Below are 113,396 nucleotides of genomic sequence, written 5' to 3' on the forward strand. Positions count from 1 at the left end.
AGAGAAAGAGAGAGTAAAAATTCTTATTTGTCATGTACGCACCCTTGATAGAAGCAGTGGACATCTGGTCAGACCTGAAGAAAGGAGACTTCTGTCTCGACAAGCTTGAGCAACATACTTGCAACCCCTCCCTTCTTCTGGTTATCACCTCTTCCAGTGCATCCATTGGACCGTTCTCTTCCTCTCTGTCCAAGCTCATTCGCTCTCACTGTCCTCCTCCTCTGCTCTCTCTCTCTCTCTCTCTCTCTCTCTCTCTCTCTCTCTCTCTCTCTCTCTCTCTCTCTCTCTCTCTCTCTCTCTCTCTGTCTAGTTTGTGCAGCAGGACACGATAACAGGCTTCCCCCGGCGATTCCGGCGATTCTGGTGACAGAGCTTTTCCGAAATGAACCAAAGTGCTTGAAATGTAAAACATCGCATCACAGTTGAATGAGGTACCAGAAGCACACGCACGTCTTCGTCAGACGCAAATTCCTGAATCGGGCCCGCCGTCTCAGTTCTCCCCAAACTTGTCAAGAAGGCTACCGTCTCTGTTCCCTCTAAGCTCGTCGAGCAGGGTACCGGACGGTCGATGCAGCTCTCTGCAAACTTGTCAGGAATGCTCCCCCCGGCACATCAGCCACTCCTCTCTCGGACACACACACGCTGCCAAACCAGCTCCTGAGACTCTGGTGACGGGGCTTTTCCGAAATGATATATTTTTTTTCTTCATTTTTTTTTTACAAACTCATTCAGAGGCTCAAAACTGCTCATGAAACAACCAAAGTGCTTGAAATGTAAAACATCGCATCACAGTAGTGTAGCGTATTAAATGAGGTACCAGAAGCACACGCACGTCTTCGTCAGGCGCAAATTCCTGAATCGGGCCCGCCGTCTCAGTTCTCCCCAAAATTGTAAAGAAGGCTACCGTCTCTGTTCCCTCTAAGCTCGTCGAGCAGGGTACCGGACGGTCGATGCAGCTCTCTGCAAACTTGTCAGGAATGCTCCCCCCGGCACCTCAGCCACTCCTCTCTCGGACACACACACGCTGCCAAACCAGCTCCTGAGACTCTGGTGAAGGGGCTTTTCCGAAATGATTTTTTTTTTTTTCTTCATTTTTTTCACAAACTCATTCAGAGGCTCAAAACTGCTCATGAAACAACCAAAGTGCTTGAAATGTAAAACATCACATCACAGTATTGAATGAGGTCCCAGAAGCACACGCATATCTTCGTCAGACGCAAATTCCTGAATCTGGCCCGTCGTCTCAGTTCTCCCCAAACTTGTCAAGAAGGCTACCGCGCCGTCGACTCAGTTCTCTGCAAACTTGTCGAGCAGGGTACCGGGCGGTCGACGCAGCTCTCTGCAAACTTGTCAAGAAGGCCTCCCCCGGCCTCTCAGCCACTCCTCTCTCGGACACACACACACAGCCAAACCAGTCTCTGGTTACCGCGCCGTCGTCTGTGTTCCCTCTAAGCTTGTCGAGCAGCGTACCGGGCTGTCGACGCAGCCCTTTGTAAACTTTTCAGGAAGGCTTTCCCCGGCACCTCAGTCGCTCCTCTCTCGGACACACACACACAGACAAACCAGCTCCTGCGACTCTGGTGACGGGGCTTTTCCGAAATGATATATTTTTTTTCTTCATTTTTTTCACAAACTCATTCAGAGGCTCAAAATTGCTCATGAAACAACCAAAGTGCTTGAAATGTAAAACATCACATCACAGTAGTGTAGTGTATTGAATGAGGTCCCAGAAGCACACGCACATCTTCGTCAGGCGCAAATTCCTGAATCTGGCCCGTCGTCTAAGTTCTCCCCAAACTTGTCAAGAAGGCTACCGTCTCTGTTCCCTCTAAGCTCGTTGAGCAGCGTACCGGGCTGTCGACGCAGCTCTCTGCAAACTTTTCAGGAAGGCTTCCCCCGGCACCTCAGCCGCTCCTCTCTCGGACACACACACACACACAGCCAAACCAGCTCCTGCGACTCTGGTGACGGGGCTTTTCCGAAATGATATTTATTTTCTTCATTTTTTTTTTTACAAACTCATTCAGAGGCTCAAAACTGCTCATGAAACAACCAAAGTGCTTGAAATGTAAAAGATCGCATCACAGTTGTTATGTATTGAATGAGGTCCCAGAAGCACACGCACATCTTCGTCAGGCGCAAATTCCTGAATCGGGCCCGCCGTCTCAGTTCTCCCCAAACTTGTCAAGAAGGCTACCGCGCCGTCGACTCAGTTCTCTGCAAACTTGTCGAGCAGGGTACCGGGCGGTCGATGCAGCTCTCTGCAAACTTGTCAAGAAGGCCTCCCCCGGCCTCTCAGCCACTCCTCTCTCGGACACACACACACAGCCAAACCAGTCTCTGGTTACCGCGCCGTCGTCTGTGTTCCCTCTAAGCTTGTCGAGCAGCGTACCGGGCTGTCGACGCAGCTCTTTGTAAACTTTTCAGGAAGGCTTTCCCCGGCACCTCAGCCGCTCCTCTCTCGGACACACACACACAGACAAACCAGCTCCTGCGACTCTGGTGACGGGGCTTTTCCGAAATGATATATTTTTTTTCTTCATTTTTTTCACAAACTCATTCAGAGGCTCAAAACTGCTCATGAAACAACCAAAGTGCTTGAAATGTAAAACATCGCATCACAGTATTGAATGAGGTCCCAGAAGCACACGCACATCTTCGTCAGGCGCAAATTCCTGAATCTGGCCCGTCGTCTCAGTTCTCCCCAAACTTGTCAAGAAGGCTACCGCGCCGTCGACTCAGTTCTCTGCAAACTTGTCGAGCAGGGTACCGGGCGGTCGATGCAGCTCTCTGCAAACTTGTCAAGAAGGCCTCCCCCGGCCTCTGAGCCACTCCTCTCTCGGACACACACACACAGCCAAACCAGTCTCTGGTTACCGCGCCGTCGTCTGTGTTCCCTCTAAGCTTGTCGAGCAGCGTACCGGGCTGTCGACGCAGCTCTCTGCAAACTTGTCAGGAATGCTCCCCCCGGCACCTCAGCCACTCCTCTCTCGGACACACACACACAGCCAAACCAGCTCCTGCGACTCTGGTGATGGGGCTTTTCCGAAATGATATGTATTTTCTTCATTTTTTTACAAACTCATTCAGAGGCTCAAAACTGCTCATGAAACAACCAAAGTGCTTGAAATGTAAAACATCGCATCACAGTATTGAATGAGGTCCCAGAAGCACACGCACATCTTCGTCAGACGCAAATTCCTGAATCGGGCCCGCCGTCTCAGTTCTCCCCAAACTTCTCAAGAAGGCTACCGCGCCGTCGACTCAGTTCTCTGCAAACTTGTCGAGCAGGGTACCGGGCGGTCGACGCAGTTCTCTGCAAACTTGTCAAGAAGGCCTCCCCTGGCCTCTCAGCCACTCCTCTCTCGGACACACACACACAGCCAAACCAGTCTCTGGTTACCGCGCCGTCGTCTGTGTTCCCTCTAAGCTTGTCGAGCAGCGTACCGGGCTGTCGACGCAGCTCTTTGTAAACTTTTCAGGAAGGCTTTCCCCGGCACCTCAGCCGCTCCTCTCTCGGACACACACACACAGACAAACCAGCTCCTGCGACTCTGGTGACGGGGCTTTTCCGAAATGATATTTTTTTTTTCTTCATTTTTTTCACAAACTCATTCAGAGGCTCAAAATTGCTCATGAAACAACCAAAGTGCTTGAAATGTAAAACATCGCATCACAGTAGTGTAGTGTATTGAATGAGGTCCCAGAAGCACACGCACATCTTCGTCAGGCGCAAATTCCTGAATCTGGCCCGTCGTCTCAGTTCTCCCCAAACTTCTCAAGAAGGCTACCGTCTCTGTTCCCTCTGAGCTTGTCGAGCAGGGTAGCGGACGGTCGACGCAGCTCTCTGCAAACTTGTCAGGAATGCTCCCCCCAGCACCTCAGCCACTCCTCTCTCGGACACACACACACAGCCAAACCAGCTCCTGCGACTCTGGTGACGGGGCTTTTCCGAAATGATATTTTTTTTTCTTCATTTTTTTACAAACTCATTTAGAGGCTCAAAACTGCTCACGAAACAACCAAAGTGCTTGAAATGTAAAACATCGCATCACAGTTGTTATGTATTGAATGAGGTCCCAGAAGCACACGCACATCTTCGTCAGACGCAAATTCCTGAATCGGGCCCGTCGTCTCAGTTCTTCCCAAACTTGTCAAGAAGGCTACCGCGCCGGCGACTCAGTTCTCTGCAAACTTGTCGAGCAGGGTACCGGGCGGTCGATGCAGCTCTCTGCAAACTTTTCAAGAAGGCCTTCCCCGGCCTCTCAGCCACTCCTCTCTCGGACACACACACACAGTCAAACTTGTCGGGAAGGCTTCCCCCGGCACCTCAGCCGCTACTCTCTCGGACACACACACACAGCCAAACCAGCTCCTGCGACTCTGGTGACGGGGCTTTTCCGAAATGATATTTGACACGGGGTGTGTACGGATCATTGAGGCCACACGAGGGTTAACAGACAGATTTCAAACCACATGGGATCAATGTTGTGTTGTGACGACAGTAACCTCCTTCACCTAATGTTTTAGTTTTCATTAATGAATGTCCTTTAGTCGCTTGATGATTTCTTAGGATGATAAACTCGTGAAAATATAGCTGGGTTGTTTGTCATTAATACAATTAATTATATTTCTATTAGCGTGCACGTCTCTTCTGGTTGCTCGGCAACTGTACAGACGCTTCTCACCCTCCCGGAAGTGCGTGGCTCTAAAGGAAATATGGCGCACAGAGCAGTGCATATACCAGTTGTATGCATTGCTTCAATATATTCGTTTACTGCATTCTGCTTGTCGATTCTCGTCGCGTTTGCAGCATTTGAAGTAGTACACGCCGACAATGCGTTCAGTGCGAGCCACACTGTCCCCATCGGCGCTGCGAGAGATCTCCGGTGAGTTCCCCGACACGTTAGGTCACTGTTAGCTAGCAGGTTGACTCCATGCTAACGGGGAATTGTCGTGCTTATTCTTACATTGCAGCTTTAGGTTACACACTTATCCTGTTAAAGCTGTACGTATTTACTTCTCAATCCCGTTATTCAGGCTTGACCGCTTGTGTTGATAAACCCTGTTGTCTTGATAAGGGATAAAGGTGTAACGTCACCTGACTCCATTCAAAAAGATGTCCGTTTAATGAATTCTTACGTTTTAGAACCACAAACTTTAAGGAGAACGAGCTCTTCATACAATTTACAAGACACGATTGTGTCGTAATATATTTCGGCGTATACATGGTTACTTAGGCAGGACCAGAGTGGTATATGCCCCGTTACTTACAGCGTAGGAGTAACGGTGGGAACACATAATCATATGATAGAACAAGAAACCGTGGTGTGTTGATGTTACATGTAGGGCGGTTTGTATTGCTAACCTTACTGGCTAGATGCAGTGGTCTCCTCATAAGAATAGACTACGAACGATAGGGCTTTTAATGTCTGACAACGTGTATTCATTTGCACTATGCATGCATAGCATAGCTTCCAGGTGTTATGCTATGCATGCTATGCATGCATAGCATAACACCTGGAATAAGAATACAATGTAATTGTGCTTGTGACAAATAGGTTAAACGGAACAGCAGCAAATGAGACCAAAGACAAATCTAAAAATGTTACTACGGCATTACTTTAACCATTTATTAGGTAATACAACTACACATATAAATATGTTGCTTCACTCTTATTCATTAACGTCTCAGTATATCATGTAGCACTATTTTTTGGGGGGAAATCGTTAGAATATGTTAAATTGTCTACAAGACAGTATCCATGATCCAGGTTTATCAACAAACCACCTTTTTAATGTTGGCACAGGTTGCAAACTCCCTGGATACGACTATGTTATTTAAATATTATCATATTGCCTAAATATATATATTTCACAATTTAAAAAGATTACATTTATTTAAAGCTTTAAATTGTGGTTTTCTGAAAACAATTTGAAAGGTTTCATCTATGACAAATATAGCCCTGCTTTTGTTAGACAAATACTTTTTTTATGATACATTTAAAATTGGATCAATGTTGCGTTATTACTGATGTTTTAGCATTCTCACTGGTGTTTGCTGACCACAGCGCCTGATGCTGCTTTGTATCCATCCAAAGGTTTTCTAAAACATCTCTTGTCCTCTTTTGTTATCTCAGGTACCTTTTGTATGACGTGAACCCCCCGGAGGGCTTTAATCTGCGGAGAGATGTCTATATCCGCATGGCCTCCCTGGTGAAGACTTTGAGAAAGGGGGGAGATGACTGGGTATTGGTGCTGCCCCCCTGGGGTCGTCTCTACCACTGGCAGAGCGCTGATGTCCATCAGATTCGCATCCCGTGGGGGGAATTCTTCAGCCTCACGAGCCTGCAAGTCAATGTGCCTGTCATTGAGTACGAAGAATTCATCGCTGGTGAGCTTTTCATCTTGGTGACCCAGACTAAAGTTACATTTAAAACATAATTATTTGTATATGTTTTCTAAATAATTGAATGTATTTTAAGCTTCTTAAACTATCGTTTTAATAAATAGGAATTGTTCTTTTTATTTTTTACAATGCACATCCACCACTTTTTAATCAGCTATTAAAACAGAGTGCTTCCTCTCTTGGATCTAGAAAATGGAGGCCCATTTATAGACCAAGTTCTGGTATTGCAGAACTACGCAGAGGGATGGACTGATGGAAAATGGGAGGAAAAAGTTGATGAGCGGCCGTGCATCGACAAGCTGATGTACTCCAAAGATAAACAGGGTTTCTACAGGTAAAGCAACGAAATGCACTGAAGCCAAAAATGCAAAGCTCAAGGTGTGAAAAAGATAAACTGTCTAACTAATATGTAACAAATGGGGTTTTGTGGTAGCGGCATGTAGAAATTGTTTGAGTTTAACACAAGATACAGTTTTTATTCCTGTTTCATTGTGTTGTAATCACTCGCGGCTACAATCCTAAACCATCCTAGTTTTCTGAAGATTTTTTCTGTCTTGCCCTCGTTTGGAAGAGGATTTGTTATTGTATATTTGTTCTTACACAAAAGAGATTTATTGAGCTTAAATGCCCCCAAAAAATATGAATTTGTAAGTGTAATAATTCAGTAGACCCTCCTCCCACAGTCACTGATCACATTGACAGTATGCTTGTATTAATGATATCCATCTCTACCTTCTTGCTCACACATCTCTCTCCTCTCCATATATAACCAACTGTCTACATTTGTTCTTGTTGTGTTTCCAAGGGGCTGGTTTTGGGGCTACGAGGAGACGAGAGCTCGAAACGTAACGTGCATATCAGCCCAAGGACATGCCTCCATCATGGCTCCAGTTCTTCAGAAAAATATCACAGTGACGTGAGTGTACAGAGCAACATGCTGATATGAAATACATATAAATATACACATACATGCAAAGTGTGTAGACATCTGTCAAGCGCCAATGTCCGGTAAAGAATGCAAATCTTTTTTTGTTCTGTGGTTGTGTTCAGTTATATTAAGCTTTTGTAGCATGAGTACAAGTATCTCATTTTACATCAACATATGATTGGTTTCTGACTTTATCGAGCACTTCTATTTGAGGAAAGCTACTGAAGTTAAATTGAATCTAGAGCTAATAACCATTACGACTGCTACTGTACATATTAAACAGCAAGTGTAGCTAAACAACTAGGTGAGGTAACAAACTACCAGGATCACAATATAGCATAAAATGTATAATGTGTTCAAACTTATCACTGAAACAAAAGTATTTAGCATACATCCTCAAAAAGACAGCAGAGCCTTGTGTACTTGTATTTGTAAAAAGCTGCAACGTGATTTAACTTCATTGTTATCAAAGTGCGGTATTGCTTACAGCTTGAATCTCTCTCAGATCATGATGCCGCTGTCATGGATAAACTTGTTTTGTACTGCACAATTTTACAGATCAGTTATGCTTGACCGAGCAGAGACACTGCTCCATGATCACTACGCTGGAAAGGATTACTGGGATGTAAGTCAATTAATGGGCTAATACCATACCTGTTTAATTATGTTGGTGAGGGTAGTAGATGGCATATTTTTGTATATATTGTTTCAATAACCTGATGGTGGGTGCCTCTGCAACTGTCTGTGTCTGATGTAGACCCGCCGCAGCATGGTGTTTTCCAAGCACCTGAGACTTATAGGAGATGACTTCAGAGAAAAGTACCTGAACTCTACAGATGACAGAGACCATACCATTTACAGTGAGGATTGGACTCGCATGAAAGTGAGTCAGTGTATCTGAGTGTGGCATGATTATGTGATGTGGAATCAAGATGTTTAGATGTACAGTAGATTATCAGTATTCATCATATAAGTGTATCATTTATTAAGATCTGGCTCTCACGTATTTGATAATTGTTAGACTTCTTTGCGCCAATCATGTCACCAAATCAGATAAGTTAATCACACCCATTACTTCTCAATGTTTTTTTGATCTGTGTGTTCTATTTGAGTCTGACCGAATTCGGTAGTTTGAAAGTTCAGCCTTTTGATGATCACATCTTAAGTAGTAGTTACACACGTGTATCGTGTCTTTTCTCCTCAGGCCAAGCTAGGATCAGCTAAAGGTGGTTCATATCTGGGGGTCCACCTACGCAGAAAAGACTTCATCTGGGGTCACAGAGAGGATGTGCCAAGCCTGAAGGGGGCAGTGAAAAAAATGCGCAGCTTGATGAAGAAGCACAAACTCGACAATGTGTTTGTTGCAACAGATGCAGATGAGGAAGGTAAATGACAAACCGACACATGCAGAGACGGTTTACCAATGACTATTTATCTTATTAAAAAGGCCATTTGGGTATTTGGTGATGATTATTTTTTTCTGATCTAAAAGCATGTATATAGCATTGACACAATACCAAAAGAAGTATGTGTATTATAATGCTAATAATAATGTAATGTAAAAAGCTTTTGAACTAGTAGTGTAAATGAAATCACGAAGTAGCAGTAGCATTTACAATAAAATCATAGTCATGCTTTTATAATCCTGTTTACTCTATGTTACTTTGCAGAATTAAGGGAGCTGAGAGGCCTGTTGCCAGACATGGTGCGGTTTGAGCCGTCCAGAGAGGACCTGGAGCTCTTTAAAGATGGAGGGGTGGCCATCATTGACCAGTGGATATGTGCCCATGCAAGGTAAGTTAGTTGTCATAGTTTTTCACACATATTCATAAAATGATAATAAACATAACAGTTTATTATGATTAACATGACAGTTTATTAACCAGCTAACTGGTATCGGAAAATAATTCAATCTCCAGAAATTTGTTTCGAAAAAAGTTAGTCACTCTAGTGGCCATTCACTTAAGTCCAGACTCATCCAGTACAATCATCTGATCAAATACATTGGGCCAGTATTTTGTTTAGAACCAAATACCTGCAAAACTAATGGCATTCTGACACAACAGCTGTACTTTGTGTTTTGTGTTTGAATTTGCTGTGCCTAAGTTCAGCTTTATAGAGCTACTAATGTGGCTATAGACACACGTTACTATATCATTTTGGAGTATTGTGTTTAGGTTTATTTAAAAAAAAAATCAATAGAAATAGGGCTCAATATGAAGTGTTTTCTAAATAAATCATTTAATTTCAATGCATAATCATTTAATTGTGCAGATTTGATAATTTGCCTCATTCAGACTTAAGGCACTGGACGTCTGTTACCCAATGCCCTATTTGGAAAAATACAAAATTGAAACACCTACCCATGGAAAAAATGCTGCTCTATGACATTCAGTGAAAACATTCTGTCATCATGTATCATGCTCATACAATTTGATAAGGTACATGTGATCTTTTGCATCACTGACTGTATCGTGGGAAATGCTTCCAGAGTAGGAAGTAAACAGCCCTCAGGCTGGCTCCTCCCCCAATCAGTGCCAGCAGTTGTCATGCCCTCGCCCCTTTTTGGGCCTATAAGGTGGCTCATGGTAGGCATTAGCATTAGGTTTGTTCAAGATAAACTTTGCCTTAGTTCACTGCACCTGTCTTGTTGCTTGTTTTGCTTCTTTTCTGCACATTTTGGCTGTTTTTATTATTTTCATTGATTAATTTTTACTGAAACACATCTCTATTCAAATATCAGTAACACATCTTTGTGCCTTAAGAATCCTAAAAGAATCGTATATTTCCTGGGGTGTAATTCCCCAGTTGCCCTTGTTGTTTTTTGTTTATATTTTTTCAAACATTTATTTTTCAGATTCTTCATAGGAACATCCGTGTCCACCTTCTCTTTTCGGATCCATGAAGAGAGGGAGATCCTGGGTTTTGACCCCAAAGCTACATACAATCGTTTCTGTGGGGACACTGAAAAAGAATGTGAACAGCCCACACACTGGAAAATCGTTTTTTGATGTGACCAATCACTTTCCTGACACACGCAAGTGCCGAAAGCAGTGTTAAAAGTGACATATATTTGTATGCAATATACAACATATTTGAACTGTTTTATGGTGTATTTTTTACTTTTTATGGTTTCCGAGTTGTGCAATCAGACAACTGTGACTGAACTTTGTGCTCAAAAGGCCAAGACAGGGCTGCCAAACCTGTACACAACAAGTAAATCTGCTAAAATATTTTTGGGGTTGAATGTGAATCTTTCTTGACAGCCTGGTATTTTACAAGATGTCTTATATTTATTACCAGCATCACGAGTGAGGAAAATATGTTGGATGGCAGTATTCTCATTTTAACATTTTGTGAGATTCAAAGATGTTGAGCATCTAAACTTTAAAAGTGCTACATTTCAAATTTTGAGCCCTATATTGCAGCTAACAACACTTTGTTATGTGAAGATATAGTGATATAATGGCATTCTGTCCTGAGCAGGAAATGAAGTCAGTTCATTACAAGCTTCTCTGTACTGTGTTGTGTAGCTAGTCAGAACCGGTTTGCCCACTGCAAACTAGTTTGCTCGCAAAATGCACTGCTCTCGTATAGTAGTTACCACCGATAACGCCGCCCACACTCACGGCATCGGTACAGAAGCTTAACTTCACTCTCCGGTTTACCAGGTTAACGCTGTTGTCTCTCTCAGTACCGTTGCTGTTGTTTGAACAGTTCTTGCTGTTCGCATCATTACCTTCTAGCCACTGACTCAGTTGTCGTCATGATGTGTGGAGGCAATCACTCAATCACATAATTGCTTCAAATTTGAATTTTAGCACTTTTACCTATTCTTTTAGTTTTTGTATACAACTTGGTATTTCAGAGATAACACCAAATATAATGCCATAGTATGAAGACAATGCATTTTTATTCAAGGGTACACTGTGGAGTTTTATTTTGAAAAAGTAAAGCTGTTTTCTGTGGTCCTTATGAAAAGTTGAAGTGTAAGTGTGTAACAATAAGCTCTAATTACCTTGTGAAAACATTTACAACGCTTATTTTTTTTAGGTACTTTGAACCCTTTAATATTTGTATTCATGGTTGCGTTCTTCTTCACTGCCTTTTTTTTCAGCACATTACTTAGTTTCTTGCTTAGTTTAAGTGTATTGCACCACCTCACTCTCGTCTAGTGCACTTGCATATGAGCCTTTGTGCCTTTGCACAAGATAAAGACAACAACGGGATCTGTTCACTAAAACACTAATCAACAATGAACTCGTGGTAAAAGGAACCTGCAGGTTACCTTTCACAATAGAGAAGTGGAAAGAAGCTTACACCTCCCATCTTCCAATGTATTTTTATGAATGGTTTCATTAGATTACATTACAATATTACTGATGTTGTAAAAGTAAGACAGACATCATACATAACACTATTATGATGAACTTCAATGGCGCTCAATTCTTTCAGCCTCTTCTTTTTTATGTGGCATTGACCTCAATAGTGTTGTTATTAACAATAGTATTATTGAAAGGATTTGAGGTCACAAGGGACCCACTGTGTCTCGTCAACACGAGCCAGCCATGAAGCTGTTCTGTTACAACACATTATTTGTTTCCATTCCTGAGGTTGTGTAGTTTAAATTTTGAATAAAAGGTTTTAGCAGAAGACATGACAGAAAAGATTTTTTTGAAAATTAAAAACAAAATTACATTGCTGCTATTTTTTTAATCTATATATCTTTTTATTTTAACGAGAGCAAGTCAACATCAGAGGTTTAAAATGTTTGTGGTAACTTCATTGCGTAAGAGGTTGTATCGTATCATGTTTGGTAATTGACTCAGAATTCCTTTGCCACCAACGACAATGTTTAAAAGACAAAAGGAAATCGACAACTAGATAATTTCAATACTTTTTGTTTATTTATATCCGTGTCATTAAAATATTCCCTGATGTATAATTACCAGGAATGGGAGTGTTGTTGATCATGTGCATGCACAGCAGTATCTTAAGTGAGGTCGAGTACAAAATACTCCCTTTGCAGCAATGTTTCTCACTACTTTGTGTTTACTGGCATACCATCAGCTCCCTCACTTTTTTCACGCATGTTCCTATCAAGATGGCAAACCAGTAGAACTTGATAATGGCCTTCTCATTGGCACGTAACAATACAATAGTGTCATATGTCCTATGTTCTTGTTTGGTCCAACCCTGAAATGTCCATTGTTTTCAGACCGGATGTCTGATGGAAATAATCCACTTTACATAGTTGGCAGATGCTACTATCATACAAGGAGTTTACAGACTTCTTTTTTAATCTCATCCAGTTTATAATATTGTCATGTCATTCATCATTGTCTGTATCAGCAGTGATATTGTTTACTAACACAGGATACGTGTGGAAGAGTCAGCGAGAAAGTGATTTTAGCTTCAGTCACTTGTGTTGCTTGAAGAGTTATTGTTTTTGAGATCCTTCCCAACAACATCTTACAACTCTGAGTAATTTACTGTGTAATCATAATGTAATGCTCGGCATTGCCCTGTTAATTTAATTAATTAAGTGCCCATGTTTGTAGAACTCTTTGACCATTATAGGTAATCTTAATCACTGTATGAAAAACCTGACGAAACGTCTTTATTTAGTTTAATCCTAATATAGATTTCTATTATATCAATGTTATGATCAGGTCGAAGAGGACAATGTTACCATGACGGGTTCACTGAAACTCCTACACTTTTTTTTTTATGTGTTTGTTTTACTGTTGTGTAAATACAAGGGTAGGAAATTTAAAGGGGCAATCCTGTCACATCCCTTTAATGCCAGCAGTTGCATGTGTCTTCCCCCGTCGCAGCGTTGCCTTCCCGACGCCGAAACAGACCTTCAGGTGTTGCCAGAAGTGCGTCGCCTCTCCCTTGTGTGGAGCAGACAGGTCGCAGCCAGAGGACACGCCCTTCTTCAGAGATTTAACAGGTCTCGCGCAGGTGTTGCGGCTCCCATACGCGCGAGACACGAGACACGGAACAACGCTTCTTTTTGTCCCTAGCAGATACTTCGACGTCGTTGTTTTTTGTTTTTTTTCGCCATGTCCTTTTTAGGCCTGAGAACAACTCATTTGACCAATTAAGAGGACAGACGCAACCAGGTAGGTTAAATGGTGTATTGGTGCCTTCTATTGTTTTATCAAGAATTAAGTCCTGCCATTCAGTGTACCTTTATGTGGATTCCTGATGATCTTTTAAATATCACAGTGGATATTTATTTTATATCTGGATTATTAGACTACTGTAAAAAAAAAGAAAAAGAAAAACAATGTTAACCTTCTTTCTCGGCAAATGGAGTTTCAGGGAAATTTTCAACTTGTTCTTCCTTTGAGCACTTAGAGGACTTCATGTTCATCATGGCTTGAAAAAATAACTTAGCAACAAATATGCGGAGCCTATGCTGATACATGGCGGGTAGACATGGTTATGGACGGATGGATGAATTCTTCTCATGTGTTTTGTCTTTAGCCTCTACTGATGGCCTTCTTCCGGCAGCTAAAACTCCTTCTCTGGAAGAATTGGCTTGCAGCCATCAGACAGCCAGTGAGTGACATTATTAAAGTACAATGGCAACTGTAATTGTATTTCCATATATAATATTTAGTCTATGCATTATGATATTGCATTGTAGCATAAATCATAGACTAAATAAAGGTAATAAAATAACAACCACTCTACTGATGGGATTCTCCATATGTCATTAATATTATACCATTGGACACATATTATATGCAGATATTAAATACTCTTTATAAACTGATAGTTAGCGTATTCTGATATTTTGTGTTATAGCTATGGTCCATGACTCTGATCGTCTGGCCTCTGATCATCTTCACCATCATTGCTGTGGCTCGCAAACAATTCCCTCCAGTACTAAAAGATACATGTAAGTGTAAAACTGCACAGAATAAGGTGCTTTGTTATAGGTGTTTTGTTCGTGACAAGATTCGAAAAGTCTTTCTACTCTGCAATCAATTTCAATTTGATGATGGTTTACACAAAAAATCAACTGCAAGCAAACAGAATGAAGCTGTCAACAACTACTTCAAATAAGTCACAGCCATGATCAGCCTCCGAGGTGCCCTGTCACTACAATGTGTTACAGTAAAGATGTCTTGGCGGCCTTTGAAAACATTTGAATCTGGTCAGTAAATGAGTCTGATGATATCTTAAACTTTCTTTTCATCAAGAGAAAAGCTAAATCTGAACGAAAGAACAATGTGGCAAACCAAACAGAAAGATCAGATTGGCTAACATGTGCATTCACACAATATGACTGGGCTTGGACTGCAAGATTTTTGTTTGGCACCTTAATAGATTGCACCTTTCAGACAGTCCAATTTCACAACCAAGTATACAAATGGAAATTCCAACTGAAACATGAATAGCTCTTCAGATCAGAGCTAATCCCTGCACTGTTGACATGGCGTTTGTGTGCCTTTATTTTTTAAATGCAGTTGACTAAGAGGACATTATTTATCTGCAATACATGCAAGTAAAGGGGTTTAAGGAGGGAACGTTAAATACATAAGTCTGCCTTTGAGTACAAGAATAGATAAGAGTTGAGTATTTGGTTGTAGAAGGATGGGCAGAGAATGCAACCAGTCGGTTTGAAAAAACACATGACTTACTAGTAAACCTGGTTCTTAAGCAAATATGCAGCACACATTTACAAAGGGATATTTATTAACAGCATTAGCATAATTCAAAGCGCCTGTCAAGGGTGATAAAGTTTTGTTTTTTCATTACATACAACAATAAGGCTTACCAGTAACCCCTTCTACTTTTGTTCCTTTAGTTTAGTTTTTGTAGAGAATATTCTGAGGCATGAATCAGGTACTATTGTGTTACAAATATCTGTTCAATGCTATTAAGTCATTCCTTGTGATTATTACAGAAATGTCCAATAACTATTTTCTATCAATGGTCTTTGTTGTTTTTAGAGGCATGCGCTAAAGTGAAAGACAAATAATTAGGATTTGGGAGTATTGGATTGAGTGTGGCACTGTTAAACAGAAATGAATAAGAAATTAGGCCAATTCATAAAAAACATTTGAGCAAACGAAGTAAAACCATTTACAACAAAATTCAAGTTTTTAATGTATTCTGTTGGATGAGTTTCCCCTTTAACCTTTTGGTAACATTGTTGTTGAACAGTTTAAGTAGTGTTGATGATATTTGCCTCTACCAGTAAATTATATGAACTTCAATTAAATCTAATTTACCTGTAACTCATTTCAAGTAGTTCCAATCAAATATTGTTGTATGTCAAGTGCACATAATTAAGAACATGGTCTTCTAGGCTTTTGAAACAATTCATAATGGAGGTTTTTTTTTTTCAAGTATCCTCACGACAACAACAACTTTGATATTGTCTCATCCAGGTTTTGTGGGACCCCGAAACCTGCCCAGCGCAGGCTTCTTTCCTTTCCTGCAGACCCTCATGTGCAACACAGACAGCAACTGTCAAAACAAATCCAGCCTTGTAAACCCAGCTTCTTTAAAGTCAGCTAGGACATTTCCAATGGATCCAAGGTACTCCCATTCAGCTGTACACATTGTATATGATTTATTATCTGACCTGTACCGCAGAAGTGTATGAAAGGTGGATTACGCAAATCTCCACCCAACCTACCTTCTGTCAAAAAATCCTTGGAAGAGTGAATGTTGTTTAAAAACAGATTTTGCTTGAACCTTTTTCTATTGCCTCATCTGATCCCATTGACACTGTATTACAGTTCAAGCCCACAGTTTCAAAGGATTTTCAATTTCCCCGGGAACTCCAGACATGATGCTGAAGCACTGATTAAGGCCTTGACCAACCTTTTGGGTATGATATTCTCATTCACAGACCTGTCTTTATGGGTACAATGCCCAAATAACATTTCATGTTTTTTCAGTTCAGTGTCACACCACCAATTCTGATTAAAGTTGTGCACTTGATTAGATTTTTTTGTCAAGGAGCCCCATTTACATTAAGGCACAGACAACCATTTTATGATGTTTTGGAGCTGAGACCTAATTAGAAAGATGGAATAACCATCCTCTGTCCAGAATAATGCAAATATTTCTAGAAGATTAGGTCGAACATTGTGAAATAAATATGGAAATCGTATTTAACGTCACAACAGAAATAGTTTGATATTTTGGGAAATATGCATACTTGTTTACTTGTTGAGAGTTTGCTGAGAAATCAATATGTATCAAAGTGAAGCTAGCTGTTTCGCTCGCCCCCAGTCTTTATGCTAATATAAGCTAACTGTCTCCTGTTAGCTTCATATTTAATGGACAGATAGTGACGAGGTTATAAGCTTCTTTCTATTCAAATCCTGGGATAAAGCAAATGAAGATATTATCCAAAAATGTTAAAATATTACTTTGAGAACAACACTGGCTCCCAAATGTTGGACTTTGTTTTGTCCAGCCTCATATCATGTTTGCATTATGAGGTGATATTAGGCATTACTGTAATTGCTATTCAGACATTTTTTTTAACAGTGTGTTATTGTATTAAAGGTCCATCTCACCAAGGAAGTTCTAATAATGCCTCTCTCATGAACGCAGTAATTACCACTCTCCCGGGAAATCAGGTGGGTAAATGGCATAACAAAACTGCTGAGAATAAGGAACAGCCTTTTTACTTATTTTATTGGAATATAATTAACCCCTTGTTTGATCTCTTATGAATCGGACATTGTTAAGAGCAGACGATCCAGTATTCTCTAAAAAAAAAACTAAACATGCGTATAGGAAGAAAAATCAAATTTCACAAATGTATTTCCTGTTTGAATGAATACCAGCATTTAATAGATAACTGTAATCTAGGAGACCATGGACAAAATGATGGAGTCAGTAAACCTGTTGAAGAGAGCCATCTGCAAAATGACACTGCCCATTGTTAACACAACATCGCCCAGCCCCTTCACCAATGCTACGGTCGCTTTCTGCAAGTCCAACAACACTTTGTTGGAGTTCTCGCTCAAAACACTCAACCAGGTGTGTGTGTGCTTGCATACGTGTATCAGCTTGTTTTGAACAGGACATTGGGGTTTTATTTCTGTTTTATGTAAACAAAATTGAATAACACCGTTTGTTTTGTTGACTTTGAAATCACCTCCTGTTGTCAGATACTGACAGATCTGATGCTGACAAAACCAGATGAGATGATGACGATGGCTGGGGCTACAATGTTGACCTTGGATCAGCTGCAAAATCAGACCTCTCTGTGGGAAAACCTTCTCGCTATTCCCCGGCTCTTTTCTTCCGGTCCCGATGAAGTGCTGGCTGGCGTGGAGGCCATGCTCACCGACCTACAGGGGTGATTCTTTGATGGAGAAATTCAAAAATGACCAAAGACAAGCTCTGTAGAGGTGTTCATTTAGTTAGTCAGTTTAGAAGAAGAAAAACATGAAGGGAATAGCATGATTATGCTGTGTTCTACTAAATATTGGATAAAGGCCCCGGCATGTTGTCTATCAGTGTTATGGTAGATTCCACCGTTGGCATGGCTCACTTAAACAGTTTGGAAATCCTGTATTCAACTTTAGTGTTTGCTTCATATTATATTGGTTAACAATTTCTGGAATTAGTTCTTAATTCATTAATTATGTGAGGTGAATCACCTGATTTTGAAGAGCTGCTCGAAAAAAGTTTTAGTTTCATAATATGTTTTAAACATCCATGCGTGTGAAACCCAGGTTAGAAATACTAGTCTCAGGTACAATAAAAATTCCAGTGACTTCAAATAAAACTCCTCCATTGAGATTGTCTTTTAACCACTCGGTCCAGCCCTGTGCGCAACCCACATTGTCTGAGACTTCAGGATTTAGAACTGACTTCTAAATCACAGTGTGTGTTTGTCTAATCATTAGTTTGTCAAATGTTTTCTGCAGATTCTGTCTTGTTTTGGGCACTAAATGTTTTTCCCCCTGTGGTCTTTCTAGTGCTTTGCATCTCATTCAGAGGACGATCCCTGAAACTGGGGACTCACTTTCCGCAGCGCTGCCGCTCCTCGCGGGAAGCATTAACGTGATCCAATATGTTAAAAACTGGCCTGGCAAAGGTGACTTTCCATCAGCTGTATTTCAGCCACAAAAACTTCACACATTTCACAGTGTTTTTTATTTTTATTTAATGGCTATTTTGTATGTTTGATTTCTATTTTTATAAATATGCAGATAAATGTACCATCAATAAGGCTACTTAATGTACCTTTATGTTACACTATCATTTCTTAAAATGCTGGATCACAATAAAGACAAGACATCATGTTGATGGAAGCTACCAAGCAAATGACAAACAATTCAACGAGGATATGAAAACACTTGAGAAATGTTGCTGGTCCTGTTTTATGCCATTCGAGTTTCACCTGACCATGTGATTTGGTTCTGCTTAGATGCGTCTATTTCCCTTGGAACAGTTGTCACGTTGGAGAATGACTCACTAAGTGAAATTACAAAATATGTTCTACAAGAAGTCAAAATACCACTGGACAAGGTATGTGTTGACTATCATCAAGAAAGAAACATAAAACGGCATGCCTTTTTTTTTTTTAACTCTATGAAAATAAAAGGTGGTAACCAAACAGTTATGCCAACCTTATTTGATGCCTTTCTTTAATAAGAGTTATGTAATTTCATGTCACATATTGTAAATGTCAAGGCTAAATTATAAGCACAGAAGTCTTTATGGCTGCCCACATGTGAATCTATTGTGCAACATTTGTCTTCACGTTCGTGAGTTGAGACAGGAAAATCAAGTTGAACTGGCAATTATAACATGAAAGAATAGTTCAACATTTTGGGAATTGCTCTCATTCACTTTCTCACCATGATTAGAAGAGCAATGCCACCCTCATGCCTGTACGCCTAAAATAAACTACAGCCGCCTGTTAGCTTAACATTAGGACTAGAAACAGATGGAAACTGCTGGCCTGGCAGTTTGAAGGTAACAGCATTTGCTAAACTGAATTAGCTGTTTACCAATGTTTCCAGCCTTAATGATAAGCTAAGCTTAGAATTTTGTTTGCAGTAGCTACATCTTTAAAGGACCCATATGAGCGTGTAACCTGCAGGAGCACAAATATTCTAAGTGCATTTCTAAAAATTATACATTTCGTGCAACACTGGTTTTACCACTGTGTAACTATCTGTTTGAATAAATATTACATCGATGCGTCACTTTATGAACAGTTTGACCACAGTTTATATTTACTGTAATTATTGTCCCTTCTCTAGGCTATCTACCTAACCATGAACAGAGACGTGGTGCGTTCGCACTTGTGTGGCAACAGCAGTAAGCCATTGTGGTTAACAGCAGCGTGCAGTACAGGGACAGTGGACATGCTTCTGGGCTGGATCAACCCTGATAAGGTGGCAAAGCAGGTAGGTTAAAATCATATGAATCTTTTCATCATCAAGAGTGAGAATCACAAATATCCAAAATGAAAGCGACAAATAATTAGTCCATGGCCACAAGAACGCTGCTGATTACATCAACAAGCAACTTCAACTCCCACGTCGCACCTGGGGAAAAGAAACCTCAAAGACATCCAATTAGCACTGCCACTATGGTAGACGTGTTTTGATGAGATAATTCCTAATTAGAAGCTGTTAGTATTGTCACTGTGTGTACTCGCTCAAACAACCAGCCATCAATCAGCAATCTATTGCTGGCGTAAAAGAATCAGAATCGGATTTATTACTAAGCAGGTTTTTTACATTTGAGGAATTTGCCTTTCATTTTGGTGCATGAGAATAAACATAGTAAGAGAAAATATAAGATACAAAGAAAGCCCTGTAACAGTCGAGAAACATAAATAGAACAATCCCAATCAAAATATGAATATGTGGAGATAATTGTTGAGAGGCAGACTGGAAGAGACAGGTGTTATTGAACATGTTAGATTTTTTTTCAATCTCATTCAATATACTTCCTCCTCTGATATGTAATCTATATTATTTCCAGGCTCTCCTGGTATGGAGTAAGAATGTTGCTCCACATGATGTGTCCTTCGCCAAAGGGCTGCTTCGCAGTCTGATGGCAGGTGCATCCCCAGGAGGACAAGGAGGCTCCGACATCACGAGGTCCCGGCGTAGCGTAGATACACAACCACAAAACATTGACGAGGAGCTGTAAGTACAATGCCGTTCATTACCCATCATTGCCCATCTTTATTTTGAATACTGCAAAAACTATACATTATATTTGGTTGAAGCAACTAAATGGGCTTTCTAAATGTCATACAAATATTCAGGCAACTAGAAGGAGTTGAAATGTTGATAGTTGGGAAGGTTTTTATTTTCATTTTAGAAACAGCAAAGTTTGTCTTTCTTGTGGAAAAATGGCTTAGGAGATGTATTTATTGGGGATTTGGCCTCACATGTTGTATACTTCTTATTGGATAACCACTTTATGTTGTCTCTTACCTGTTTGTCTTTCTCACCTTCTGCTTTTTGAACATCTGAAGTTAGCCAAACCTTTTTTTTTAAAGTCGAAATTCTCCTTGCTCACATCCGTCTAAATACCACAAAAGTAGACACAAAGTCTGTCGTCCACTTTAATCGAAACAGTTTCTATTGTATTTTGAGTTTGGCCTTGTGCTTTTGCAGGTTTTTAGAGGTTGGTCATGTTGTGTTGGAGATTATAAAAAATGTGCCAGAGCTGGATTTAGTTGTCCAGAGCGTCCTCCGAACTGGTTTTCAATCCATGAAGTTTGCGTCACTGGCCTTTGACACCGTTGAAGGTAAGACTACAACACCTCCTGCTCACATTGCATTTTAAAAACTATTAATTATAATTATTTATAGCTTTTTTTATTCCTAGTATTTTATTCCTGTCAAAATAAAATGGACATAATTGACATGAATTGTAAACATTTTGACATAAAGCTTTCATTGTAAGGTGTCAGTCCTTACAATGAAAGAGCAAGAGCAGAGGGACAAATTCTAAAAGTAAAAATATTCACAGGTCATTGTATGCTCAGTGTGGTATGCCTTTCTTTTGTCTTCACATTCTGCCACAGTCATTCTTGTTTTTCCTCTCCCTGGAGTATGTGAACAATACGACCAATTGCTGAATGAAACCAGTTCACACCCTTTCTCAGGGGACTGGTGAAAGATCTTGAACCAAAGTACACTAGAGGAGCTATTATGAGGAAATGGATATGCACAAAATGATGTTAAGCAACTTCTTGAGTTATAATGTTTAACAGACATTGTGTGATAAGTGGGTGACTGAACAGTGTCCAGTGGTGGATTTCTTTTTTTAAAATAAGTACTTTTGTTTTATAGCATATGACATATCATAACGGTAGTCAAAGGCTCTAGCTTTGTCTTCATTATATAACTGTGTTCTGTACTCTCCCTGGTTCACAGACATGATGGTCAATGTCCTGAAAGATGCTGATAGACTCCAAATGACCTACCTTAGGTTGCTGGCGAACCAGTCTGAGGCAAGCGCGTTGATTGATCATGTCTTGGGCACCGTGATGGAAATTATCGAAATGATTCCAAAGGTATGTTTGTCAAGCAAAAGCCTTTTAATATTCATCTCTTAAGAAACAATTATGTAATCTTCAAACCTTTTCTTAGTTTCATGCGTCATAGTTTCACAACAACTTCATCACAAGTGTCATTGCTCAGACGTTGGTTGGCCTAATAGTACAAGCAATCAGAGGGTTTGAAAACAGGTTGAAGCCGTTTCCAAACTAAAGTACTTCACGTAGTTGTGTGTGCACATTTAAACCGTGATTGATGATTATAAACAAATATTTACCTTAGTTTCACATCCAAATAATGTATTTAATGGTTTAAACTGTGCTTGGGTCAAATTCTGCCTGACTGCGACTGAACAGAGGCTGTAACGTTTTAGCTGCCGGTATTGCTGCAGTGACATTTCTCAGTAAGTAAATTGGTGAACATTGTTTTCAGAAACAACAAAATAAGGCTAAACCCAAGTTACAAAATTCCACAGAACAAAGTTTTAATTTGAACTGAACTCACTTGCTATTTTGTCAAGGACATGTTGAGCAACCAAGCATTGTTGAAAGCTTTATTATGAAACTATGTGCATGAATTCCTTGATGACAATGAACATCTGTCGGCCATAATTGATTTCACTAATGATCCGCTGACATCATTTGTGCCTTGTAATACCTTCACTTTTCCCAATTTGACTTTGTGTGTTTTCATTTTAGGAAAGAGGTTTTTGATAATAGTATGGAAAATAATGAAGTTATCAAACACTCATGAGTTGGTGCATTTTACTTCTGTTTTGCTAGATTCTGTCACCTGAGCCTTTACAATGTGAGGATCTCTTGGGTCCCTTTGAGTGGCTGTTAAACACCGAAAGCATAAAGATCGAGTTGTGGAGAGCCGTGATCTGTCAGAACAGTTCCGCTCTCCAGAAAGCACTTCTGATGGACTGGATGCCACTGGTTGAGAAGGTAAAATTTAAGTAAAAACATACATGGTTAATGAGTCCTCCTCCAACTTAATGTAACACTATTTACTTTTCTTCCTTATTTTTGGTTGTATTTTGTGTTGGAGCAAACGTCTTTGTTGGATGGTTGGATTGTTCTGTAAAGTAGAAATATACACAATCAATATTAACAATATAAAAGTCTAAAACAACAGATCTCTGCATTAACATTCATTATTATCTAGTGTTATAGAGAAAAACTAATATTCTGTTTCCACAGGCACAAGATGTATACAGTGCCCTGACAGGCCAAAGTGACTACAACGTGACACTTCCCATGATTCTCTCTCAGTGGCATGAGCTGTGCAATGACAGTGCGCAGTTTGGCGTGCTTTCGGACAAACTGGCCACTAAGCTAATTGGAGAAAGCTGGATGAACTGTATGCCTGACAACAGCACTTACGATCTTTCTTGGATCCTTCAACAAAGGTTTTGATGATGAATAATTTATCTGCAGGCCTTCATTCCAGAGCACGACCATGCTCTCTCGCTCTCTCGCTCTCTCTCTCTCTCTCTCTCTCTCTCTCTCTTTCTATATATATATATATATATACTAAACACCTCAAGAAGTGTCTCAGTATATATATATGCTTTTGATTTGAACAGATGATTAAAATAGGATTTGTTGTATTTGTACTTAACAGTGGTGCAATATACAACTCACATATTGTCTTTAACTTAAAAGATGTCAGACACATGCTCACTAACATTACACATTTTAGTAATTTTAGCGATTTGAAGTTATGTCCACAATGTCTAATTTCATGCTGCCAGTCTCAACAGTGTTGTACTTTGCTTGTAGGGTTTCCTTGTTCATGGTGAGTTCTGGTGAAAAGCTTGAGAAGACTCAACTGTGGCCCATGGTAAAGAACTATTTCCACATGCTTTACTGGATTTTGAACTACAGGCCCGATGTCACAACTCCGCCGGCAAACTGTGAGTACAACTTATGTTTTATCTTTACTATCAAATGCATACATCAAGGCAACAGGGTGCAAATGATGGCTAAAAGAGTTTTAAATCAGCACATTCAGAATTGTATATTATTATCATATGAAGACTAATACACATATTTGCCCATGTGCCATGGTGCAGTTAATTAGCATGCAATAGTTTTTTTCTTATTCTTTACAAGAGCTTGTCAGCATTGTCATCACACGCACAAAAGGGACTTTCTATTATTATTTATTTTCAAGAAACCTGTTTCTGTTAAATTTTGCATTTTTCTTTGTAAACCAAAAACATCTATTTATATAACAAATTGGATTTATGTGGTGCTTTGCACTAAAGCTCAAGCAAACATGCGGCCCTAAATATATGTTTATGTATAATTTTAGTGCCAAAATAAATTGACCCAAAATTATGATGTATTTAACACAGTAGAAAAAAACACAACCAATTCAAGTAAGTATACATGTTTATCTCACATTTCAGGTTCTATTAACATCAACGACTCAGCCATTCATTGCGATACTGGTTTGAAATGGCCTCAGTTTGTTCAAGCTATGACTCAGGCTCTGGCGTCACCGAACCAAGACGCTCTGGTGAAGTAAGTGCTTGTACTTGTTAGTTTGAATGAATGAATGAATTCTTTTTGAACATGGACACAATGCATGTATTACATATGCTCTGGAATTACATTTCATGTTCTCTTACTGACTTTCATTTGTTAATATGATTTAGTTAATTGAGTTTGGATGATATTAAATAGAAATATAAATAGTCCCTTTTATTAGTCTCATAGTGGGAAAAGGTATTCTCTGCATTTGACTCATCCTTAGTATTTTAAAAAGCAGTGGGCGATATGAAAATGTATAATATGGGTATTCTCAACTAACAAACTAAAAGGACCGAGTATATGTCAAAACATTCCTTTAATTTAATGATTACCATAAACTAATTTCTAATATGATAAAATGGGCAGCCTTTTTGCACAAATACAGAATTCAACATCACACAAGAAGAAGTATTATTTATTGTTGTTACTGTTTTTCCCAACGTTACTCATCGCAATTCCAAAAATTCTGATATTTTGTCACTCATCTCTTTTCTCTGTAGTGGTCTCAAAGGAACTGTGAATCTGTTGCAGCATGTATACGGGGACATCTATAGACATTTGGCAGGATCATATTTAAAAGGAATCCAAGGTGGCGATGCACTCTCTGCCTACCTGATACACCTAATGCAAAACCTGGATGGCTTTGTCAACACGATCTCCAAGCTGCCTGACCAAAACATCACTAACCCTGATGTCATGCTTCCCCTCATCGGTAACCTGTTACTATCCACAGGTCTGAGACCACTGCTGCCTCTGCTCTTTAGTGACGGTCCCCTGAATGTGTCTGCAGTGCTTAATGTTGCCTCAAAGCTCGGCAGGCTCAACCAGCCCATTTTTACCTTCAATGAGACGGACCCAACGATGCCGGAACTTGAGTGGTTGATAATGAAGATTTTCTCCTTGGAAGGTAACCTCACCATGTCTCTCTCCCACATCATGGGACACACTCTGCTTACCTATTCACAATACTTCCTACCTGACAAAGTGGCTCAACTCAGAGAAGCCATCCAGCCTTTCACCAACCAGACCTCAGCAGGCCTTGCAGAAGCCATCCTTAGTGCCATGGAGCTACTGAGGGAAGTGATAGATTCACCAAATGGTGACCCAACTAACATCATACTTGGGTACCTACGCCAGCTTCAAGAATGTGTGATGTCTCTGTTTAGTCTGCAAAAAATCCAAACTGTTCTCTTACCAAATGGGCAGGTTAGCCCAACCCAAGTCACGGACCTCCACCTGATTGTCAGGGACATGCTCAACCTTTTGAGCCCAGAAGGCCTTCAGAACCTGTCTCGGGCTGGACCAGATGCTGCTCAGAACATCATTGCAGAGCGATTTGTTGCATTCCTACCACCTGAGTCCCAACAGAAGGCTGTCCGCTTTCTCCAGGATTTCAAATCTCTGCAGAATCAGATGACAGAATGTGCAGTAGCCAAAGACTGTTTGGCTGGGATCTCAGAACTGTTCCCATTCCTGGATCAGATATTAGACATGATGCTCTCAGCCAATGGTAATGTAACCATCAAATTAGCTGCGACCAACTCTGTTTTGAAAGGACAGGAATATGAGGAAATTACATCCACGTTCTTCTCACTCCTCCTGTCTAACGATGTTGCCTCTGTAAAAACATTCAAGCAGATTCTTCATTTCATCAGATTGGTCACGGCTACACCAATTGTTACTGTATCTGATGTCCAGAATGCTCTGCGACAGGCAAACCTCACCCTTGAGGAGCTGAACGACATTGCTGCACTAGCTGGAGCTGCCAACATAAACGACATGATGATAAATGTAATGGAGATTATCAATGTCCGCCAGTGTTACGAACAACAGAGTAACCCGATGATGACAGCAGAGTGTGTTATGGGATTGATAAATGGTGTCAGCAGTTTCCTGAAACACCTACCTGCTCTCCGTAATGAGACAGCAATCCTCTCCCTCATCCCATTAATTGTCAATGTCAGTGATGTCGTTCAAGTTAACTTCAGCTCCAATCCTAACATGGCTCTCACACACTCACTGAACAGCACCCTGGCCAATATCAAGATGAACCTCCAGCTGAACCAGCTGAACACACCAGAGATCATGAAGGAAATCACAGTGATAGAGGGTCTCATACAACTGGTTGCCAACACTGAACCATTTAACAATTTGAACCACACCTCACTGATGGACCCGTTTTATGCTCAGAAAGAATATCTAAATATTGTGGAATGGTACTTGAAAAGGCTCGAAAATGTCACCAGCGCAAGCTCCATCTCAGAGCTTCTCACTCCCTTTTACTACCTCACACAAATGCAAGTGACATTGCAGTTGGCAAATGTGGATTTCTCTTTGTTTTTAAGCGAGCAGATCGAGTTCCTGATCAACAACCTTGAATATCCATTAGATGGTTCAGGGGTTATTAAAATTGGTCGGACAACAATTGAGCTTCTACGGCGTCAATTTAAACTCATAATGGCCCATCTAAAGGCTCAGAATAACGTCCCAGGTGCAAACCAGTCGTTACAAAACACAACCATTCATCATGCTGCTGAGCTCCAAGTTGAGCTATACCTCGACCTAATAGAGAAGTGGATGAAACAACCAACTGTCCAGCCGATCCTCAGTAGTATGCTCCAATGGGGAAACACCATCATAAATGTTTCCACCCCTGTGACAGACATCCAGCACCTACTGGGCACGATTGCTGCTGTTCTCGATGATGATCAACAGGCCTACCTCTCCGTCATAGGCAATATCACCAAGTCCCTGAGTAAAGCCCTCACCGTGGCAGAGAAACCAGGTGGCCTGCAGAGTGACCACTTCCTAGCTGCCATCTTGGAAGCCGTCCAAAGTGCTATGCAGATTCTGACCGAAGCCACATGCCCCCTGCCGCCATCTGTACAGCAGAACATCCTAGAAGTTGTGCAGGACTCACTTAAGCTCATTGTCCAACCAGATATAAGTTTTGCCTCATCACGTAACATCTCCCTCATCATCCTTAAGCGGGCTGAGAGCATAATCCAACAAATATTCCCTGAAATGTTTGCTGAATACATGCTTTATGGACTCAAAGTAGCTACCACATATTTTGAGAGCATCTCCAGGACCAGTGGACCAGAGGGCTGGAATAAGTTGTGAGTAATTCTGCTATTTACTTGAAACTTCTTTGGACCAAATTAAAAAAACATGAAAATGAACATCCATTAACACAAAAACAGTTTTGCAGGTTCAAGTATGTATTTGTTATAAGGGAAAAGAGTTGAATAGGATATTTTAGACAGCATTTTTCATCTGTGTGAACGAGGTGAAGTTGCTGTCCTTGGTATTCAAGGTGCTAGTTAAAAGTAGAGTCTATCATCTCACGGTCGGCGAGCAGTTCATTCTGATCAGGCTAAAAAATGAATCTGGTATTCATACACAGTCCTGGCTTTTTAAATAGAAAACAAACAATGCCACCCAACACCATTCCAGCAAGTACAGGGGAAAGGCTTTGGATGTATTATGAGTAAGGCAGTGGGAGCGAGAGTGGCGGTGCATCTGGTACATGCTTTTTTTTTGTGGGTTAAAATATCAAAAATCTTTCTCCAAAATTACAGGCTCCACCTTGAATGTAAATTCATTGTATTCATGTTGCATTCCCCTCGGTGGATAAACGTGATTAACAACCAAAAGTCCAGATAGATGCATGAAAACAAACAGAAGGATGAAGTGCATGCACTTCTGTAATCCTTTGATTGATTGGATTTAACATGATGACCTTCTGATGAGTCAAATTATTTATGTATGTGTTTCTTAAGGATTCTGGAGGAGATGAAAACAGTCCAGAGCTTCCTACCGCCAAACAGCACAGCCCAGGCCTACGTCTCCGTCCTCATTCACATCACTCACTTCATTTTGGAGTCTGGCCAAGGCAAGTCAGCATTTCCGTGTCACTGTAGTAGGTGTTAAATCTCGATGAACTCTGATGGTGTGGAGGTGCATTGTGTACTTCAATATTTAAGCACCGATGCCAGACAGCTCAAGAGCTTTAAATCAAAGTAATACAATGTTTATGTTGTCAGTAAGAATGAGGCGCTTCGCTCTCAGGTTCACATTGGAGATTATTTTTATATGTTTGCATTGAGATTAAGGTCAACTTTGTGAACAATGTTTCTTGTAATTTCAGGCAACATGAGTCTTTGGGAGTCGTTTGAGAGTGCCTCAGTCGAAGATTTGCCCAAACTTTTTGGCAAGGTAAGGATGAAAACACTGTCAAATGCAAGTTTCAATGGCTTCTGTATGAAACTATTGGCTATCATCCAGTTCCAAACCACACACTTCTACAAGCAAGTATGAGGGTTTTGAAAAACCTAATTTATCATTATCATGGACAGTTGAACAAAAACATAATCTTTCACCCTAAATTTCCCTCTTTTTTTGCTTTCAGATGGGCAAACTCTTGAACATGCTTTGGCCAATTGTTGTGGGAGGCCCAGGCTCAAATTCAACTGCTCCATCTTTGGAGGGATTTGCATATCTTGCTCCAGTCCTGGAGCAAGTGATGACTGGGAAGGCAGACCAAGACACGTGGCATAAGTACATTTAATTACCACTTCTAATGTAAAACAAACCAAACCAGTAATTACTTGAAGTTTGTCAAGCAGGAAGTTGATATTATATTGCATGTCTTGTATATTTTGTGAGAAATTATATAGTTTTTAATGTAATAATATATACCAATGTTGATTCAGTTGCTTCTGTGATTACCCTAAAACCATATGCCGTGTATGTTGTCACAGACTTGAAGAGATACTACATGCCCTACTGTCAACCCTGCAAGGGACAGAGCAATGGGACAGTGTCCCATCTGTTATCCTACTGTTTGAGAAAATCATAGGAACTATGGTAAACAGCATGCAAGCACAGAACGGTAAGGAGAATACTGAACGGCAAAGCTATTGTCTTACTTCTTCTTTTTTTACAGCCAGTACAAGAACAGACAAGTTAACCAGAATTATCACTGTTGCCTAAAAAAAAGCAAACTTTCCCACTATGGAACATACCTCGCAAAAAATGTCTCCTATACCATTTCATAAAAATAGCCCATCATGTTATCTATATTGCCCTTTCTTGTTTTGCCATTTATGTCCTTTCTTCCTCCCAGGGATGATTCTACGCCTTCAGGTGCCTGTGGTGAATCTGATCAGTGAAATTGCACTGTCTGTGAACTCCAGTCATTTTAACTTCTCCGAGGTCTCGGAAAGAATGCCGCTTGCGATTGAACACACGGTGCAAGCAGCTGAGCAGGTTAGGCTGCTACTGTTCTCCCCGGGATATACTTTTCACATTCTCTGTCTCTGTGTTCTGTTTCGTCGCCGTCATTTGCTAGCATTTCGTTTGTGGCCAGGTTAGTGTGTCCTATGAGGACACACTAAAAGTTTGTTATTAATATTTGTCATATTGAAAAGCATTGTCGGTGATGAGGTTGCTTATAGTGCGTTGGGTATTGAAGCCCAGAGGAGGGATCCATGGGTTAAAAGTGGGCTGCTGTACAAGTGTATAACTCTCCATGCATTCTTGCAATCAACAATACCTTAGTTCTGAACAAAGTGTTGCTTTGGACACTGATAAAAGGTTAATCTGATATTTTAAACCTTGTCATATTTTGTCACACATGCTTCCTCAAACTAGAGCCATTGGCAAGTAGATATTTTCTTATTTATAATGCAATGTGATAAAATAAAATGCCATCGCTAAACAGTGCTCCAAAAGTGACTATTAAGTAATTATTTATTTACAGCAAAGACACCAACCTGCTCGTCTCTGAGCAAGAAAGCAAAAAACAAAAATATTTTTAAAAAATACTTGTCAAATGTCAAACTGTTTCTTTAAATTGGTCAGAAATTCTTATTCAAGTTACTGTCATGTTCTTGGTGAATAGTATTATCCGGCCACAGTACATATTTTTCTCATTATCGGTCCAAAAAAGCAGCATCAGATGGACTCTAATCCATATTATAATAAAAGATAATGTAGTGTAGCAAAACACTATTAAAGTGGTAATTCTTGTCATGGCTGTATATCAGTATGAATCTCACTGCAATGTATTAGAGATTTCTGACATGGTACAAATTCTAACTGGCTGACTCAGTGTTGGTACAAACTTATTGTGTATGCGTACAACATGTATGGGTGGATACTTGGTATGTCAGTCTGTGAGAAGCTGTGATACCTGCGTGAGACTTCTACCCTTTTCTTCGCTTTTTAGTGAACTCTATGAACAGAGAGATCATAATATTTCCATTGTGCCTTTACCTTTTGTCTCGCCAACATTTTGTTTTTTTCCGTGCCTGTACTGAAAACTGAACTGGTTTCTCTGAACAATACACATGAAACCTGATAAGACATTGATAATGTTTCCTTTAGGCTAATGGCACATTGCCGTGCAGTGAAGTTCTCAAGCCCTGGGAGCCAGTGAGAGAGGCAGCAGGGTTAAGCCACAGCGCCATGGCTATGTGGTGCAACATCAGCCTGCAGCCGGTTTTTGAGGCCTATGCTGCAGCCCAGTCTGTCTGTGCACACATGAACATGAGTGTAAGTAATGCATGGCAAATTAAATGCAAACAAACTCATTTAATAAAGGAATATTATAATCTGTGTTTGTCTCATAAACCAAACTGAAATAGTAAAATGTGTGCTGAAGATGTCTTTACCTAAAATGAACAGTTTCACCACTTGGGGGCAGTGTTGATACACAGAGAAAACGGCCACATTGCTAACAGTCTGTCTCTGCTATATGTTTCCTCTGCAGGACATGGGTGTGGGAGCAATGACTGTGAATGCCACATCTGCCCGGATTGTCAGGACTGTACAATCCCTCTACCAAGTCAGCATTAACAGCACACTTGTGTCAGAGCAGCTCATTGCAGCTTTCTTCAGCCAGCTCTCTAAGCTTGCAAGCCAGCCTCTGAGCCCAGAGGCACAGCTTCACTGGTACAAGCAGCTCCAAGACATGCAGTCGCAAAATAGGTGACTATTTACAGCCAGAATAAGATTATGTCATTGCTGACAAGATGTGCACTTCACTCCGGTCATTATTTCCAATGCTTAACAGGATCCATCAGAAAAAAAAAACATAGAAAAGATTATTTGTTGTGAATCTGGTGTCCCAGATCCATTAAGTGATCATGGATGAGACATCCCATTAAATGAACCCTGTAGACTCTAAAAACAATTTGTTGCATCAGTGCGTTAGAATAAAAGAGCAAATGCTTATTTTTGTATCAAAAAAATCCACTAGAGCATACTTTTGTTCCCAATTTTTTCACTAACCTGTAGGCTTTGTATATCAGACAGACCAAACCACACTGACACCAATGGTTATGAGAAATTATGTAATCATATCAAAATACAGTCCAGCAATGAAACAAAATCCACCGATCATTCTGATCAACAATATTTTATCTGACTGTAGAAATGTCCATTATATTCTGTCAAGAGTCATTGCATCTCTACACAGAATCATAGACACAGACTCACTACATGGATGAACTCACCTCACCATGTGCAGTTACAAAATCCTCGACAATGAACCAGTCAGACCAACTTGATTCATACCCAATTGCACAAGGAATTGGAGCGATCACATTTGCATTCAACTTGATTAATTTAACATGATTCTGCCTAAAAACAGGCAGGCCTGCACAGATAGCAGCCTAACCATGATTCACCTAGCTGAGACATCTTTTGAAAATTGATTTCCCATTATGTCAGCTGCGATAATGAGCCAAGCATGGCGACAAGGATCACAATTTTCATATCACGGGGAAAACATCAAGTCTGACGACATGAGTTGTAGATCATTGATCACAATGGAAAGACTCCACAGTCTATTGTCAAGAAAGAAATAAGAAAACTATTTGAATAAGTATAAAGCAAGTTGAGGAAAAAAGTTTGGGAAGTTCATTTAAACCAGTCAATTATCCATAGAAGTGGTTACAAGGTTTTACAATCATCTCATTTCTGTTCTATTCATATTTGCATGTTTTACGAAATGACACTGAATCATGACACAGAATTAACTTGACATTCTTAAAACGTCTCCTCTCACCTTCAGTTTGTCTTCCTTCAAAATGCTCTCAGATGAGCTGGTGAATGTGGCCCCGTTCATCCAGCCTTACGTTGAAGCTATAGAAAAATCACTGAGCCATATCCTGGACAACTACCAGCTCATTCAAGTCAACTGCTCCGCCCAGGACCTCTTTGAAAAGGCAGCAATGATCTTCCTCTCCTCTGCAAACATCACAACAGACGACATGACATGGGAAATGTTTTCCGGACTCAATGAAGCATCTCTTACCGACATGATAAGGGAAGTGGGAAAACTGGTGATTGACATGAAGATATTTGGGAATGTGCCTGAGGTTTACCAAACCTTGGAGCAATTTCTGGCGTCCAACGACTCAAGTGTGATTGTGCAGAAGGCGGCTGCGTTGTCTGCATGGTTGGGCTCCACTGAAGCAGTTGGGCTTGATCTGCTGACTCAGGCTCTGCCCAAAGTGTATGACATCCTCAGGCCTCTTTTCCCTGTTCTTACCCAGATGTGTGTGGACATGCCAGCAAACATGGAGCTGTTTCAAGACCTAGCTGGAAACATAATTGCAATGCTGAGGCAGTTGGTTAGCACCAGTGGTCTTCTGAACCCCATGGACTACCGTCCAAGTGTGTTTCAGCAGGGAATGACAGCCGGTAACCAAACAACAACACACAGGATCCGACACAGACGTGAGGCGAGGGACCCCATGGATGACTTCGTAGACCTGTTATATATCGACTACCCTGCAATGTTCAAAGCCATCTCCGTCCCTGCTACCGCTACAGAAATGATGGATACAGTCCACACGCTCTTTGCCAACCCTGATATGAGTGTTGTGGTGAAGGGAGCTACAAGTGACATGCCGTGGGGCTGGAACGCCAATCGGGAAGAGACCATTGATGCTGCTCTTGGACTGCTCTCCTTCTTCACTCTCCCTGGGGCGATTCAGATGTAAGTCTTATTTGCACACTGCTTTAGGAATAAGAAGTTTGTTTTGCCTTATTTTGCTGCGCACATTCAGAATCTCGCTTCAGGTATGAAATTACCCCAGCATCTAAAAACAACTGCTTGTCACCATTATGGTGCTCTATTGGCCCATGTTTCATAAACCGTCTTTGTTTAATCTTTCCCAGGTCATCAATGGATCTTCTGACAAATGTCTCCGATATGCTTCCCGGTGGCTTTCCGTTCTCCTCAGAGCTGAAAAATATCACCAGAGCACTTTCCCGTGAACCTCAAGGTAACTTAACGGTTCAGATCTTCTGTCTCGCTGAATCAGTCTGGACAGTTAGAGGCCTCTTTGACCAAGGGGCAGATTTATAAATGTATCAACAATGAGACATGTTTACTCATTAGTTAAATGGAGAAACCCCCAATGATGCTTTATCCTTTTAGTTTCTTCAAATTAATTTACCGACTAACTCCACAGTGAATTCTCTCCCACTCGTGCATAAGTGCTGTTGTAATGCAGAGCTCACACTGGCGCTGCAGCTTGTGTTTACATACTTAATGTGACAGTATGTATGTATAAGCATAGTCTGCCAGCCTGTGCGATTAATAAGTCACAGAGGATGGAAGAGTGCCACCCCCTTACTCTGACCTTCATGGCTATTAGGGCACCATTGGAAGAGCATGAACTTTTTGTTAATGCTGTAGTTATTGTACACATGATTATCGTGCGGCATAATTCATTTTGGAGATATGAGGAATAAGACTTCACATCAGCTTAGCTTGAGCTCCCAAAGAGCCCAAGGCCATATGGCCCTTCTCCAGCAGAAAGCCACTCAGCACCTTTCTAAATCTCATTAGCAAAGTAGAATTCAATCACTTATCCTGTCCGCCCGCGCTAAACGTCTCCCCTCGCACTCACACAAGTGGACATCTATGACCTCCTTTTAATTGGCGTCTGTGCTCGTGTGATAATGTTTTTAGTGCATAGAATTACTTTGTAAGCAGCTGAAGCCGCTTCACTTCTCTGCAACCCCACTCCTATGTCTTACACACACACACACACACACACACACACACACGCACACACACATTCACAGAGTGAACTGTTGTAATTGCAAAGGCCTCTAGGTGTTGAGCACCCTGAGATTAAACATCACCATTGTCTAATTTTGGCCTAATTAAATATTCTGTCATCACATCTTGCTGCCTGAGGTGTTGCCTTTCTTTGGGCTTGTCAGATGTGTTTTAATGCACGACAGCAGCTAGGACTACTCGCCCTTCTGGCCCCATCAGTCCCGCACAGGGCTTTACTTTAAGTACATCATTTGCTGCTTGCTGGCTGATGACGCTGCCCCGTAATGGTGCGAGTCGTAATGAAACCCAGTGGGATGTCATGTTATTCTGTCACCTTACAGACCGTATTGCTTTCTTTTTCCTTTACTTTTCCATTTTGCTGTCTAACTCTAATAACCTCTCTCTTACCCTCATTTTCCCTCTCTTGTTAACTCTCTGCCTCCCTTCAAAGAGAACCTGATGCTCATACAAGAGACCATTCAAACAGCCGCTGAGCTGCTTCAGATCAACATGATGGACCGGCAATTCACAGAGAAACTTGGCAACCTGACATCGAAGGTCTCTGCACAAATGCAACATTCATCCAAATAGGAAAAATAGTTATTATGAATGTCTGGAAACTACTTAGTCATTTTACTTAGATGTACATGCACTTTGGTATACTGCAAAACTTGTACAACATATTGCTTTAAATCCACTCATATGTACTGTGGATGCCTATGATGGACATGGTGTTATTAGGATGGTCATTTTATGTTGCGGAAGTGTAGACTTGAGTCTCAAATGTGAAGACTTTATATTTGACTTGACAAAATCAAATAAATTACTTGCAGCTTGACTTGGACACCAATGACTTGTAACTTGAAAATATGTAACTTTCCCCAAGTCAAAAGATTAAAGTTCAAGTATGTCATGTAAAACTAGAGGTAACTCCAAAAGTGTCAGATTTTGGTTTCATTTACTTTTTGAGAAATCCTTTATTGATTTGTTTGGGTAGAAGATTTCTCTGTGTGGAAATCACGATAATGCTATTCATTCACAACAAGTTGACAATTCCCCAGATTTATTTTGTTGGTACTTATCCGACAACATCCAATCAAGTTGCAGGAGAAAAACATGAGAAACTAACGTTAGGTTACTGACCTCCAGTTGGCGTCAGTTACTCTCTTTTTCATTACACTCGCTGAAGAGCACAATATTACTCTATGAATATGTTTAGGACTCTAATGGCTTGAACTTTAGCACAAAGACTTGAGACTTTCTTTTGACTTGAGTCCACCTATACTTTTTGTAGTTATGATCCTGTTGTTTGAAAAGTGGTCAAATTGGACAAAGATATAGCTAAAATAACATGGACATAAATAAGCCACACAACAAAAACACAACTTATTAGATAATGATAACAGTGCAAATAAAATGTCTTTTTGCATGTTGACAGTGTTATGGTTTTTCATTAAATACCAAAAGATATGTTTTGCCTGTGCCAAAAAACAGCTCTAACTCATAAATTACAAGTCGTCAATGTTTTGCTCAGCCCTGAAAGGAAAGCTTAAAAGACAGAATCATAGTAAACTACCCAATCAAATTCTTTAGTTGGATTAGCTTTCAGTCACAGTGAGACAGATTTTTGACAGGCTCTAACCCCTCACCTTAAAGTCCTCAAATAAACCATATAGTAATATATTCCTGTCCAAAGTACTGTATGTCCAACCAACCAATCTGTGTTGCTATTGTTTGATCTTGAGATTTGGTCAGAAACTTACTTGGTGCTTGTGTTATTGATTTATTGTAGGTGTGCACCTTGGAGGAAACGGAGTCTGTGCGTCTGCTGATAGGGACCCTCTCCATTGAGCCCGGCCAGCTGTGTCAAACTATTCAACCCAGCCTGCAGATCTTAGTTGAGAGTTTGATGATGAACACGACCTTTCTGACCGATGCCATCTTCCAGGCTGTCATCGGAGACCCTCAAGCCTACAATATACAGTCAAACTGGTACGGCATTGTCTTCCTACTTAAACATTTTTCTTTCATGTTTTTTTTTTTTTACAGCAATTAGTAGCACTTTGTACGGAGAACGCTGCGCTCTCCATTGTCTAGGTTTGTTATCTCTTTTATGCCTTTTGTATGATTTGGTAAATCGTGTTCCGGGCTGTTATAGAACTCACAAACTAGGATGTGAGAGTATTGAAGTCTGTGGAGAAATCTGACAGGTACTCTTGCTGTCTTTTCTTCTACCTCAGCCCATTTGGCCTGCAGGTGGCCTGGCAGCTATTTGTTTTATTGCTATACAGGTTTATATTTATTGTATTCCTTGATTTAAGTGCATTTATCTGTTTGTGTCTGTCTGCATGTGTTTACAGGTCCTCTGTCTTGAATCAAGAGTTGGGCTTTAACAGCAGCGGCCTGAGGTCTTTCAACATTAACACCACCTCTCCAGGTGAAACGTTGCTCTTCATTATAACAGTTGCTGTATTTCACTCTATAATATTTTACATTTCAGCACCTCTACCACACAGTTGTATAGTAGATCTGTCAGATATTTTTCTAATTTTTGCTTTTTTTCACCATGCAGATTGTACTGCTCACTGGTGCTTTTTGTGCTTTTTTAAGTCATTTCTTAGCTAGCTAACTATGAGTAAGGAAAGGGGCAGACACAACAGAAAGCATAATAGTTTATGTATATTCACAATTATATAGTAATTATCCATTTGTAAAACAAAATTACATGTGTCAATTTTGGAAAGAAAAAAAACAGTTAATTGTGATTTAAGTGCTTGAACAGTTAAAAATTCTGATTCCTGGTTGTGGTTACTTTTCTACTGAAAAGTATGATTCCTAGTGTGTTATATTTGTAGAGAAAAACAAAACCACAACACTTGTTTCCACGGCAACAGACTCATTTCAGCTCACCTGTCGCTCACTTGTGTCTTTCTGATGCACTGCTTTGCTTGTTGCTGCATTGTCTAACAATGATAACTTACTACAGCAGCCAATTTCTCCACTGTCACTTTGTCTGTGATTGTTGCTCGAGTGAACATGAACCAGTGTGTCCTTCATTGTGTGCTTCTGGCTGAGAAAACAGTTAATGTCAATAGTGCTGTCTTTTCTGCCAAAACAACAGCCAGGTGCAGCTCTTTTTAAATGTGTTTCTTTTGTATAATCAGTTATTTGGAATTGCTAATTCAATATAATAAAAGCTATCTCGGAATACACCGTGAGGCAGCTGTTCCACCTAACCAGGAAATGCAATCAAGATATGGTATTACGTTGAGGAATAGTTTACAACACAACTACTTAAAGAATTCAATGAAAAATACAGCTAAAAGAAAAAATGCAATTATGTTTTTGTAGGATTTCCACCATTATAGAAGTGAAACTATATGTGTATATTGTATATATAAAAAAAACAACCAATCCACTGTATCAATGTCATAATATAAAAAAAATACACTGGTCAACTTGCTCTTGGGTCACTATTTCCCAGGAGTGGTGACGGTCGGTGAGTTGCTGAATAATAAAACGGCCTTCCTTTTGGATGTTCAGCAACACATGGATTTTGACCCAGCTGCTCTCCACCTCCTGATGGAAACCATGCTACCAAACAACAATTTAATGGTGAGCTAGGGACATCTTTACATACATTGTTAACGTTATTGGACAATGGATACAGAATTGCAGGCCTAATCAAAATCAATAAGTGGCTGGCCAATGTGCATGGGGCATTGTCCAAAGCAGACATGATTTAGTGGAATTAATTGCTTTCCTCTTAAAATCTATGCCAGTCAGTTCACTGCAGATTATGTTGAAAAAAGTGTGCAAAAAAAATCTTAAAAGAGTTTATCAGCTGCTGGTAACACATTGTCTGCACGCTACACAGGTGAAATAACAACACTAGATCTGCTTGTACAGTAGCTGACCTACATCCCTTTAATTGGACCAAATGTATTTCCATAATGGCCAACTTGAAGAACAGTCTGTTTTACTATTCCACCATTGTCTCAGCATCTATGCCTTATTGCCCACTGTTCTTTCCAAGCTTTCAGAGCAGTAGGATTGATTTTTTCCCCTCACATACTACATTACGTTTTCACTAAATAGAGGATAAATCTCACCCACCAGGTTGTCACACTAGCACAGGGTTTTGGAAGCCCATTTACCAAATAAAGCATATTTTTTGCACAACATACTTTTCTCATGTGTTTCTGTTGCCTGTATTTACTGATTCCATACTCTCGTAATGCTTTTCAAACAGATCCTGTCCTGGTTTGTCAACTTGCGTCATTGCAACTCCGCAGCAGCCTTGAAAACGAATGAGACCGATGCGGCCATCTTAAAGACCTTCTGCTCCTTGTCTGAAGAACAATGGTACAGCTTCTCACTGCTGATGGCTCGCCATCTCAACACAAAGAAACTCATCTTCAGAGTAAGACAGATTTCCGTCTTTTGTCAAAAGAAAAAAAAACAAAACATCTGACACATTCTTCAAAACTGAATGCTTTTTTAAAAAAATCTGTAAACATACTAGAAAATGTGCGAAAGTAGTGCATATTCTTCTGCAATGGCTGTTTGGCTAAAGCAATCGTTGTTGAAACATGTTTGAGGCCAACATGTGTTTGTTTGAGGAACATGATAGAAAGAGAGAAATGCTTTTGTCTGAGAACATTTTCATTTGACTAAGCTCCCTCGTACATTTGCACAAAAGGTATTTCATAACTGATGTTTTAACTTTTATCTATGAAAACTGTCCATCTCAAAGACTAATCTCGTTAAAACAAATAACCAGGCATCTGTAATCGGCCTCTTCTATTTCAAGTGCAACATGCATTTTGTTTAAACATAATAATTTAGTAAATATTGTCATAAAAAACAACATATAATGCACTTATAAAGACTAGCGATGAAAGAAAAAAGATCTGTCACACTGAGGAATTTAAAACTGTAGAAACATCAAAGCTAGAATAAGAATGTATGTCCTCCAATCCCTAACCATCAAATTACAGAGAGGTTGTCACCAGAGTAGTCCAACATCTTAAAATTGATCAGTGCTTCAAAAAACAATGTTTTCATCTGTAGTGTCTTGCCCTTAATTTACAACAAACCAACAAACATCATGTTTCACATATGGATGACACAATTTATAAAAAGTATCCTACTGTCCAGGTTCAAATGGCAGAGGTATATTTTACAATACATTTAATATATTAAAATGTATACAATAGGATTCTCGATAAATGTTGGCAATGTGGTAAAACAACATATTTCATATATTTTGTGCCTGTTTTTTTAACACATTCATATTGGCAGGTATTTATTAAAGAAATAAACAACATTTTTGGAATAGAAAAACAACTGCATTACAACTGTCCATGTAATGGAGAAATGTACCTTTTCTCAAAGACTACATTCTGATAAAATACTGGGGAAAATGTACAACATACTCTAAGGGATGTAATCTACTATCTAGCAAGTTAAAAACCCGACTGTGTACTGAAAGTTTAAAAACCTGTGGACATATGTTTGAATGATGGTAACTGTCTTTCAGATGGTTTTGTCTGAAGAAATACAGAGCCTGGTGGGAGGTATGCTCCAGATTGCTGAGGTTATAACCAAGATGATGGACACAATTCTTCCTGCCGTGGATCAGCTTCAAACATTCATGCTCTCCATCAAAGACCTCGACCTGGTGGCCGAGACAGAATTTCTTAAAGTATATAGTCTTTACTATTGTACAGTGCATTACCCACAATGTATTTATGTGTTTATCTATCTGTGTGATCACTAAACGTCACCGACATTAAGAAATGCGGTTTCAGTGCTCATAAATATCTCTGTGGCCATTCTTCTCACACAAAACTGGTGCAGGCAACATAACGTGTTTTTGCTGATTCTTGTTTTAAATGTTGTTTGAGGGCATTCAGTTCTTTATGCCCATTTGCATCACACATTTCATTTTGAATTCATGAAAATCATAAAGTAACACAATGTTTAATCTCTGTTCTTCCCCAGATGTCGAGAGGACAGACGGCTAAAATGTCGAGCAAAGCTACGTTTGTCACCCTCTCTCGAGCGTTGTGCAATAAAGGTATCCTGGCTCTGCTTGGAATCTCAAAACTCCCTGTCATGCCTGAGTCAAACTCAAACTTCCCCGACCAGATCCAGAGGGAGCAGATGATTGAGAGGTTCAAGATTCCACCAAATGCCAGTAAGTTTGGAGGAGGGAAGATTTGTGGCTTTTGCGAACAGAATTTTATCATTTTATCATTGCATTCACCTTTTTTAACTGTATATTTGGTCTTGTTATTCAGTCTTTTTATCGTATTCCTTTGCTCTCGAAATAATTCACTGTTATTATTATGAGTAGGATGTATTGGAGGCACATCACAGAGAGGAGAAGGGACATTTTCCTTGTGCTCTAAGACTAAATCATAAATTTGGCAATAGCAGAGTGGATTATAATTTGCTAAACACGCTGTATTGAATAGGTACAGGCGAACACTTCTCATGCTCACAGACAGTGAAAATCAAAAACTCAGAAGTGACACTAGCTAGACATTCTAGCTAGTAACTAACTAGCTAAGTTAAGGAAATCCGGTGTCACCGATAATAACAAAACATGTTCACCAACTCTGCTCATTCAAGACTTTAGAAAGATGTTAAATTTTCTCACTTTTTTCTTTATTCTAATTTTCTTATTATATGAAAATCACAATAAAAGACCACACCTAACAGATTAATAGATCATCTAGTATTCTTGGAACTACATTTGAGACCATTTGTAAATATTGTACAGTAGTCTTTGGCTTGTCTGGGCTCTGGGGTGAGTCCTACAGATACTGTAGGGTAGTTAGAAACTATTACACTTAAGGTGGGTGACGTTTTAGAAATATTTTTGGTATTTTCTTGGCATTCTCATTACGTTCCGACAAGAATTAATAAATCAAATGCTCTGACCAAAAAATAAAGACAGAAGTCCAGTATTTGTGGCTTTTCTCACAACTGTGATAAGCCTGTCCAATCGTGACATATGCACCAAATCACATGTTGTCAGTCTGCTGTTTTTACAATGTTGCCGAAGCCAGCTCTAGGAGACTCATTCATGTATCATTGGTCTTTTCATGGGATGAGAAATCATTAAATTACCCCAGCCTTATCCTTCAACCTCACAAATGAGCTTCAAACTGTCTACATACTCTCAATTATAACATTTCACCCGTGTGAATACTGTTTGTCTAATGGTTTTGCTCTAATCTTTGCTTGTGTAGCTCCCTTCTGTATGAATATGTACCTGGACATGGTCAATACCACTGGAGGAGCCATCGCATGGGCCTTCCTCAAACCAATGCTGATGGGACAGATTCTGTATACCCCTGACACACCTGTTACCAGGGCCATAATGGAGAAGGTATACAGCACATACTCAAACATATGACTGCCATTTTCTCTAGGAGTTTGTTCCTTTATGTCCTTTTATTAACTTTATGTTCTAAATCCTCCAAAAGCCCTCGTCTGACTTTGTCATGCTTTTTCAGAGAATTTTACCACTTCTGTTTCTACCTCCTCTGAGCGATAGTTACCTATGTAGTCTTCATGCACCCCGAATGACATAAAGTAAACAAGAAATACTGTGTTGCAGGGAGTATACCCATATTTGTATGCACCACCATCTTCTACTATTCTATTTTGAGCAAGCTGCACGCACGCACACAAGCACCCACGCACACACACACCCACACACACACACACACACACACACACACATACACAGACAGACACACAGACACACAAACACAGTAGGTTATGAAGCCTTGCGGATACCCAGCCATTTCACATGTTCTTGACCTTGTTCTCTCCTTGTCCAGGCCAATGCCACCTTGCAGGAGTTTGCGAATCTTAGGAAGTACTCCAAGGACTGGATTGAGTCCTCCAACTACATCATACAGTCTGCCGAACTACTCACCCACACTTTGCCAATGCTGCAGGTACAAAAACTCTGCCTCTTGTATATCTAATTATTCTCCCTGGCTCGCTGTCGGCTCGCTGAAATTCCAGAGATAAACTTTGCAGTGGTCTGCGACGAGTTTCAGCAGCAGAATATTGATGTTGTGCATCGTCTCTCCCACTCTCTCCCCCCTCCTGTCAGAATTCCCTCGGCAATTCCTTTGTTGAGAATTTCATTGAGATACAGACAGACATCAATGTCGGCAAAATGAAGGAGACGCTCGGCAACTTCTGTGAGTGAGCATTTGAAGGTCTTACTTTTGTAAGCTGCAGATATCAGGCTTACCTTTACATTCCTCTCTCAGTTATTGCTTGTAAAATATCCACGCTATTAGAAAATAGGACTGCTCCATAAGTTTAAAGGAAGCGTTGCACTCAACATGCATTTTTTAAGGCGTCTCTCCTTGATGGGATCATGTCAGTCCTTTTTTCCACAAGGTCTGACTTTGACGTTCAGGTGTTGAATTTGATCAGGCCATATTACTTTCTAACTGAACACATAGCAGGGCATGACATTAACACCCATAGCAAATGTCCTTATTTTCATTTCAGCAATCAAATCTTTAACTGCACTCAGAGTTTCTTTATCCCTGTCAGTAAGTTTTGAAATATTATTTTTCCCAAAGCTAACATGACCGCCATGCTGGAGAAAAACAAGCACATCATGAACCAGGTCACCACTTTGTCCAGTCTGATGGTGAACATCTCCTCCTGTGTCAAGTTTGACCGTTACCGTGGTTACGACTCTGCCGACGAGCTTAACGCTGTAGCTCAGGACCTTGCCAAACAACGTGACCTCTATGCAAGTGAGTAAATGGGTATAATGGAGAAGCTTTATTTGGAAAGCGCAGACTCATTCAGTCCTCGGGGTTCATTAGGACAATGCATCCACAACCTGCAATGATTTCTGAGATTGATTAATCTTCCCTCGACACTGTCTTTTTCCAGTGTTAGAGTTTGTGGGTAAGATAACACCAAGGTTTATAAGCCAAGCTTGTGACAATAGTGCTTCCTCTAAAGGAGAGATCTGCCTCTGCAACAGTTTATTACGGACAAGGAAAATAAGAGCTAGTCTAGTTTTTGAATTTTGTTAGTATAAAGTGTGTGTTGTGAGATGCTGCAATATGTCTTTTAAGGTGTCATCTTCAAGCTTCCCAAAGACGAGGACTCATCCAGGAAGCGCCAGGCCAGGTCTTCCTCCGTCACATCCTCCCTGCCACCCAAAGTCCGCTACACTATCCGCATGCACATGGACAATGTCATGCGTACCGACAGAGTCCGGGAATCCATTTTTTATAAGGACAACCACATCTCGGCCAGGCAGACTCTGCGCTACAACCGAGGCTTCATCTACCTGCAGGAGAACATCGATCGGGCTATCATTGAGACCCAGACTGGACAGAGGGTCACAGAGCCAGCCGTCCAGCTGCAGCCCTTCCCCTACCCCTGCCACTTTCGGGATGAGTGAGTCTCCTGAATACATGAACACACTCTCACACATGCAAACAAGTATCCACGCATACAGTATGAGCATGCTCCTGTATTGATGCATGCACAGAAACGTAAAAGGATTCTCAGTGTCTCTGAGGGGAAGTACAGGCATTGATGTGGAATAATGCATGCTCTCTCATTATTCATTTGCCACTTGGGACTGACAGTAAGTAGTCATTCACAGGAATCTTTCGCATTATAATTGGCTCCGCACCATGAGCATGAATATTCACTTTTATTGTGCGTTCATCTTTGAAGACCATAGACGCATACACTCAAACACCCTCCAGTCTATTCAGGAACACCTCTCATCTCTGTAGTTTGTATCTAAATTAAAAAATGTCTTGTGCATCTATATACTACTTTGTTGTGCCTGTCCTCTACTGCTGGTATCTCCTCTGAGGAGGACCAACGGGTCACGGTCTCTGGCTGACTGCCTCCTGACAAACTATACAATATGTTGAACCTGCCCTTTCTGTCGTTCAGATTTATGACTTAGCAAAACAATTTCTACATGAGCTGTCAAATATACCTGGGTGAAAAAGAGCAATCACTGAATTTCTATGTATCACGCTACCTATGATTAGGTGGAAAAAAAAGAAAGAGAAGCATTTATTTTGCTTAAACAATAAGAGGATCAGAACACAGCTGTCAAATATCTCCAAACCCCCCCCTTCGATATTGTTCTTCTGCTCTTCATCTCTGTCTCTCTGTCAAGCCAGTGACTGAATGATGGGCCTTTTCATCTGCTGTTGTTGACAGTGATTGGATGTTAGGTTTTCTAGAAATTTGACTGACAGTTCGCACCTCTGTATTCCCCAGGTACCTGGAGGCCATCGCTTTTGTCTTCCCTCTCATGCTAATGTTGGCCTGGGTGCTGTTTGTGGCAGATTTTGTAAAGAGACTGGTACATGAGAGAGAGCTGAGGCTGCATGAGGTAATGCATTTTTCACTTGAAAAAAGATTAAACCTGCCACTGACTTCTGGGTTCTTAAGATGCTATTCTTTCTTTTTCCACAGTACATGAAAATGATGGGAGTCAACCCACTCAGCCACTTCTTCGCTTGGTTCCTGGAGTGCGCCGGTTACTTGGTGTTGACCATCTTCTTCCTCACAATGGTGCTGAAGTACGGCAGAATTCTGCCCAACAGTGACGGCTTCCTCCTTTTCTTGTACCTTTGCGATTATGGTTTGAGCATCCTGTCCTTCAGTTACCTCGTCAGCTCCTTCTTTGACAAGACATACATCGCCGGCCTAAGTGCAAGCCTGCTTTACATCCTCTGCTTCTTCCCCTTCATTGTGGTCGTGGCCGTGGGGACAAAACTCACCTTTTCCCAGACGACCGCCCTGGTGAGAAACCTCTTCTGTCATGACAAAAATTGTATTTACTCCAGCCAATAAAACTATTTGACTAACATTTATGATTCAAAATATATTACTGCAGACACAAAAAGGCGAGTAAACAGTGGCTTTAGCCTGCAGTTGTTTTCCATTGCAAGGTTTTATTTTTCATTTTGGCATGCTAGTGCAGGGTGAACTGAGAGTTTACTAATATTATATAGTTTGAGACCACATTTTATTTGCCTTTTGCAGACATAAGTTTTGCACATACACTTAAGACATACTATTTAGTATGATGGTGCTTACTTTCTGATATGATCATTAATTGGAGGTCAGACATCACATCACTGCGTACATTTTTGCATTGAACAAAACGTTTCGTATCACAATGAGAAAGGTATATCACTTCATACTACACATGTTGTCAATAGAGGTTTTATGGAAAGGCATTGTTGAAACAGAAGATATATTCTCTCACTGTAAACTATAATTTATCTCCCATTTATCTACAGGGTTTGTTTTCCCCGACCTGTTTTAGTTATGCCAGTCAATATATCTCTCGATACGAGACCCAAGGAGAAGGTATGTGTTTGTGGACATCTGCATGCAACAAAAACTATTTCTCTGACATATGTGTTACTGTAGTCAGTGGGAAGAACATTAAATCTTCTGTTGACCTCTTCAGGCATCCAATGGAGCAACTCATACATCTCGCCCATCTCTGGAGACACATACTCGTTTGGTTGGCTGTGCTGGCTGCTGCTCATCGACTCCATCCTCTACTTCATCGTCGGGGCTTACATCCGCATGGTCTTCCCAGGTAAACTCTACAATCAAACAAGTCTTGAAAACTTCAAGGAGAATGCGCTTTAAATCAAGGTGTCTGGATACTTGGAATATTTAAAACCTTTTCAAACCATTGGTATCCGCTTCTCCATTCAGTTAATTCTAGTGAAAGGTTCATCCAAGACCTTTTCAACGCTAATATGCTGGAGAAATGAATGTGTGAACAGCACAATAGTTCTCATTAATCTAGCTAGAAGGGTTTAATCTGATTTTATAATTTGTCTGCATTGATTTTAGAACATCAGACACAGTTTCCTCAGATTATCTTTACTTATTTGGTAGTATTTGCACATGGCATAGTGGAAGTATAATATTATATAATATTAACTCTCTAGCTGTGTTAATACAGTATCGGGATTAGAGGAATGATTCACTGTGGAAATGTTTTTAATTGAAGGATAACTCAGAGGTAATTTAATTTATTTTTTGTACTTGTTTCTTTGCAATGTTTTATGTATTTATTAGAAGTCGTGGGTTCTTATTTTAACCTTCAGGAAAGTACGGCATCCCAGCCCCATGGTACTTCCCCTTCAAGGCCTCCTTTTGGGCAGAGCTGTGCTGTTGCGTGAAGCCACATCGTAACGTAGGCAGAGGACTTCTTTTCACCAACATCATGCAGGAAAACCAGCCCGTCTTCTCCGACGACAAGGGAAAAGGAAAAGGTACAGGAGGAAAAAAATGACATTGCACTATCTCGCGGAAGATAACAATAAGCAATGCTGTCTCCTCCGGTGTTGTGTTTTGAAGCAAGAACATGATGTCTTTTCTTTTGTGTCATTTTTTTTGTTCACCACAACACCTCACATTTATATATGTCACCCTCACTCTTCATTTAATTCCTGTCCCCTGTGAGTTTGATTTACAGGTTGCCTCTGTCTCCATGTTTCTCTCAGGCCACAGCACTGTTTCCTCTCAGGCTGGGGAGGATTCTTCAGAGCTCCCAGTGGGCGTTACGCTCCATGGTCTCAGCAAGATCTATGGCGACCGAGTAGCAATTCAAAACCTTAATGTTTCCTTCTACGAGGGCCATGTCACCTCACTGCTTGGTCACAATGGAGCTGGCAAGACCACCACCATGTATGTGGGGCACAATCTTTCTCTATTTCCACAGCATCAGCAAGTCATAAGATGAATACAAATGCATATAATGTATAACAATTCATAAACGAAATGAGGTTCTCTTCATTTATATTTTGTGGATCCCTTTAATCAACAGACCCTTTAAACCTGCTGACAGGAGGATTGTTTTGTCCATATCTGGCAAAGCTAATGCACCATTGTACAGATTAGCTTTACGGGTTTTCATTAACAGGAGCACTTAAATTAACATTTTAAATTTGATGAATTTTGCTGATGCTCTTATCCAGAGCAGCTAACAAAGAATGCATCAGTGTTAAATTTGTTAAAAAAAAAAAAAAAAAAGCGAGAAGGGATTCCATGGCCTTTGGTATTCTTGGGACCCAGAAATCATTATTTAATAGAAAAATGCTGCAGAGAAAGTACAAAAAAGAGCAAATGAAAGGACTTATACTACATTATTATTACATTTTTCCAAAATATGGAACATGAAATAACTCAGATTTGTAAAGGATCATGCTTTGTGCTTAGGTCTCTCCTGACTGGCCTTTTCCCACCATCTTCGGGCACCATTGAGGTGTACGGCAGAGACATGCAGACCAACATCGATGCAGTTCGCAAAGAACTGGGGGTTTGCATGCAATATGACGTCCTATTTGACCACATGACCACCAAGGAGCACCTGCTGCTCTACGGACAGATCAAGTCCCCACACTGGTCATGTATGGAACTGCATGAACAAGTCCGCAAGTGAGTGACCGATCATCCATTATGCTCAATATTATAATGCACTGTGTCTAAAAGATGATCGAGGTCAAGACTGTTTAACAGTGAATAGTAGCCCGTCCTTAACAAAAGTAACACAGGTTACATTTTTAAAGATTATAAGTAATATTCCGATATATTTACTTCCTGTATATACAATAATTCAATTGTGTGTTTGTTACACTTTCAATCCTTGAAATTACCCCCTTCTTTAGCATCTCAGGAGCTGTTAAATGTATCTGACACTTCTACTTCCATTGAATGCAGGTTTAAAATGCTTCTGTTGTCTGAACAATGTAAAATAAAATATGAAAAGACTATGATGGAAAATATAAGCTTGAAGTGGGGAAGAAATATTAAATAATGTCTTTTTGTTCCTTTGCATCCTCTTTCTTTTCCGAAGCTTACAGGAACAATCATTGTCAAAAAACTCTGTGCCATAAAGCAATGGGTTGAACCCCCAGTTGGATCGTAAGACTATTTCTGGAGGGGTTTTGCATGACTAGAGGAGCAGTAATAAGGCTCAACTTAGAGGCGAGAAACTGAACCTCTCCCCTGGTTCCTATAGTTCAGAAACCCCCGCTCTGTAACTGATGGAAGTATAAATCGAAAACTGGGTTCTAATGCTCATAATAAAGTATGTAACATGAGCTCCATGTCAAATGCTTTTCATTGACTCCCCTACCAGGATCCTCGAGGAGACAGGCATGCACGCTCACAGACACAAGCGGGTGGGCACCCTGTCAGGCGGCATGAAGCGCAAGCTGTCAATCTCCATTGCCTTCATAGGAGGTTCTCGCTTGGTGGTTCTGGATGAACCCACCACTGGAGTTGATCCCTGCTCCAGGCGCAACATCTGGGACATTGTTATCCAGTTCAAGAAAGGTGAGTTTCCCAGACATACTATAACCACCTGTAGTATTGCTGTTATCGCTAATCATAATAATGATAAGAGGAACAGGAAAAATGTCAGAAGAACAAAGCAAGCGAAGTATTCTCTCCTTTTATGTGGGGTACCCCAAGGATCTATACTTAACCCAATAGTGTTCAGTTTGTATCTCTCTGCCTGTCTGTATATGTAAAAAGCCCATAAATAATCAAAAAGCGTAAAACAGAGGTGAAAGTGGTAATCAAAACAAAAACTCAACACTGTAATGTCCATGGTATGTGGTCCTCCTCTTAGTGATCTTTGAGTCCTTTCTCCTCCTAGTAGGAGTCAGTCCACCTGCTTTTCCAGCTCCTTCCCCCTTTTGTGCTCTTCTGGCCTTTTTCAAGCCTTCCAGTCTGCCATAATTAGGGGTCTTAAGCACATGCATTTGGGTGCATGGTGAGGCAGTCTGGGATAAGTGGTGTGGGTGCTGCTTAGTTGGAATGTAGCGTCCCTCTACTACCTGTCCCCTTGTGATCCCGCAGTATGTATGTATCAGCAAACACAAGGCAATTTTTACCTTTACTTTATTTTTGTCTTGCAAATTATAATAATCTGGATACTCTACAGCTACCATCAAAGACTAAAAAGCCTCCAACCACTAGCTTCAAATATTCAGCAAGAAATCTCGGAGCTCAGAAATATTCGTATAAACCTGAAGTGTTGTCTGTCATACCAGCGCTCCACAAAATTAAATTGTTGAACAACTTATTTACGCCTTATTCATGCTTTAATTTCCTCTTGCCGTGACTACTGCAATTCATTAAGTACTACTTCCTCAATCATGCCACAATTACTCATCTACAGTTGGTGCATAATGCAGCAGCAAGGCTTCTGACAAACACTCAGAGAGCATCAGTCCTTGCGGAATTACATTGATTCCCATTTGTTTTGGAATAAATTTTCCTTATCACTTTTAAGCCCCCCATGATGTCCCTGCTATATATGTATGAGTGTGTAACTCTTTATGCTGCACCAAGACCCCAAACTAAATGTTGTGAAAAGTTCCACTGTCCAAGCTTTGTAAAAATGGGAGTTCATGCTTTTCAGGTCAAAACAGCTGAGACATAATGTCATAATTGAAAAAGCTTTTAAAAACATATCTGTTTTGGCATGTTTTTTTGAAAAAAAATATAACTCCTCTTTCAGGTTCAGTTTCAGACAATCTTCTCTATTTTGTATTATTGTCTAATCCGTGTACAAAAAAAATTCAAATTCACATTCTGTAGTGCACACACTCGCATGACAGAGGCTCTCCAAATGCTCTAGCTCTAGTGTTTTCCACTAAAGACGCCACCCACTCCATATTTCCTAAGAGGGACAGGAGTAGAAGAGCAGGAACTGGGAGCAGGCCCTGGAGGGCTTTTTCTTTTTCACGCTTCTGACTTTAAATTTAGCATATAATTAATCAAAAAGAAATCAAGTATTTTTTTCTTTCGGCTGCATTAAAGTTGCAGCAGTAATGGCAGGAAGACTCCTAAATGTCATATAATTGTAGCTGTGGAAAAATATCCTGCGTAATTGGCCCTGTCTCAGATGTTCATGAGGTTTTGGTGCCATGGGAATCTATTTCAAAATAAACTTTCTTCATTGCCTTTTTCTCTGATGATTTCGATGTGCACGACACAGCTTGTGTGTGACTTTTTCTTTGTGATGTCTGGTTGCTTGGTTATTTATTTGGATGTGTGTTCTTGCATATGTGTGTATGTCTGTAGTGACACTTAAAATGCCAACGTGAACTCACTAGGATAGGAAAATAAGAAAAATAACTTTGCCATTATACATCTAAATATGGCTTCTGTGTTGTTTTTCTACCCTTCTCAAAACTTAAAACTCCTACGGAGCTCAACAGATTTCCTTGGTTGTTGAAGATAATCTCATGTGCACATTTAACTGACATCAAATCACTGGATTTTCATGTGTTACATTTCTTTATATTCACACAATGTTGTTGAGCTTCTATTTGAGTCGTAGTTATGGGTTTGGGAATGGTATAATGATCCTCACACGAATAATGCAGATTGTTTTATGTGTGTGTCGTGCAGATCGCACCGTCATCATGTCCACCCACCACCTGGATGAGGCTGACGTTCTGAGCGACCGCATCGCCTTCCTGGAGGAAGGAAGTTTAAAATGCTGCGGATCCCCCTTGTATCTGAAAGACAAGCTGGGTCAGGGCTACAAGCTAACTCTCACCAAGAAGGTATTCGTCGTGAAGGACAAACTGCTAAACACAAATAATTCCTTGCTGCCCCTCCTCTAACTGGGTCATACTTTTTCAGCATACTATATCTTAATATGTATCCATTAACATTTTGACAATTTACCAAATTGATAAGAATCCTTCCATCCCATAAGGTTTTGTACATGCCAGTTTCATAATGTGTTCAAAACTAAAATTCCCTTCTCTATTCTGGCCATTTATTTTTCTGTTCCCTTTGACAGGCTTTATTAAACGCTCTATGCAGCAAAATTCTGAAATGGATGATGTTTGCAAAAAAAAACCCAGAAATAATAAAGAGTAGCCACTGGCATCTGATTTCTAGTTGTGCAAAGTAAAGCTGTGTAATCTTGATGATAATATTACTAATAATCTGTTCCTGCTTTCTTATCCGCAGAAGGAGAATTTAGAATCAGAGCGGATTGACAATGCGGAGCTGAAGGTTTTCATCCAAGCTCATGTACCAGAAGCTCGACTGAAGGAGGCCCTGGGGAGTGACCTGGTCTACTCACTGCCCCCCTTTACGTCATCCAATGCCTCCTCATACCGCTCCCTCCTGACCGCACTGGACACCAACCTGGACGCCTTACAGTTGGGGGGCTATGGCATCTCTGACACCACCCTAGAGGAGGTAAGCTCATACACAACCACACAGAAACATGTGTTCACTGTGTAAGGCTCATAGCCGTGATTATATTGACACATAAGCAAAATCAAAATCCGTTGAATTATTCTGATAGGCTTTTTCACATACACAGACGCTCATGTTTTGTGTTTGTCTGAGAAGGTGTTTCTCCAGTTGACTCATGGAAGCACAGAAGCTGGGACCCCCCTGTCTATCTCAGAGACGATTGGTGACACGGATTCCATCGACAGCTTCCCTTCAGTTTCTGGTGGAAGCATCTCCGACTTTGGTGACAATATCAGTGAGTAAAGTAATGGAAAACTTTTTAAACATTTTAGATTTTCATAGTTAAGCTAAAATATTTAAGGTGTATTTACTCAGCTGATCTACAGTAGTTCAACATCTTCTACATTTTGATGGATTGCACTGACATCTTTTGTGATCGAATCTACCCATTAACCTTTATGTCAGTGAGCTCCGGAGAGAAAAAACAGACAGAACAGAATTGGGTGAATCCCGTCACAATTTCATCTCCCATGTGTTGCAGAGCTCACCGGTTCATCCATGGTGCACGGCATGGCCCTAGCATGGCAGCAGATGGCAGCTATTCTGATCAAGAGATTTCACCACAGCCGCAGAGACTGGAAGGGCCTGATCTCCCAGATCCTGCTCCCTGTTCTGTTCATGGTGTTTGCTATGAGTCTGAGCTCCACGAAGAAAGACGTGCATCACTATCCTGAGCTGGAGCTCAGCCCTGCGCTTTACAACTATACACCGAGCTACTCTTTCTACAGGTCAGTCTCCATGGCAAAGAAAATACAAACGAGTACTGGGAGGGGAGGCCACAGAAGCAAACAAGGTTAATTAGGGTTATTTTACACCTAGCATGTTTGGAGCAACTCTGAAGCTCTGCTCTTTTTGTTCAATTAATTTGATAAGGTCAGACCAATTCCACTGAAATTCAGGTGGCAACAAATAGTCACTCCTGTGTCCCGCTGTTATTTCCAAGTAAATTTTGACATTTGTTTGAGCAGGAAACTACTCTAAACTTAACAAAATTATCACAGTTGTGTGCATCTCAAATGATGTGTTTGTTATACTGTAGGTTGCCATGCTTTGGAGTTTATCACAGTGCTCATTTTAAAGGATGCGCTATAGTTAAAGACAACATATTGAACCAAGGAGCAGCTGCAACTTGTCGCTTGATTGTGTTTCTTCATCATTTGCTGGGCACGAGGTGTCTAACTTGTAATAAATTGAATTTGAAGCTGGAGTTTGTTGAAGGGCAGAAAGACCTTAAGGAGAGGCAGAGAGAGAACGCAAAGGAAAGAGATGATTGTGATGAAGACGGATGAGATATGAGATCAAAGGGAGAGAGATTAAGAGCGTCAGGAGGTTGCTAGATGTCTTCATTCTTGAGAAGCCCTATTGTTTGATCAAGGGATATGTAGCAAGGGAGAAAATGCTGAGGTGCCAATCCATATCAAAGGCTGTATGGGTGCTCTTTTCAAGTCTTCTCCAGCTTAATATACAAAAGTGATTCAAAAATTATATTTATTTTTAAAAGAGATTAATGATAGTTTTGTGCTTAGGAAGGTTAGGTAGTTGTCTCATATGCATACACCTTCTCAGAGCACTGTGTTTTCAGACTTTGCTGTATGAACAATACAAATGCAATGATCTGAATGTTAAGTGTGCAATAAAATGCAAGGGATGGATGAAAAGAAGAAAAAAAACATCCACTTCAATATAAAGTAGCAAATCAAATGTCCTCACTCTCATTATATCTGTACAGTTCCCCACAGTAGTACTATCGGAATCACTGTCTGTGTCTTCATGGTGACTTTATTGACAATATTGTGAGTTAGTAAATGGCTCTTATGGTAGCTTGAGGAAAACCTTGCTGAATCTCAACCTTGGGACTCCAGTCAACAAGATTGATTTGAATAAATCAATAAAGTCCAATTTCTGCGCCATGTGGGATTCTTGTGAAACAACCTTTTGTTTGACAATCTTTATTTTATTATTGTTGTATTTATGGTGTAGTTCACTAAAATGTCTATGTAACCTCTGGGTTTGAGGCTGACTGTTTGATTTCTGACTCCATAGTAACCAAAATCCCAACTCCGTCAAGCTGAAGGACGCCATGATGTCATTCCCTGGGATTGATAACGCCTGCCTTGACAAGTCCGATAACCCGTAAGTAATCACACATCAAATGCCAGCTGTTTTTCCCCCCTGAAAATACTAAATGTGTCAGTGATAATCTGGGTTTCGTGCTCAGTTTCCCAATGCATTATACCCTTTTCCACATTTTCGGTATTTTCATATTGTCATTCTTGTCATACCTCATCATTCACCTTGTTTAATTTGTACATATCTTCCTCCGTTCAATCCCTGCCGCTCTCTCTCATGTCTTCTCTCTCTATATTCCTGGCGCTCAGCTGAACGTATGTGGCTGAAAGCCTGCAGCAGGACTCTGCTTTGTATTCCATAAACAACATGTGTTTATAGGGGAGATTTCCCCCTTACAGGCACTTAAATCAATGTTGGCACTCATGAACCAGACCTCGGAGGCATTTTAAAATGCTCGGCCGAGGGAGGGAGGGACGCAGGGAGGGAGGGAGAGGGACAGAGAGAGAGGGAGAGCGGGAGAGGGAAAGGGAGAGAGAGAAAGAGATCATATGGTGCACTCGAGACTGCATTTTTTGTTCATGATGTCTATAATCACAACGTGACGATGACTGAAAGAATGTCAAGTGCTACATACACAGAAAAAGATATGTTAGTAGATTTTGACCACTTTATATCAAAAGTAACAGGTCTGCAAAGACACCGCTATTGTTACAGTCTCTTTTTGATCAGCACAAAGTGTCCCTGAAAGCATTTGGCAGAAAACAAAATGTTTCAACCCACACAAGTGAATTTCACACAATACGATATTACCGCACATAGTAAACATATTTTGAAACTGTTTTCAACTGATATCAAAGGAAATATTTAGGTCCTGTTCTCAAAAAAAATAAATACAAGCTCACAGCTGCTGTATAAATAGTTGCATATTTTGCCACCATATGCACTTATGTTTTAAGCACTGATGCAAGCCATCATATAAACTGAGTTTCAGGATGTGTAGCTGGGGAGTCTCGGTATAATCTTGTGGCATCATCATGTACTGCAGATGCCCATCATTCCACTGAGCCACCATTTCACTTTGTGACTTTTTCCTTTCAAGGGCCTGCGCAGGAAGCACAAACAACTGGATTTCCAGAGGGAACAGCTCCAAAGCATTTAGTGTCTGTAAATGCACCCGTCAGGAACAGGTGAGACTGGGTCACTGAAAACTGTGTGTGCGTGCGTGTGTGCGTGCATGAGAGAGAGAGTTTTGTTATGCGTGTGTGTTCCCATACGTCAATGTGTCTTCTGTGAAAAAGGGTGAGTGTAATGCAGTTGCCTCTTCACTACACAGCAGATTTGTGATGGAGACTACTACCAGCCCCCTCATAAGAAGAGCCCTTCATCTCACGTTGTGTACAACCTGAGTGACATCAATGTGGAGAGCTACCTAGTGGCCACAGCAAATGACTTCATCAGGAACAGGTGAATGCAACCTGTGTTTATACCTTTGGCTAATGTTGCCACATTGAGTGTTAATCAACTCTCTCACCCATCTTCCCATCCCATCTTTAGGTATTTATTACCTTGTCAATCGTGTTCACTGTACTTTGAACGTGGGCTCTAATCTCGATATGTGATTAAAAACAACTTAAAAGCATAAAACATAGTGTGTCTTTCTTAGCAGCATTCAGAGCTCTTTGTTTGGATGGATATGTAATGTTTTTGGGTATGGTTTCAGGTATGGTGGGTTTGCTTTTGGCATGCCCCTCCCAACTGACTTACAGATGGACGTAACAGCGGTGCCCAAAAACCGTACTCTGTCTAAGGTAACTGTGTCTTCCTCTTCCCTGCTGCCTGTTTTATTTTCACGTTAATTGTGGCACTGATGAGTTGAATGTTAAATCATAACGTCATATCCCAAAGTTCTTTGAGTATCATAGGTATCTTTAAAGCCTTGGTTTCAAACCATTGGAAACTCCACTGATGTAGTATTCGTATATATCCTGTCTGTAGCAGTGTGTGTGACGGTTTCTGTGCTTGTCTTTATTTGCACTTGTATGGGTTTAGGTCTGGTTCAACCCAGAGGGCCACCACACAATGCCAGCATACCTAAACAGCCTCAATAACCTCATCCTACGCGCCAATCTTCCAGCAGATAAGGATCCACGCAAATATGGTAACCTGAAATCTAAATCATTAAAGTGATCTTTCAGTTTAATTGATCAAGGATTCTATGTGATAAATGAACTGACAGCAAAGATCACTGCTATCTTTTTTTGTCTTTGTGACATGTTGATATACATCTGCTGCTGTCAATATATTTTAGAAAAGGTCTTTAGACCTTATCTTTAGCGTGATTGTCCTTTATTCACACAACACACCAGGTTATTGCAAAAGGTAAGCTGAGGCAAAGGTTTGAAATTCGACATTGCTGGGATTGTGCAAAAGGGGATGCACACATCAGCATTGTGAAAATGTATCTATCTGGCAAAGTGCTGCTGATTGTGCATGTTGTATCCTAAATATAAAGAGAAACCGTGTAAACCGTGTGTTTACTCATGGTTCATTTCACTGGATTAAAGCCAGGGGGTGCTGTGTGTCCTCAGACTCACATCAGTATGCATGGTGAATACTGATGAGTGCCGCTTACTGGGGAATGAGACTGGCCCACGTTTTCAGTACTGTTTTAGCTCTGTATCACCCTGACCATCTGCCTGCGGGCAGGCGTACACAAACAAACCACACACACGCACATGCACTCACAGACACACACGCACACACGCACACGAGCACACGTCAAAGTGCTCATAAAAACATACAGTGCATGCACAGAAGTCCATGTACACACACATTTCTCCCACACAGGAAAATAAAAGTGCTCGAGGGTAGAGTGAATGTTACCTGCAGACTCACAGCGGTGTCAGGGGTGCAGATCCAAGAAGATTGCTTTTCAAGGTGATGGTTTATCAGTCAAATGTGAAGCCCTAACCCTCACATTGTGTACTGCAGTACCAACTGGGTTGGGATCCTTGGAGGTCGGCATCAAACTGTTTTGTTTTTTTTTCCTGCCACCCTTGCGGGACTCTCGTGTAACTGCTAACTGACGGACTCCTGCCCACTGAGCACACTAGAGATTCTGTTCATGCCCACCTGCAACAATGTTTTGTATTGAATGTCTGCCTGCATGCCCCATAGGAAATATACAGTTACTCAATACAGTTACTTAATAACTGCTTATTAAGGCACCTTTGGAAAGCATGAACTGAAAAAAAAACACTTATTGAATGCATTTTAAAAAATAAAGGGAAAAAAATACATCATTTTACTGGTTCCATCTTCTCCAATGTAAATATTTGGTGGCCTCTATGATAGTATGTTGGATATATTTTGGTTTTAGACTGTTGGTCAGACAAAATGACCAATTTGTACATGCCATTTGAAGCTCTTAAATAATGAAGAAGTCAATCCAGAAATATGCAGATGAATTGACAATGATAATGATTTCTTGTTGCACCTGTAGTCGTTTCCAATTGGAAAATACTTTAGAGTCGTAGTTAATGATTATGGATCGGATTTGGATTAGATGGTGGAATCATCAATTCTGCGGAGCCCTGGGCCCCAAACCTGCTCCAGGGCTGCTGTGTTTTAGGTTAACTTCCATTCTCCTATCTCAGGAAATGTAAGCAGAGATATGTAGGGGAGCAGTTCATGTCTGTGAGCATCTCGAAGGCCCTGAAAAAATGATAAAGAAAATTCAATTTTCTTTGTGTGCACTGGCAAATGAAATCATCTTGCACTATATTTTTCAATTCACTGTGTCCCTGACTAAGAGAATATCTTTGCTCATTTGGTTCCTGTGCTGAAAAATAGCCTGCATGTTGTTTCTATTTCTAACTCAATACTTTGTTTTTCCCATGACAGCCATTTCAGTTTCCAGTCACCCCTATTTCGGCCGGGCGGATGATGAAGATTCAGTGTAAGGACTGCAATTTAGATTCTTCCTTCTACTAAGCTGACTTGCAGTATTTAACAATATCCCAATGACTGCGCTTCAAAATATGATGTAATTAGCATTCTAATTGGTGAAAATATCCCAAAATTAGTCAAGTTATTATGAATATTTGTTGTGTAAATGAGCCCAAGTTCAATTATTGAATCATCCTACTTTTTAATTCCGGACATCAAAGTCAGAGTGGACTTAGGGCACAGAGGTACATGACAGCGGTATTTACCCATATTTGATTTTTTTTAAATGGATTTCCCTGAGCTTGCACTATTGATCAGAGTCCCAATATAATGAGTGTTTACCCTGAAGGTGGCACAGAGGTGGATTGATTCCACCCCACTTCCCAAAATGAGTTTATTTGAAATACTCCACGTTCTGCTTTGTAGACCCAGACTGCAGAATACGTGCTTCTGTGTTTGCTTGTGTGTATGCATGCAAACACGTGTGTGCTCCAGAGGATCAAATAAATCATTACAAGAGTGTATTAAGCTGACGTCGTGGCCTCATGAAGGTCGGTTCTCTTTAACCATTTCACTCGCTATTTCCTTGTGTTTACTGCCCTTCAGTTTCTCCACATACTCAACTCTTCTTCATGTGTATGGTATTTACGTAGCTGTTTGCCTGCTTAGGCTGAAAATGCACAACGCTCCGTGAAATTCTGCCTCCTCACCGATGCATTGATTCGGCCTGAGCCATGGTAAACATACAACAGGCTTATTATTACTCAAAATGTCTTGATTCTCACAGTGTGTACACTTTGCCCATGGGGAGGATACTGTACTAAGGTTATATTGGCCGGACTGCAACAAACTTGCTCAGTAGCTGCTGCTCGCTATCCTTTGTAGTTACTGCTGCCCTCAAACACCCACCACATGTCCCTCGCCGCTGTCTCTTTCTCCGACTCAGTCACACTGCCAACTTCGTTCTCATCTTCGTTCTCATCTTCATTTCTAGCTTCATGCAGCTTATTCTGTTTGGGCGTCTGAGAGGCGAGGACTAAAGGTAGTACAGCAGCATGTAGGATAGGTAGGAGACCGTGAGAGATGAAGAGGTAGCGGCATCCAGAAAGTTTAAATGATTGCACAGGGTTGAAAAGTAACTGAGGGATCAAATTCTCTGCTGGTTGTCTGGAGTCTTGTCTGGACAAAAGGCTCTGCGGCCTCCCAGCAGCACCACTGGCTTACAGTTGAAGTTGTTCTCTGCACAGAGCCATCTGATTCTTGTACAGGTCCTATCTCGTGAGAGGCGAGGCAAAGCGTCTCGTTTAACAAAGCTGTTTGTTATTAATGGAATTCTATTTATTGTGAGACACTTCAGTCGTTCAAATGAGTCAGGTCCGTGCAGGTAACAATCTGATGGTTTTCTAGGAGGCCATTGTTATCGGAAAAGGAATTACACCAAGTTGCCTCATCCAAAAATGATCGGCACAATAGAGTATATTGTGCCCTTCTTTGTGTGTGTCCTTGTCTCTAAACTTGTAGCTGCTGTAGCACTGCAACCTTAAATTAAAGTAGCGGAATTACAACCAAACTTAACATGCGGGAAGATAATGAACTTCATCAATAAAGTCGATGTAGTTAACTAATAATTCACTAATTACACGAGTTTGTCACTTACGTCTGAATGATTCTTTTTTTTCTTCACAGTATCCAGGGAATGCTCCAGATCATGGTGGCCATGTGTGTGCTGACAGGTTTTTCAATCACGACAGCCAGTTTCGCCATCTATGAAGTCAATGAGCACCACAGTGGCTCCAAGCGGCTCCAGCACATCTCTGGCCTCAGCGAGCCCTTCTACTGGGCTGTGAACTTCTTCTACGACATGGTAACATCCTCTCATTACCTAACAGGAGATCTAAATGGACATCTCGCTCATGTGTCAAATCATGCTCATTAAAAGCAAAAGCAAACATATGTTTGATGTATATGTTCCCCATGTTTAATTTTAGAATAAAATAGCATGTGCAAAACATTTAAAAGATATACTTAATGTAATAATGAATAGATTTCTCAATATCTACGTCAAAATGATAATGATACATTAATTAATTTATAATTTATTTGAAAAATACATCTCTGTGTATTTCATCATTGTGTCCTGTATTTTTCCACAGATCATGTATTGTATCCCGGTGACCTTGACTGTTGCCGTGATTGCAGCCTTCCAGGTTCCAGCATTCACAGATCGGCAAAATTTGGGTGCTGTCGCCCTGCTTTTGGTACTCTTTGGGTGAGTTATTTGGCCGCCCACAATCTGTGAACTTAATAACATATTCACAGGGACAGTCAGATTATGGGATTGTTGGTCTTTTTTCATGACATTGTGGACCAAAAGTGACTTCATGATGAATCTAGCCATGAGGCTGAAGTTTTACTGCTAGGATCTCAAGACACTGCAACAATAACTTCTCTTTCCTACCAAACCCATTCTTCCTGAATGGGTGGGTAGGAAAATAAAATAAGAGCTGAAATGACAAAAAAATGAAACAAAAAACAATACAGAGTATATCTTTGTGATATTATGTATATTTGTATACAATTACAAAAGGGACGAATTACAAGGGAGGGGAGACCTTAAGGACTGGAATAGCAAACAAATAAGAGCTTTTTTCAACCTGAATGATTATCTGAGTGCTTTTGTTTGATTGTTTTTATCAATGATGCAATGTTCCACAATCTCAGCAATGGTAAAAATACATTGTCTGTTCTAATCCAAGCGATTGCATAAAAAAAAGGTTTGCAGTAGGACAATGAGCCTCACCACACCTCACCATACACCCACACATCCAGTAAGTTTTTTCTCATGGTCAAAGTAATTTAATCAAATAAAGGTTTCTACATTTCCAAAAGCATGTCCTCACATACACAGCATTTTCTAGCCTCCACAGCACGCTAGTTTGTGATTTACTGCGCTGAGCATTAGGAGGCATCTGCTCTGTGAACACAAACACTGCTCAATTTTTAAGAATTTCTTGCAAAGACAGATGGTACAAGGACTGAAAGGCTGAGAGAAAAATCACTCCCAGCATGTTTTACCAACTAGAGCCAAAGACAGTATGAAGACAGAGATGACGGGAGGGGATCAGGCAGCAACAGTTCTAGTGGCAATAACGGCATGACTCAGTGTGATCTCATGATACCAAGGTTTTAAATCTGACAACGAGATTTAGATTTTTGGAAAGGTGCCAAACCAATGACACACCATGTTTCCCCACAGCTGTATTACCACAATTCTTAACACGAGTCTCTAAATGCAGCTGAAACTTCTCCTATGCTAACTGTTACCTTTGTCGGCTTCATCCTGAACCTTATACGTTATGAGGCCAAGTCAGCGCTCTGATTCTCATTCATCAGACAGATGTCTCCTTCCCAAGCAATGAATAATCACAGTCTGTCAGGCGGCGCCCACATGGTCCAGTCTGCAGCTTTCTTGCTTCTGTTCCTTGTCATGGCTTGGCTTCCGCAGTCTGCCTACCAAGCAACTTTTTTTTTCGGGGAAGGCACGCAGATGCTTTGTCTCTGTCTGGCTCTATCTGTTTGTTTCTGTCTCTCTCTTTCCCCACCCTCCTTTTGTTCTCCTTATTTCTATCTTCCTCTCTTTGCAATCGCTTTCTTGCTTTCCCAGACACCCCAATCAAATGAACTAACATATTTTTTGAGAGAAAAAAGATTTCTAAAAAAAAGAAGAAAAGAATGTTCTGCCACCAGAGGAATAAAGGGAGAAGTAATTTATCTTCTTCTCTTTTTTTTGGCGTCATGACTTAATGTTTACCCTCCTCATGGTCTGGTATTTTTCCTCCGTCCCTTTTTAGTATATTCTTAGATGCCTTTTTTCATCAGCCTTACAGCTGCCCTGTTTAGTCTGTGAAAGGCCTGAACCACTTCAGTTAAAAAAAGATGCAAAGTCATGTTTTTTTAGACTTTGCATCTGTGAGGAGGGCTGGTTAAGTTTTCAACATCCACTTTGAGTGTTTGTCTCTGTGGGTTTTCTGTATTTGGAAGCAACAGAGCCAGAACACAGCAGAGCTATGCTAATGTGTGTGTGTGTGTGTGTGTGTGTGTGTGTGTGTGTGTTAACTTATTTCTTTCCTTGATACTGTGTTTAAAGTATCCTGTCGTTGTTAATTCCACAGGTGGTCTACGTTCCCCTGGATGTATTTGTTAGCAGGTGTCTTCAAGGACGCAGAGATGGCCTTCATAACCTACGTGTGCATCAACCTCTTCATCACTATCAACACCATCATGTCCACCTCCATCCTATACTTCTTGGGTCAAATTTCTCTGCACAACCCTGAGGTCAGTATAAACTCAGGGCTCTCAAGTTTTTAAGACAGGCAAGAGTGACATATATCCCCGGGAGTCATTGCTCCAGTCTTGCCTGTCATTACATCTTACCCAGATACAAAAGATAAGTTGTTTCTGCAGCGCGACCAGGGCATGTTTGCGCGCTGCGGCACATTCAATAGCATAGAGTTTTTTTTCAGTGTGAGAAATGTGATGTGTGGCGGGAGGGCGTGACTTAAGACCAAAATGAGTGACACTTGAGAGCTCTGTAAACTACTTTAGTTAATATGCCTTTTGTTAACAACTGAAGGTCAGAAGTAGTTAAATGCACATTTAAATGTGTGACTCTTCCGTTCTTGTAGCAGTAGTGATATGGAGTAGCAGAGGAGTGACAAGGGCAAGCATACCTCTATCCAGGGAAGATATTACGATTCAGGATGAGCCCTCAGCACTCTAGACGCAGTTTTATATCCTCTATTCTTTCCTGCCTTTACCCTTCTCAATGTCTTTTGTTCTGTTCTTCCATGCTGCAGTTCATCCAGGAGATCTTCAAGAGGCTGAGTCATGCCTTCCTAATCTTCCCCCAGTTCAACTTTGGGAATGGGCTAATGGAGTTGGCCAGGAAGAACGTAGAGGTCCAGCTGCTTAGTGGCTATGGCATTGACGCCTATCGGAACCCATTCTCCACAGATGTCCTGGGCTGGATGATGATCTCCTCTTTCATCCAAGGGTTGGTGTTCATCACTCTGCGCCTCCTGCTCAACAAGTTTCTCATACGTAAAGTCAGGTGAGAAAAACAGATGCCAGACGGTATGGTGGTAACACCCGTGGTACATATCCAAACTTGTAATTGTGAATATAAACATGCAGATCAGTGGTTGAATATGCATAAACGTCCTTTAAAAGGTGAAATAATTGGCAAAAAATGTCAATTTGTGTCTGCCAGTTACTCACATCCACTTCACACCTTGTAGTTCTAATTAAAAAAAAAACCTTTGCAGGAATCTAATATGGCGCAGAAAGACAGTGCCAAAGGTGGTTGGTGAGGATGATGATGAGGATGTGGCAACTGAGCGCCTACGGGTGACCAGTGGAGCGGCCAGCACAGATATACTGCAAGTCAACCAGCTGACTAAGGTTTATCAAACCCTCAAGAAGAAGGTCCATGCGGTCAAGAGGCTCTCAGTGGGCATCCCTGTTGGAGAAGTAAGCCTTTACACAGAGTAGGAATATTAATTACCAATGCAAATCAATTGAAGTCAGTAGGAAAACGAACAAGGCATCCTGTAATTCAGGACTATCATCAACCTCTTATGATAATAGAATTACTATAATTATTTTTTTAAAAAACACAAAGTTGGTGGTCAAGATCCTTTTCACAGCAGTCTTGTTGACACCTCATTGCAGGATGAACACAGTGTAACTAATAACATCACTGTCCTGTTCTGTTTCAGTGGGCTAGGGCTCTGGTATTGTGCATGCTGGCTCACGAGAGTTATCGACATGCTAAATAGAACGGGATCATAATTAACTGTGTTTACAATGCTATGACATGTCAACAATACATCTATGCTTGTAAGGCCTAACATCACAGCACAGCCCAAGTTAAACCACAGCACTTTCACATTAATCATTGCCAGGTAGATTTGTTTGTTGGAAATACAACGACCAGTAATATTTATAGTCTAGATACTTGCTTTTGTGTTTTTTCTTTCTATAGATTTCAATATTGGCCATTTCAACCTGCGAAAAAGCCCATTATAGCATTACAGTTCTGTAAAGTGGAGAAACGCTTCAGGATTACGAAGCATTGTGTGTTTGTTTTCAGTGCTTTGGTCTGCTGGGAGAGAACGGAGCAGGAAAAACTACCACCTTCAAGATGCTGACTGGCGATATCAGCCCCACTGATGGCACAGCACAGATCAGAGACTGGGAAGGGTAAGCTGTTCATTCATTTATTTCTACATCATCTCATACATACAATGACTACGAATTTGGGGGAAATCTACTGTAAAATAGCATTAAAACATGACGCTATCACAGGTCAAAGCTTTGATTTTGTTTCTACAGGTGCACAAGCGGCATTGCCTAATGAAGCTGTGTTGGATTACATTTGCATGAATCAAATATCCACAAATGGGGGTGTTATTGTCTCCTATCAGCCACAATGTGATAGTAAATGACTTGGGTTATAGCAGGGGGACGCTTTACAAAATACCCATATCTCAGGCTCTCCAATACAGGTATAAACTGTATACTCTTCTGCCTCCCTGTAACAGCTCTGTTGTTAAGCTGTTTGGTGGGTATTCCTAGTGAGCTGCAGTGTGGATGGAACACCTTGCACGTCCATCTGCCCTTCACCATGTGGCTGGCATTTAAGAGAATATGTCTTTCTTCTTTTCCCCAGGCGGTTGGTGGACATTATGGAGTGCCGTGACAAGGGAATTACCATCGGTTACTGTCCCCAGGTGGATGCGCTGGACAGTCTGCTTACTGGAAAAGAGCACTTGGACTTCTATGCTCGCATTCGAGGCATCTCAAAGAGGGAGATAGATGGGGTAAGGAAGAGCTGCAGACTCTGTGTAGCTGTTCAAAGCTCCGGGTCTGTGACAACACCAACCACAACATTTCAATGGATCTGATATACATTCAAAGGTGTACTCCCACTGCGGGACTAGTAACTGTTGATGATTCTATGCATACCCAATTAGAGGGTGTTAAGTGTTGAGTGATGTGTGCTGAAAGCTGTACTATTTGGGGCAAAATGGGAAAGCTTTTGTTGCCAGCTTGTGAAATCTAAATTTCAGACTTAAACTGATGCTGTATGCTTCACTGCAGACAAATTTACATTTAAACGATACTTTGTTGATGACAGGATCTCATTTGAAATGTCACTTCAGCCCCATTCTTCTCATTTATCTTTCTGAGAACTAATCAATCTTGCCTCTTGGTGATTACTAAGTGTGCCTGTATTTCACTGCTGCCGCTGACATGAGAGAAGTCCTCAGAACAACCAATCACAGATGTGTGATCTCTTTATTCCCCACCCCCTCAAAAAAAACAACAACAAAATAAACAGCTCTACATATGTTAAAAAGCATGACAAATAGAAAGTATACGCATAAAAAAACATCGCTCTATGTTTGTCTCTCCCTCGACACACCATTTTACATTTTTGTTTTTGCAAGTACAAAATATTGATTCTCCTTGTCAATCTCAGCCATGTTACAAACAGAGTCATGCACACACATTAGCGAGGATGCCGGTCGACGTACAAGCCGACACAGTGAAGCACATAAATGGAGCTGTCTTGCTCTAATCTGCATCGCCGCTGCTGTTACAGCGCCTCTTCTCTGGTCAGGATAGTGACAACAATGGTTATAATGGCCACAGCATCGGTGCTGGGCTAATTCACAAAGATGAGGTTATATATAGAGTTCCTCTTATGTTGTCTCCCTCTGAGAGTCCCTTAGCCGTGGATAATGAGACAAGCCTTAATGGGGTCATTTTGCATTGACATGGTTTTGTCAGGCTTAATGAGCTGTTACATGAAAGGTGATAGAAAACGGCTTTTATGAGAGAACATTCCAAAAAAAACATAACTGTATTGCGATTTGACGCAGAATTATGTTGCTGGTACTAATAATTCAAATGTAGCGAATGATACTGTATGTTTTTCCAAAGTATGCAATGTCTTACAATGTGTTCTAATAACCTGGATCTGTGAACTCAGAATTATATGGAAAAATGACCACTGAGGGTAAATCCTCTTACAGAGAAAAAGCATCTCAAGTGAACTAAGCTATCTACTGCTTTGGTCTGGTTCTTGCCAAATGATGAGGAAGGCTAAAGTTTACCAATGGAAAATCCCCTTAAGCTATTCAAAAATGAATTGGTATTTACAGCGCTAGGCAAGCATAGGTATTTATTAAGGAACTGAAATTGTTATGACCCATTAAGGGTTTGGTTAATTCCTGCTTTCCGTGTGGTTTGACACACAGGAGAAATTGATATGCAGCAAATGATTTTGCTGCGTCAGTTCCTGTTCTCTGAAGCAGCAACTCCAAGACAGCTTTGGAGCTTAGATATAATAAAATCACCAAGTTAAGTTATCGTTGTACATACTGTACATACAAAATCAAACATGCATGAGAGTGGAACCGATAAATGGTGTTATGAAGAACTGCCGCAGCCACAGTTGGAGGATAGACTCCATCTTCATGTGCATGACACTCGGGTGCATACTAGTCTCTGGAATTATCTCATTTCCTGAATAGTCTTCGAGCCATGCAGAGCATACATGAAGTCCCAACACATGACTACTGAACCATTACATATCTCCTACATGGATTATCCATTTGCAGTCGGCACAAATTGACAGGTTTCCACTGACAACTATATACACTTATTTGGAAGAAGACAAAGTGAATAAATAGTATTACCTTCATCGACTATTGTTTTGTATCACGTCAAACTGTAAACTGTTTTTTATTATGTTTATACACTGTGTAATCCCATGTATGTTTTCTTCAAAGGTGGGGAATTACCTACTGAAGAGGCTGGAGCTAACCTACCATAGAAACATCATTACTGATAGTTACAGTTGTGGCACCCGCAGGAAGCTCTCGACTGCGCTGGCTCTCGTTGGACATCCTCAAATCCTACTCCTGGTAAGGACACACCTGTTCATGCTACTGTAGCTGCCCATTTAATTGCCTAACTCGCCACCCAACAGCAAATATTATACTATACACTACTGTTCCGCCTGAAGGATCTTTGAAGTAAAGTAGATATTGATCCCCTAGACTTGACAGATCTCATATAGTTAATTAGCTTGTTTCCTCAGGCTCACCCAAGGGTATTCCTCCCTATTAGCTTTCAACTTTGATTCTACCGTATGTCTCAATTAAATTATCCCTCCTCTTTCTTTCTTTCCTTGTTTGTATCCTCAACTCGGACTATTTTTTCTTCTTCTTTTCTAACCCTCCCCTCTGCCTCTTGTCGTTCTTGTTGTCTTCTTCTTTATTTCTTCCTTGACTTTCCCCTTTTTTTTGCTTTGTTTGTAACACATGGCCTCCCATTTCTCTGCCTTTTTTTTGCAAATATACATTTGTGTTTACTCTTTCTTGTTCAACATGCCCTTAGTGTTTCCTTCTCCTAATGTATTTCTTTTACACACTGCATCGCAAAACCCTGCCTTCCTCAATTGTCTCCTTGATTTCCGTTGATCTCTCAATCTTGATTTTAACTTTCCACTCTTTCTTCCACACATCCGACTATTACCTTCTCATTTCTCCTCTCTCCACAGGATGAGCCAAGCTCTGGCATGGACCCTCGCACCAAGCGTCACCTGTGGAAAATTATCTCTGATGAAGTGAAAGGAAAATGCGCCGTGGTCCTCACTTCTCACAGGTTAGTATCATGCACATAGACCTGCTAAAGGGTATTTTAAATACACAGATTGTTGTTCTGTTGTGAATGTATGTTTTTCTTTCCCCTTTTTTTCCTGTGTTAACAAGCATGGCTAATTACTCTACTGTATGCTCGCAGGGTCCAAGTGTGACCTTTTTATTTTTCTCTCCTTTTATTTCTGTCTCCCTCTCTCAGCATGGAGGAGTGTGAGGCACTGTGCAGCCGTCTGGCAATCATGGTGAAAGGTCAGTTCCGTTGCCTGGGCTCCCTGCAGCACATCAAGAACAGGTTAGTGACCTCTGCTCAGCCATGACTGCCCGTCCCACCCTGTAACCACAACCTCCTATTCTTTCCCCTCTGTGGTCCTATGTGCTCAATTTTACTTGTAGCATTGTACTCCCCACACAGACAAGTAATAACAGTGTTTTGTTTGTAAATCTCCTTTGTGCAGGTTCGGCAGCGGGTTCACTGTGAAGATGTACTTGGCCGAGGCCTCCTGTGACGCGAAGGCAATCACTGACTTCATGCGAGAAAGATTCCACAGCACATACCTCAAGGTGAACTTTGCCAGCAATCCAACGTAGTTAAGAGTACTTCGTAGATAAGCCATTTTTGCTAAAGAGTTCAGGAGCCATGTACGACGCATTCATTTCATTTTGGGAGTTTGCTTAAATTGGTAGGAACAGCTGTTCACTCAGTTTTGCAGAATTCTGGTTCCACAAAGAGCACATTTCAGAATATTTAATCCTCTACTTGTGCATTCTGTCTCAATACACAGAACCAGCACTCCGCTATGGTGGAATATCACGTACCAATTGCTCCAGGAGGGGTGGCTGACATCTTTGACCAGCTGGAGTCAAACAAGAATGCTCTGCAGATCAAACACTTCTCTGTGAGCCAGACCACACTGGATGAGGTGAGAAAAAGAGACAGGACATAAACAGGGAGAGAGGGGGAACTATTGTGAAGCTTTGTAGAGGTAGGTCGATAGCAGCGAGGAACAACAAAAAAGGGGGACAGGAGATGGGAGATGAACAGAGATGGTGGGAGGGGATGTAGGGACAGAAGAAAGCTGAGTGGGAGTGAAAGACTGAGTTAAAAAAAGTTAAAAAAAAAGAGGCAGAGGGAAACTGACAGAGGGTATGCCTGAGGGAAAATGAATGGAATATGAGTATGGGAGAGAATCCTGGAGCTTTATATGCAGCCAGTGCTGATATTCTTCAACTACTCTGCCCTTCTGGGGCTCTGGGATTGGAAGATACCACTGGAAGAATAAAGAGAGGGGATTCAGGGGGACAACTTGCCAGCAGAAAAAAATGTGTATTCCTGAGAAAAATAATTGTCTTTTAAATGAGCAGGGCACTTACATTATTGCTGAACCCTTATAGGTCTTCATCAACTTTGCCATGGGAAATACCACCATGGAGTCCATATCACTGAACAGTGAAGACGGATATGATGACCTGGACTTCATCAAGGCAGTAGAAACATAGAGCTGACTGCCATCTTTGTATTTGCCATTTCTTGCAAATCTCTACTTTTGAAATGGAACACAATATCTGTTTTTAATTGAATCTGCCTTTACTATATGTGTATGAAATAATACTTTGTGTTCTAAATACTGCTGAACTTCTAATTATTTCTTGAAAGTGTTTTAACTGATTACATGAAGGATAACGTATCATTACCAAGTTTAACTATTAATAGAAATCAGAAGAGGACATCTTGCAAACATGCATGCAAAGGGTAATACATTGAAGTTATGTAACAGGCCAACGACCTGTTTAACTTTAATTCTCTTGATTTTTTAATTGTGAAGGATAATATGAATTATGTAGGCTGTTTATGTATCTGTGATTGGGTCACTGTTTATGATTAGATTATTATACCTTAGCAAATGAAAAAAAAAACACATATTTTTATTTGACCTTAATGTTGCCGAAACAAATTTGACATAATCTTGAATCACTTAATATATTACATATCCAAAGATAATGCACATGTAATTGTGCCTACTTGATTAAATTTGGCAAAAGAACATATTCACACACGGAAGAACATCTTCAATATGCACCTTTTGAACACTTTAGTTAGGCACATACCTAACTTTTAGAATGAATGTGTTGGATATTAAATAGAAGTTTTCCTGCTTGTGAACCATTTCCAAATGTACCTGTATGTATCAAGCCTATTTTTATTCTTCAAATAAATATCTATATATATACATTTTTTTGCCTACTGTACGTGTTTGTCTTATGTTTGATCAACAGATCACATTCAACATCTTTGAATTTGCTAAAGACGACCCAAACTGCAATCATTCCAGCTGATTTCTGATGATAATTTCATTGAAATTACAAATCAGTCATTTAATCAGTGTCCTGATGAAAACATATTAGACTAATGACACAAACCTGTAAAGCAGGAAAGCCAAAGAGATACAGACAGAGATGGGCAAAAATACATGTTGATGTATTTTGCCCGTCTCTGGATACTGACATGATTAAAAACATGAATAACTTATTTGGCTACTTTTGACTACTGAAGCAACACAGATTATTCAAGCATAATTGTGGGGCGTGCCGCAATTGGGGGGCGTGCCGGAATCCGTCATCATAGTTTTGAAGACGTACTTCCGCAAATCATTGGCGGGAGACGCAAGTCGCCCGGAAGTAAGCTCAACTTGTTTCGTAAACTCGGTTCTCTATCAAAGATATAGCGGAAGAGCCAGAAGAAGACTCACGTTTCTTCTAATCATGGATAACGATGCCCTCGTACAGATACAGGACTGGAAGAACACGAAAGAGGCGGTGAGGAACTTTCGACAACTGCTGCTTTGCTCCAAATGGTGAGTAAACCTTTACGTCAACGTTACTGTAGAAGTGAGGTTATACCGTCCCGGGTTGCGTTACGTTACCCGTGAAATACACTTTACAACCAGTCCCAGTCTGGTTGTCAAACTAACCCCGGTTCCCTTTGAATGCCTTTAAGTATACACAATTGGTTAACTTCCTCTCACTAACGTTTAAGTTGTCGAAAAAATACACATGATTGCAATAAAAGTAATTAAACAGTATTTCACCGGTTGAACATGACCGATTTTAACAAACTAACGCCAGTTTAATAATTAATCTGGGGTGTAGTGTTCGCGTGCCAAATCATGTAAAATCGTTATCTCAAATGTAAAATGCATGAACCGTTATTATTCTCTGTATCGTGAACTGTTGCACGGTTATCACTCTATGCGTGGATATGTTAAGCCAATTTGCAGAAAAAGACACGGAAAAATGCCAGATGTCGGGACCTTTTGAAAACACAGTTTAATAAGCAATAGATGAGAAATGCATGTTTGATTGGATGTCTCTCTCTCGCAGAGGGAGAGGCTGTTGCTCAGTCTGTGTGCTGTGATGCTCATACCACCAGCCCGATGCCAAGAGGGTGACTAGTCTGTAAGGAGTGTAGGCGGGGTCCTTCACCAAGCTGGTGGCTATTCATGATGTAGACTCCATACACATAGTTCATATATTAGGTCTGACATTCAGACGATGCTCTCTTCTGTCTCCACTATCTGATGCAATTCCCATATCAGATCGTAGTGCTATCTTTTGCGCCATCACAGGGTCAAATAACAGCCCTCACAGAGCCGACAGTCAAGTTGTAGCCTCGTGTTTATTTCAATGGCGCAAAGGAGAAGGAAAAAAGGGGACTCGGAAGGCTTTTCCACAACTGTCATTGTACTCGAAACAAAGCCCCAAACAAGCCAATCCATGTATGAAGTGTAAATGTAAGTTATGAAGGGGAAGTCAATCATGCTCCACAGACGTCCTAGGAAAGCATATGCCTATGTTAGCTACTTTACTAAGTGGATGTGGAGTGTGAACACCAGTGGGCTGAGTACTGGTTCTGACTTTGATTATTAATTGTTTTGTCTTTTTTTTTTTCTAGCACGAATTTGATGACTGAACCCGTGTGTCTAGGATTGTGTGAGCATATGCTGTGCAGGTAATGTACCCTTAGCTAAATGTTACTCTGACAGGCTAACTAACAAATGACTTGGCTCATGGTGGACATTTTCATTTATGAAATCCCAGTTGTAACTAATAATGATAACTGTGGCTATATTCTATTTAGGTGTGCAACTTGTACTTGCTGGTTCACTATAACATTTATATCTCCATCATACGTTTTCATCATCAAGTTATATTACTAGTTTAAAGTGTCCACAGTGAGAAGAATAGCTTCGTTCGGTTGGATTTGATTCCCTATATATTGAAATGAAAGGGTAGTATTTTTTTTTAATGAAATGTGATTAGCAGATCCATATTCTGTTGACCAATCAACCAGGAATGATGCTCAACAATGTGAATGACAACTTTAACAGCTTTATTTATACAGGCATTTATTCCAAGTTACTTACTAAATGTCCATGACAGTGTCCTGCTTCTTGGCAATGCATGGATTACAGTGTTGCAAGTCTTGAAGGCAATTAATGTCCTCTTGGGCATAAACTATAGCCTCAATTCATTCCTGCTCTTCATGACTGACTGGCCTTAAAAGGTGAATCAATAAACTCATTGTGTTTCTTTCCACTGAACTGTGAAGGTAACTCCTAATCCAGGGTATGGTTTACTACTCAGGTCCTGTGCTGGCCCCCAGGCAGGAGATGGCTGTGTGGTGTGTCAGAGTCCTGCGTGGGTGAAGGACATCCACATCAACAGGCAGCTCAGCAGCATCATACGGCTCTTCTGCAGTTTGGAGGTCCTGCTCAATCCCAGAGAAGAACCAGGTAGATGACAGCTATTATATTGCAGCTTTAAAGTAGAATTCACAAGTTATTTTCTCAAATCCATGTGTCTTATGCATTAGTTTTTCCCCACGCTTGTCTGCTTGCACACTCTTCAATCAATTGTTGACTGAACCATTTAATATTTTCCTCTGCCAATCTAATCTCTGAATGGCTTCATTAGTGGCTTGTTCCTGTGTTTTATTATCTTTATCGCCCATCCAGCATCCTGGTATTGACAGTAATTATGTAATCCAATTAACTATGGTGGTGTTTGGTTTTGCAAGTACATTTGAGCTTTAACAAAGAACTACAGGGTAGTTAAAATGTGAACAGGTCTAGATTCAACCAAAATAGCTACAGGTTTAAGAAGTAGATGGGGCACTTCTCTACTTGTCAAATGTCAATATTATTAGCTGGGAGTGCATCATTTTGAGGGTTGGTGTTATTCACTTTTCATCTCAACAGACGAAGCTGATTACAAAGAGCCTTTTGGACAGCAAAATAAATACAGGGCAAGTTTTTGTTTTGTTGAAACTTTTTTACACCTCATTGCAGATTCCGTTCCAACCAGGAATCAAACACCACCCCGCAGCTCTGTCTTTAAACAAAAGAAGAACTTTAAGATCTGGTTCAGCCCGCGCAGCCGCAAGGTACGCTGCATGGTAGAGAAACCTTCAGAGGTCCTTGTACCGGAGAGCACGTCTTCTCGAGGAACAGCTGCAGCACAGCAAGACACCTTTACTGCTCAATGCCAGGAACTGTCAGTATTCAACTTTACCTCGTCCTCCCCAGACTCTAGCTCATCTTGTTCTCAAAGATGCAAAAATGAAACGAAGGGGTCAACGAAGAAAAATGTTGCCGTCAGGAAAGTGTCAGTGCAACAAGCCACTCGGACCACACGGAAACAGACCAAGCAAAAGACGGAGAAGCACAGACTGGAGGCTATAAACCAGCAGTGGGGGATTACCAAGGAGGCAGATGCTTTAAAAAAACAGCACTCCACTGAAGGGTCAAGGAGGTCCAGTAAAAGAGTTTCCTTCCTAAGCCCTGCTGTCATGTCTGGCGAGCCTCAGTCTACAGTACCGCAGGGGAGTACTAATGAACTTAGCCCTGGCAGAAGCACTGTGAAGAAGAGTCTCTTAGAAGGCAGCGTCACTGTACTGAATGACCAAACCCAGCTTGTTCAGAAAATGTTGGACAGTGTTGGCCAGCATGACACACTGTCTGAAAGTGACAGTCCTAAAAAACGGGACAATGTGTCTCCCCCAAAGCATTCATCAAAAAGATCCAGAGTGGAGGAGAAGGCTGCCACATTGGAGACCACACCAAAAAGGCCCAGGGCTTCCCCAGGCAGGCGGAGAAAATCACAGATGTCTCCAGCTGTCCTTAACCCGCTTTCTTCGGCTAGCCCCAGGTCTGATAAGCGCATCAAACACTCAAGAGAAGAGCAAGGAGACAGCCCCTCTGTGGGAGCCTCTGTTGGTAAAAAATCTCCATGTACTCCTGTTGCATCTGTTGGAAGACCCACCTTGGGGAGCCCTGCGGTTACGAAGAGGAACCACAAGGGAGAGACCCTGCTTCATCTTGCTGCTATAAAGGTCGAGAGGTTTCTGAATAGTTCACCTTAATTTCTGTTGCATATGCATATTGTAAAACATTTTTGAAGTAAAGTGACAGCATTTAAAGCTAAAATACTAAGTGTTCAGATGATCAGACATTTATGTTTCGGTCTGTCGAGAATATACGGTCTTGCAGTAATCCTTGTAAACACAGCAGTAATCCCCTTCTGGATGCAAGACAAGGTAATCAATGACCTACTGTGGAGTGTGATTGATAAACAGCAGAGCTTTGGTACACTGGGATCAGCTGCTGTGTTTGAAGAGTTGCAGTTAGAGGTCTGCAATTCTGACCCCAGGCTTGTTGTTCTCCCTGGGTGCTGCAGGGAGATGTTGAGGCTGTCAAGGAACTGTTGGACCAAGGGGCCGACCCTAACCTGAAGGATAACGCTGGGTGGACACCTTTGGTAAGGCTAACTCCCCAAGTGATGCATCTAAAATCTGTATTTGTGGTGTTAAAAAATTCAGTGGCAAAATATTTTATCAACAAAACAGCTATTGTTATAGGAACATAGTTTTTCTACACTGGTTGGTCCTTTTTCTTTCCTTTTGATGAACGAGATTTGAGGTGGGTTTTGTCAATAACATAAGCAATTTTCTTCTCTTTTTTTTCACAAAGTGTACTTTGTGATTTGTCAGATTCTGATGATAAAAATGTTTTAAATTCATTCTTGTCCACTGTACCTTTCTTGTCTGGCCAATATTTGCATCGCGCCATTTGCTTTTTTATTGTATTGCCTTCAGTAGAAGAATGCTCTGTGACTGTGCCCTATGTTATTATTATACAAGGCAAGTTGTTCTTAATAGCTGTATTATTAATTGTTTTCCTTCCCAACACCTGTTTCTGCTGTGTCATGCTGTTTCTTGTTGCTTTAAGCTTATCTTGAAATGCAAGCAACAGCAAGAAAATGATCTGCACTTTTGGGGAACATAGCCAAAAAAGCTTTATGCTAACTTCTGGTTAGCTCGTAAAGTATAAGTAGGTCAAGCCAAAAATTAAGGCTTCCTAAATGTGCAATTCATTGTAGTGCCGCCATTTTATGCATGCTGATTTCCCCCAAAATATTGAGACACAAATTACCCCAAAGTTGCCTGCACATGACAGACTGTATTATCCTTCAGTGCTGCCCATTTATTCCTTTGAGAACAAGTGGGTGAGTGTTTGTTGCTATCGTGTTGCAGCGCTCTCCAGGGCTACTTTCTACCAAGAGGCTCCTCCTACACTTGAGTTTTGATTTGAGGTATTACAGTTTGCAGCTGATCTTTCAAATTGCTACCAATATTCTTGCTTGACGTCTTCCCATTTGATACACTGTCTGAAAGTGCTGGTAACATTATTCTAGACCTCTCTAAAGTGCAATTAAGCCATACTATCTGATTTGGTCTATATTCCTATACAATCACCTACCTCACCTTTAAATAGTATTACCTGGAAAATAACTTAAATATTAAAGTGATTGAAAATGGATGATCTCAAATGCGTAAGAACAATAGGCCTGTATTGTGAGGATAACAGACAGAAACCAGATCAAAGCAAAATAGGATGACTTCTAAACATCGCTTGTCTTTGTTCCAGCATGAAGCGTGTAACCTGGGTCACCTGGCCATTGTAGAGGTATTGGTCTCGAGGGGAGCCCTGTTGAATACACCTGGCTATGAGAATGACTCTCCGCTCCACGATGCTGTGAGAAACGGACATCCAGCCATCGTCAAACTGCTGCTGCAGTTTGGAGCCTTGCAAAACACACTGTAAGTTACTAAAAGTGCTTGTTTCATACCTGGGGCTTGTTGGTTTTACAGGTGAGGTCATGACACTTTAAGCACAAGAGAGTGGCATGTCTTAAGGATTGGTTTGTGTCAAAGGAATCGCATAGCCGGCATGTTTTGCTTGGCACTCTGTTTTTGAGAATCTTCAAGAGCTGACCAGAAAGTCTGTCTGGATTCTTTTTTTTTTTTTTTTGTTCAAAAACAGAAGCCGAACATTTTAATCTAGTGCTTTGCATTCTAGTCCCAGCTACATGAACAGTGTCTATAGAACATACCTACACCATACGTTTTGATCACTAGTGTTTGAATGCATCAGCCTCAGCTGTGCACTGCTGCGAGATAGAATCACAATGTTTTTAAGAACGCTGCATATTTCTCCTAAATGTTGAGTGTATATATGTGTTTTGGAATTCGAATATAATCCTATTATAGATATGTTATTAATATTATAATATGTGTATTGTTAGTAATAGACAAAAAAAATATTAAATACCACTATTATGAAAATTTGAAATGTAAATTATTGTTGTGTCTGTGAAGCACTGTGTGACATTATGTTAATATATTGGGTTACTTTCACTAGTAGAGGTTTTGATCAAGGTCAGTATGTTGGTCAGTTAGCACTATCTTTGCTGTCCCTTTTTCTTTGTACCAATAATTCTGTCTTTTCTTTTTATTTTATTGTGCACACTTCATTGCTTTGATGGTTCTCAATTGGCAGGTCTTACGTTTTTCCTCCTTACGCTTTTACTCATTTGCATGGGTGGGGGGAGGAAGAGGCAGTAATTGTGACTGTCTTTGGGGACATTGCAATCCTTGCTTTCAACTCACGCACACACACACATGCACGTGCATATACTCACACAAGTGGCAACCAAGACATCTGCCAATGCAATCCCTAATGGAATGATTGGCACACAACTCGGGGGATTGCAAATACAAGTTTTGCAGATTTTCTTTGTTCCTCTGTGGATATTATATTATGCTCACTAGATTTAAATGATTGGACTGCATTTATTCATTAGGGAACTGTCCTCTAAATCAGTGAATGTGAGTCCACTTTCGATCAAGCGAGTATTTGACTTGCTGTGCAGGTTGTTAGAGCTACTGAACAAAGTCGGGCAAATTTTTAAGAGAATACTAATTTGTTTTATACAGTCAATGATTCGCTGTTATCTTAAAAACAACAGTTTAAGCATCTTCTGAGAAACTGCACTGCAGAGCAGAAGCATACCAATGCTCAGCATATGCAAAGTACCATCCTGGTATTGTGTATATTTTAAACATTTACTACAAATGTCCTGTAGTTTTCTGCGAACTGTTTCTTTTCAATTCAATGTGGTTTTATTGGCATGAAAGTTTCCAATTTTTTAAAAATTTTTTGCTAATGTGTTGAAAGCAAAAAGTTTACAATTATATTAAGATCATACTCTATATATTTTTTAGATTGTACAGAATGAAACTTAACTTGTTGAGATGCAAAAACAGACTTATTCATTGCTCGGTCCTAAAGAACAGCCAATACACAAAGCACTGAATCCATACAGACGTTCATTTATATAAATTATTTATAAATAATAAAGAAAAATACAAATCAGAAAACTTAACAGGATTTGTTCTCTACATTATGCTTACAGACGCACACACTCGGGACGAGAAATGAGAAATCCAAAACTGTACAACCACTCAATGTATCAACAGATAACTTACGGACTGCACTTCACCAAAAAAAAAAAAGTTATTAATTGGATATTAAAGCACAAATCCAAGCAACAATTACTTTGCATGTCATAAAGCCACATAAACAATTGTACCATGCAGTGACATATGAAAGGATAAATTGGGCTGCACCATAACCTTCCATCCGCTCTGCGCTCAACTCAACTTTTTTTTGAATACTCCATCATCGCCATGACTTATTGAGTGGCGCGACACAACGGATCGATAATGAAATTCTTTGTGACTCATTTAATCAAATTTTATCGATTCGTTGTTGGAGCCCTAAATGTTTTCAAACGTTAGCAATGCATCAAACTGCATTTACCAAGTTGCCAGTTAGTTCATATTACATACATATTACTGAAAACTGCCGAATCACCTGAATCTGGATATTACATTGAATATTTAGTTTGATTTAGCATGTTTTTGCTTCAATAAGATCACAATGCTCTCAGCTTTCACTCGATGGATGTCCTTTTTCCACTTCAATTCTTATATTTCTTTTGAAAAAAACTGTTTTCAGGAGCATCAAGCAAAGTGTTGCAATGACTCCTTTTAACATTACTGCTGAGCGTACATTGTTCAAAAGCTTTATAAGCGAGTGTGCATGAGTTTGGCTTGAATTTTGATGTGACCTCGTACCAATCTATGTCCATAGTTCTTATGGAATGCAATTCTGTTAAGTTTAACTGTATTCGGTATTTTCTTCAGCTCTAAATGAAAATGTGAATCTCCTCCTGGTTAGAATAACAGTAATGGTTACAGCGGTTATCGTCTACAACCACCACCGCCTTCCTCCCACCAGTGTGCTTTTAATGCCGAGGCTTGTGGGGGAGTGTTTGTGACTTTACCTGCAGGACTGTTCTCCACGCTTTATTATCATCTTTAAATATTCTGTGTGTGTGTGTGTGTGTGTGTGTGTGTGTGTGTGTGTGTGTGTGTGTGTGTGTGTGTGTGTGTGTGTGTGTGTGTGTGTGTGTGTGTGTGTGTGTGTGTGTGTGTGTGTGTGTCGAAGTATTAGTGTCAGGGACATTTTATGTTTGTTTGTATTTGTGTGTGTGTGTGTGTGTGTGTGGAGTTGAGGGTATGAATCCAAATGAAATATTTTATGGACCAGTGGACCTATTAATTGTCCCCCAGGTGTTATCTTTGCTGACGCCTAATCTTTTAGAGACGACCTGCTGGGCTTGGTTCTTCTCTTCATCTCCTCTCCTCCTGTGCTTTTTTCTTCATTTGTTTCTCCTATCCCCATTTCCTCAAGGTGACCTCAGTCTTGTTTCATGCAGCTCTTTTAAACTTGAAGATGAAACTTTAAAGTTTTCTTTTTCTTCCAATACACCTATTTTAACCAGGGAATGGTCATAGTCTCATCGCTTCGAGTCTCTGTGCATAATGCTGCTTTTTATGATGTCGTTAAGCCTCTTTTACACATACTACAAAGTAGTGGGTTATTGTGTATCGCAGTTCAAACGTTAACGGCATTGTTTTCCCACCAGATTAATGTACGTAAAGCTTAAGCGCTAAAAAGTCAGCACCTTTCTGTAATGTTATGCGGCCATGAGATTTTCTTTTGCATGAGGTGAGTCTAGTATGCTGTATATGGAAATGACCTGGGAATGAAGTAGAGCACAGATTTCAGTTTACCCTTATATCAAACAATTATGCTCCAACAAGTGAATGACACGCATGAGTGCACAGTTTCACAGAACAAGCAGGCTGTGACATTGCCAAATTGTTTTTCTCAGAGCTCTGGACGGCCAAATCTAGATTTTTCTCCTCCTTTTTATTTTTTCTTGCTTGGCAGACGGTGATACAAAAAAACAAACAAGTGAATGATATGACGTGATGAAATGATATAACGGAATGATTATCTTGGAGAAGACATTTCTTTGGACGTATCACATAGTTGCATCAACGCTGCCTTAGCGTCTGGGAAAGTTTTGTTCCATCGGCATATGAAAACTATCATCTCATATCTGCTATGACTAATTCACATACAAGACATATACACAACAATACCTTGCAACAATACTTTGGTCAACATTTTGACCTGCTTTTAGCTTGCGTTGATGGAGTTTTCTGTGAAGAAATTTAAGCAAATAATAATAATTAGCAAATGAGTTTGTCTTTTGACAGTATGCTGTCATATATTACTTATCATTTTTACCATTTCAGACTATCCTTTTGGTCACCAGATGGTTTGCATGAATACAAAATGTATGCACCCTGCAAGATACTAAAACTATCTTTTTGAATTTTTTACAGTAATCTGTATGGAAAGCGGCCCGCCGATTACGCAGTGGGTCTGGAGATGCTGGAGATTTTTCAGGAAGCTTCAGAAGGAACCCAATATGCTAAAGCATCTCTTAGCCCTTCAACCAGTCTCTCTATAGTACGTCCGCTTGAAGATGTGACTCTTTCTTTTCCTCCCCATAAAATTGTTGTATGTAACATAATTCATATTCATGCACTTTTGGCCTTGACATCTCTAAACCGTATTCTTTTGTCCCTTCTTAGGTGAGCGACTGTGTGAGAAGGGATGAAATGGTGTTTCTGGCCACCAAGCTGTCATCGACAAAACAGGCTCAAGTGGCCAAACTGGGAGAGCTTCTGGGAGGGAGGATGGCTGACACCTTTTCTGGCTTCGGTAGTGTTTGTGCAGAAATACCTTCTCGGGGGGCTTAAATTTCCTCAATGTTCCCGGCAAAGCCCATTAGAATACTGGTCACCTTTTTTTAATGGCGTTGTTTGAAACGCATGGGCTTTCAGCAACACTGAATCAACAGCGGTTTTAGCCAACTGCTGGTGAAGTGAACTGAAAGATGTATGAGATGGATAAACGGAAGGCTCTAGCGCCCGAAGGGTCCATAGTCATGAGGTAGTGTCTTGCCTCAGTCATGGTGTCTGTTATGAGGATTATATACAGAACCTCACCACAGAGATGGGGTTTTTATCTGAATGCTCCTTTTCTTACACGGCCAAGCTTCACAGGCTTTACTGCCTTACAGAGACCCTGCTGTATTGTAAAAGCCACAATGCTTGAGCATTATCACTTACGAAGGTTCAACTGTAACTAACCAGTGCTTTCAAAGCTGTAAACATAATTGTGAGAAAACAGCTCCTTCAGTGTTGCATAGTAAGGGCTTGGAGAACAACAGGGAGAGAAAAATAATTGAATCATTCCATGTTTGAAGGCACTGCCAGGGTGATGACTAAGCACCAGTGGCGGGTCGTCAGGGCCTTCTAAGCCTTCTCTGAAGGCCTGAACAGAATCACAAAGTTATAACTATTTTATAACAAAAATAAATGATAAAATAGCTATAACTATTTTATAATGTAATTGTTTTTCACAAATACACTACATGTATTATAATTATTTTTGCATATTGGCTTATTTTCTCATTGCACAGCTGCCTTCATCTGTTCCTATGCTCCTTTAGGTCTCTTGTATGGCTGCTTGGGACCTGTTTAACAGCATTTGTTTTATCCAATCACATGTCCCCTGTCATTCTCTATGTAAGATCAGCCTGGTTAAAATACATGAAAAGGTCACAGCGTGACCATTAACATGCGCTGTGATTGGTCGGTGTAGTGAAGCTAGAATCTCAGGATTTCATGCTGACCCCTTTCCCACAGAGGTTTATGTGCGTCTGGTGAGTGAAATGCTGTGCTGCATTTCCACAGGTTGGGTGACTGCAACTCAGTGGGTATTGAGTGGTCTGTGACAGTAACTCCTGGGACATGTTACCCCCCCCACTCCGCCCGTGATAAGGCACTCATTGAAGGCCTAGGTCTAAGACCACGACCCGCCACTGATAAGCACAAATGAAAAAGCAGGAGAGTTTCTCACAATTCCTGCGCCTCTTAAAGGGTTTAAAGTTGGTGCTTTCAGGATGTTTTTTTCAGTTTGTAACTTGAGGCTGCAAATGCACGGTCAATGAGCAATATCAGAAGGTTTTGTCCTGAAGTTATAATTATGCTCATTTTGTACTCATCAACTATTGTCATTTTAAATGAAGAGGCAATAAGCATTTATTTAAATTTTAATTAACTTATAATTATCGTCTCAAGCATTTTATGAAATGAGCTGCAGCGAGGCCTTCTGTTGTGTTGCAAACGGACAGTTTGACAGGTCGGGATTAAATGTGCCTACTTAGCCAGGCAAAAATACATTTTGAATTTATTTGGAAAATAAACCAGGAATCAGAAAATATAGATATCAGTCCCCCACCTTGCTCCGCCCGTCCCCTGCAGTTGGGATGGTTTGAGGATAATTGTGATGTGTTATTTTGTTAAAAGCTCTGATGTCTGGTATAATGCACCCCAGTTAACTTTAGCATACACTTTATGCATGCGTTTAATGTTTATTAAATGTTCATGTGTCCCCCCCCCTTATGATGAATTGCAATGTCTATGCAATCTTTACCTGTCATCAATTCAACAGTTTGGTTTCTGAACTATCTTTCAAACTTCATTCCCATCATCTTCAGCCAAACAATGTCTGTTTTATAGGATGCGCTTCAATGTATTCTCTCAAGTGGGCTGAGAGAGGCAATGTCTAAAATACATTATACAAATTATGGATTAAAGGTATAACAAGTGTTTTCAACCGCATAACTTTATTATCTTGTAACACTTGAGCTATCTGAATTAGCACCAATTAAATGCATGTGCACTGTGTGGCTTGATAGTCAGCCACTCAGTCTTCTTGAGTCACTCAGATTCACGAGGAGTAAAGAGTAAAGCAACATGCAGCATCTGTTTGGGAAATGTTTCACACAACTCATTTGTACCTTCTCAATTTGGCTCCTGTTTATTTGCGACTTCCTCCAGTGAGCCATGTTGTGGTGCCAGAAGGACACATCCCCACCACCAGCTCCACACTCCTGGGTCTTCTTGCTGGCTGCTGGGTTGTCAATTTCACCTGTAAGTATGGAGTATTTTCTTTCTCTGTGGAGGCTAATTATGGATGTTATGTGAACCTATGTTGCTGCAGGGTAACATCCGAGTACCTAAAAGCAGATTTTATTCCAAATATCTTAAATGTTAAATGAATGTCTGGTCTGACTTCCCGTTTTTAAATTGAAGACAAAAATCTAACCGGCCCACATTTGCAATGCAACAGCATTCTAATGGTTATCTTTTTTAACGACAACGTTGTTGTCTTTGTGTCTTACCTGCGAGGTCACGTTTGTATTCAGAGACGAAGTCGTTCGAGAAGACTCGGACCCTTTTCATTTGCACTTGAGGATATGTTTACTGCAGCACGGTGACTCTTGGCATAGAATACAGTACAGAGTGCAGCCTCTTAAGTGTTTGCTCTTGGACACTTGAACCACAGTGCAGAACAAATGTGTTGTGCTGCACAAGCAGTTTTGAGAAATGTTAAGGAGTTTGTGTTCTCTGAATCTCAAAGAAGATTTTTACCTGTGATGTCTGTATCTGAAACGTTTACGATTGTGTTGGATCATATGCAGCTCGTGACTTTGGCATGCAAACTTTCCTGAAAACGTGAGAATATTTTTTATTATTTGGGTTAACATGACACTTTACTGCAGTCTTATGGTTACGTTACAACCCAGGCACTAGTGTTACATTACATATTGTACTTTCTCTCAGATACAAACCTAACCCAGGTGACATCAATATCTGTGTTTGGAATAAGAACAAAATGCATTACATTTTTATTTTTGCAAAACATTGGATTGTCCTGGGAAACATTAAAAGAGCAATTGCATGCAGAAATTTTCAGTAAAGTGGTTTAATGTGTGCATACCTGCTCACATTCAATGCTCCTCAAGACGTCAGTAATACTCGCGGTACAAGGTGACCAACTTTCTTTTCTTGAATGATTTATACCAAGAGGAATACTTTGCAAAAAGGTTATTATTTCCAGTCAGTCTTCCTGGCATCCTTGAACCAAGTCAACAAGCACATATAATAGAACAGTGGCTTTAGGAGAAGTAAAAAGAGACTTTCTTTCAAAGAGTTTTCTGGCACCTTGGTGTGCCCTTGGCTGGTGTGGCCGTCAGTAGCATCGCTTCACTCTGACTGAGTTTGTTTGTGTGGAGTGAAGCGCTATGCACGCTTGTCTTTCTCTCAGGATTTTTAAATTTGAATGCGTGTTTAAGTCTGTGGTTGTCACTGTCGAAGACTCTCTGTGTTCAGACCGTCTTCAGCCCGTCCCCTTCTCTTTTCTCCACACTAACTGAGCACTTGACACAGCTTGTCTCATGACAATCACTTTGGCATCTTATCTGACTCTGTCTTGTTCTGCGTGTGTGCAGCTGACTTCTCACTGTCGCCTACTTTCATGCGCCATCGCTGTCAACTAGACCAAGACTGTGCTAACCTCTTTATTGGTCTTACATTTCATTGCAACACAGTTTCCTTCGAAAATAAGCTGTTTTTTTGTTTGTTTTGAAACCTAACATGAAAATACACTTGATTCTGCTTAACAGGTCTCCATTCCAGCTAAATGTATTTGCGAGGCTTTCATCAAACAACGGTTTGAAGTCATAGGTGTCGATGGAGAAGAAGATTTAATCTGCAAATTTCTCATTAAAAGCATTAATATAGAAGCAAACAATTTGCCATGTAAAGATCTAGCGATGCTAGCTAATGGCTGGTGCTTTATACTGCGCTCTTATGGCGGTTATCAGTGATCGTAATGTCACAGAAGTGTAACGCTCACCTTCCGATTATTGCAAGGTACCGTTGCCTCTGTTGGCGTTGTTTCGCAATATTTATACTGTTAGCACCATTAGCTGTTTGCTGCCGATTCAGTTGTCGCCATACATAGAGTTGTCTTGAGGCAATACATAAGTCATTTAAGTTTTGAAGTTGAATCATCATTTAAAATAAACATTTCAACACTTATTTGCGATCAGAAGATGGTTTTGTCTGAGCTGGAGTAGAGATAGGTTGAGCCTAGCTTGAAGACTGAAGACCAAACAAATACATTAAAAACTCACAAATTATTTGTGGAACCTGTATGTAAGCACAAATGTAAAAAAAAAGAGGACATTTCAGCGCTTCAGGGATTGCTATGTGTATCTGGCCACCAGGCCCTACAGCTGGAGATGCTGCGACGCATTTAATGCACAGTCTCGTCTCACTTTTTGAAAGAAAGCAAAAACAGTGTGTATCCCAGCATGTTCAACTGTTGCTTTAAAAAAAATAATTTCCCACTAATATCCCAATTTGTGACTTAATTAATTTCGCTGCACTTTGGTGTCACTACTACTCCTACTGTTGGGCCTGGGAGGATGTGTGCACCCATGTGCTTCCTCCCTTTACACACACGTTTTAGCTGCTTTTTTTCGGCTGCAAGCCCCTGGTCACCTGCCCCATTAGACACACAGACCTGCCGGAGGCAACGCTACGAGGGATTGAATTGGGGACTCCACTGTCGGCCCGTGTTTTAGCCGCTATCCCACCTGTGCACATCTGAAAACAGTGGCTGTTTTATAGGATAGCGACTAAGAGGGAGCTATTGTACCCTGTCTCGATAGTAAAATGTCAGCTTGGGCCTTCAGGGATTCACATCAGTCAATCCCTTGTATCCAGCTGTTGTCCTCATCATGAAAGGACAACCACCGCTCCAGTTGGTCTCGTGGTTTATCAAGGAGATGGTTTCATCTGGCTGTTCACTCATTCCCTGACTCAGGAAGGAAGGGGCTCAGATGTTTTCTGCATTCAGTTTTTAAGAACGTAATTATCAAATAGCCTAATTGTTTTCAGCACTAAGCACCATCGTCCGGAGCGTTTAACCCCAGTATCTCCCCTGTTCTCTGCATACACAAGTCTCTGGCAGGGTCCCCTGTAAATGAAGGCTGTAATTAAGGGGGATGAAGAGATGTAATTATATCCCTCTGTGCGTGTGCGTGTGAAATGTGCTGTGTCATTACGTTGCTGTACTGCGACAAGGCACGCACACAGACACACATTTATACTAATCTGTTCATGCCACTATATCTTGCAGCTTGAACCTGGTGTGTGGAACACTGAAGTTGATATGAATCTTCTCGTTGTGTGGGTGGCGTGAAATGCAGATACTTTGCAGATGTGTATTTGGTCTGTGGGACTGTTTGCATCTCCAAGTTGGTGCTGTGAAAATTGTCTGCATAGTTAGTCAAGCCACGACTTATGCTCAGATCTCTTTCACATCCATCCTTTACACTTCTTCCATTTTATTTTATTTTTTCACAGCAAACTGCAGTATTTTTTTTCAAATACCCCAAACATGATATTTAATAATGTAATGTTAACGGGGAAGCGCAGCCATGTGATCTTTGTTGTGTTCTGAAGCTTTTTAAAAAATCTGTGACAGTGAGGGGTCATTAAAATGTGTTGCCTCTGGCTGGCTGTATTTCTTTATGAAAAAAACTTTTTTGTCTTTCAAGCTGCGTTTTTTTTTTTTTTTTTTTTTAAAGGATTGAGAACAAAAGATTATTTTCTAACTAAAAAATTGCCGGGATGCTGGCTGTCACATTGTTCTAATTCAACTCTGTAAGAACTCAGGAGACGCAGAGATGACGCTTGAATTCTGCCTGAGCTTGAGATACTTAAAACAAGGGTTGCATCATTAACGCCATCATGCTGTGGGCATCTTTCTCTGTCGTCAACTGTGGCTTTGCCAATACTTGAAATCTTCCAATTTGTGCTAAAGCAGACATGAGCTTTGTCATCCTCGCTTTGCAATCGCCTTGTCACACTCTTTCATGTCCACGTAATTAGCTGTAGCTTTAATTCTCTTCTCTCTCTTTCATGTCAGGGGTGGAGGCATGTCTGCATGCAGGAGAGTGGCTGCCCGAAACTGAGTATCAGGCTGGAGAAGGCCCCCAGCGCAGTCGCATCAACAGATGTAGCTTGGTGAGTACAAGATACAAACACACACATTAAACAGACGATTATAGATTGTCTGGAGTCGAGACGCACTGTCAATGAGAAAAATGAGCTCTTCTCGACAGTGACATATGTTTTTTGAGTTCCATTAAAAGTACTGGCTTTGACTTTTTGTTTCGAAACTTTCTACGTAATATTAGTTTCTTTGACACTTATCAAGTGAAATGCAATACTTAAGATGTTTTCATGGCTTTGTAAGATGTGTGAGGGTGGAGAGTACAATGAATGCAGCAAAATACTAGCAACATCCTGGAGGAAAATTTACTGCAGTCTATAGAACTGTGAATTGGCAGAGGATTTATTTTTTCAAATGGACAGCAACTCCAAACAAAGCCAAAGCTACACAGGAGTTTGTCCAAAACATTGACACCATAAACGTCCCGCGGTGGCCAAGTCAGTCATGACATCGGTCCAAACGAGAATTTGTGGCAGGACTTGAACATTGCAGCTCCCTCCCCAGTCCCCACGAAACTGAGACAGAGCTTTTGTCGAAGAAGAACAGAGACACACTGCATTGTCTAGATGGCGAAGCTGATACACACCTATTTACTCACACTCATGGTTGTGCTTGCTGCTCAAGCTGCCTCTACCAAATTTTCGGGGTGCCGAATAATGCCACTGTTAATTATTTAGTTTCTTAAACCCAGCTGTATTTGGTTTTAATCTATTTTTAGAATTCTTATTACTTATGCAACATTTTAATTATTCCGTTAGATGATCATCATGGGGGAATCAGTGAAATAGGAAAAAGTCAAAGCGTAGTAAATATGTCTTATAGGCACTTGGGCAGTGTTTCCACACTACGTTATGAGCAAATACCTTTTTAAGATATCAGTATTTAGGCTTAAGAAGCAGGCTAGTACAAACTTCATTGTAACGATGACCCTGTGCAGGCGACCATGATTATATGGTCGTGTTCTTTAGTAGATTTAAGAAAGCCCCATTGGAGGTTTATTCTAGTTGCTTCCCTCTTGAAAAGAATGAACTGTCCATCATCAATCTTCATCAGAAGATGCGCATGTGCAAGCAAAAGTGAAATCCAACCAAAGTGTACTCAAAGAATGTTCTTACTAGAAGCTCTTGAGGGAGCCAGTTTACACCCCAAAACAGTTTGAGTTCATTGATGCTGTGAATAGAGCGGTCTCCAGCGGCCTAATTCACTGCTGCTTTAAACAGCAATGGCTAAGTGGGGCTGATAAAAATGTCTCCTGGCGCTGCCGCAAAGAAGTAAGTACAAAGCATCCACACGGACGCTTGGTAATATGAGAGCCTAGATTTATTGGCTAGAAATTATTCAGCATTTAACTTTATTACAAACAAAATAGGGTGACTTTTATCCCTTTTTTTGGAGCTGTTCTCTCAATGACTGATCTTTTTTTTTCTGTCTTTTGATTAGAATTGTTCACTAATGCTTGAATCACTTTTCTCCAATCATTCATATTTCGTAGCTCCCACCACTCTTCGATGGCTGTTTCTTCTTCCTCCTCGGCTCCTTCAAGATGCCCTCCAAAGACGAGCTCACCAAGTTGCTCCGGGAAGGAGGAGGTCAACTCCTGAGCCGGCAGCCCAAGCCCGACAGTGACGTAACACAGACCCTGAGTGCCGCTGCCTACCACGCGCTGCCCGGCTCTGACCAGGCCCTCTGCACCCAGTACGTCATCTTTGACCCCCAGGCCCGTCACAAGCCGGCCGTAATGAGGAGAGGTAAGGTGTGGTCAGTTCCCTGCACCTGGCTCATCGACTGCATCACAGCCTTCCGGCTCCTCCCCGTCTCAGACTATATGCAATAATCATTTTTGCACTGGAAAATCACTTGTCTTTGAGTATAGTCATCATGTTTGTTATTTTTATTATGGGGGTATTGAGTTTCCACAAATCACATGAACATTAAAACAATAATGTGGCTCTTGAAATCTGAAAATAAAGTGCTAATCTACACTAGTTGTTGATTTATTTTTCAGAGCTAAGAATATGATAATGTCTCCTTCCTTTGGATGGTCATGAAAAACTGGCATTTGAAAATAGTAATTTCTAGAACCAGAAAAGTTTTGGAAAAATAAATTAACGCAAAAGTATTTGAAACCTTCCAGGAAAATAGTTTTACAAATAACTATATAATAGTTCTATTAACATTGACAGAAAAATCTATATATATTTTACACGAATACTTTCTGTTCGTGCAGGTCAGTGATGTCACTTGCGCTACATTGTTCTCTGCGTTGAGGAATGTCAGAATCAGACATGTTAATCTTATCTTTATTATACACAGATGTTCCAGAGAATGTATGGTCATGAAGAAACCCTGTATGCTGCACAGTTCAAACCATTGTTTGCACTCAGTATCCTTGGTCTGTCCTGGGTTTTCCGGCCGTTTGACATGAGTTCAGATCCCCTGAATTACCTTAATGGACTCCTTTTGAACACAAAGGGCAGCTATTTATCTGAGCTCCATCCAGAGTCCTTAATATATTTCGAAAGGTGAGCCTGGTCACACGGCGAAGGAAACAAATTGCAGCCGCTTTATTCTTATCTGATTCTTTCCGTCATCAACCAAAGCTGTTGCCCTTAGGTGTAGGTTGAAAAGTGGTACTGGTAAATTGCTCCTTCTTCACCATGACACTCCAGGACTTTGCCTGCATCACCACCGGGCCTTCACCAACCCATCTCTTGAATGAAACGCAATTTTATCTGTGCGTAACACATTGGTTGTGTGATTTTTAGAGTGGCATTGCGTTCCATAATCTGGTTCGGTTTACCAGGAAAAGATAATTACCTAATTAAGAATGCCTGTCCCCGAGAAAAAAAATCAATTCTGAGAAAAGTGGATAGAATACGAAAAACAAAGCAATTAATTGTTTCCTCACAGTACTGGCACTTTGTGTGGGGGTGGGGGTGTTTTCTCTCCCACACCACCGCTGGCCTGAAGCTATGTGTGCTTTAACAGTCCTTCTGCTGGCCATCTCCCAATATGCCATTTTCAAAGGGATTAGTCAGGGATGCACCTAATTGCTATTGATTGCTATGTGCTGCATAAAATTGCTTCCCTTTTCTTGTCCACGGCGGGAGGCGGGAGAAGGCAATTAGTAGTGCGGACGAGATAGAAGCCCAGACGGACTCGTAATGAAATAGAATGGAGGAATGAACCTGTGAGTCATGTCCTTGAACTCGCTGCGCATCACAAAACCATTACGGACTGGTATATGCTCATTTTCTCTCAACCGGCCCCAGGAACATGTTGTATTATCTTTTTTTTATTATTGGTAAATGTTCTGCTCGTAGGAAGATTACCTGGAGTTTTGCTTTATTCTAGCTCAGCTGTACAGTTTTATAACATGTATTGTTTATTGTACTATATAAAAGAAGGGGATAAATTAAAGGAGATCTGCCCAGCAGCATCCTTAAGGGTTCAATGGAATTATTTCAACTTTTCATTAGTTTTTAATGGTGTTTTTTTTTCTTCTTGCCACCTGTTCTTCTTTCTTGCCAAGTGTTCTTGTGTTGGGATACATCAGCATAATTCAGAGTAGAAAATATAACACACAAAAATAAATCCACACTCAATTTTGCTGAACACTTATTTTCAAGTCTATTTAACAAAATAGATTTTGTCTCAATCAATAAGACACATTTTTTTCCATTTCTTATGCCTTTTTTTTCTTTACTCCACCTCAGATTTCAGAATACACATTAAACCTTTGAAAATATTTACATATGAACAACATGGGGAACACCAATGTTTCTTTAAACTTTAAAAAAATGTTGACCTTGTTTATTGTACAGCGTAGAGTGAACCTGTGCGAGCATATGGTCATATACAATCATCATAGAATCTTAATTTTAAACATACATTTCAAATTTGTTATAGAAATGACACGATCCTGTGAGTATTTCATGACAGACCCATGGTGCCCCAAAAACTAATACAATTGATTGTATAATAACAGTGTTTCTCTCTTCGTATTCTGTGTTGGTTTTCAGGCACACTTTATCTAACAGTTTTGTTGCTGGAAAAAAAAAAAAAAAGAACTAACTTAAGGGACAGAAAAAGCATTGTCTACAGCTACAGTAAGTCAGTGTCTCATGGTAGGAACAAATGGTTTTACTTTTTAGAAAATGCTAATGTACAAGCCTGCAGTTTGAATGATTTGAGGACAGATGGGGGTCATTTGAACAGACGTTTACAGACCGACAAAAAGACTCAAGTTTCTTGGCAGAAAAGGAACAAAGACGGCCTGTGCTGCCGGTCTGTCCTTGAAACTGCAGCTTCAAGCATTTGCAAGAAGAAATGTAATCCCCTCTAGTTTGCGCAGATAGTTTTTTTTTTTTCTCCAAAATGCCTTTTTATATTGTGTTTTGAAATGCAGTCTATTATTAAATGGCACACGCAGGAATCTACTGAATGCTAATCCATGTGGATCCGATTTCATCAGGTTTAGTAATTGTGTCGTAGTTCCCATGACTGTTTAAAGAGTCAACCTACTTACATTGCACTCAGAGGAACAAATGCATCGGTACACTCTTGCTGTGTTCCTGCATCGCCGTTGCATGGTGTTCTCCAGACTACCTGCTCTGAATATATGATTTGCTTTTTTATTTTATTTCATAGCCCTCATTTTTTCCCCTTTTTTTTTTTTTACCTAGTAGCATGGAACACAACTCTGCGGGTCAATTAAGCCGGATCTTGGTCTGAATGGTTTGACTTTATGTTAACAACCACTTCACCCTCTGCACTCCTAACTTCACACCTAGATGATGGCAGCAGCTTGTAGCTGGCAAATTAAGGAGATGAACAGCCATGGCACCCCAGAATGCAATAAACCTCAGAAGCATGGAAGGAAATCGGATCCAGGCAATCAAACTCCAAAACAAGTTGCCATGTAACATTGTTATTTAGACCAAGATGCCTGGATACCTCCATCAGGAATTGTCTTCTCTGACCTTGTGTTTTAACTGTCTGTGTCCTTGCGCTTGTACTGGAAATACTCACAATTCATCCAGCTGGCTGGAAGAATAAAACAATAACTATTTTTGGGTACTACATAACAATAAACTATTTCACAGAGTGTGAAAATATCGCTTCAAGCAGTCTGGTCTGTTCATACTGTATGAAGCCAAAGGCCTGCTTTGTGACTCTTATCTCCAACAGTAGCAATAAGGCCTCAGTGGTGATAGCGATGCCTCTGAGCCCGAGCATGCTCACTTCAGTCTTTGCTACCCAGTTATTCCAATATATTTTTAGATACGTGTAAAGGCTGGATAATTCTTTTGCATCAAAACTAATTAGGATAAAGGTGCTTTTTCATTCATCCTAAAATATCTTGAGCACTGAGACTGATTGATAAACCGTAGGTGTCAATTTAGTTTTTATGAGACTGCAGACCTCAAGCCAGATAGATGAGGACTGTCTTTTCACATTAAGAGACACTAAATCACTCCATGTTAATGATGAAAATGACCCCAGTGCCATTGTTGCACCTAGGATTGAACTCCACCCACACTCTTTTTTAAATTCTGTGAGTCCTCCATCAACCGTGTGCTGCAGCTTTAGAATATGCAGCAGACTTTGCAGACTATGAAATTCATCCAAAAATTAGTTTTAGTGCCTTTTTAAGGTAATATACCTCTTTATTCATTGCTCTTTATCCTATGTTCATTTCTGTCTCATTACAGAGAGCTGGGAGCTGCTATTAAGCAGCCCATCCATCACCTCCCAGGAATAGGGTCTAAAAGGTTAACAGGAACGGATTTTCTGGAAATGGAAAAAATTGTAGTGATGAATGGCATGAGCCTACTGGAATTCACCTTTTGCATTAAAGACCAGTATTTATCATCTAAAAAATATTGTGTTTTGGGCCCTGGGTGGGTGCTTTTTCTTTCAGACTGAACCACTTGAGGTCCACCCGTTTCCTGGGAAATATCAAGGCAATATATTTGCCTGTCTTTATGTTGTAGTACTGGACGTATAGCCACACAACATTGCAAGAGCTTTTCTATCATATTAGAAGGGGGGGGGGGGGGGGGCTTCAAATCTATTACACAATCTGAAATAATGTGGCTGCTTTGTAACATAGAACGCCTTATGGGTTTAAGTGCTTCACTGGGTGCAGACCAACTTACTGTGGCTATGAGATTGTGGATGAATGGCGTGCTTGTGCATGCTCTCATGTACAATGTGCAAGTGAATGCTGCTTAAAAGCATTTAGACAGACTCAGATTCCCTCCTTTTGTCTGTTGGTTCTTGTGGAGTGTGCCCAGTATGCAGGCTGCAGCAGCGCCAAGCACCCAGCTGGATGATTTATCACAGAATACTCCTTGATTAGGGGAAATTAAAGCAGGCTGCTCTTGGCTCGCTAATTGCTTTGATAACAAGTTCAAGCAGTTAGTTAGCAGGAATATTTTGGAGGATATGGACCTCTGAGAGAAAACAATAACGACAATTAGACCGGAAGAGGCTGCCCGAAGTTGTGGTTTTGATGTAGTGTTGCAGACATTTACATCTGCTCTTCTCATAGTTGCCCGCCACCACATTTCCTGCTTTTTCTAATTCGACAGTTCCAACTTCCTGTGCTGAGACGAGACTCAAAACCACTGAATGTTGAGCAATACAATCTGCATTTTGGGTTCATTTCTTCCAGCTGTTAATAAAATGAACAGTAGCATCATCTAAGCGTTAGAGGTGGTTTCCTGCCATAGTGATCAAAAGTCTTATGAAGACACAAATATGTATGTGGGATGTGCATCTTGTAAACAAGCTCTGAGAGTGAAGTGTTGACACTCGAGCACACCTTTGCAGTGCTTTCACAGGTGTCAATCCTCGTCTGCCAAAAAAAAAAAAAGAAAAAGCGCTGTTAAGTGTGCTTACAGTTTGTTTTTCCTGCTGTTGGAATATTACAACACCCGCATGACTGTGAGACAACAAGCAGATGGCACACATACAGAAGTCAGCATGAGCAATCCAACATTGCCAATGGTTAGGAAAGTGTTCAAGGAGCATATAAACTTTTTTTTTTGTTGTGTGAGAGCAGCAAGTCAACTTCTGAAAATATAGGACAATTAAAACTGGAGGGTGGGAACAGTCTGGTGACGAGTTCCGCCTTCTTCTCAGTGGCTAAATTTGTGTTTGTGAGCGCATCTCTTCGAAGCGACGCTGCCTCAGGTTCCTTAGGAATTGTGCTCCTGCCCTGTCAATCATACAAAATGGTGCAGTAGGCAGTGCCATGCCTGAGCTTTTCCACCGTCCCCTGTGGAGTCTCTCTATGACAACGTCTGGCCGTTGAGGCACTCCCTCCGCAAGCACTGCGCCGGCTTCCACCAGTCTCCGTTGTGGCAGCGGCAGATGGTGCAGTCGTCCACCTTTACTTCAATTCCGGCTGGGATGATCGTCGTCCCAGCAAAGCAATTTGGACCTGCCGCGTGGGATGGGGGAGACAGACAGGAAAGAAGGAATGAGAACGACAAGAAACGGATGTGGCTCCCCTGGGGGCTTCTCTTTTCGGAGGGGTGGAGTGATGCAGAGAGCTGCAGGGAGTTAGGGGAGTCGGTGCAGACGTACAGATCTTTTCACGGGCATGCACCGATGGGCTTGTTTTTGCAACACTAAAGCGCTTTTGTTAGTCTCCCCTTCTCCCTCGACATGGAGCGCTTTGCATCCTAATGCGCTGCAAGCAGAGAAGCTGCCAGGCGCTGGCTTGGCAGTACAGAGAGGCTGGAGTACAGAGAGCGGCAGTAGGGAGGATGGTGTTAATCACTTCAGTCTGCATGAAAAGGCCACAGAACTCTTTAGCAATTCCTTACATGATTTCTCTTCACACACCCACACCCACACACACCCTGCGCAATAAAGGACTCAGATTAATTTTGACATCTGATTTATCCTGAAAACACTAGGATTTACTTGCGCGGAAATCCCTTTTTGTTGATCTTCAATTGTAAAGCCCGTTTGATTGAACACCTCATCCCCATGTATTTGATAACCTCAGTCGATAGGGAGACAGATTAATCCCGGTGCATTTTTAGGATCTGTTTTTGTGGAGGCTGAAAACATTATTAGCTCTCTTGGAATGCAACACATTTGTTGTTAGTATATAAATACCGCATGAAATAATTCAATGGGGTTTGTTTCTCCCTGCCTTGGGGTGCTTTGAGGTGGCGCACATCTTTCTCTACTTCTTGAGAAAGCTCTGCCAGAAGGTGCCAGGAATTCTTCCCAAATGTAATCATCTCGATGAAGCAATCAGCAGATCAATTGGTGTGACGGTGACTTTGCTCTCAGTGTTCAGTGCCATAAAACTTGCGAGATTCAAGACTCTACGAGTAGTCATAAAAACTCATATGTGTCATAACTCTTGAAGACACAGTAGCTTTTACATCTCATTTTCATGGACATCTCGCTGTCCCAAAGCATTTCATTTAGTCCAGGGAAGCTTAACATGCGGGGCCAGCTGCATGCACATCTGTACTATTACTCAACTCGTGGACAGAATAGGCCTTTTTTTGGGAAGACATGCTGATATATCACAGAAGGAAAGGCATGGGTGTATGAATTATAATTGATGGCTGTATTCCATTTATCTGCTTTGATTTCTTGGTCATGCTATTGTGCATGCTGGTTCACCGTCATGGCTGACTGGAATAGATCCATTGCCAATGTCATTAACATCTGTTCTTTTTCTACTCGTCAACATATCTGCTGTGACACTAGTGATCGTGTTCTTGAATATTAAAAGTTACACTAACTCAAAGCAAGAGTAGTCTTTTTTTGTATATTTTATATATATATATCTATGTATATGTATATATATATATGTATATATATGTGTGTGTGTATGTATATGTATATATATGTATATGTGTGTGTGTGTATATATAAATATGTGTGTGTATATATACATATGTGTGTATATATATACATATGTGTGTATATATTTACACATGTGTGTATATATACATGTGTGTGTGTATATATACATGTATGTGTGTATATATACATGCATGTGTGTATATATACATATATGTGTGTGTGTGTGTGTGTGTGTGTGTATATATACATATATGTGTGTGTGTATATGTATATATGTATGTGTATATGTATATATGATTTTTACATAACCTTTAATTGAATAAAAGTATCTATACCACCATTCAAGATATTAAAAAAAGTAAGTATTCTATTTTAAACCTTAGTTGAGTAAAAGTATGCAAGTATAATCAGCAAGATTTCAAGTAAAAGTATTCATTGTGCAGTACGATGTTCTGATAATTTTACTGCTGTAGATGTTTACAGTTAAAACAAGTTGTTAATTTTGACCCTTTAAATACCATTGAGTAATCAACTGCAATCAGCTTTTAGATCATATGTTTGTAGTGCCGCTGTCCTGTAAGAACCACATATCTCCAAAAAGTTAACTTTTTATTAGCTCAGTAGAAAAGCCCTGTTTCTCAGGTATGTGACAATGCACTTTCCAGCTATTGTTGTGTTTTTTTTAGTGTTTATGAGGAGAAATAGCTCCACCCACAAAAGAACACTTCATCCTTCAGTTCATCAATAAAAAATAAAAATGATCAATCAACAAATGTGGAGGTGCATGTTTTTCACTGGACAGGAAGGGTATGGAAATGCGTAATCTGAAATGTAAAATGTAGTAACTAAATGTAGTAACTCAAGCTGTCAGCGAAATGAAGTGCAGTGAAAACAGAACTCATTCTATTTCTATGTATGTGCTCGTTTTGAACCTGATAAAAGCCCTCTGATCTGAGCTTATGGGAGACAGAATGCTTGCCAAGTCTTAACTCTCATTGATCTGCCTCTGGACAGCTGGCGCAGGTTACAGGACAAACTCAGTGGAGGTTGATGAGGGAAGAGAGGATGACTGGTTCTGGCTGCCAAGTGTGATTGTTTATTGCCAGATAGACTTGGAGCCACAAGGACACAGTGTCAGCTACCTGTTACCATTCGAAGGGCACGCTGTCACCCAGTCGAGCTTGTGATCGATTCATGGCCGATAAAATTTAGTGGAGTCAGAAAATGTTTGTCCTGTGTCAAAACTGTCCTTGCACGTCATACTTTCCCTGACTGCATCTTCAGATGTGAATGCATATAAGGGCTCATTGCAGTCTATTTGGCTCAAATATGATTATCAGATAACCAGATAACGAATGCTTTTGTACAAACTCATCTGCCAAAAACCTTTAATTCACAAAACATTGCAAGCTGTCCGTAGAATATGTCAGTCTGAGTATGTGACTGAACTGTAGCCAGCTGTATAGCACGGCTATTGTATGATATGTCTGTTAAAAATTCATGATGGCAGTCTTCAGACGGATGAGTAGATGGCTTAATCCCATCAAAGTGAGAAAACGCTGGCCATTTTCTCATTATAATTTCTTCATGAAAATTGTATAATTACACGTATATCTCCTGATAGATTTACAGTATATAATTCATGACAAAGATAACAGCTGAATCAGTCTGACTCAATGAAGAAGGATCTGGGAGATAAGCACCCTGACTGGCCTCACTATTCTATTGTGCTGCCTTGCTCTCGCCGTTGCTGTTTCCAACGTCTCCAAGAGGCAGACGATACAAAACAAAAACAAAAAATCATCTTAATACTATAAAGCACTGACAATAGGCATCCACATGCTCAAAAGTCATCTCCACATCAAGGCTGTGACATGAATTCATAACACTTCTGCCCTTGATAAATGGGCCACCTCGCTTCACTTCTGATTGCCAAAAGCTTTTCTTTCACACCAAGGAGTGGGTTCATGAAGATCCTTCCCCGGTGCGAAGTTCTGATGCAGTGTGGGGAACCATTTCAGAACTTCCTACGCAGCTGTTTTTGTCTGCAGATGCAAAAGCCCTTTCAAGCTCAAAGCACTGCTGTGCTGTTAGCACGGCTGTATAGAAGACATGGTTCAAGGCAGGGTTGGTAATGTCCTCTCAAATATTTTTTGGTTATATTTGTTAAAATTCTTATTACATCCGGACAGCAATGAATAAATCAAAAGCTCTGACAAAGGACTGTAATAAGCCTGATTAATCATTTCACGGCCTACCTGTAAGCACTTATTGCACATCACCGGGTCCTTCCTGAGCTGGTTGACGGCTGTGAGTACTAACAATGGCCATGTTCGTTGTTTCTCTTTCATAATGCTCATTTATGGGTTGTGGCTTTTGAGGAAGAGTTGAAGGGACGAGCTGTCAGTGTTGCTTTTTTCTCTCACAGATTTAGTGACTGTTGGAGTGCTGCTCGAGATTTATATTTGAAAAAAAAGTTGGCAACACTGGGCTGGATTTTCAATCGGATCTTTTTTTGTTATCTAGCAAACTCTTGTGAATTTCCCAACATTACCAACCCTAGCTTAAAAAATTGAAAAAAAAATTAAAAAAAATTGGATGTTTTTTTTTTTTATATATACATCCGATTGGCAGACAACACACTCGCCACACCAAACTACGAACCGTTGCTATTCATGTCCGTGTCTTTTGTTCCGTTGTGAGAAAACGCCTTGACATTTTGAAAGGGTTACACTCATTTCACGTAATGATTTGAAACCAAAACACTTGCAGCAGGTGAAGACAACAAGTGCATGACTGTCATCCCCTGATTGCGCGTCAAGCCGGAGCACATAAGTAGATGTCTTCCTTTCACAGCCCCCTGTCCCTTGGCCAAAAAAATGCGAGCTAAACAGCATTCTTCATTGTCCTCTCCCCACAGCCCTCAGCTCCCATAGAGATTTAACTGGCTGCCAGAGCCTGACCATGCACCCTCGGGGAGCCTGGAAACGGCAGGCCTACCCTGAAATGCCAAGTGTGTCACTGTGTCCTGTCAGCCTGAATTAGCTCTCCTCTAGCAGCCACTGCCGCCTTGTTAGTGTGTGTGTGTTTTGGAATAAAAGAAAGAAAACAGGGAGGTTCAAGAAGAAATGAGAGAAAGGGTGAAAGAAAATGGGGGGAGTTGTTGTGAAATTGCCATTTAGCACAAACAAAGTTTCTCTGATATGTTTATAGGTCAACCGCTGCTTGAAAGAAAACTATTTATATATTCCAGGACATTTATTTTGGTCTCTTTCAACACAAATACTCTTGAACAATGTATGTATTTTGCCATGGCACTAAACACAAGGAAAAGACTGAATGAAATAATAAAGCATATAGTGGCCTTGAGAGTGCATCTTTTACTGTTGATCAGGGTTTCAGAAAAACTTTCTTTGCCAGGTCTTTCAGCTCTCAAATGACCGGAAGCTTACATGTAAGCCAACTGAAACAAAATGAGACTGCAACATGGTGTTGTGACTGCATTTAATATTACCCACAGGCACTCTTTGCTGTTGAGCATTCCAGCCCCCGATCACATTGCAGTCGAACAGTTACTGTACTTTAGTCATAAAGCTCCATCTGTCCCTCAGGATTGGTGCTGGCAAAAAGAAATCTCTCAGTCCGCCTTGTAAATAGCCAGTGAACCATTGGAATCCTATAATTCTAATTTAGGGATTGACTGTGTGTGACAAGGGCGTCGGGGCACTGGGAGATAAAAGGCTCTCAGAGGACCCATTAGTCCCTCCTACCATGCCTTTAATCAATGGGCTAATGTTTACTCTGCTTAGTGTGTCATTTATAATTAAAACTACTGCTCATTATTGTCCAACGGGCCCAAAGTAATAATTTGAATTCATGAAACATCAATTACATCCTCATCCTCTAAAGGCGCGGCCCTCAAATGGCGATACCGCCGATCAACTTGCCGTCATCGGTTTAATGAAAACGTAAGGACTTCTGAGGAGTTAAAGTTGTATTCCAGAGGCAGGGACGAGTGTTTACCGTTTTTACAGATGGGGCAGCATTGCTCCGGCTCGTACACAGGGTTGACACACTCCGGGACGGCGCAGTCGGACACCACACAGTGTACCTCATTATTTGGTTCGCAGCGGCACCATTCACAGGGTGACGGCTGTGGAGGAAGAGCAGAGGAGGAAGGAAGAGACATCTGGGTTAGGTGATTCAGTAGGTTTCACTTGGTGTGCTGGTCAGTAGAATTAGCAGTCTCATCCAGTCTCATCCTGTGCTGATATTTCCCAATTAAAAAATAGTCCCATTATATGCATCTCATACTGTCTTCATAAGCAAAGAGACAAGTTAATAAATTATTCACAAAGCCAGTTTTATTGGGCTTCTTGTATCTTAACAAACAGAGCCTGTAGCTGACTTTGAATAAAATCACCAGAAATAACTAACAAGCGAGTCTACAAAGTAGTGTTGATGATATTCAGTATTTTGCTGCATTCGGCTGCGGCCTGCCTAAGGAAACAGTTCAGAGGCTTATCTCTCCACCTCTGCAACATGTAAATCAGTGCTATGCAGCTCTCTGTGCTGCTGCCACTCACTTGACTCTATCTCCACAAAGTCTCCTGACCGGAAAATGAACTGTAATGCAATTACATGGAGTGGAAAAATACAAACTGTTTCCAAATCACGAAAGGTCAACTGTTCATCATATTAGATTTCTCTTCTGCTCATCACACAGTCTTTTGAGGGCATCTCTGCTCTGGGTCTGCGCTATATCGGCAACTCAGCACTGCACTAAGCTGAGAGGGTACATATGTTTCATATTTGATAACCCTTACGCAGCTCACATTTGATAGACTGTGTGATTTAGAGCAGCAGCTGAAACCAAACAAATAGTTCTGACAAGTCATAATAAACTAGTTTACAGTCCACAAATGTCCCTAACTGCTGCTGTTAATATTTAAATGCATGTAAATTCATATTTTTTAGGTTGTTGTAGAGATTATACAAACAAGATACACCACGTGAATTAGCGAGCTTGTTAATTAGTGGGACAAAGCTATAGCTGCATCGCCTTCAATATTTATGCTAGGCTTGGCTAGTAGTATGTAGCCTTCAGCTACATATTTTGTGCCAAGAAATTGGTATGAAAATATAGTATATAGTAAAGTATTGTCTTTCTCTCGGCAGTAAAACAAATATGTTTGTGGCCCAGAATAAGATCATTCATCCTTTATATGCTGGATGTTTTGCTGTGAAATTCATGTTTCTATTGTATTTAGTTTTTGGGTCATTATGCCATCACCTATCCCAAACTGCATTTGTTTCAGACACTTTTCCAGACAGACATATTTCCACCAACTTCAATTGAGTTTGAGCAACAACAGCAACAACAACCATTCCACAGTTCACTTTTGTGTCAATACGTGAATAAATGAAATGGATGTGGTAATAATAATATTCTTTAATGTGATTTTTATCAGCCACTTTAGCCAGGATGCATTAAGTTGCATCACGTGGGAAGTGGCCAGACTTTTTTTTTTTTACTTTTATTTTTAGTTGAATTAAACATTAAAAAACAACATTAAAATGTGCTTTTTTTTCATGAAGAGCATGTATAAAACTGATTTCAGACAACTTTTCAGTGGTATTGAAAGTTATCTTATGATGTTTACATAGTGCAGGAAAACATTAAAGAAAATATCTGACTCATTCCAAGGAAATGACTTGAGTGCAGCTGCAGCGCCTGCATTTATGTATGGAAATGTCTGTAACTCGCTCATGTCCTGGTATAAAAAAAACATAGTTCTGTACCTCTGCTTTAAATTATTCACACTCTTAGTGATGTTAATGATGTTAGATTTCATCTGCCTATCCATTGTGCCTGTTGTATATTTTAAAGCTTCCACTCCCTGGTGTTCAACATGCCTTTCCTTTTTCTAGTGGAGCTGCAAGGAAATAATGAAAGCTTTTAAGAAATACACAGAAAGATGGGACCTGAGCACAACTCGACTCTCCTCTCATTAGAAATTCCTGTCAGAAATTCCTCTCATATCTTATCCACACAAGTATCAGTGCGGTCATGTAAATAAACCAGAAATGTTTCTCTTCAGCAGAGTTAAACATCCTTGCAGTTATCTTCCCTACCTGCCAGATTGAGCGCTGATACATAAATGTACCAATCACACAGCAAGATGCTGTCTCATATGTATGGAAGATGGACCACGTTTTGCCAACCTGACAGACTTAATCTGTGGTGGCTGGCGAGGTGGGACTCAGGGTCAGCAGTCAGCAGCGGAGCATATGCTGCGTCTGACACATGCAATCTCGCTTCAAGGTGTCATGGCTGCATTTCAGGGTTCTGTTTCTACGTGATTCCCGAACAGGAATATTTGTCTTTGCTGCGGCACCCGTAGGAATCTATCACGCTCACTTAGTTTTGTTGTGCATGAGCCTTCTGGGTTTTGTAAAGATGAGATACCTTAATCGTGCAGGGCAACATATAAAATCAATAACAGCTTACCTTAAGTCAGTCAAGATTATGTTAGGTAGTAATAAATGTGTCTCGTCAGGGAATTGAAGCAACAGCGGTTTGCACTAATAAGCTTTATACTGTGTGTTTACAAGTCTTTAAATTGAGGTGCAATCCCACTTTGGTGTTTACATGCATATTAATATTCCTTTCATGATGTTGTAGCCGGGGAAACTAAAACCAGTATGCAGCAGAATCCTTGCAGACAGAAACAAAACAAATGGGATCTTAAATGCTGAAAGAGCTCAGTGTGGACAGAAGAAGAGTGGCTGGATATCGAGGAGTCAGACAGACTAATATTGATGCAGACTTTCAGAGTCCTGGATATTGTTATAATGACAACAGGATATGAATAACTGAGTTTCTCATGTCCCATGAAAATTTCATATCCTTTATGTGACCGGGATGAAACTTAAAAACAGCATCCTAGTGTCCATGGAAACTTGGCCTTCATAACAAAAGCTGCTATGAACAGCATCAACACAAACACATGCATCTAATAGTTATTACTTCTTTCCTAATGAAAGCAACAGACTAACAACACAACATTCCTCTCCTCAGCAGAGCCTTTACTGAGCAGTGAATTACATCTTAGGTTTGGAATATCTGATTATGGGTAAAAGCACAATCAGGAATTCACTCGAGGACCAAGACAATTAGTTAAGTGGATGTAAGGGTCCAGCTTACACCAATTCTGATGAATATTTGATCAGCTGCCAAACATACAAGATGATTTCTCTAAAGCATAACAATGGAAACAATTAGACACAGTTATATTTAAGTCTGCATCTGGCACAGATACAGTTTCTCTTTTCCTCCCATAAGGCATGTTACTGTCTTTAGAGGATAGAGGAGTCGATTAGACATCATATAGTTGTTATTAAAGTACACGTTGGGGATGGATGACTGAATCTGCTAAAACCTTTACTCGTTTTTTTCTCGCAAATGCATTGTCTGGAATAAAAGCTGCTGGAAAAGTGTCGGGATGATTAGTAATCAAACGCAACATAAAGATTAACATATATTATTCATGTGGTTCGAGGCAATGCGATCAATATGAATGTAGTCCAGAAACAACAACACAAAGACTTAAATTCATTGTGTATGGTTCACATTCATTTCATTATTTTAAGACTGAAAGGTACGTCAGTATGTCGAGAGCAGCTGGCTTCTTGACGTATTGATTGCTTTCTGCAAGAATTGCCAAAGAAACTAGCATAGTGAAGCATATTGCAATATTTTTGATTCATTTTTTGTTACGTTTACTGTGAGGCAGCACACTTCATACAATAAAGAAGCAAGCATTTCTATTGTAATGATGTCTTTGCTTATGCCAAATGAATAAAGACAATAACCATTAGTGATACATTGAAATGTGCTATTTTGGTTTTTAGCTCATTTTAGCACTCAGATCTTTTATATAAATAAAAGACCTATGTAAAGGCAAAATACCAAGTCTTGCAAAATCCTACTTCAGAAAAACACACAATTATAAGCAGCAAATTGTATCGTATCAAAAAGTTAAACCTTTGTGAAATGGCTAATGTTCACAACTGAATACTGTTTGGTAGCTTCATCTATCTAAATGCATAAAAACTGATTGAATGTTAATACAATCTGGATCTGGAAGGATCCCAAGAAGTGTATAATGTTTTGATTTGCATTTCGAAGATTGACCGTTGTTGCATGTCGGTATAAGGACCGGCCTCTTTCCCAAAAGCGAAGGTCAGTGTCAAGTTCACCACAATACAACAGAAATAAAATAATTAATACATATTTTTAACTATTATGTTTAAAATGTATGTTATAAATATGTGACCAATTTCATTTGAAAGAGAAATCTACTCTATGGGCCTATGACACATTGCAGATTCCTTCAATGTATTCAGCTGTGCCTGGTGCTTTCAGTGCATCCTTTTGTGTTTGGTCTACCGTGAAGAGGATCAGTCATGCCTTAGCCCAGACTCACAAAAGAAAATAGAGCACCAGCACTGAACTAAGACGTGCTGCCAGATGTTTTGGGGAGGAAAAGTCTCCTGTTGTCCCTGTCTTATTGGCTGGGGATTAGAGTGAATCAGCTGTCACGCTTTTCATACCCAGTCCGAGACAAATGGAGACGGGGTTGGGAAGCGATGACTAGTTAACCTTTCGTGGGGCAAATGATAAGTAAAACACTTTGAAGCTGGACAACAAGGTCACAAGAAGTCTCACCCATGAGGGTACTTAGGGGTGATTGGAATGGGTCGACAGTCAAACCGCTGTTGTCCAAGTAGAGAGAGAGAGAGAGAGAGAGAGAGAGAGAGAGAGAGAGAGAGAGAGAGAGAGAGAGAGAGAGAGAGAGAGAGAGAGAGAGAGAGAGAGAGAGTACAAGGGAGTTTGAACTAGGAATTTTTCCTAATTAAGGCCTATTTAGACAATTATTTTTACAGCTTGCATGGCTGTTTTGTCTTATAGGTGTCAGTCCTGAAAAGCAGAGTCACTAATTAATGTTCTGTGTGATGTGTAGGCAGCTGTGTGTGTGTGTGTGTGTGTGTGTGTGTGTGTGTGTGTGTGTGTGTGTGTGCATGCGTGCGTGCACGTGTGTGTGTGTGTTCATGCTTTCAAAATGCACTGTTGTGATTGTCCGCACGTTTCTGTAATCACGGTACACCAAGTTCTCCAAAGACTTTGTCGTATTAAGAGAACAATTAAATGTCACGAGAAACAGACAAATGACAAAGTGAAAATGAAATTGCTTCAATATTTAAGCCACACTCAATAGTAGGCCTTAACTGCGCTGCGCTGGATAGATTAGTACCTGTCTCTTGGGGATTTAAAGAAAGATGAGTAGACACAAAGTGTTAATCCTGCAAGTTGTAGCAGTGATATTACTTGTAAATGAATCAATTAACAATAATTGTCTCTAAATGAGAGATAATTAAAGATAGTCTGATGGTTGAAATCTACTGCGTGCACCTTTGTTACCGAACATTTATTTTTGAACTCTGCATCCCTTCCCTACGGGGATCGCAGGAAGCACGGGATTGTTCACATTTGAGTTCACATCCCAGCCCTAGCCTGATGATCTGGGATCTGAACTCACCCTATAGCTCCCGGTTCTTGATTGCAGCTGCGCTGAGGCCAGAGGGATGCCGGCAGCCATGCTGGGCAGACTGGTGCCTTCCTCATCTGATGGGGAACCCTGTCGGTGAAACACCTACTAAGGTTGAGTGGCATGACTCTCTCACAGGGCAACATCGCAAAAAAAGTAGAAAATTCACCCACTGCTACTGAATCTACACTTACAAAAAACTACACCGTTAATTATTACCTGGATACATACGCAAAGTATTTAAAACATACATTCCAAATGTAGAGCATATTGGATCAAACAGCTATTTGTTATGTAAAGATATAGTTGAGTTCTGGAGTTCAGTCACTCTTCATCCGTGTGTTGCAATCAGAGGTTCTCCGGGCGCCGTGTATGCAGCCGGGCCGTACTATAGATTTAATTGGCAGGTTGCTGATGCATGAGTTATGCCGGCATTCGATTCAACAAATGACAGGCTGACATTGCACTGCAGTCAGCTACTTTGTGTTGAATGAATGCCCAATCCCACTTGCATGACAATGGCTGCTTACTCTACTTGCATGAGACTTAATAACTGACATATTGCATGATGAGATTTCCAGCAAAAAAGGATAGACAAATTCCAGCGTTGGATAAAGCCAAGCTAGTTCTTTATCCCAGAAGCTCCAAACTGGCCGTATGTGCTGTGTCTGTGCGTTTCTCCTCCATCATCTGCTCCTAAATATAAATGCATACGTCTGCACAATGTAGCACGAGCACCGGGAAGGAAATGCCAATGAGGCCGACAGCAAAGGTTAACCTGTCGGCATCTTTAAACGGGGCCCTGTATATCAGTTACTGACAGCTTTTGATTTCCTTGAACACTGCAGGGTTCCGTAGCTGTCCACACTGAGGAGACACAACCCGCACACAGGATTTGGACTAAGATTGTAGACTTACTTGTGTGGTCTTTCATAGGAGATGCAGATCTTCACAGATGTCCTCTGTCCTTAGTTTTGTTATGTAACTATCACTGAACTGCTCAATAGGAACAAAGGGATGAATGTCTTCTCCTTTGAGTATTAAGAATGTCCTTCCTCTCTGGGCCCTCCAGTCAAGGTTAGCATGCGGGTGAGCTGCACTATTGATGGACTTGATCTCACATCAAACTGCAAGGATTATGCACTCACAGTGGCCCTTACTAAATCTATGGGCTCGCATCCCAATGCAGGACCGAGCTTGACGCTGTCTGATGTGCAAACACGCCAATCAGTACATATTAAGTTCATAGGTATTTAATGCGCTGATCCCACTCAGCCCTTATTAACAGCAACGCCTTAGTATGCCACTGTCAAGCTGATGTACCAATGCATAATGTATACGGCCACATCTAACAATTATTTTCACCATCAATTAATGTATAATTCCTTTTGATATATAAAGAAAATAATTCATTTGAAATAGCACTACTACTACCGTACGACTACTACTACTACTACTACTACTACTACTACTACTACTACTACTACTACTACTACTATTGATATTATGAAACACAAAAAAAACAGAAATTACAATATTTTAATTGTTGCTCATCCATTTTTGTGATGTTTGACGAATTATTTAATCAACAAATTATTTCAGCATGAGCATAGTGGCCCCTGAGGCAAACAAATCATACTTCATTCATTCAGCTGAAGGTACAAGAGGCTGACACATGAAAAGCAACTGAAATGGTTGTATATTAATACAGATAAATTGGAGCAGAATAATTAATACTGATGCTTATCTGCATTTTATTTGGCTTAATTCACTGTGTCCCCCTGGCCTGCTTTTTCTCAGTGAGAAGACAGCTAATACTCAGAGGTGTGACATGTCCTTACATCTCCCAGCAGAGGTTTTCTTTTACTTTCCGTTGAAGTCATTAGGTAAAGTGAAACAAGCCTCCTACAGATCACAGACTGTTCGGCTGAAACCTTGTAAGCAGGTAAACAGCGACGAGGTTTTCAATAATAAAAAAAAGCCATTGGGGTAATTGTCCATTCGCTGAGAATGAAATTCATATGCAAGTCTTCTGCACAAGTGATTTAAGTTTGTTATCAGGTGTTTGCCTTCAACACAGGCAGCACAGGGTCATGTTCCTCTAATATAGTATAGTAGTCTTCATATTAACCATGTTTAACCATAATTAGTATCTTTCCCTAACTTTAAATCTAAACTAATCAATATATTTTTTAAGAATAATAGCTCAAATGACTATGTAAAGTGACACAATAATCCCAGACTCTGCATCAGTGCGATGGGATATCTTATGGATATGTATATTCACCTCTGTTTTAGGGTCTGCAACTTAGACATTTTTGATTTGCTGACATTGTTCTCATCAACCTCATCTCTAGAGGTTTACTGCAACAACAAAAAAAACCTCTGTTAAATTCAATGACTGCTTCTCGTACAACACCAGAGAGCCAAGTGAACAACTAGCGGGTGAACCGAGTGAAGCATTTAGCAGCTGAAGAGCCAAATATTTCCCGAGGTGTTGGTAGAGACCAAAAACTGAGCAAAAAGAGAAGTTGCTTCTGAATTCATCAATCAGATGGCTGGATATATGAATGCTAATGTGGCTCTGTTTACGAGCACATTCGCCATAAGACTTTACAAGGTGATAATATGTCGAGTTTACACCTTGCTCTGCTGCCTCAAAGTGGCCAATAAATTAGAAGCAATTAAAACTGCGTATGTTTTCTTTCAAAGCATTTTCAAGCATGTTAGTTTGAAATAGCTGAAATGTGTCAGTCATATTTTTACGAGGCTGAAAAACAGTTCATATGTATGCTCTCACATCTCAGAAGAAGGCTTAAATGAGGTAACAAGCTCAGACTTTTGGTTGTGTGGGTATTGAACAACTTTGAATATATGCAATCTGCATAAATTTGCCAATAATTGCTGATACATTTTATGGACATGTATGAAAAATAGGTTTTCTCATCAGATGTTACATTGTATATGTTCATTTGTTACCTAATGTATTTATATTTGCACATTGTTTGAGCTATTGTATATCTACAGCAGTTAGCAATGCTGTTGAATATTGATAATCTTCCACAATGCTAGTTAATGTAAAAATAATTGCAAAAGATTTCATTTAGTTCTGGAGTGCTTCTCATTTTGAGCTGGCTGCATGAAATAGATGATTGAAAAGTGACTTATGAGGATAAATCTTCTCTGCATGGAGGAATGCCCCCATTTGTCACAGTTGGTTTACACATCCAATTTTTAAAACTCATAAATCTTGGTGGATGTTTGTGAAAAATAATGTGTCCACAGAAATCAGTTTCTGGATAGATCTTAGATAAGACAACGTTTAGTTTTTTTAAAAATCAGGAAGATATTGGCCATCATTCTACCAGTTTGCTTACTTGTCTCAAATGTTGAGATAATTAGATTTAGTTTTTTTCCTCTCATGAACTGTAAATCCAGAAAAAAGATTTTTTTAATGTGAGATGGGAAAAACACCCTCCAGTGTAACTTCAGTAAGGAGTACTTCCAATTGAAATCCTCACAGTAGATTTGGCTGTGACAACTACAATGGACTTTCTACTCTTAACTAGTTGCTGGTATGTTTACACTGATATGACCAAATGCCTTACTTAACAAAAGAGCTTGTTTGGCAGCATTGCATCATATCATATTTCAATCAAATCTGAGGAATAGGAAAGTTTCAGCATTTAAACACAGACCTTAGTTGTCTTGCTATAATGTGTTATTTCTCATCAGGCACAAATGTCATGCTCGATAGCAACCAATGATACAACGGCTTAGAAACTTTGCAGGAGACACAGGGAAACTGAATCTGCCAGCAGTGACCCAGTGTCCAGAAATCCAAGCAATAAATATTCCTACAGCATCTGTTCGTTTAGTAATGCTGGGTGAATGTTCAGTTGATGGTGCAGGGAGGGAGAGATGACATCACTCTGGGAGACAGCCATCTTTGTGCCCTTTGCCAATAAACACATTTTCCCAATACTTTTACTGTCCGCCAAGCACTGTGCTCACACTCAGCCTCACTAACACAAACCTAACAACACAACACCACAGGTCAATGCTGCTGTTGTGCAGTATTTTGCCGTGTTTCAGCACTAAATATCATTGAAGCATACTGCTTTCAACAATTTGAAAGACCAAAAGCAGAGTGTGGGTGTTTGGTCAACTGCACTTAATATTCCTCCTCTCCATGAAAAATAAATAGACTTTGTTTCATGTTTGAAGTAATGGACAAGAACATGTACGTCTAGTTAGGGGTGTTCATGTAATTGTTTATGGCAATTATCAATCCAGACAAACGCCCATGTAAGTCAGATGGCCTGTGAACCAACTACTTCAGTGTTTCAAACGACTAGATCTCAGAACTTACCTTGAATTCTTCCAGTATTTTGTACGTTTTCCCCCGGTACTCGCAAAAGTTTTTCACCTCCTTGCACTCGGGGCAGCATCCGTTGTGCTCCACCTTGGTGCACTTGGGGTGCAGTTTCGGGCACTCGGGCTGGTCGCACACGGGTCCGTCCTCCGTGCACTCGCACGGACAGTTCGAGTGTCCCGGGTAGAAGCGCTCCCCGAGTTTGTAGACGAAGCCACTGTCATCCACACATCCTTTCCCCCGGTAGTCATCAAAGACGATGTTTTCACTGGCGGTCCGCTCCGCCTCGTCCGCGGTGTAATCCTCGGGGTACCCAACTAAGGCCGGAGACACGGCGCTCAGGGCCAGCAGGAGGACGAAGGCGGCCGAGAGGATAGGGCCCATCCTTCGCCGCGACATCGATATCCAAGTTCAACAAAAATGTGTGGACGTCATCCCTAGGCTCCCGGTATCCTCTCCAGATCGATCCTGCGCTTCATTATTGTCATCACCATCACCACCATCATCATTATTTGAGGAAATGGGCTGCAGTGGAAGAAAATAAGAGATGATATGATGGGGGATGATTTCAATGCTGTTGTATTGCACATCCTCATTAACCAGTGAACGTCACGTTTCGTGTAGTTCATTTGAACTCAGAAGCAGGTGTACATTTTCCACTGCTGCAAACAGTGGTATCATTCAAGTTTCTCTCTCTCTCTTTCTCTCTCTCTCCCTCTCTATTATTATTATTCTCTGTGTGCACAATCTAATAAGTGCACGTCCAACTAAAGACGAAAAGGTTACAACATCCACGATCTGAAATGGGTCGACTCTTCACAGTATTCTTCTCCATATTTCATTTAATTAAAAAAAACAACAACTATTTGCTATCTTTGCACAATTCCAAACTCCACGAGAGCAACCAGCAGAGACAACAGGTAGCTATATATGGCTCGATTTGCTTTGAATCCAATGGTTATCCAAATTACGATTTGAACTGTGGACTTTCAGTAACCTGCTCTAACTTAATCAGCGATGTAACATGCAAATGTCCCGAATCATGAATGCGCAATGATTTAACCCAAAATGCAGCACTCCATCGAAAGGCGAAAAACACAAAGCAGAATCCAGACAGTTAAAAAAAAACATAGCTGGAAATACATATTTCCCTCCGGCTTGGAATTGCTTGCTCGATAAATGCTTCCTGTCTTGACAGATCAATCGAAATGCCACCGACAACTAGAATGTAGACGATATTGGGCAAACTCACCACGTTGAAATACCTTGATATCCACTTAGTGTGAAGCCAGAGAGCCCAGCACACAGAGGGCTAGAGCAGATTAAAGATAATCGCCTAGCCTATCGGAAACTTCACTTTATCCACAGGGTAAAATCCCCAGGTTCCCCAAGACACTATAATCCTCCCTCACGGTCGTGATGATGGGTTTAAAAGCAATTAAACACCAGCCTTTTGGAGACGTGGTTCCCCCTTTCCAGTGGAAAGAAAACGACATCCACGTAAAAGTAGGTCTGCTTCATGATTATCCCCATCGGACTCACCTTTTTTTTTGGACAAATAGTACACGTCCAGGAGCATGTGATACGGCGGGAGAGACAGACCGAGAAAAACCGCTCGAAAAATCCTCTATTGCGTACCCTGAGAATCCGGAGTCAATGCATTATTTCCCAACGACGCAGGTGCATGTTAGAAAGCTGCAGGCTTGCCTTGTTGCATACGTCCAGTGGTTGCATGAACAATACACAATCCAGAAGGGTAGAAGTTAGAATATGAAAAATTAAACCAAACGAGGTCGAAGCCAGTCATTGTTTGCTATTTGGTTCTCGGCAGAGGTCGCGCTCATCGTCAGAAGGCGAGACCGAGGAGGGAGCGCTCCGACTTTCAGCACCTTGGAGAGCGACTGTCTCCTGCGTCCTGCACTGAGCAGAGCAGAGCGCCTCGTCCCCCCTCCGTCACCCACAGACACAGCAACGCTCACATCCAACGCTCCGAGGACGACTCCGGCTGCATCCCCGAACTGGTCGTGCAGGAGTTAAAGGCTACAAAAAACAAAAAACAAAAAAAAATCGAGTCAAACGACGAAATAGATGGTCAGTAGACATCGATGTTCCTAGATGAGCAGCTGGATGTAGATCTGTAAAATGTGTGGAGTGCCTTTTTTTTTTTTCGTCTGTAAACGGGTGCGCCTGAATGTGTGTGTGTGTGTGTGTGTGTGTGTGTGTGTGTGTGTGTGTGTGTGTGTGTGTGTGTGTGTGTGTGTGTGTGTGTGTACGTGCTCCTGTGCGTGCCATGTGTCTTCACACATGACCTGCAGCATGTTTCCCTGACTCACTCATTAGCTGCAGCACAAAAACCCATTTATATTCTGGGATGAGACAGCAAATAAAACCAGGGAGTGGGACTTGTCAGAGCAGCATCAACTTTTGTATGTTGGCTGGTAGGAAAACATACTCACATGTAACTGAGTGAGACTCAAAAGACATCCATAGGTATTTCCATGAGGAACCATCATATGTTCTCAACATTATGGCCTGCCGTGCTCAATATAACTATGTGTTAAGCATGGCCTTCTATTTTCTACCTGACTGAAATAGCTTTAAAAAAATCATATCCAGTTACAGAATCATACACAGATAATTACCCAAAACATTTTTGAAGCGCAGCGATAGCATATCCCCACGTTTGCATGTGATGCAAAATAAATGAGGGGCATTTCCTCCACTGATAACATGACCTGAGTTTAAACCCACCACCCCATGTTGATTGTCCTTATTAAATCTTCAATAATCACAGAGATCGAGCTAACAATTTACATAGAGACTTTAAACGATTTTGATTGTGCAAATAGGGTGGCACCACTGAACATGTCCTATATAGGAGGAGCATTATGCTCATTAATGCATGGGCATATCCTGGGCCTCTGAGTATGATTCTCAGCCGCAAAGCGAAAAGCCTGCTTTTTGGTAACATTTGTCAAGCAAATTCAGCATCAAGCTCAGACTTGATGACATTCAACCTCCACTAACACTCTATCTAAAGAGCAATGTGTTAGCGAGCTCCTGCCAGCTACACTACATTTATTATTTGTCCTCATCCTCGAGAATCTAAAGGTTAAAAAAAAAAGGAATCGTATGATTTCTGTTTTTAGACCTAATAATAAGTTATTCAGGTTGTGAGAGTGCAGCCATTGACAGGGGTCATGCAGGAGCTACTTATCTCCAAAAAATGGCAGGTTGTTGAAATGCAAACATTGGCATAGCTGTAATTACAACAAAACCTGTTGCATGCCGGGGTTGGTTAAACTCTCAGCAAAGTGTATAATTACTGTGTCGGATAAAACATTTAGCAAGCAAATGCAGGGCAAACTGAGGTTACTCTGCTAACTTTTCCCTGACTGAATGTGGAAGGCATATTGGAATTTCTATTTTCGTGTTTGCATTTCTCGTACGCTCCTCTAATCCTGAATTATTTTCTCTCATCATTTCAAATCTGTATTTCAATTCATCAAGTTGCATGTGTGGGCTGAATTCCCCTCCACACTCTAACAGGACTTGGTTTCCCGTTCAAATTATACCTCCTCCACAAACAGGTGTGTTTTTTGTCAGATTAGGAAACTGTTAATGACATCAAACAATCCCTCGTGGTTTGTGAATGCCTATCTTTCTCACGGCACGTCTTTCTTGCAGACTGTCTCAAAAATATGCACGTTTATCCGGGATAAAATACATGCATTTTTCATACTGAACTACACTGTGTGTTTAACATTGCAACACCACCAACCCTACCGACGTCCCTTCTCCAACTCTGTTCAGAAACGTCTTGGCTGTTGACCTGGTTACAAAGAAAAAACACATTACGAAACGCTTATGGTTCAAACAGCCTCTTATCTTCCTCCCTCTGCTCACACCACTCCCCCCAATTGTGGCAGAACAAGTGTATGTATCATTTATTCAAACTGACATTGCAAAAATATTGTATCCTAATGTGAGATATGTTGTATAAGACAGGCGGCCACCTACCCTAGCACGCCATGGTCCATTAGGCCTTCACTCTGACTCACAAAAAACATGGCGTGGATGAAATAGAACAACACCCGTACTGACAAATGTACTCGAGCAACCACTTCCATGATCAGACTACCTGTGTGTGTTACTGCTGGGTGCATGGTGAAGTCGTCTTGTTGTTGTTTTTTATGACATTTTCCATAGCACACTAAC

General features: G+C 40.6%; 4 protein-coding genes across 6 annotated transcripts; 3 read left to right on the forward strand and 1 right to left on the reverse strand.

Annotated features, from left to right (window-relative positions):
- The first annotated feature begins 4,688 nt into the window (after positions 1-4,688).
- Positions 4,689-10,572, forward strand: pofut2 (protein O-fucosyltransferase 2). The gene is made up of 9 exons (XM_068571775.1): positions 4,689-4,889; positions 6,141-6,394; positions 6,599-6,743; positions 7,215-7,325; positions 7,896-7,962; positions 8,095-8,220; positions 8,542-8,722; positions 9,008-9,131; positions 10,195-10,572. The coding sequence occupies exons 1-9, from the start codon at positions 4,720-4,722 to the stop codon at positions 10,346-10,348; spliced, it is 1,332 nt and encodes a 443-aa protein (XP_068427876.1). The 5' UTR covers positions 4,689-4,719; the 3' UTR covers positions 10,349-10,572.
- A 2,858-nt stretch (positions 10,573-13,430) lies between these two features.
- On the forward strand, positions 13,431-69,781 carry abca12 (ATP-binding cassette, sub-family A (ABC1), member 12). The gene is made up of 71 exons (XM_068573041.1): positions 13,431-13,465; positions 13,833-13,907; positions 14,157-14,250; positions 15,749-15,899; positions 16,103-16,194; positions 16,881-16,954; positions 17,193-17,360; positions 17,492-17,682; positions 18,308-18,426; positions 18,760-18,860; positions 19,601-19,747; positions 20,331-20,497; positions 20,975-21,108; positions 21,740-21,879; positions 22,645-22,809; positions 23,065-23,273; positions 23,647-23,780; positions 24,279-24,393; positions 24,903-27,521; positions 28,185-28,297; positions 28,553-28,620; positions 28,814-28,962; positions 29,166-29,296; positions 29,531-29,673; positions 30,793-30,960; positions 31,178-31,395; positions 32,483-33,412; positions 33,595-33,701; positions 34,938-35,044; positions 36,279-36,478; positions 36,847-36,923; positions 37,974-38,101; positions 38,739-38,909; positions 40,029-40,193; positions 40,493-40,688; positions 41,749-41,888; positions 42,346-42,465; positions 42,627-42,717; positions 43,111-43,290; positions 43,621-43,948; positions 44,798-44,912; positions 44,996-45,325; positions 45,829-45,898; positions 46,002-46,136; positions 46,657-46,824; positions 47,056-47,239; positions 47,771-47,989; positions 48,693-48,889; positions 50,978-51,141; positions 51,557-51,784; positions 51,941-52,079; positions 52,326-52,572; positions 53,888-53,977; positions 55,014-55,101; positions 55,251-55,378; positions 55,635-55,722; positions 55,964-56,072; positions 57,818-57,872; positions 59,549-59,726; positions 60,016-60,131; positions 62,035-62,197; positions 62,719-62,972; positions 63,187-63,391; positions 64,014-64,123; positions 64,593-64,743; positions 66,721-66,855; positions 67,494-67,597; positions 67,793-67,885; positions 68,049-68,154; positions 68,376-68,513; positions 68,986-69,781. The coding sequence occupies exons 2-71, from the start codon at positions 13,842-13,844 to the stop codon at positions 69,088-69,090; spliced, it is 13,428 nt and encodes a 4,475-aa protein (XP_068429142.1). The 5' UTR covers positions 13,431-13,465; positions 13,833-13,841; the 3' UTR covers positions 69,091-69,781.
- Positions 69,782-70,274: 493 nt separating this feature from the next.
- Positions 70,275-88,330, forward strand: bard1 (BRCA1 associated RING domain 1). 2 transcript variants are annotated; one of them, XM_068571795.1, is made up of 12 exons: positions 70,275-70,445; positions 71,543-71,599; positions 72,235-72,383; positions 72,939-73,797; positions 73,906-73,981; positions 74,326-74,406; positions 75,576-75,748; positions 79,751-79,877; positions 80,003-80,132; positions 82,319-82,411; positions 86,262-86,359; positions 87,841-88,330. In XM_068571795.1, the coding sequence occupies exons 1-12, from the start codon at positions 70,354-70,356 to the stop codon at positions 88,180-88,182; spliced, it is 2,277 nt and encodes a 758-aa protein (XP_068427896.1). In that variant the 5' UTR covers positions 70,275-70,353; the 3' UTR covers positions 88,183-88,330. The 2 variants fall into 2 exon arrangements, with proteins under 2 accessions (XP_068427896.1, XP_068427898.1); XM_068571797.1 differs by having other exon boundaries at positions 72,939-73,981.
- A 188-nt stretch (positions 88,331-88,518) lies between these two features.
- vwc2l (von Willebrand factor C domain containing 2 like) lies at positions 88,519-111,205 on the reverse strand. Of its 2 annotated transcripts, XM_068573078.1 has the most exons (5): positions 110,721-111,205; positions 109,176-109,703; positions 104,795-104,893; positions 99,216-99,345; positions 88,519-93,798 (listed from the first exon to the last, which is right to left on the reverse strand). In XM_068573078.1, the coding sequence occupies exons 2-5, from the start codon at positions 109,575-109,577 to the stop codon at positions 93,647-93,649; spliced, it is 783 nt and encodes a 260-aa protein (XP_068429179.1). In that variant the 5' UTR covers positions 109,578-109,703; positions 110,721-111,205; the 3' UTR covers positions 88,519-93,646. The 2 variants fall into 2 exon arrangements, with proteins under 2 accessions (XP_068429179.1, XP_068429180.1); XM_068573079.1 differs by lacking the exon at positions 104,795-104,893.
- Between the last annotated feature and the right edge of the window lie 2,191 nt (positions 111,206-113,396).

Source organism: Clinocottus analis, unplaced genomic scaffold (assembly GCF_023055335.1).
Source record: "Clinocottus analis isolate CAN_PGR_092001 unplaced genomic scaffold, fCliAna1.0.p SCAF_12, whole genome shotgun sequence".
NCBI lineage: Eukaryota > Metazoa > Chordata > Actinopteri > Perciformes > Cottidae > Clinocottus > Clinocottus analis.

Excerpts from the sequence above, each read along its gene's own strand:
- pofut2 (XM_068571775.1), top strand. The coding sequence starts at position 4,720 with ATGGCGCACAGAGCAGTGCATATACCAGTTGTATGCATTGCTTCAATA. Across the intron at positions 6,744-7,214 it reads GATAAACAGGGTTTCTACAG|GGGCTGGTTTTGGGGCTACG; the intron begins GTAAAGCAACGA and ends TGTGTTTCCAAG. Across the intron at positions 9,132-10,194 it reads TGGATATGTGCCCATGCAAG|ATTCTTCATAGGAACATCCG; the intron begins GTAAGTTAGTTG and ends TTTATTTTTCAG.
- abca12 (XM_068573041.1), top strand. The coding sequence starts at position 13,842 with ATGGCCTTCTTCCGGCAGCTAAAACTCCTTCTCTGGAAGAATTGGCTT. Across the intron at positions 42,718-43,110 it reads GGAGACGCTCGGCAACTTCT|CTAACATGACCGCCATGCTG; the intron begins GTGAGTGAGCAT and ends TTTTTCCCAAAG. Across the intron at positions 51,142-51,556 it reads CTCTCACCAAGAAGGTATTC|AATTTAGAATCAGAGCGGAT; the intron begins GTCGTGAAGGAC and ends CCGCAGAAGGAG.
- bard1 (XM_068571797.1), top strand. The coding sequence starts at position 70,354 with ATGGATAACGATGCCCTCGTACAGATACAGGACTGGAAGAACACGAAA. Across the intron at positions 80,133-82,318 it reads TGACACCTTTTCTGGCTTCG|TGAGCCATGTTGTGGTGCCA; the intron begins GTAGTGTTTGTG and ends GACTTCCTCCAG. Across the intron at positions 86,360-87,840 it reads GCATCAACAGATGTAGCTTG|CTCCCACCACTCTTCGATGG; the intron begins GTGAGTACAAGA and ends CATATTTCGTAG.
- vwc2l (XM_068573078.1), bottom strand. The coding sequence starts at position 109,577 with ATGTCGCGGCGAAGGATGGGCCCTATCCTCTCGGCCGCCTTCGTCCTC. Across the intron at positions 99,346-104,794 it reads CAAGAACCGGGAGCTATAGG|CCGTCACCCTGTGAATGGTG; the intron begins GTGAGTTCAGAT and ends CTTCCTCCACAG. Across the intron at positions 93,799-99,215 it reads CTGCCCCATCTGTAAAAACG|GTCCAAATTGCTTTGCTGGG; the intron begins GTAAACACTCGT and ends CCCACGCGGCAG.